Genomic DNA, 121896 nt, shown 5'->3' on the forward strand with positions numbered 1-121896 from the left:
TGTTCCTCTCAGTGTGATGGTTGTGTTGGTGGTGCAGTATGAGCTGACTGTAACAGACAGTATGGATTCTCCTTTAACCCACTGACCTGCATTGCAGAGGCGGTTTACGTGTTCTGTATGTTCAATGAGGAATTAAAGTCTTTAGCAATGCTGCCCTCTAGCGTTGACAGACAGTTACTTCATCCGGATATTATTTTAGAGTCAAATACAAAATGGCCCATTTCAGAATAATGTATATTATGTTATTGGATTATAATTATTGAAGCATTAATGTTAAATTTCAATGTTGCAGCATGTAAAGGTAGAGCTAATGTTAATTATCCTGCAGTGATCAGTCTGATCACCTGATCTGATCTTAACCTATAAAAATACATCATAATTTGTTTGCTGATTATATCTTAATACTATTCATCTGAATAAACTAAAAATAGGAAGTATAAATGGATTAAAGTATTTAACTCTAATATAATGTCTCATTTCTGGCCTGTGTGAAGGCAAAAGTTAGTCACGTTGAATTTGCCGTTTCATCGTTTGATAATAAAAGGTTTTAATGCTATCTCTAAATATACAATTCAAATACCAGTTTAACACGCACAATAGAGCTATTTACCCAACCACATTTATGTTAAATTCCCAGGTTAAACTTTACCTTTCATCCCTGGGGCCGATATAGGTCACTGTCAAGTTATCCAGAATAAATCATATGTATTCCGGTCATCATTTCGAAATAAGACTCGTATTGCATACATTGTCTTGCTATTGTTTGCAATTTTAGATTCACCTTGAAAGTTCATTCTTGACCCTGGGAATAGTAGTTTGACCAATAACTAAATACATAAATAGATAGATAGATATATGTTAGTTATTGGAATACAATGTACAATATTTACCACTGAAATTAGGAAAGGGTTAAAAAGTCAAGTAAGGTACAAGTACCCCCAATTTCTACTTAAGTACAGTACAAAGAGTAAATGTACTCAGTTATATTCCACCACAGGCAATAACTATAAAGCTGAAACTAATCTACAATGTTGCTATATGAAGCCCATTTAATGGTTTTATTTTGAAGGTAAATTTCCGGTTCTAGCCTCACGCTCACTAACCTGTGCTAGCTTAACTAGCTGGTATATGTATATATCCTCCAGCCGCTGCATGCTAGGAGGTGTCCGGTAGTGTTGGCGACAGCGTCGGTGTGACCGCAGCCGAACAATCGTTGACCGTCCTTCCTCCCTCCGCGGTGGAAACATGGCACTGAGCCGTCTGGAAAAGGCCCAGGTATGGCTCTTCAAAGCGGTCATGGGAGTCCTCTTTGTGCTGTTTCGGCTCTTCTCGCCCCGGAGATCTGTTATGTCCGGGAAGAAGCTCCCGCCCGTCCGCAACCCTCTGCTGCTCGTGTCAGCGACGCAGCTCGCCAAGAAGATCCGACGGAAAGAGGTGTGTACCCGGGGAAACCGAGTGAGGACTGCGGCTGGACAGACAAGCGTGTTTTAGTGGCTTCAGACCAACAAATAGTCACTTCTACTTAACTAATGTTGGTTAATGGTTGTTTAGACTCACAAAAGTTACATAAGCTGTTTGGCTTTAAATCTGGCTTTTCAGTGAAGTGTGAAGTCTTACATCCACGTAGCATGTTTCTCAATATCATCTCAATATCTGGTCCACTGTCTAATGAACTTTTCCCTGCAGTTTTATTTTATTTATTAAGTCTATAAACCTTTAGAAATAAGACAGTAACACCTGTGGAATAACAACACAGCACACACCCGGGCTTCTTATCAGTATACACAACATAAAGTGGACAGTAGAGAAGCAGCTGCTCTGCTATAGCCCTGCAGCCTTTTTGTGAGGCATGCGATCTTCATCTTATTGAGACAGGTTGGACTTTGTGCGGTTTTGACTGCATTATGTTGTAAAGAATCCACAGTATATTGGAGAGGGGGAGAAACACCATTAAACACTGCAAGTTCATAACCATAAGCTTCACAAGTCGTGTATTCATTGTAGGGCTATTGGCTTGCAGCATATTGTGCAAGTGTTGCTTTTATGTAGAGCTGAAACAACTGGTCGATTAATCAATTAGTGAACAATTTTGAAAAGAGATTATTAGTCAAGTTTCAGCTTGCGAAATGTGGATATCTTCAGGTTTTCTTTTACTGTTTCTTACATGTTATTATAAACAGATTGGTTAACAGGATAACTGAGAAAACAGCACATTCATCTATCATGAAAATAACTGCTGCTCTAAATAGTTGCTGCTCTACTTTATGTCCACGCCCACTGTTATGTTAGCAGTGGAACATAAAAAGTTAAAGGATATCAATACATTTACACATTTATGAAAGAATGCATTTTTTCTCCTCTCCCTCCATCTTTAGGACAAACCTGTTTAATATGTCACCTGGAGGAATGAAGTGTACTTTTTTTTCCCACTTCTGGCGGTTTTACTTTTTCTGTTGTGTGTAACTAGTCCTAACACTCATATTTATAGTCTAAATGTTGTGTTTCTGCAGGTGTCAAGTGTGGAGGTGGTGCAGGCTTACATTGACAGGATCCAGGAAGTCAACCCTCTTCTGAACGCTGTTGTAAAAGACCGGCAAGAAAGAATCATTCCTCCTTACCTGATACTTTTACTTTTGTCTTTTTATGTTCATGTTGAATCAATTAATCGTTTTACTCATATTTTAAAGCAAATATTTTCTGGCTCCGGCTTCTCAAATGTGAGGATTTGATGCATTTCTTTGTTGTACATGATAGCAAACCTAATGTTTTTGGGTTTCGGGCTGTTGGTCAAACAAAACAAGACATTTAAAGATGTTACATTGGGCTGTTGGAAATTATAATACGCATTTTTCACAATTTTCTGACATTTTATAGACAAAAAAATCGTTTTAACAAGAAAAGAATTGGCAGATTAATTTATAAAGAAAATAATCGTTAACTGCAGCCCTATTGTGCTCCCATGTCTTTTTATTAATAATTATTCCTCCTTGTGGGTGTTTGGAGCAAAGTTATTGTTTCTTTTAATGCTGTCATTTTCCTTTTTAACTTGTACAAAGTGTACTCGTATCAAAGATGACAGAAAAATGAAATTAATTATATAAAGAGTTATAACTGTCATGGCAACACTTGAATTCTGCCATATTTACATTTAAACAATTTGTCTCTCTCTCCGTCCAGGTTCGATGCTGCCCTCCAGGAGGCGGCCCAGGTCGACAAGCTGATTGAGGAGGAAACGGGAGGAGAGGAGGTGCTGGAGGACCGACTACCTTTACTGGGAGTCCCGCTCTCTGTCAAAGAGTGCTATGCCCTCCAGGGTAAATTCCAGACATCGAATATCCTGTCGGTCACTTGAAACCAGGCACTTTACTTTGACTACATACATCAAATAACCAGAATTTGAGTCAACATTTGATACTGGTAACAGATATCCACTCACCCATTCACAGTTTAGTGTAACTTTTTTCTGAATACATCATGTTGTGTGATGAAAACACACTCAAAAAAAAGCATTTCCAGCAAATAATGTTCTTGAAATTAGTCAGTGTTTTTGTTTGGGGTTTACTCCACGCTGCAGTTGAGCATCTGACACATTTGCGTCTTGCAGGCATGCCCTACACTGTAGGTTTGATGTCCAGGCGAGGAGTCACGGCCACCGTCGACGCTCCAGCGGTGGCCCTGTTGAAGAGAGCGGGGGCCATCCCGCTGGGCGTCACCAACACCAGTGAGATGTGTATGTGGTCCGAGTCCCACAACCACCTCCACGGCATCACCAACAACCCGTACGACCTGGAGAGGATACCAGGAGGAAGTTCAGGTCAGCAGCTCTCGGTTTAACCTCGAGTCGACCTCTCTTTCAGGCAGGGAGTCAGACGCTGTTGTTGACTTGAGGTTCAGAGCCAAGAAGCATTTATTGAGACCAGCTTATTGTTGGAGTCAGTCTCTTTGTCTCCTGGAATAGCCCCGATAATCATATTACACTGCAGACGCACAAACACAGAGGCTCTGGCCCTGGTCCCTGGAAGGGAAACTCTTAAAGGGGAAGGGGAGTACTACTACATATGTGGAAACAAGTTGTATAAAGTCTTTTGTGGCTCCAGAGAGAGCTGCACAAAGTTTGTTAAACTGCCTCAAATGATGTCACTTGAAGACTACAAGTTTGAAAATTAAAAAAAATCTGTTTGTGTGGAGTTAGAAAGAAGTGAGCTCACCAGACCTCTGCAGCCCGCTCCTCACCTCTGTTTGAGGCTAGCAGCTCGAGGCTACATTAGCAGCTACTAGCATGACACACCCAAATCTCCAACTGAAGGAAGAAGAATGAGTGCACAATAATTTAATTTAATTCATTATGTGCAAACATGGTTGAAGACTCTTGAGTTATAGATGGAACTTTGTGTTTCTCAATTGATCATACCTCAAAATATAGGCCTTGCCTTCTCATTACCTTACAGTACTTTTATTTGGCAAATGCTATTGTCCATAGGGATTTACTGTAAGTGCATTCAGACCCTAAAGAAACAAGAGCTCGGTGTATTTTGGAAGTATAAGTTCTCTGAGGTGATAAACAAAACATTAACTAAGACATAATATAAAGACTTGTTGTTGTCGAGGACTCCACTACTAAGAGCCATGATAAGAAAAGCTATATTATAGTATATAACATTATTTATTAGGTGTTCTGGAAAATTGAATATTGAATAATTGTTGCAGTTAATGTTAATGTTGTAGTAGTAGTGTAGTATTATTAAACAAGACTGTGGATAAAGCAGGACTGCCAGCTTATCTCTCCTCTCTCTCTCTGCTTACCTGCCGGCCTCAGGTGGGGAGGGCAGTATACTGGGAGGAGCAGGCGCAGTCATCGGCGTGGGCTCAGACATCGGCGGCAGCATCCGTATGCCCTGTTTCTTCAACGGTATATTCGGCCATAAAACCACCCCCGGTAAGAGAAACTACATGTTAAATATGTATTAATGCAGCCCGTCCTTATTCAGTGTGCTGCTGCAGTATCCGTTATATTAAATGACAATGTAAAAGGGGTCGCTGGTAGTGATGAACCCGAATTATCACTTGAATCTGCAGCCCTCATTCACAGAGCTTTTTTTTTTTAGTGAGTTTCAAGTCATTGTTTAGCTTGGTTCACTCTCATGGCATCTTTTTCAGCTGTTTTTAGTGAGAAAGCTCTAAAAACACACTGTTCACAATATGTTCAGCACCAAACAGCAGACAGACACAGTTAGCGACTAGCTGAGACCAGAAACAGAGCTAAAAGAGATTAAATATATCAGGTGGAAATCACTACAAATGAATGCTAATGTTTCTCCTTAAGTGCTGGATGTGTAAACAAGCCACTGTTTGCTAACAAGTTTACCACATCAACTTAAAAGGTGATAATATGTCAGTGTTCTTATTGTTTCTGCTGCCGGCAAGGGCCCACAAAAATGAGTTACTGTGATGTGTGTCTGCAGGTGTCGTGTCCTTTGAGAACCAGTACCCTCCTTGCTCCGGCAGACACGAGGAGTACATCAGCAATGGTCCCATGTGCCGCTACGCTGAGGACCTGCTGCCCATGCTCAGTATCATGGCAGGACCCAAAGCTCACATGTAAGAGCTGAATGAGTGTGTTTTTTCCAAAACCAGCTAACTTTATAAACATTCAGATACTTTCTAAGCGTTCTTTTTTCTTGGAGGTTTTCTTGCAGCGCTTGGTAAAAATCAAAACCAAACAATGGCCTTTGTCCGCTAATGTTTGTCTAATTTGCAGTATTTGCTTCCACATGTTTACACAGGTTGTCTTTAAACACGAAGGTTGACTTAAAGAAGCTGCGGTTCTTCACCATCCCTCACGATGGCGGCTCTACTGTGACGTACCCCGTCAGCAAAGAGCTCATGGAGATTCAGAGGAAGGTGCGTTGAATCCATTGGTCAAATCACTTCTGCAGAACCGGGCGTATCAGGAAGGTTAATTAAAATCCTCACGCGATGTTCTTCAGGTGGTGGAGCGTCTGGAGGCCGACCTCGGGGTGAAAGTCCAAGAAGCTCGTTTCCCAGAGCTCCGCTATGGCTTCCAGATCTGGGACACCTACATGGGCCTTCCTGACGAGAAGGGCAAGGTAGCTGACAACCTTGATCCAGAGCAGCGTGTCCCTGCCTGTCTGTGCAGGACAGTTATTGGACATGAAACAGGAAACAGTCGTGAATCTGTCTAATAAGACGTGAATGTGAAAGAAAGCAGGTTGAGTCTTAGTCACAGCGCCTATTGTAGTCTGCTGCCCAGAAACGGTTCACTAATCTGTTTAGCTTTAGCATACCACACACACACACACACACACACACACACAGTGCTATGGGGTTTGCAGGGTCCTTTGGTTAGTTGAATAAGTTATTATTACTGTCATGCCATTCATGGTTTCCTGGTATAAAATGTTACTGCAATGATAATGTAATGTAAATAATGTGTTGCTCTGCAGAACTTGTACTTTTGATTCTTCTAAGTACATTTTGTTATAATACTTTTACTAGGATAAGGAAAGGATTAAGTAGGATTTTGAATGAAGACTTTTGCTTGTCATAGAGTATTTTTACATTGTTGTGTTGGTACTTTTACTTCAGTAAACAATGTGAGTACTTCTTCCACCGCGGATTTAAACTAGACTGTAAAGCACCCAGACACTGTGTTCAGTAGCGAACCGCTTTCAAAGGTTATGAAAATTATAAAAACAAATCTATTGCCTGGATAAAAAGCTATATAACAGTTTCTAAAGTTTCAACTATGGCGCCACCCAGTGGTGATGTTTGTTAACATGTTGATGAAAAAACCTTCAGACTGATAAAGCAGCAGGTTTAAATTGATCATAATTCATCATGTTTTCATCAGGCCTCTCTGATGTTGGAAGTCATGTCTCATCTCGCCTCAAAAATACGCAAAGGTCCTTCAGCGGGAGCAAATCTTTTGACTCAAGTGGATTTTAAAAACTATTTCAGGCATCAAATGTTGCAAAAAAATCATGAAAAGCTTCTCTAATATTTTGTGTGCTGTGTACAGTGTGTATTATCTGAGCGCTACTATTTTGAGGTACTTTATGACATAAATAAATCACTTAGTGACTTGTTTTAAATGAAAACCTGGTGTTGAGGTAACACACTCACAGTAAAGGCACTAACACAGGTTAGTGTCACCACAAATATAATATACACACTCTTGTGTAATTTGTGATTGTTTAGAAATAAATAATAAATATAATTGTTTTCTTGCCTTAGCCTCCTCAGACATTTGCTGAGCTGATTGGGGAACCAGGACGACCCGTGTGGCCTCTGTGGGAGCTGCTGAAATGGATGGTGGGAAAATCCGAGCATACCATGGCTGCTATTGGTAAGAGGGAAAAATATTGATTATAATTTATTTTCATTTGTATGAAGCTATTAAGGTTTACTCTCTCATCATTATTTCAAGACTGTCTTCATTGCATTTTATTTCCTAATTGCCTTTTTCATTCCATTTGTAATATCACACGCCTCCTGCCTCTAACAAGCCCAACAACTGCTACCAAATGTAGCCAGTTAGCTCCTGTTAGCTAGAGCAACAACAACGCTAAGCAGTTCTGAATCAACCAACTAACTGTTTCTTTTAAATACTTGACATAATTTATTCATATAAATATCTATTTCATAACAATATTGTACACTTTGGGGGCTCCATACAATACTGCACAGTATCACAAACTACATAAAAACAGATACATTTATTATTTGGAGAAAAACAATTTGTTGTTTGTTGTAAAATAGGTATCATCTATGATATGTAAAATTAAAATAAAAGAAAATGAGTACATACTCATATTGGCAGTTATGACGTCTCCAGCATGAAATCAAACAACAACATATGCACAGTTACACAAAATAAACTTTGGTTATTAAATACATTTTGTGTAATTGTGGCTGCTTGAAGTCTTCCTGTGTTATTCTGGTCGACGGCGTCTTAAAGCTGCAGCTGTGAACAGTATGAGTGTGCGTGACGTGTTCAGGTCTGGCCCTGGTGGAGATGACCCAGGTGTCCAAACCCTCACCCTTCATCATCCATCAGAAGGAGAAGCTGCAGAAGGGAGTGGACGAGCTGCTGGGGACTGACGGTGTCTTTCTTTACCCCTCGCACACCAGAGTGGCTCCTAAACACCACCACCCGCTCTTCAGACCCCTTGACTTTGCCTACACAGGTCAGTCCTCCTCAACTGTCCACAGTTCTGTCTCTTTCTTCTTCTGTGAGAATGCGCCACTAAAATGATCAAACTTTATACGTAATATTTCCAGTTACAGGACATCTCCCAACCTCCAGTAAAGTTGTCAGAAGGTGCTCCAGTCTTATTTTTATTTCCACATATGAAACCGTGACGTCCATTCTTCTCTGCCTCCAGGTATAATCAACATCCTCGGGCTGCCGGTCACCCAGTGCCCTCTGGGTCTGGGTGAGGAAGGTCTGCCCCTGGGTCTGCAGGTCGTTGCTGGGAAGCTGCAGGACCGCCTGACCCTCGAGGTGGCTCTCTACTTGGAAAAGACGTTTGGAGGCTGGAGGGAACCCGGAGCCGACTAAAACCACACGCTAACAGCCATGAACCAAACCTCCGGACTGGATCTGGCTGGATGTGGATTGAAGATTGTGGTACTCTCTGTCTGCCTTGCTGCTTGCCGTAGTACACAAATACTAAGAGGTACAATCAGATCGTTGAATATTCAAGTGGAAGAGATTGATTTTTGCACTCAGTCGTTCCATTAAGTGCAAGTCATGATTTTATCATTTACCCTGTTCAAGGACTGTTGCGTCATGAGCACAAGCTTTAAAAACAGGTTGATTTTCATATTAATGGAAATGTCTTTTAATTGAACATTCACATTATCACGCAAAACAGGGCCTCTGAGCTGTTCATACTTATCTTTTATACAACTTAGACAATTACTTTTCCCTTGTTTTTACATGGGGCAGTAGTCCTACTGTTTTGTACTATTTTAACCCTCAGAAGGTAGAAGTACACAACAGGCTCAAGGTGTTCCTGTTGTTTTTACCAATTAGACTCCTGCTCATGTTCACATTTGGTGGAGCTAATCTGGACTTTGCTGGTGTTACCTTATTTCATATATATGAAAGATTCAAAAAGGTGTGATTTGACCTGCATGAACAGGTGTAGAGAGGTTAAATCGAGTGTGGTCAGGAGGACACGCTCACACATCCCAGAGGAAGTCCAGTCAGCCAGAATAATAAAACACCTGTACAGATGTGTGCTGTAAATGTGCTGGGTTTTTGATTCATTAGTAATGCTGACAAAACCTTCGTTGCGTGGTAATGTGAATGTTGCATAATGGCAGTTCATTGATTGTGGTGCCTGTTTTCTGCTGCAACGCATTTGTTTCAGTTAATTAAAAGAAAAAAAAGGTCTGAATCTTTTCTCTCATTTATAACTTCACTGCTTCTTATTACAATATGTTTTTGCAGTCACATGGTTGTTGTTGTTGTTGACATAGTGAAATAGTTTGACAGTTGGGAAATACGCTTATTCACTTCTCATGTCTGTACAATAAATATGAAGCTACAGCCAGAAGTGGACTAGCTTAGCTTAGCACAAAGAGGGGAAACAGGTAGCCTGGCTCTGAAATCCACCCAGCAACACCTTTTTAAAGCTCACTAATTAACATTATATCTCGTTTGTTTAATGTGTACCAAAACTGAAGCTGCAGAAATGCTTTGCTTCACGTTAATGCACAGGAATTTAAGAAATCTTCCCAAATACACTTGTCAGCATTGGATTATTTCACAGCAGAGTAAATGTATCGAGGGAAGGAAAAGGCACAACGGGAAACCATTGATAAACTCCCTCAACAAAAAAGAAAAGTGAATAAGAAAGATGAGAAACGCCCCCATGGAGTCTGTTGTCACTTTATTTTCTTCCCTTCTTTTGAAAAAGGATGAAAAATTATTAAACATCTACCAGAAGGCTCCAAACAGAACTTGACAGCATTGAAAAATATTCACCGCTCATTTCTTTTGGTCACCTCTGTGATGACTGTCATTATTCTCTCTTTTTGTTGTTGTTGTTGTTGTTGTCACAAATCATGATTCTGATCTGAAAGGTCGAAGAAAAGCTGCGAATGTCACATTCATACAGGAAAATACAGACAGCTCGTCTTGTCGTCTTTCTAGACTCGTGACATGCTTGTACCTCAGAGTACAAATGTTGAAAGGTGTCTGCCGTGAGAATAATTCTTCTGCTCAGACTCGTATAACGCTCTCACCCCTCCTGAACACAGCATCATTCAGGAATCGGAGGGGACTTAAAAACTGAAACAATAAAAAGGGTAAGGGAAACAAACGAAAAGTACAGAAATATTCTTCAAAGAGTCCTGCATTTTGGCGGTGCAGGAAAAGGGAGGACCTTTTCTCTCCTTGATGATCTCTCACCTGCCCAGTGCTTGATTTGGCCCAAATGTGTATGCAAATACTTGGATGTGTAAACATGTTTTTTTTTTTTTTTTTGAAGTGGATAAGAAATTTTGGGTGTGTGATTTTGAGCGAGCGAAGCGCCTCAGGAGGTGTTGGTGATGGGTTTGTATTTCTTGAGGCGGGTCCACTGTCCTGTGGAGTAGTTCATTTCGAAGACTGTGTCCACCAGCATGGTGGTGCTGCCGGTGCCGTCGGCTTTGGGCAGAACCTCTGTGTGTTCGCTCAGCTTGATCTGGATGATCTCCCCCTGCTCCGGGCACGGGTTCTCTGACAGACAGGAGCAAGTAGACTGGTTATTATTGGCCTATGTGTGTTTAGGAATCACCGACACAGACACTTCCTGTAATCATATGTGTAGTGCACTGTGTAGTGCATTTATGCCGAAAATTGAATACCAGGAATTTAGATGCCTGTATTTCTTGGAAATGTTGGCCAAAATATGGTTCTTTTCCAGGACAAATACCTGCAGGATCTCATGTTTTTAGTGTTCACTTACTGAAGAAATAAAAACTGAAGACACCTCCAAACACCATTAACGCTAGATAGATAAATCATGGGCTGAGTGTATCGTTACACCCCTGCTAGGGTCAGTTTAAACTCTCATGCTAACAAAAATGTGTTGCATGCTTCAGGATTTTGCTTGTTGTGCAGGAGTTATGGCTCATTTGTAAAAGTATATGGATCAAAACCGGTCTGTGAGGAAAATCACAGTCATCTTGACCAGATAATGATGTTAAATTTACACCAATTAGAAATGAGTGGTTGTTAATGAAAAATATACTACTCCTGTACCTCTGGATCCAGCCATGAAGCCCAGGATGAGGGCCTTCTCTGGTCTGGTGACCTTGTTGGCCGTCTTGAACATCTCCTGGGCAGCGTACATCTGGTCTCTCTGAGGAGCACAAACAGCATGCGGCAGAGAGACTTAGCTGGGAGACACTGAGAGCTTAAATACACAGATTCAATAACACTAATTCAATCAGTCTTGAGAGGAGTTTATATAATGTTTGTGTCCTTCAGCTACCCACGCTCTCCATCTCCACCTTACCGTGAGTGACAGATTCTTTTTGGGCTGGGGCTGTGGTGCCGTAGGGGTTGGTGTCGGGGTGGGGGTCTGAGGTGTGCTGGGAGGCTGGGTGGGGGTCTCTGGCTGGCTGGCAGTTGCGGCTGCTGGGGGCCCGTTGCTGGCGGGGGTGGAGACTGGCGTGCTGGGGGACGTGGGGGTTGCAGGATTCGCCGTGTTGCTCGCGTTGTACATAGGCGTCCTCTGTTTGTACTGGCCTGGTAAGGTGGCGGTGGCGCCAGCGCCAGCTGTTGCCGACTCCTCTGGTTGGCGAGCCGACTGCAGCGTGTCCCGCCCCGAACCACCAGCATTTGCTTTAAAGGAGGTAAGCGAAGAAAAGACATTGTGAGATTGACATGAGAATGTTTTCTTTGCCTCCTTGAACTAATAAGTGTATGAAAGCACTACATTGAGCCCTTTGTGCTAACAATACAATGCTGAGCGGTCTCGTCTAACCTGGCTGCGCCTCGGAGCTGGGAATGTAAGAGGAGGAGGGAACCATGCTGGGTGTGGCTGGTAGGTAGCTGGTTGAAGGCAGAGGATTCTCGTTCAATGCCCCCAGTTTCTGAAAAACAAGTCAAAACGCTATTAGTTATAATAGAGACAGAAAACAGGTGATATGAGACAAAACAGGAGAGGTCAGGAATGTTTGAGTGATGTGACCACAAGTACCTGTGCAGAGACAAGGCCGGCAGCGTAGTCGGGGGTGGTGTTTTCCACCACTGCTTCTTCTTTGGCTGCTTTCTCTCCTGCCTCCGTTTCTACAGCAGAAGAAAACATTAAGTCAGCATCAGTATAATCACACATTATTCTAACTGATGAGTTGATAGTATAGCTCTAAAACTGATGAAGGGCTGGAAATATAAGTACCCAAAGTCTTTCTTCTCCGCTTAGCTTCTCTTCCAGCGCCGACCATATCCAGCTCTGAAATATCCAACAGCTGAAAAAGAGTAAAAAGGCCAATTGTGAGAAAAATCTTAAGCCTCAAACACACAAATTAAACAACAAAAGGTAGCACTTTTGGAAATCCGACCTTACCTTGACCCCCCTCTCCTTACGCAGGGGTGTCCGTGCAGGGGCAATAGGTGTGCGGTTACTGGGAGGGCTGAACATACTGGGGGCAGTGGGGCTGCGGAACGGGGCCTTGGGAATCCCCTTGAGAGGAGCTGTGATGCAAATATTGATACATGTATCAGCAACAGTGACGGAAGACAGGATGAAAAGTTTGTCGGTCATAAAATGGAATAAGTGATAAAAATGTTTTGATGGCACTTGATGATGGCAACAAATGAGCACTGAAAGAGCAGGTGTCTTAAACTCACTAGTAGTGTCAATCTTTTTGACCAATCCTCTCCCTTTGGCATGAAAAGGCACTCCGGCTGTCTTTTTCAGCTGTTGGGCTGTCTCTGTGGCTAGAATAGAAAGGAAAGGAATATGCACAAGAATAAAAAAAATGAACAATTGCAAATACAAATACACATTTCTTCTCTCTTGTATACAATTGTAACTACTGTCTAACAAACACATGCAATAAAAGCACCAAAAGCAAGCCGCAGAAGATAAAATCCTCATTGCTACTTCAAAAATATTTGAAAGAAAAGAAAGGCAGTGTATATAAGTTCAAGTAACTTACATTTCTGTAGCAGCTCTGCTCTGAGGGTTGCACTCTTGGGCTTCCTCTTCAGCTGGAAATGTTTGACGGGGGGTGTGAGGGGTCCCACCAGAGTGGTTAGTGCACTCTTGTTCAGGTACTGGCACTCCAGAGGAAGCATGGCAGACGCCTCGCACTCGCCCACTGGGGAGGAGATTAATAATCAATCAAATTACTGCAGGACAAAAGAAACTACAGTAATTACATAGCAGAGGGTCTGCATATATATTTCAGCTGCACGTCTATAGCCTCACTTTTCTTAAACTTCTCAACTCAGCTTGAATTCCTGTTCACTGTAAGCTAAGCATGTTTCATATAATCATGTGATAACCACGGATAGTTATCAAAAAGGAAGGTCCCACACTCATCAGCCATGTTTGTCTACACCATTACGCCACTTTGGTGGTTAACCAACCATCATTTGGAGGTGTTTTACCAAAACAGTAGTGTAAATACTACTGTGTAAGTGCATTCATTACATGCAATTAGAACCATTGAAATATAAGCCCACCTGTTCCGCAAATTCCCTCTTTGCACAAAACTCCATAACTATATTCATTAGTACAATATTGAGTTGCTCCCACCATTAAAAAGTTTCATAAAACTGCAGGGAACAAGCTGACTGACATAATAAAAGTTCTTGTAGATTTCAATGACTACTTTTCCTAACACATTATGTGGATTTCAAAATGTATGTACGGGGCCAAATGCAATTAAGGAACAGTTCTAATTTGATCAATTTAATCATAATGTGTAGGCAATTCTGCTACAGATACATCTTATTCCTTTTCAGAGCAATACGTTGCGTAATAGGTCAGTAATACTGTGTCGTGTGTCATTTTATTTACATTTTTTGACCTATGAAGTCAATGTTCCAGTCAGTGAGGGTCACACATTTCCTACCTTTCTCCCTGAGTTCTCCAAGAATATCCTGCACGTTTGGATTCTGCTCCTCCAAGTCCAGATTGAGAGAGCCAGTCTCTGGGAAGGACTTGAGGATGTCTGCAACCATCAGCACCCAGGGCTCTGAATCCAGCGTAGCAAGCTGGATTATCTCAGACAGGGCCTCCTTCATCTGGCAGGAGAGGAAGGCGGCGTTAGTGAAACAAAAGATGAACGCCTTACGCTGCCCGAAAAGTTCATGACCACTTAATAACTTACTAGTATTTAACAAAATGATTATTTTATGTATACCGATTCATCTTTTAAATAAAAAATAAAAAAATTGATTGAACTGCAAAAACAATGACAAATGCTCATCAGAAACCCAGTTTTTAAGTTTGCTTATTGTGTCCGAAAATGAAAAAATGCATTTAATTAACAACATCAAATGTATTCATTTGATGTTGTTATTTTGAGAAAACAGCTAAAAGGCAGACATCTGGCAGCAATCAAATCATCTCACATCATTTGAGTGCAAGAGGCACAACTGGGATCTAAGGTTTAATAGTCGATCAAGAATGAATGATGATCAAGAAACGAATTAGCAGATTAATCAACAATGAAAATAATCGTTAGTTGCACGTTGGTAAAATCAACTCAACTATGACCAGCTACAACAAAGTAATCATCAGTAATAATGCAAAAAATGCAACACATGTTCTCATTCCCAACATTTCTTTACTGCTAGTACATGCAGTACTTCAATATAACATCTCAATACTTCCTCTACCACTAGTTAAAACTATACAATAGATTATATTTGGACGCAGATGTAGTTCTTTTGTCTGCGTTTATCAAACTGTCTGAATATGCAAGACACACTGATGACGGGCATCTAACGTTTTAGGGATCTTAACAAGTGACTGTCGGACTAGATGCTGGCACCGCCCTCCAGCTCAGTCAGTTAGCTCTGTTGTGCCCATCCCACCATAATGTCTGTGCGAGCACCGCTAGGCTAATGTTATCCGTTGTAGCTGGTGAACCACTGCTGAAAAACGCAATTATGTGTCAACGTCAAGTTAGTCGTGTAACTGCCTAATGTTAACGTAAATTCGTATGAATATTGTTCTCTAGAAACTGAGGTAAAACCGTCAGGATTAGTCGCAGGAAAAACATCAGTTTGATGTTACTTACGTTAGCCAACGATATTACCGTTACCAATAGTTAAAGATAGCTAGCTAACGCTTACTGAATAGGTTTAATGACATGGTTAGACGTTTCAGTGGTAGTGTAAAACACTCACAGGAACAGCAATGTTTTCTTTTGGAGCAACTAGCCGGAGACTGGCCTCCTGTCGTAGCTGTGTATTTAAGTTAATAGCTTACCTTACCTGCCAGGCTAATAGCTAGCTAGCGCACAGGAACCCACCTCGTCAACGGTCCGCCTGGGAAGATGCAGCATCCCGAGCAGGAGTTTAAGCTTCACTGGTGGCGATAAGCTGGAAAAGCACAGCCGTATGTTGTCAATTACTGACACGGTTAGGAGAGAAGCGATGCTCGGAGGCGTCCAGAGCTCGTCCGTAGATCCCAGTTTGTTGTGAAGCCACAGGCCGGTGTCGCTGTCCTTCATCGACGCCATCTTGGAAAAAGAAGTGTTTTGAGTTCGGGCATTTTAACGGGCTACCTAAGAAAACAGTCAGGACCCCGCCCACACCGGGGTGGGGGCCATTTATCAACATTGAACCATGAAAAATCTACAAAGAAAATATAGGTGTATTTCACCTTTAATAATATGGCTATAACTTTGTTTTGATTAGTTTTGTTTACCCACATGTTTTTATTAATAAAGTTAAAAGGATGTATTTCACCTCTCAAATGTAGCTGCATGGCTATAAATGATAGGAAGGTGCACATTATATAAATGTTGCTCACTTAATTCTTTTAAAATAAACCGAGTAACTTGTAATGTACAATATTGATTCCATATTTTTATTTGCACTGCAGTCTTACACTACTTGAACGGCACAGTACCAACTGGACCACAACTACCTTTTATTATATATTATGATAATCAAAGGTTTACTGCAGCAATACTGCAATGTAAAAACACTAAAAATACTCACTTTTACTGAAGTACAAGTGCAAATAGATAAGTAATACCAACAAAATGTAATAAAGTATCAAAAGTAAAGGCACTTATTATGTAGAATGGCCTGAGTGTTATTAAATATTATATAAAGGGATTATTATTACTTATGTATTAGCATGTAAGCAGCATTTTAATGTGGTAGCTGATCGTTGAACATTTTTACAACTTTATATACATTGGATACTTTAATCTACAACATATACATATTTTGATTTTATGTTTTGTATGGTAAATCTTAATCTGAAAAATTAACTAGTAAACAAAGCTGTAAAATATTTCCCTCTGAAATGGAGTGGTAGAAAATAGAAATACTCAAAACTGCACTTCATTAAATGTACTTATTTACTTTAATACACCTATGATCCATGTATGTAAAGTTGTATAGACATTTATAATATGTGTATTAATTGTACGCTTGTCAAGGCCTTTATTTTGAATGTTGTCACCGGAAGTCTTGATTCTGGTCCCTAAAGCAAATTTTATACGAGCCACACGCATGCGCACTCTCTTAATCTACATTAAACAATCCTAGGTGGCATTTTACGCTGATCTGGTGTTCTGCAAAATATCATCGACTGATTCACGGTAGGTTAACGTACAGCTTGTTAAATAAACAGTGGTTCCTCGCTGTAGACTGTATTTCTTAAATACAAACAAATATTCATCGATGAAAACTGGACTATTTTCTAAACAAAGCAAATCAGATTTTGTTCTTTCATTGACTGACGGCCGTGTAGGACATGTACCGATGTTGTATTTCCACACACTTGCACATTTTATTTCTAATTTCAAAGGTAACTGATCACATCATCACTATGGCATCCAGTGGATATCTGCAGGCAGCGGTGCTCCTTCTGGCGGTCCAGCTCCTCTGTCTCGGTGCAGCTGATGCGGATCAGGAGACCGGGACTGTCATCCCTGCCGAAAGTAGGTGGATTTAAATATGAGATTTGGATTTTTCTGCCTGTTCAGCGCAGGTTTTAAAATGTTTGTTAGGTGGATCTGCCTGACATTGATGTTTTATAGGTTAATGATGGCAGGTCCCCACAGAGGTTTCTTAGTGGGGTTTGTAGGTCATCCTAATTGGTGTCTACATCACAACATGAAAATGGGCCTGCTCTGCTGTTTTAAGACCCATTTTATCATCTATATTAAATTCAAACAATGTAGAGGTTTAAAGGCAAATACCTATGCCACCATTGCTGGTAATTGGAAATTTGACCCCTGGGATCTAGCCTTCTCTAAAGTTCACTATTGTCGAGATGGAAAAGCTTTTGAAATAACGTTTACACCAAAATGTAAAAGTAGACCTCCCCAGTGAAAATCTAATGAATAAAACCAACATAAATAGCTCCTTAAACACAACTATGTATGTTTAAAAAGAGAAATAACACAATCTTCCTCTTACAAATTAAATATTGAATTAAAAAGCACCCAAACACGTGCTTGTTTGATTCAATACACTCAGGGGTTTTGCTGCTCCAGCCCTTCTTGCTCTGGTATGACCACTAGCTTATGGTGGCTAATGTTAGCAAACCGTAGGTAAATATTGCTGTGTAACTAACTAGCAGGAGAATTACTTTATCTACTTGTGCCTCTGTTATACAACTCGTTTTAATAATTGCATTATCCTGTGAATTATTTCCTCTCATTTCCAGGTCGCCCATGTGTGGACTGTCATGCATTTGAGTTTATGCAGAGGGCACTGCAAGATCTAAAGAAGACCGCTTTCAACCTTGATGCCAGGGTGAGTGAAGTCCTAGAAAATAATGTCATCTCCTTGACAGAAGCAGAGGCCCTGTATTATTCATTTTTATGTTTTGATTTGAGAAATTCTTCATCTCCCATGCTATCGAAGTGTTAAATGCTCATGATTCACCAGTTGATGAGTCTTTCCTATAACAATTGTATGATGATGGTGACTTTGTCTTTTAACCATTGATTTTTGAGTTGGATGATGATATGAGGATATACAGCAGGTTTTATAATATGTTGTCATTTTATATACATTGTATTTTATGTGATCTTACATGGTAGGTTTCAGTATATGTTTGACTTATTTATATAATAAATATTTTTGTATTTTATGTTGTAAAATTTGTATGTACTTGTCAGTTTATTCAACAGGGACAATAGGGAGAGGCAATGCAATAGATGTAATGTCTATAAGGCGTCTAGCTCAAGCTAATTTCCTGCCCCGTCACTGTTTAGGTTTTTAAAAATTAAAGTTTAGAGGAAGAAAATACAGAGTGGCTACACTACATGTATTGGCCAGTTCGGGTTTCTATATTTATTTACATTTATATGATCTAGTGAATAATAAATTATGGTTAAATTGGTTATCATGCTGTACACAATAATGTTAGAGTACCAAGAAAAATGCTTCTTTATAATGTACAAACATAATAATCACTTGACCTGATATTTTTTGATAAATATTGTTATTATGTTATAAAAATGTTTGACAAAAAAATCTAAATACTATTTCCAATGCCAACAATGAACCTTTAAGCTCAATAAATAATGTTTTATTTCTATCTTTACTACATAGAGCATTGTCTTTTACGACTTTATCTTTGATTGATGATCAGTTCTAACATCTTTAGGAGAATTATCTTTAAATAAAAACAGCTATATTATTTAAAATGTAGCTTTTCAGCCCTGAGTAATGTCTGCTGACAGTAGAGCAGCTTGTCTGTTGCCTGAGAGGCAAAATCCGGGGGGAAAAAGGTCATAACAGTCCTGGTCTTTTAGCGAATGAAAATAAAGGACAGTGGAAGTCACACCCTTGAGTTGAGCTGATGTTTACATGCAGCGATACGTTGTTTTGTTTTGTCCGTTTCAGACAGAGACGCTGGTGCTGAGGGCAGAGAGGAGGGCTCTGTGTGACTGTATGCCCACCAACTCACTGCGCTGAACTCTGCACTCCACCACCACCACCACCACCACGAGTACACCTGAGGACACTTCCACCTGTCATCACACTGAAAACAACCCTGTTATAAAACCTCTACTCATGCACAGCGATTTTCATCTTAACTTATTTACACAATAGGCACTTTATTTTCTTTTTCTCTCTCATGTCACTGTTGAGTGAAGCTTTGATTTGAAATCATGCATCATAAGGCATGTTATTGTTTTGCCTTATTTGGGACGACTTTTATACCACGGTTGTTTTAGGTTGTGAAACACATGCCTGTGACATTGGTTTGATTGTTTTCATCGTCATAGGATTTGAGTCAGTTCTCATCTGTCTCCTATGAAGCATAAACTATTTTTTGTACTTTTTAGTATTTGACTGTATAATGTAGATACAGTAGAATGAATCGGTAAATTTACTTGTTGAATGTGTTGTATGAGATTAATGTTTACGACGATTATACACATCAAACTGTAGCATCACGTGGAGTTTATTTAACTGCTCAAACTATTTCGATAACAGTTTTAATTAGTTAATTAAATTACTTTTAGGAATCAGTAAACTTTCACTGATTTAAAATGAATTGATTTGCAGCCTGGCTTCATCTTCTTCTGCAAAAAAGGTTGGGTAACCTATTAAGAAAGTTATTTTTCTTTGAAATAACCATGACGATTTTTGTTGTAAAGAAATCCTCAGCAGAAAGTTTACCAAAACTTCAACAAACAATATTTTCAGATTATATTTAGGTGGGAAAAGCGTACTTGTTGGTCTTGATTTAGCACAGCACTGTAGCATGAATTTACAGCACTTTTTGTTAACCTACTGTTAATATAGATTGTTTGTATAAATTCTGTATATGTACACGGGTTTGTACACTTTGTCTTCTCTTGTCTGACAAAGGTGTATGTGAGGAACGATATAGTATCAAATGAACTGCAATATAGTCAGTGGAAAGGAGGTCGGATAGAGGAATGCTAGCTGCAGCCAGGGATACAGAGGTAGAAATAATAATTGTCTTATTGTTGCTTGTTCATGTACTTTGTTAACATTATGTCACAAGACTCCCCATTTATTGTCTAAATGTTGTACCTATCAATAAAAACAATTAATTATCTTTACTGCTTTTATTATTTCCTCTGGCTGGGACTTTTGTTATAGATCATCGGTGTGATCTGAAGAGAAAGAAGTGTGGGTTTGTGCTGGCTTTAATATAGACACATTCATTCACTCATTCATTTTTTTTACTGTGGTCTCTGCTCGGTCTCACAGCTCAGTTGTAGGTGTAGCACTGCGATGACTATGTGTAACAAATGTGTAAAAAGTATTTCCACTTCAACAACGGGCCTCTAGGGCTGCAACCAATGATCATTTTCATTACAGATTAATCTGCCTATTATTTTCTTGATTCATCCATTAATTGTTTGTTAGTTACAGTCCAAAACCTAAAAGATATTTAGTGTAATGTCAAAGAAGAACAAGATAATAAGCAAACATTCACATTTTCGCAACCATAACCACTGATTTTTTGCCATATGTGTCAAAAAATGTCTATGTGTCTATGTTTTTAAACCATATAAATTACATGTATGTTCACGTATATAAGCATTTTTGTGTTTCTCCATTGATCATAATTGAAAAACATTTTTTCCGTGTTGTGTTTCCTCCTTTAAGTCATTTTATATATTTTCTGGTTCCAAGTGTGAGGATTTGCTGCTTTTGCCTGTTTTATATCATTCTAAGTGGAAAATCTTTGAGTTTTGGATTGTCGGTCAGACAAAACAAAAGATGTCAGATGTCCTACTGAAGCTCTGGAAAATTGTGATGGGCATTTTTCACTCTTTCTTTGAGATTTTAGACAAAAATAATGAACGATAATGAAAATAACTGTTATTTGCAGCCCTATACAAAAACAGTAACATGTACATTTAGTTGATGTCGAGTGTTAGTCCTGGTAATTAAAACTCTTATGATCAATTTGGGAGTGATAGTGGTGGTGGTAACATTTGTATCATAGATTATGCTTTTACAATTAATCTAACACTGACTGTCTAAGAGCAACACCTTGAATCATAGCAGCTGGTCTGCAGAGGCTCAAACCTGTCAGAGCAATGTGTGTGTGTGTGTGTGTGTGTGTGTGTGTTACCAGTCGCAGAGGTGATACTGCTGTTTTAGCTGAGCTCATCCCCTCCCACACAGACACACCTCTTTATTTATTTACAACAGGGATTACAGCATGGAAAAAAAGAAAACCTGCAATACCTGTATCTACACCAGCAGGAGGAGCTCTAAGTAAAGGCAGGCCGCCAGCTGTGTCGCAGCAATGCAGCACTCTCTACTTCCCCCATGGCTGTAAATGCAGATGGGGTGAAATACTGTAAATAGAGACAAAAAAGAGGAAAATGAGGCGCACCGAAGTGCCTGCAGTGACCTGGCAGGAATCTCAGCCCTAAGCACCACCACGTACTGCCAGCACTATTGAGGCAAATCCCTTTATACTGCACCACACAAGCAACCTTATTACACAGGCTGCTCCAATTGTGTTGCTGAGGCAGCTTTAACCTAGCAGGCTTTTATTGGAAGAAGTGACTGAGAGGGTTGAGTGTGCAGGGACACCAAGTATACGCTGAATCACTCTGAAAAAATCCTTGTTGTCAAGCAGCCTCCACTTTCTTTCTCACTCCCGCTCCCACTCACTCACTCACTGGCTTGTTCTCTCTACAGAAGCCTTTCAACTTTTCTTTCATCTGCTCCTGGAAAAGCTGAGTGAATCTTTCCAGCTGGTTGAAATTCTCTGGCGGGGGCAAGCAAGCGAAATCCTCAATATTTTCCTCCCCTTTTATCCCCTCTATCTTTACTTGGGCATTGATTTGACCTTGCCACAAAAGTTCACCTCACCCAACCGTGGGACTTGTTTAGCATACCAGAAGGCAGCGCAACCAGGATGCATCTGAAGCTTGTAAATGTATAATTCAGCCATGTGCGCTGTACTTTATATGGAATTACTCAGTAGAAAGGCCAGAGGTCAGTTAAAGCACAAGACTGCATATAGATAATTGAGAGCTGTGGTTGTTCCCGATGAGCTCAAGTCCCACTTTATCGACGCCACTCGTCACGTCTCAAATGCATTAATTTGAATTAAATTTGATTTTAAACTGGTTATTATGAAAACCTATTGGATATATAAAAGTGAATATTGTCACAATAACCTTTTCATACAACTGTGAATATTAAGGTTGGTTGCCATTCATACTGCTACCACTTAGAGTGGCACAAGATAGATGTTTCAACCATTTTTCCATTACATTGAACAATTTTAACCTTTTATCCAATACTTTTAGCTCACTGTTTGAACTTTTTTTTAAAAAAGCGGATACTTCAGTCTGGAAATAAGTAGGGAACTCCTCCCTGTGTGCGATTTCAGAGCAGGGAACTATTCGCTTTCCCATCAGATTTTCAGCCATTCTTTAGAGTGAATACATGAATATGAACACATACAGACCAAACACACACAACCCCTTCATCACAAAACAATCAATGAGATGCTGAAAACATAGACCAGCAGCTGGTGTGAAATGAAACTGCGAAAAAAATAAAGCTGTTCACCAGCTGGTAACGCCTCTTCCTGATGAGGAATAAACAACAGAATTAACAACCGCAACAAAAACAAACCCCACATGATTCGGAGTCACCACTGGATAGATGATAAAATCAAAATCCCCTCAACCAACAAACACACTTTATTTATGTAATTTCATGCTATACATTACATCAACTGACACAAGACTAGGGTGATGACAGGTTTTCTCAGGTAAAATGTCAGGTGTTCACCTCAGCTGGCTTTGATCACACATTGAGAGTAGGCTAGTTAGCGTGGATAATGTATGACTATTTGTTTAACATCTCTGTATGTGTCACAATGAGATTTGCAGGTTAAGCATATGTTTATCGATAGCATAGTCAAAAACTTTTTTTTTTTAAACCGTTATTGGGACAGGTTTTTGCTGCACTTGGTTCAGAAGACCGTAATCAACTCCCTGCAACTGTTAATGTCATATCACTGGTTATACTAGTTTTAGAGTTAAAGGCACTTCTAAGCTGTGTGTCTGTAAAGACTCTTAATATGCTGAAGCTGAAGTTTATCATGCTTTTAAACTCACTGTGTGTAAAATGTAAAAGTAGTGCAAACTCTTTAAATGGTTACTCAGTGCATCTTGGCGTCTTTACAATGCAATCCATACTGGTGCTCTGGTTAGTGGGAGGCCACAGCAACAGCAGGAGGCTGGGGAATTTGCCAATGTTAGCAGGGCACCATGAATAAGTGATATGTATGATAATGCATTAATTATACATATGTATATTTTTGCTGGGCCACCATAAATTACTCATTTCATGACAATCTTGAAAAACGCCTGACCAACGCTGCAGAAAACTTGACCCACGAGAGAGAGAGATTGGAAAGTGTCAGAGGAAGAGTCATTTTGAAGAAGAAAAAAAAATCATGGTTTGAATTTCAAGCCAGCGGGCTACGAAGCACAATACAGTTGCCAAGGCAACTTGAGTCATTTTTTTCTCAGTTATCAATATTTCAACTCCCTTAATAAATGTAAATTAATTGAATGTAATATTTGTATAAAGTGACTTTATTCTATGTATAGCATTTCAAAATCAGGGTGAATCTATTTTCCAAGTCATTTTATTTAGATAGCCCCTGAAGACTTGGTTTCAAATTTAACATTTTTCTGTTATATATATATATTATAATATTTTAATAGTTTGGGGGAAAAAAACACCCTCAGTTATTATTTATTATTTATATTTAACAACGATAAACTCAGCTAATATACTTCATCGGGACTGTGTGGTTCTGATTATGATTCAAATGCTGCTAAATCCTAATTGGTGCAAAGAAGTGTGTGACATCACCTTTTTCCATCTGAGCCCCGCCCACTTCAACCCACCGATAAAAGCACAAACAAACACAGAAATCTCTCGTTAAAACAAACTGTTCTAACTTTGGCAGAAAACAGCGTGATCACAGAGGACAGTAAAAAGTTGTTTATGCAAATTATGAGTACATATTTTCAATTTCATTACTTTTTTAACTTAAATTATTTACTTATTCTAACAACCTCATAATCCATGAGTTTTGTCTACCGAACAGCTTCCATCACATCTGTTCTCTCAGCAGACACTCATCGAGGCATTTTCGTCCACTTTGGGTCTTGGTTTTAATCCAAAAGTCTAAAACTAAAACCTACATCCACATGAATCTCCAGTGAATCCAGTTAAACTAGTTTTTGGTTATATATCTCAGTTGACTCCGTTTGTTTGCTCTCTGTGTGGCTCAGGAGAAATTCATTTAAATGTCTTGAAAGAAAGACTGAAGAAATGACTCAAAAAATCCAGTATGTGCAGATTTAAGTGAGTATTAGGAACATAGTAACGTGATCGTCTTTATGGGAATGGAAACACAGACTAAAGGTGATTGCGTATTAACAAATTTCTTGAGTATATAACTTTAATATTACCAGACACCTTTCACAATACACTTTGGATTAATTTCAGAGAAAGACACAGATAATGCTACTTGGTACTTTGAAATACATATTTGGGGCACACACACAAAGAGCAACAAGCACAAAAAAAATGCTAATATTGAAACTGAGATAAACATTTTATTTTTTTATTCTTTTACTTGATCCCATTACTGTAAAACAATGCCTCAGCTGGTTTTAACACTGAAATGCTACTTATTGAATATAGTGTGGTGATCGTGATGATGATGATCGTGGTGCTGAAGATCAGGTGGAAGTTGGAGAGCTGCAGAGGAAGAGCAGATACAGAAATGAAACGTGAACATGAAAATATAGACTAATATATAGACTACAAAATATGGGGGTTTTCTTTCTGAGGATAGTGCGGCAAAAAAAGATAGTTTGACATGCTACTCACTCACTGATCTGTATATTATGTTCTCTCGAGGTTAAATGCTATCTTACATTATGGCAGGTCAGAGTGGGATGCTCACTCAGATGAAGTGGCTTTGGGTACTAATTCTGTCTTCATTAACTAATTAATTTGAGCAGATATTAACAGATGTTGCACAATGTATATGCATGTCCCAATACAAATACAAATTAATTAAATCATCTTTAGAGGACAAGATATACAGTGATCATAACCAATTGAGAATTGACTGATTACAGGTATTGACTGCAGTGACCAAACCTGACTACTTTTGATACTATAAACTACGTGCCCTTGGATATCATTCACTGAGTCACATTTACAATTTTTCTTTGTGTTGTTTGTGTGTCTCTATTTGCTCCTGTGGTACAAATAAATAGTTTACAATTGAAGGGGTGTAATTAACCATCACATACAGGTGCAAAGCTATTTAAAAAGCAGCATCAATGAAAAAAGTCATGCCTGAACATTGACTTCAAGCCACAAAAGGTATTAAAAAAAAAACATGCTTTGATGAAGTCAGATCTTCAAGCATCAAGCATTTCGACCTGATGAAGATCCGACTTTGATCCAAACGTCTTTTTGAATACATTTGTGGCTTGGAGTCAGTATGCAGGCATTACTTTTTTCCACAGATAAATGACTTGAAAAGTATGAGAAGAAGTTATGTATACTTGTGACATACAGGCGGGATGTAGCCAGGGATTCAGCCTTCTCAGCTTATTGAGAGTCACGCTGCATTTCATCTTCAAAACCGCCATTATCTAAAGCACCCATCTCGGCCTCTGCATCTTCGAAAGCATCCATCTCGGTCATCGCATCTTCGAAAGCATCCATCTCGGTCTCTGCATCTTCGAAAGCTCCCATCTCGGTCTCTGCATCTTCGAAAGCTCCCATCTCGGTCATCGCATCTTCGAAAGCTCCCATCTCGGTCATCGCATCTTCGAAAGCTCCCATCTCGGTCATTGCATCTTCGAAAGCGTCCATCATGAGGCCTTCATCTTCAGCTGGGTCCTCTTCAGCAGCATCCTGCTTTGGCTCTTCAGCTGCTGCAGCATCCTGCTTTGGCTCTTCAGCTGCTGCAGCATCCTGCTTTGGCTCTTCAGCTGCGGCAACATCCTGCTTTGGCTCTTCAGCTGCGGCAACATCCTGCTTTGGCTCTTCAGCTGCGGCAGCAACTGTGGGAGTTAGAAAGACATGTAATTACATTAATTCATTAATAAAGGAAAGGTACTCAAACTCAAAGAACTTGGCGAGTTTTGTAATTTTAAGTAAAAATTACATTATAACCTAACATGTACAAACAAATACCACATCACTGCAAATATGACAACCACATGCCAGATCATTTTATCATAGTTACCTTTGGCTTGTGCATCACTGTTTTGTAATGGTGCTGCATTGATCACAGCCACAAAAGCAAAGACCAGCAGCGCAATTTGGATCCTCATTTTCTGAAAGAAAACCATAAAACCTTACAAATATACTATCAAATGGTCTGTGAGTATTCAGTAACTAGTTCTGTTGGGTCTGTGTAAAGAATCAAATAAAGGTACGTACTCACCTTCAGTTTGGAGTAACTCTCAGGTGCAAAGGACCTCAACTCGAATCAGGAGTATTCTGACTTTCTGATCGATGCACTTCAAATATATGTACTTTTAAGCCAAGCATATTTGTTCAGTGTTTGTACTGTGACTACAGCACAAAGCTCATCCAATGAAAAGTTTCCACACGTTTTGTTAGTCTGCGACAAACAGTGCTCCAAGGCATAAGATGCAGTGCACGACCAATTACAGTGCAGAGACAGCAAAACGCTTGTATTTTATTTCATTTTTACTCACTAATGTCAAATACTGATCAGGTGTTCAATATGTTTGGAAGTCCCTCAGAATGTTTGCCTCAAATGGCATTTATTGTGCAGCCGTGGTTAAAAATATATAAAATATATTTCATTCATATTTACAAATTTCTCAGTCTTTTCAAGCTCTTACGAGGTACCCAAACCAAAGATTTCCATTCTGAGAGCAGATGGTCATCTGGATTAACACCAGACGCAAAGCGGACCATAACATCATTTTGGCGCCCATGTCAGTCAATCTAGCTCTGGTGAGACACCAGGAGAGAAAACACAAACACGACGATGGGATCGTTTCATTTCAAATATTGAATGATTTTTGGTTTACATGAGTGATTATGTAGATGAAACACCAGGTTATGTTGAAAGCAAGCATTTTTCAAGGAGTACATTCGAATTTAAGTATATTCCTCACCCTTGAAAAAATAAGCCTTTTCCAAACTTTGTACGAATCCTGAAGGAAGGAAGTGTCACAGGACAAAAGGTGAATGTATTCATGGAAAGTGTCCTGACTTTAAGACTTGAAAAACGTGTTTTTCAAATATTTGTTTTTCATTTTGGCTAACGCTCCGAGGCTGTTTACTGATGAACTGACGGGCTCAAATGATGATGTGGAAGCTGCAGAGGGCTCCTGGAATAATTACTTACTTTTTAACTGTCAAGCCAAAGTATGGTCTGGTTTTATTTCTCAAGCTAGACTGAATAATACACGCATACAATATGACATCAGTTTATTTGATGCATGTCAAGTATGAAGGCATACAGAATATGCTCTTCATGTTTTCCTATAATTTGTATATTTGGTCTCACACCTATATATATGGAAACTGATGGTCTGCCTTGTAAGCCTGTTTGGCCAGGTCATCTATTGATGCATTGATATATTTTAACTGATTACACTATGATATCCACTATAATAAATCTTAGGATTATAACAAAAAAATAATTTTGAGGGCACTCTACCAGATATGAGAAATGTGCAGATTCAGGTGCACTATAACAAAATGAGAATATATTAGTTATAATATCCTATGTTTTCAATCTACTTATTATATTTATGTGCACTTTTTTACAGTGTAGAATTACAGTGTACCAAGCAGGTTTTTATTCAACGCACCAGGGCAGACACAAAACATCTGATGCTGTTTCCAACAGAGAGTTCCTACTACTGCCTCTCTATATAAATTAACAAGACATTATCTTCTTTTTTTCAGGACATGCCGAGAGCTGAATTTTAACATTTCAACATTTAGATGACACCTTGTCAGCTGATGTTTGTTTTAGACTCCAGTACTGGATGAGATGTGAGCTGTTGTCTCCAGAATACACTTGGTTATGGACTAATGGGAAATTATGAAATACTTTGATGCTAAATGTAAAAGTAGCCCCCAATATCTAATTTTAAAAAGTGCAGAAGGTGAAGAAATTAAAGAAAAACCATTCAATCGACAGCTGATTTATATATCCCAGCTCCAGTCTCCCTCTGTCTTGATAGTTCACCAATGTTCCTCTGTTGTGGCAAAATCTCTGTCTAAAAGTAAAACTAACTTTTCAGATATTTGTTTTTCAACTGTCAGCTCTCTTCAGGCCCTGAGGGTCAGGCAAAAGTGTCTCCCAGAAAGCAGAAATAAATATTTATTCTTGAGGATATTCGGTCTGCGTTTGTATTGGGACTACAATGAGTCCCAAGGCGTGTTTGGTCACTTATAGACACACAAAAGCCTAAAGTATCTGACTATTGTTGCACATTTACTGTTTTATAGCAGTGGTTTTATAAGCTATGAAGATATTGTCACAGGAAATATTGTCAGTGACCAGAACATATTCAAATGAATCAATTGGCTCATCCATATACAATGAGTTACTAGTTTATTCCAGTAGGTGCAACCTTCAGGTCATTGTAAATGGTAAATGGTAAATGATCTCACTTATATAGCGTCTTTCAACCTTCAAGGTTCCCAAAGCGCTTTACAGCTAAGTCTCATTCACCCATTCACTCACACATTCACACACCGAGCTGCCATGCAAGGTGCTGGTCTCCATCGGGAGCAACTTAGGGTTCAGTGTCTTGCTCAAGGACACTTCGACATGACGGGGGCAGCCAGGGATCGAACCCCCAACCCGCTCTAACCAGCTTTACCTCCCGTGCGACAGTGCTAACCACTGCGCCACCATGCCGCCCTTGTGAACTGTTCTTGTTGGTGTTAATCTAACTCTAGAAAAACAGTGGCTTGAATTAATACTGAAAGGTGTTACTCATTTTTATACACATATTTTGGGGAGAAATGCCTCCATATTCATTATAACAAAGCTATTCTAAGCTTTAAGAATAAGATGTATAGGCCTGTTTATTGGTTTGCAGTGTAAATTGTGCAGGTGTACTTAATACACTAATAACTCTCTGTAGATAAAAAGTTTAGTTGTTGTTTACTTGTATTACTGTGCTCATCCATGAGTAAAACAACAACAGTCTTGCCACAACTGGCACAAGGGGTTAACTGTGTAATTGGTCTCTTTTAGTTTTTTGCTGACTAATACAGCCATAAGTGCTGGTACAGAAGTCATTATTACTTCTAAGGATACTTTTACTGCTACTTCTTTTAGTACATCTGTAACTGGTCGTACTATGTAAACGGCTGTGAACAGCAGTTCTGATTCTGACATCCAACTACCTACTGTATGTTACTGAGCTAGCTTCCTCTGTGTGAATCACTCTTATTTCTATTATTTCTATTTATCTACTGAGTCTTAAAGGCATTTTATCTCCTCAAATATCTTTATAGCATCTGTTGCTCCACTTTGGCTAAGCTCTTATTGGCTCAGTCACTCAAAAATCACTAACTTTAATGTTATAATATTAAAGGAAGTGCCAGATTGTCACTGTAATGGTGCCCGAAAGAGATATGGTGGAAGAATAAATGTCCAAATCAACTATTTGGCATTGTGTTAGTTCATGTTCCCTGTATTTGGCTCCATCTGGTTTTACTGGTTATGAAGAAGACTCTGTGTTAAAGCTCCTTTCCCAGCCCGAGGGTTAGAAACTTCACGTCCCTCAACAACAGGCCGTATTCATGAAACATCTTAAGGCAGACATCTTCCATAGCAATGAGGTTAAAGGGAGTTCTTCCCATTTCTTCCCATTACTCAGAGCTGCTCTCAGCTGCGTCATGAGCGAGTCTTAAGAGGAAATTATTAGCCAGGAACTACAGCGCCTATTGGGAGAATAACTAGAGCTAAGTTAAAACACCTTTCCCCAGTGTGGCTTTGTGCCTCTGACCTGTGACCACAAGAGGGAGACAGGCCTCTGGTAGTAAGTCAGGGCCCCCTCACACAAACCAACACACACACACAAACACACACACCCATCTTTTCTTTTTTCGCATCTGAAACTGAGCCAAAAAGCTGAGAAAGTCTGACATTAGCATCTAAATTTAAAGCTTAAAAAAATGTCTGAACAAACTACTTTGTCCTGCTTTAACTCACATATGGCAGAAGGGAGATAGCAGTACAAAATATTCATAGCTTATTGCTTTACTTTTAACCATTAACTTGTCTGTTTACAGTTTAGGAAGCGTCTTTAACTTGACTGAAAATGCACAATTGCACTATTCAATACTTTTTTTGTCTGGTCTCAACATGCCTGCACCCAGGGGCCCAGTGTTTCATACTCTGTCCGTGTGTGTTTCTGATCAATAATCATATCATAAAATCACCAGTTAGCATATCGAAATGAAATGGGTGTGTAAAAAAAAAAGACAAAACAGGGAACACCAACCTGCTGCACCCTGCACACTGTGGGAAACAAACTGCAGAGGAGCAGAGTTCTGCCAGGCTGCCCAGTTGCTGAAAAGAGTCAAGAGGTCACGGCAGGAGAGCCAGCAGTGGGTGGGTGGGGTTTCCTCAGCTGCAGGGAAACACAAAGGGTCAGAGGTCACATTCAAGATTATTAGAACAATATGTGGGGCTCTGTGTAGGGATTCTCAACAGGCAACCACACACTCAGTATTTGGGGGCATATTAGTTTGTAGTTTATTTATAACCACGCTTTGATCCAAAATGATGTAAAATATCTTGACAAATTGCAGATTCACAGCACATTTGCGCCTGGAGAGTACATGTAATGTTAGCTAGAGTGTCATGCTGTTTGAAGCATTCTAACTACACCACTGAACGTTCATTCCTACTCACTTGTGACAAAAACACAAACAGCCTGAGGTTTAAGTGTTCATCAGTCACATCATTTGAAACGTGACAAGCATTCAGCTTTGCTTGACCTCATTATGCTCCAAAACTCCAGTGTTGCTGCATATTTCATATATGTTATATTTTTGATGCATCACTGCGTCCCATTTTGTCCAGACGTTTCCTGTCTTGTGCGGAGGTTTTTCCATACCACCCAGTTATTCCAAAGGTGAGGATATTCTCGACCCCAGCATGATAAAACTGCATCATACTGTCCTGTTAAGGGAAACTTTTTGCAGCTGTCTTCAAAAAGTCTTTGCTGAGCTTTCGTCAGTACTGTTGTAGTGTTGACTCTTCAAAGAAGAGGAGATGGTTACGTCCAAGAATCTGTAGTTCCCCACCGACTAAAGGTAGATTGCCTTTACGGCTCTTACAGAAGTCCACCACTACTTCTTTTGTTTTGTAAACATTCAACTAAACTAACAAATTGTTGGCTACACAGCAGTCCACCAGGGATGAAACCTCATTTCTGTAAGCTGTTTCATTAGCAGCCACACAGAGCGAGAAACACCATGTCACAAATACCACCACCTTCACCACATGTAATGACTGCCAATAACTGCACACATGGAGCAGCGCCATCCAACTACTTTATCCTGACTTTTTTCTTTGCCATTCTTGTCATCTGCAAACCCCTTGTGACCGATCTATGGACCCCCTCAGACTTCCAAATGTAGTGTAAATAAGAGCAGTCTATATTCATATCCAAGCTGGAGGCAGTCTTCAATACCTTAGTGACTTACACCTTCTCCAGTCTGTCAAAATCACAGCACACTTCCAAAACTAACACCTGCCTACAGGTCTCAAAACACATCACAATTATTATTGCAGTTTGCTCATACAAGGCCCAACCAGGGACTGTTTTAGATTCTCACAGAAACAGCCAATCTCCACCATATTTTACTTTCCTTGAAATATTTTTGTTAAGTTAGGCTTTGTGAGTTTCTTTATTTTTGATGTGGAGAGGGCAATGGCAAAATAGAGAGGATAAAACTTACATTTAAGGATATCATAAATATGTATTTCATTAAACATTATTGATTGATTTTGGGGGTTGTCATATGTATAATTGTTTTTCCATCATTTGCTTCTTCGACCTCGAAAATTAGATGTCGTTTTTACAACTTTGCAGTTTGTGCGCTCATTTCATGGTTGCGATATTCCCGACAGCACTTGAAGGCAGCACTGCCAGGAGACACACTGCGCATGCTCAGAGCATCTTCCAACCGGTCGGCATGGTGAGAACCGCTGCAGAGCAGGTGCTGATGCGTAGCAAACCATCTCTCTACCGCATTTTTGTGGAGCAAATGTCCGGGCTGAGCAGAGCATGTGAGGACTTTTTGACTCTGCAGGTTATCAGTCTGCCCTCCTCCTCCTCTTCCTCTTCCTCCCCCGGCAGCTCTATGGTGGGAGGAGGGGGCGGGGGATACCTTAAGGAGGAGGGAGTGGGGGTGGATGCAGCCTTATCAATAGCAGGTTGCCTCTGATGATCCAGTTCAAACTAGTTCTGCTTTATATATGCGACTGTGGCTCTGCGAGGTTGCACACTTCCGCAAAGAGCTGCAGGCTTACAGCCAAAACACACATGTTCTCCGGGCTTCACTGGAAATATGAACTTAGTTTTGTTAATCACGGCAGTAAGCCAGTGATGCGCGATAATGGGGCTGTTTAGACTTTAATGTGGCCATGGACCCCTTTGTTTTCCAGCTGTATCCAACTGTACAACATCCTTATATGTATATGACCCTCTTTTTCTCATCTTTAACGGGTGGTGAAACTATTGTTTAACTTACTGTAAATATCAACTAAACTATCATTACCCAATCATCATCTTGAAGCTGTTAAAATAAAAGCACACGCAAATCATGGCAGCAACTTTATTCACCAAAGCTTGACTCTGTACGATAACAGTCACGGTTAATTATAGGGAGTGTCTGGGGACAACAAAGGGCCGAATCGAGCATCATCATTATCGCCGCCGTTGCCGCCACAGTCGTGCGTGATGCCGGTATTATCGGTGCAAGTCGCCGACAGATAGGCTAATGGGAGGTTTCAGATGCGCAGTAAGGCGAGATATAATCTCCATGTTAGGACTGATGTATGACAGGAGCAGGGTCACAAAGCGAAGGGAAGCCGCGGAGGAATCACTGCAGTGCAGCAGAGCTGTCAGTCAACAGGCAGAGGAGGCTGCACACAGCCCACTGTGAGCCACAGTGTGCAGCCAGACACAAGGGCGACTACCAGCTGGATTTAAGGCGTTACAGCATCTTTTAATGTCGATTCATATCAGGATATACGTCTATATGTCTTATATCAGGATCTTGTCCACCCCCTCATTGTCATAGTAGCCTGTTTATCTGCGCAACAACCGAGATGTCCACCGAATCAACTGCAATTTATTTATAAACCCGCATCATACATTATTATAAGCCCCAGTTTGTAATTATAAACAGCGTTAGAGCGTTTTCTAAGCTGCAGTCGCCCTGTTACTGGGATTTCCTCCTGTTTGACGCATCGCCCCCGCTTTACCTTGCGCTCTTTGTGCTGCGTATCGCATCCTTTATAGCCATAGTACCTCAACAAACCGGGGGATCCTCCTCATTTTAAAGACATAATGAAGAAAAACCTGTTCAGAAACAACCTCTCTACGCAATCTCACCATCACACCCCCTCCTCACGGGCCCACGTCCTCAAAACACACACACACACACACACACACACACACACACACACACACACACACACAAGCCTGATCAGATGCAGAGAGAGGGACCGTGTCTGTCTCTCCCTCCTCCCTCGTCCATCAGCATTTAACGGCACACCGCTTCCACCAATCTGTGCAGCGAGAGGACCACCCCAACCCCTGAACCTGAATCTACCCGCCCTACCCGTTTATAAATACTGCTTGAATCACACCGGCAAGTCTTGGTCGTCAGAAACGCTCAGGGTTGCAGCAGAACATCCCCCTTCGTCTTATCCCCCTCATCGTTTCTCTGTTTTTTAAGAAAATCTCACGCATCATCCATTTTCACTCTCATTCTTCCCCCCTTTTTCCGAACTGTAGTTGTTTTTTTGCGGCCAGTTGCATGCATTTTTCGTCTCCCAAAATGGTTTGCGAGACTAAAATTGTTGCGGACGAACACGATGCTATACCTGGGACCAAAAAAGAGTCGATCATGTGGAGCTCTCCTCCGTCCAGCGCGGCTCTGAACCCCGCCGAGGCCAAGGATGTGAGCAAAGATGCGGTTTTTATCCGCGAGTTCGAGCGCGGGGATCAAGAGGAGGTGCGGCGCATCTTTTACGAGGGTATTATGGAGAGGATACCCAACACGGCGTTTAGGGGGCTCAGGCAGCAGCCCAAGACTCAGTTTTTATACGCTCTTCTGACAGGTAAGTACCCTCATTACCTTGCATCATGTGTCCTATACATGCTTATTCTAATCCTGTAGAAACTTCCACGTAACCCCTAACATGAATGATGTATGTAGGAGTTATTTCTCATCACCTCGGCTGATGTCTCTGTTGCGCTTTCTTTTGATGTTTCCATCCTAATGTGATTTATTTGAGGAACTTGTTTTAAATCCCACACAAATCCAACGTCTCTCTGCACTATCCGGCCCTGTAGGCGATGTACAGTTAAGTTGAAATCTGTTGCAGCACCGCACTGTGCCAGCGCGGCTCTCTTTCCGCCGGCACACACCGGCATGTTGCTCATCATGCAACAAAAGGCATGGCCAGGCGCATGGTGCACGTGTATAACCGGCGGGCCTGCTGATGATGTGATGACATGCCGGTGCCGTGAATGAATGAGTGAATGAATTTGAGGATTGGCACACAGGGTGCGCGCACGTACCCAAAAAAAAGCACTCCCCCGCGCACCCCAACACACAATCCCCCGCGGCGCGCTCACGCACCGTGAGGGCGCTCCCCCCTCCGCCTCTGCACAGCAGCCAATGCGCCAATGTGCCGTTACGCACGTCAAGATCAAACAAGCTGTTACATACTCAAAATCTACAGTTCTGGCATGAAAAAGTAGCGTATTATGTCAATTTGGCGTTAATTAGACTCATGCAAGTCTCGAAACATGATAGTCCTGCCTGTAAAATCCAAACCAGTTCTGTTTCACTGCGGTCTGAATGTGTCTTAGTGACGCTGAAAGATACAGTTCTCTATAATAGAGTATCTAGTCCCTTCTACATGTCAGCGCTGATGTTTCACACCACGCTGCGGTGCAGTAGTGTAAATTAACTACTCGGTTATTGCATGCCACGCAACAACATGCTATGCAGCACCAGCCTGCTTGTTTGTGTTTCCCTGTGCGCCCCCCAGCGTCACATCCGACTAATTACTCCAATATGGATTGAGCTGGTTTGATGAATTCAATACTAACACGTACTCTCTTCTGAAAACCTGAAGTTTTACTCTGTCAAATGTTGTCTTATTGATGCTTACAAATGTCATATTGCCTCTTCTGTGTCTGTGTGGGGTCAAATTCTGCCAAAATCAAACATGTGATTCTCTTTTCTGACAGGTTTCGTTTATTTTTCTTCCATTTCTCCATAGTAATGTGCTTTTTCGTGACCAAATCCGTCACGCTGACCTGCTGTGCACCCCTCATTCTCATGGGTGCGCGCTACTACTACAGCAGGAAAGTTATCCACAGTTATCTGGACTGTGCTCTGCACACGGACATGGCTGACATAGAGGCTTATTACATGACACCCACAGGTAAGACAAGGGAGAAACGTCACTGTTCTCACTGTAGTGCGACTAATGAGATAAATACACATGGTCTGGTTTGTCAGTTGGCGATGCTCCATCACCAGTGTTGATTTTAAAAAGAAATCAAGAGGGATGATGATAAAGATTAGGCCTAAAAAAAACCTCTATGCGTACTTTAAAAAGTTAGGGCTTGTAACTTTGCTACAGGAGGAGGGATTAAAGACAAAAACCTTGAGATGAAATGACTTACACATCCTTGAAACTGTAAAACTGGCTGGGTCTAGAGAGTCTTCAGGCAATCCAGAGGCAACTAATCAAATATGCAGGTCGTCTCTGCTTTCCCTCTCCTCCACCCTTCTTTCCCACCCCTCCTCCCCTGTCTCTTTCTCCACTCCTTCCCCCACTTGCTTCCTCTCTGAGCTCCACTTGGTCACGGGCAGTGAGGAGGAGGTGGGGGTGAGGGGTGGGGTTGCATCATAGGGCTATTGATTGCACGGAGGAAACTGCTGATACACTTTCTGCAGTACACTCGGTGTCGGCAAGGCTCATTTCCTCCACTAAAGCTTCTAATTGGAAAAATCAATCCACCTCTAGTGTCATCTCAAACTATTCATTCTCTCCAGGAGTTGAGTTTTGGGCATCAGCGACGGCCGACCACAAACACACCGCACATTTTCGTACACCCCCTCTGCCCTGTAACTTCTTGGACACATTTATCCCCTGTTAACCCAAACCACGTGGCCAATATAAAAAGCAGGTGTTAGTTAAGCCAGTCAATTGCCCCCCATTGTCTCTTTCTCTCTGACATTGTGCCCTCTGGCCTGGTAATCCACTGCATACACAATTGCAATCTAGCATTCCCATTATTGCTGCAGGGCCGTGATGGTTTAGAGGGGGTCAGGCACCACTGCTCTTGGACAATGCTAATGATTATATCCATGCAAACTGAATGGGCCCAGGGGGGGACGAACACCTGGGCACCAACACGCAGTCCTGATGGAGAGGCACCTCTCACGTAACTGTCATTTGTTGTGTGTTGTTTTGTTTGAAGTGTGAACAGAGTGGCATGGCAGGTAGCACGTAGGAGTGTGTGATTATGTACAGAAGAGAGCTTGTGGAACTTAAAGGCCCTGAAAACATATTTTCTCCATCAGCTTCTTGTTACGAGCGATGAGGTCCAACACGATCAAACAGTTTTGGTTGTTTTACATGAGAGATTTCTGTGTTTGTTTGTCTCTGAGCTCTTCTCACTGGTTTTAAGTGGGCGGGGGGGTTCAGTTAAAAAAAAGTGCACCAATCAGAATTTAGCAATATTTGAATCACAATCTGATGAAAGTTGTGGGGTCGTTTGCTTATGTTCGAGTAAATTAAAACACTACAAATATTTAGTCGTGAATGTTTAATGTTATAGAGAAAAAGTTGAATTTGAAACCAAGCTTTCAGGGCCTGTAAGCCTTTATTATGTCAATGCCAGTAGGCGAACCAAGGCGTTTCCAAAATAAACCAGGAAATCCCTCTTTTTTATCCATCTTTTTAGCAAAAGAACAAGACTGTTTCAAAGAAAATGTGTAACAGTGACTGAGCGTGGGGATGAAAGTCTCATATTGTAGTTGCTAGAATCAGATATTAAGGGGGCGACCACAACCACCGACAACCACAACACAGTTATTCAAACTAGCTTCCATTACACCAAGAAGCTTCAGTTTTCACTGAATCCTCTAAACTGCACTGAAGCAGTATGTGCTAGATTGTGTTTGCTCGTGTGTCAACATCTCAGAACTCGTCCACAATAAACACTGCGTATGATAGGGACGGGAATATTTGTACAGCATGCGCCGTGACGCTTTCTTGTTGCATGTTTCCAGCAGCGTAGACTGTATATTTCATGAGTCTGACGTCATTGATAAAAGGAATTGACCATCTCGGAGGCATATGATTCCAATATATCAAACAATTTGGAACCGGTTCTCAACTGGAACCGTTTCTCGATTCTCATCCATCTGGAAGGCGAACTGTAGGAACACATGATTTGATGCTTCAAGTGAAACAAGTCAATTTCCAACTTGTTTCAGCATCAAATCATGTGTATGAAAACGTTTTTGCAAGGAGGCAACATAAGGACTGTGTGTGTGTGTGTGTGTGCGTGTGTGTGTGTGTGTGTGTGTGTGTGTGTGTGTGTGTGTGTGTGTGTGTGTGTGTGTTTGAGGGCATGAAATCTTGTGAGGTTTCATCTTTTGGAGCTTAAAACATAATTTTTAATCAGCGTTTAATAACTGAGATGTCTCGGTGCGTTGGATGATCAATGTTGTATTGCTGCAACCCAGCAATTAATCAACTTAAAGGAGAGACACGATTTTAAATACAGAGGAGGGGAGATCCAAAGACGGGGAGATAGAGGGGATATTTTTAGCATTCCCTCAGTCACCTATTATTTAAATTTCTTGACAATTAATCGAAATATGAATTGAATAAACTCTAATAAGCGGACACTGACCACAGACTGCTGTGTAATAGAGGAAGACTAAATGAGCCACATGTCCCTGCACACATGGAGCGACTACACCAATCAATACTCTTATCTCCTCTGTGTGTGTGTTGTGATCACTCACTCTGCTGCCACTTAAGGCCAGCTGTCACCTCTTTCATCTGCCACATAATAAAGTGTGTGTGTGTGTGTGTGTGTGTGTGTGTGTGTGTAGGCAGAGACGCTGGAAAGCAAATTGAAGGAACAGCAGTAGGAGTATAAATGTATATGGCTGTAAAAAAAAACTGATAAAACTTGTTTCCTTAACAAAAACATGCTGATAGAGTTTTATACACAAATTGATCCATATAGAATCTAATTTCCAAAGCTCAATTTGAAATGAAATAGAGTAATTTGAAGCTAAATGTGACTGAATGAAACCTGTAACCATTCAAAATCAATATTCTCAATCTGGTTGACTTTTAGAAAAGGATTACGGAGGGATTTGGCACAACTCATAATTTCTAAAAGTCCATCATCCAAACTCAACAGTTCAATAAGTTGCAATTAAAACACAACACCTGCTGGCACAAATCCCTTTGTTCACTCCGACTCCTCCTCATCTCTCTCTGTCCTTCCCTGGAAGTGATAAACCAATAATGAGTCAATCTGGCAATCAATGTCCACCAATGGCGTGTTAACAACTACAGTGCATTTGCTGTGAATGAAGACAAAAGTGTCCTTGGAGTTTTTTATCTGGAAGCCTTTATCCATGAGCAGCTGACTCTGATTCCTTTTACTACAATCATCTAATCTCTTTGTACGTCTGCAATTAGACATCTGAACAAACATTTATTAATCCATGTGGATGTGTTACCAGACAAGATAGATAAGACTCCAAACAAGAAAATGTGGTTTAATTATAATAAAACTATTGAGTCATACTGAAGCTATTTGGATGAAAACCAGTGAAAACAGTGTCATGATATTGTCATCTCTTTGGTGGCAAAACAATCATCTTGCCTGTATGAACATGCCAAACTCAACTCGACTTTTTGGAAAATGTAATCTTAAAATTGCGATTTTGTGTGCTATAATGAAGAAGATAGGGTAGATTAGCAAGGTAGACTTTTGGATGTCTTGAGCTACTAAACTAACATTATTCTTTTAGCCTTCCAGAGCTTTAGTAAAATATTTAAGTCTACCTCTAGTAACAACGCTTCCCAGGCAACAGCAGCAAACACCAGTTTTGTGAATGTGATCGCTTATGGCGCCTTTACCGTTGTGTTCATCTGCACAACATTTCTCCAGCGTTTCTCATTGTGTCACAGGCCTGGTTCATGTCAGCACTTATCTCGTCAGATAGTATTCACGCCGTTGTTCACTCCTCTCAAAGGAAATGAATGTCTGAGTTACCATAACTACCACACTCCATCACTAAATCCCATAGGGCCTAAAAAAAAAAAGAGGCAAAGATGCAAATGGCTTTTCTGAAAAGAGAAACCAACTGTAAATACAGAAAGAAGTTTAATACCTTACACTCTTTACTTGCTCAATCACTATAGGAAGCAGCTTAGTGCCTAAAAAGTGAATGTAATGTAGCTGAGCCAAATCCGCCCCGGCTGGAAGTGATACCCAGTAATACCGGCTGTTTAATGAGGTGTCATGACCACCGCAGAGCATAAATGCAGGAGACATTATAATACCTGCCGGTCAGTCTCATTGTAGGAAGCTCTATGTGTGTGTGTGTGTTGCTTATTTTAGCTCTGAACGACAGAGAGAGGGAGACAGACAGACAGACAGACGGAGAGGGAGAGAGAGAGAGAGAGAGAAAAGAGGGAAAATGTGTGAAGGGAGGGAAGGAGGTGAGTGCTCGATAGAAAATGGGGGCATGTGTGGGAGGGGTGTGCTCCTCAACTGTAAGATATATTTCGTGTGTGTGTGAGAAAGAGAGAAATAAACAGTTTGCTGCTCAGCACACAGACGAAAGGATCTTCTGGGTCTATTTGTGACTGCTGAGCAGATTAATAAGGCATCCTTCTTTCTATCTTTCCCTCTCCTATCCCTCCCTCCTGTTGCAGTCTGAGCACCAGCATTTTCTTTTTTCTCTCCCACCTGTACCGCTCCTCCTCCTCCTCTTCTTCCTCTCTATTTTTCATCAATGCTGAAGGTGCAGGGGAGGTGCTGCAGTGGCCAACTGGGTTATCCGTCATCCTGGCACAGAGGAAGTGATGTTTCCTCCCAGCCGAGGAAACGACCTTCAATCTCTTTCAAAAACTGAAAAAAAAGAAGAAAAAAAAAAGTTATTTACTATTCATCCGTTTATTTATCAGTGACAGCTGCTAATTACATTCACTTCAGCATAACTAGAAACTAGCTGCTGTCTTTGTATGTACAAAGGTTAAATGAACACAGATGTAGAGCAAAAAAAATTATTATTGTACACATTCACAAACAATAACATTCACAGACATCTAGAATGAAGTGCTGAAACAATAAGTCAATTACACTCAGAGAATAATTCATCAAATACTTTGATAATTGATTGTGTAATTAAAAAACAACTTTTATATCATTTTAAATTTAATCTCTTTGGGTTTTGGACTGTTGGTTGGACAAAGCAAGCAATTTGTAGACAATGTGATAAGGAATTGTTGGGAAAAAACATTTTGGTAAATATGATTATTCCTTTTCTAGCGGAGAGTTAGATGAGAAGGTTGATACCACTCTCATGTCTATATGACAAATATGAAAATACAGCCAGCAGCTTGTTAGCTTAGCTTAGCATAAAGACTGGAAACAGTGGGAAACAGCTAGCCTGGCTCTCTCTCACTCAAATGTCAGAATCAAATGTACTATTCCCGGATAGTAATATCCAATTACATTTTCAGCCTGTCACATTGTTAGCCATGTTGTCCTTCACATCACTGGCTGACTGTGCTGTTTCTCCAGCCTGCACATACCGAGAAACAGGAGAACACACCAGTCCATTACTTTAGCTGCATGCTGCAAGTACTCGTGAAGATGTGTATCGTTTGTTTCACATTCTGCTTAAATCAATAATGAACAAAGACACTCATAGGAAAGAGTAGATGACGTGTCATCAGCAGCTTCATTAATTGCAGCATTGTGCATTTTCTCACTATCTTGTCTCCCTGCTGACCAATCACAATGCTTGATGACTTATGTGCAGTTTGAGCCAAACCAGCTCGGGCTTGGTTTACACAGGAACAATATACAGAGGTCTAGATGTAATAGGTCAGAGTCACATTTTGCATGTTGGTGTGAAGCCCAGCCTGATGGCCTTTGACCCTGGGAATGAAAGGAGGGGGGAGAGGGGCTCAGGCTGTAGCAGCAGCAGCCATGTGAACAATGGCATGCACACAGTAAAGTGTAGCACGTGTAAAATATGAGCATGTACCTGCATGCTTGCATACAAACAAACAACATGCGTAGATGCGTTGATGGGCAGGAAGGCAGTAAAATCAGTAAAGGGCCAGATAATGAGCTCCTCTCAGCTAATGGAAATGTAACAGGAAAGGCTGTGTGAGTGTGTGAGTCTCTTTTGCATACTGGGTTTGGCTTAAAGGCTAAATTGATGTTAAAGGCTTCTTCTGCTGTAAATCCAGGCTTAAATATACATGACTTATTCATTTTCTGTAATTGCACTGTCATGTGTTTGTGTACACATCTGGAAGGTGTGTCCTGTGTCTGACGGTCACCTCCTCTCGCCCTCATTTGTCAGTGACGGAGGAAGAAAATGCTGATGTGTGGGTTATATGTGACAGGCTAATCCATACTCCCAGCATGCACTCTGACCTCTGAAGGAGGAGGGTGAGTCTGTGTGTGTGTGTGTGTGTGTGTGTATGGAAGGGCATGAGGAAGGGTGCATGAAATCCCTATCAGAAGCATTTTAAGCATTTCTTCTTAAAGAGAAAAGTCATACATTTATGTAAGAAGATAAAGCTAAAGCAGTCCAGAATCATCATCAAGGCTTTCCGGTTATGGATATATTATAAAATATGAAGTAATATTAAGTAATATAAAGTATGACAAAGTAAATGTAAAAAAACAACAAAAAAAAAAAAACTGCTTTTGGTGTGTCCATTGGTCCTATGTGATACATTTGATAGATTGTTAGGATAGAAGATGCTGCTTTAACATAGTCTGATATTGCACCACATGTATAAAAGGTGTCAGCAGCAGCAATGCCTACTCGCCATTTGACGCCGGGCAGAGTCAGATTAATCATGTGGTGATGCAACAGTTTCAACCTCCCCTGAAACATAAATCACTGGTGCTTAATGAACCCTGCAGCAATCACACACATGCTGCGGAGACATATAAAAATAACACATAAAAAAATTCACCCATTAATTATTAGAACACAAAGCAAATTGAAACAATACACAGAGAATAGAGTCAAGCCACTTATGAGCTTTCGTCAGGGCTTACACCCACAGATTGCTCAGGACAGCGTTCGGCTCACAGAGAAGTGAACTACAGCACAGTGAGGCGGCGTCTAGACTGAACGCTTATCAACTGAATTAGCCCTCTAGGTTTCATCTGAAGGAAAAGAGAATAATCTCATTAGACACCATAAAAAAACTGTTCCTGTGTCTGCAAGTCTTTGAGTGTGTGTGCGAGATTTTTCGTTTTTTACTCAGGGTTCATATCACAACATCAGCCAGTATTTAACACTCCCACACACATGCATAAGCATATTAATATCCCTGTAAAGTAGTTAAAGAAATTCGATTTGTTGCATTAAGAATACAGTTAAGATTTTTGCTTGTGTGAGAATCATTACAAATTATTTCCAGAGCTCTGAGCTCTTCCTCTCTTTCTTCATTTATTTCTTGTCTTGAGATCATCCGTTTTCTTCAGGTCCCCCTCCCCCTCTGTAATAATGGTAGATTTTCTGTCCTCCCTCCCCCCGCCGTGTTTGTATGCCCCAGTAGCAATAATGGATCCTTTCAGGCTCATCACTATTACTGTTAACACAGATGCCTCGGCTCGCTCCTCCTCCGCTCACTCAGAGAGGACAGATGAATGACTTCTTCATCGTCCCTCTTTCCTCTCTTTTTCTAACTCCTTTTTCTGAGTGAGTAAGCTCATTCATTCTACTTTCTGGCCTCAGTTACACACACTAAAACATGGGCACTGTATTAATACTGTATTAAGCTCTACTCCTTAGCAATGAGCTGCTGTACTGGACCAACAGAGGGTTCAGTGACTAAAAAACACAACAAGAAGAGGTTAAGGTCTTTTTGGGAAACAGAGTCTTATTCATCCCCTCTTTCCGATCAATCTTGTGGTGACATGCCGGACTAAGCAGCTTCTCCCTTATGGACTGTTATCTGTGGTATTTTGTTGGAAAGGAGGAAGGAGAATAGGAGGAGGAAATACAAAATAAGAGTAAAATTGGCTTGTTCCAACAGTTTCAACCATTCTCAACCTTCCACTTTTATCACACACGTGTGTTGATGGACACATGGCTGTTTTGAGGACTGAACTTGTGTCTTGTTCATTTCCTCTTTCCAATCAATTTTGTAGTGTCATGCAGGACTAAGCAGCTTTCCCCTCATGACTTATAATCTGCAGTAATTAGCAGGAAAGAGGGAAAGACATAAGAGTAGGAAGAAAGATACAAAGGAGAGAGATAGGCTTGATCCAGAGATATCAACAATCCCGAAACCTTAAAGTCCATTTACAGCTTGATAGAAAGATGGAGTTTTTTTTTATACAGATACATTTATCTCAATATTCTTTTTAATATTAAGCACTTGGCGATTCTATTTTCTCCAACAACAAACAGACACAATAATGTCTCCATCCATCGTTTATTCTTGTGATAACCTGCCAAACTGTCCACACACACACACACCAAATCTAGGACCTGCCTATCTAGAGAGGAAAAATCTAGTCTCGATCATCTCACTCTGTCTGTTTGACTCTCTCCAGTCTGTCTCATAGACAAAGTAATAATGCTAGAAAGCTAAAATTCACAACAATCATTTACTAAAGTTTACTAAAGCTATCCTATCTCCGGCACTGGGCTGTAAGGCATATTTAACAAAACTTTAACTAGCCATGCTAGCAGTTCTGCGACGCTCTACTTAAATACAGCGGTGCTTTGAGATAAATGCTAACATCAGCATGCTAACTTATTCACAGTGACAATGATAACATGCAGATCTTTAGCGGGTGTGATGTTTACCATATAAACAGCCCTTTGGAGCATAATGTTATGCCTCCTCCTCCTCTAACTTTCTATACTCTCCCTTTTGTTCTTTCCATTACCCTCAGTGTCTCTCTCTATCTTCCCATCTCCAGGAAGTGCAGTTCCCAGCAGAAATAATGATAGCTCACTAAATCCATGCAGTTTAAAAGTAGCAGTGTCAGATGCAGCAGATGTGAAGTTCTGTGAGCCGTGATGTCAGGAAGCTTAGAGGTCAATATACCCTGCTCAGCTTTCACAAGAAAAGCAGAGTCAGAGGGGGGAGGAGGGTCCATGGGAGATGTAATATTTCTGTGAGTTTTTTCCCCCCTTCAGGTTAGTTTATTGTCCCATGTGATCCAAGTGATGTTTGTGAGACACAGTGTTGAGTAATACACAGTCTGATAGGCAGAGAAGTGGTTGGTTTGCGTGCTTTCCTGTGCTGTCCTCATTCCTGGCACAGGCTCAGTTGAGACAGATGGTCAGGAGGGTTTTATGGAAGCGTATTCAACCCTCCTACGCCTCCAACAAACACACACACACGCACAAGTACAATAATACCGGCAGAGTGCCACAAGAGTTGACACTCCAGCGTTGACATCTGCCTTTAATGAAACATCATTCCATAGTATTAGTGAAGGACGCGAGACACTTAACTACTTACAACTTTGTTTAAGGGATTGTCTGTACGACTCAGATTTACAGTTATCCATCAAAGCTCCACATAATCAACTTCACACTTTGGCGGCCCCCAAATGGCAAAAAATGACTGTCTTTTTGTAAGGGTGACAGACATTTATTATCCTGAAATGTAAAGTCAGTAAACTGCACAGTCATCTGACCTACATTTCTTCTAAGACACAGTGAATCAGACAGCATTTCTGATCACTTCCTGTGTGCAAAGGTTTCCCGCCAGTGTCTCCATACCCAACACCAAAATTTGATTTAGGGTGAATCTACAAAGTCTTACGTGGAGTAAGAGGATGCTCTTATGTGTTGGTTTTAGTTATTCAGGATGTTCACTTCAAGGAACTATGAACCTTCCCGCATAATTCAAAATCCCAACTCCCTTAAGAGATTAGTGAAACACCCAGTGATGCCATACCCCTGTCTTGCTATCAGTGCAGGGAGTACTTGGGTTTTCCTGTTGCCGCTGCAACCTACATATGACAGTTGTTTGATTCAATAACAGAAGCCTCCAGATCAGCTTAACACAGGCCTGCAGGGGCATCAAATCCCTCCTAACACATGGGACCCCAGTAGAAGCATCATGTTAATGCCTGTTTGTGTGTGTGTTTTTGGAGTCATGTGTGTAAAAGTCAGAGATTCAGCAGAAATGACGGAGAGATGAGGTTACGTGTAAAAGCAAGGAAAGAGAGAGTTAAGTGCACATAGAGAGAATTAGGATTCATAGCCCATGGACGGACGGACACAGATTTTTACTGTCCGCAGGTCAGCCACTGCCAGTAACAGAACAGTCAGATTTACTTCATCTATAACAAACAGATGGCATTTTAGTACAAAACCATGTAACCACTGCCATAAATACTGCTGACATTGATGGAAAGGCTGTTTGAACACGGTTACGTAATAAAAAACAGGAGGTTGAGAAGGTCGTTTTCCTTGAAAGATTACCATCGGTAAAGGAAATTAAGCAAGGGCATGCACCTACGCGCTATGTTCGTTTTAAAAAACTGCCTGATTAAGATTCAAAGGGGAATGATTTCAAAAGAACCACGGTGACATAACATTATTTACTTGTGACATTTTTGTCTGCACTGTTATTCACACATTTAACACCCTGTGAATTAGAGATTCTTCTTTAAGTTGTTTTTTAGATGTGTTGGGCCAGGGTAACGTGGGGACTATGAACAACAGGGATTTCAAATGTGTTTACATTTTTCTCTGTAGGGAGCTATTTTCTAGCTCTGAAGATAAACATAAAAGAAATACAGACATTTCAACTAATGATGTGGTGACACAGCCGGCAACAGAGATTTCAAGTTAGAATACAAAATGTTCTGCTGCTCAGTTCACATTGTTTTGTTTCACAAACCTAAACTATTATCTCTGAAAATGCCATTCAAAGGTGAAAAGGAAAATAACTCACAAGCATAATCACTCCGTGTCAAAGTAAACAGCTTAGGAATTGCAGCACGAATATAAATCGATATTAAAACGGGTTGATATTCAAGCTCTTAGCGGTACTCTGGTGGAGGAGCATTGTCTGCTGACTTTTTTATCGGCATTGGTCTAACCTTGTTTGTCTGTCTGTATGTGTGTTAGTCTTTTTATCTGTCTCTCTGTCTGAGTCCCTACACAGTATGAGCTGCTGTAAAAAAAATTTTTTTCCTGCCTTTGTAATTTTAACATGACAAAATGGGGTTTGTACAAAATAAGGTTAAATTCCATGATCCTTTAAACTTGGAAAAAGACACATTTCTTTATCTAATCCCCAAAAACGTCTCTGTCCTGTGAGTTCAGTGTCTGCTGCACTACACTGTGAGCCCAAAGTGACTGCTCCGTCATGCCTGCGCTTTTAATCAGCAGCGTCTCACTGAGTGGCTAATGCCATTAAGCACCAGTCAGACACTGGTCTCTGCCCTCCTCATTCATCTACTGCATCCCGTCTTCTGTTCTCTCTCCCTTGTTGAGCATTTAAGCCATTACAACATGATGCAACATGCTGCTAATGGAAACAGGGACGCTAGTTTTGAGTTTCTGGTGCTCAACACTGTCCTTCAACTACTGTTGTCTTCCCAATTATTCCTTTCATCCATCCATCCAACTTATCAGTTTGTTTTTGAGGCTATTCGTGATGCATATTTTGTTAAAATAAGACATGTGTGATTTGTGTTCCATTAAGTCAGGGTATGAATTTCATTTGGAGTCAACATTTCGAACAGAGATTTGAAATATGGTCTAGAGCTTCACAGTATATTGAAGCAGCTGAGTCATAAAAAGTATTTTTCATTGATGTCAAAGACTACAATAGTGCAGTGATGAAACTACTAAACCACATGCTTAAAGGCTTTAGGCCATGTTCTTTATATTTAAGGAATAGTTTGACAGTTTGGGAAATATGTCTGTTAGCTTTCTTGCCAAGAGTTAGGGCTAGCTGTTTCCCCTTGTTTGCAGTCTTTATGCTAAGCTAAGCTAACTGGCTGCTGGCTCAAGCTTCATATTTACCCCACAGACATGAGAGTGGTATCAATCTTCTCATCTAACTCTGTGCAATTTTTCCCCTCATGTTTAATTATTCCATTAAGTGTTTATTTTTAACTACAGCCTTTGCAATAGTCTGCTCATACAAACCAACCTAATTTTACAAAACTTATTCTCTTGTTTCTGTCAGGCTCCTGTTTCTGGGTGGCAGTGCTCGACGGACGTGTGGTTGGGATTGTGGCGGCACAAGGCCGCGAGGATGACAACACGGTCGAGCTTCGGCGCATGTCGGTGGACTCCCGCTACCGTGGCAAAGGCATCGCAAAGGCACTGGGTCGTCGTGTTCTGGAGTTCGCCGTGCGCAACAACTACGCTGCTGTGGTCCTCGGCACGACGGCTGTCAAGTTGGCCGCCCACAAGCTGTACGAGTCGCTGGGCTTCCGCCGAACGGGCCAGAGCGAGGACTACAGGCTCCCCGGGATGAACCGCTCGCCGCTGGAGAGGCTCTTCTTCCAGATCCGCTACAGCCGCTACCGCCTGCAGCTCCGTGAGGAGTGAGAGGTGACAGGGAGAGAGAGATGGAGAGGGGGAGATGGAGAAAGAGAGGGACAGAGAGAGAGAGAGAGAGAGAGCAACGACCCTCCTTCACCTGACAGCCCCGACCGCATCCTCTCCTCTGACAGCTTTTATTTATTTTGTGTCATTAGCGATAACTCCGAGTACTACTTAACACTTCTACTATTTCATCTTTAAAGTCACTAACGTTTTCATTACTATTATGCTTTTGTTGCTGTTGTTTTTGTATTATACTTTTACATTTTAAAGAGTTTGTTTCTTTTCCTCTATTTTATTAAGCAATTTTTTGTACCTTTACCCCTCCCTTTCCATTGTGGGAGAAAAAAAATGGCTTTTATAGAAGACATCTAACTGGCACCCCAACTAGGCACCCTCCCCTGTCCCTTTGGTTTAAGATCATGTGACTCTGATCAATACACCCCTTCATTACTATTCCACAATGCCCTCTTTACCCCTCCTCCATTACCTCAAGCCTTCCCTTCCCTCCCACATTCTCCTAATTTCCCCACAGCAAAATTCAACAGACTGGTTTAGAAGCAGGAGAGTGCAATGAGACATTTGCACTCTGTTTCATTGGGGGTGGACAGAGCAATGGATGGGTTGGGAGGGGCAGATATAGCTTCCTCAAGAGCAAAACACACAAAAAAGTGGTGAGGGAGCTTGCGGTACACACTCTCTTTTACAAAAGCTCTGCAATGTTGCATTTTGTGTGTGCACTGTGGACAGAGCGTGGTCACGCACACACAAACCAAGTCATTTGGCTTTTAGCCAGTCTCTCAAGACACCATATTGAAGCACAGCGAGAGTGTGTTACTGACCCCCATAGTGAGAGAGAAGGATGACAGGATGGTTACCGGAATATGCACTGTGTATCCTGCGTCCTAGATGGATTTGAATCAACACAGTGCCTCTTCCTCACACACCCTCCTCTTCATTCTCCTCACTGATTATTTGATTGGATCTCTCCTTCCTTTCTATTGTTTTCTATATCTATCACCAGTTAACCTCTGCTTTCCTCACTGGAGCTGTGGAGAGGGTGTCTGATTGGTTGAGGCGACAGAAGGGCGGAAGTTTCTCGCTGCAGTGTCAAACTGACAGATCCCAACATACAATATAGCTGCATGTCAGAGCTTGTGTATGGATGTATGAGTGATTGTTCAGAGTGTGCGGCTGTGTGTGTGTGTGTGTGTGTGTGTGTGTGTGTGTGTGTTTGATGAGGCAATGGTCAGACATTAGACCACGCCTCAACAGTGTATGATGAACAATTAACCTATTTTTATTTTGCGTGAACAGACACACACCTTTCTTGCTATGAGTCAAGTATTATCTAACTAAACATTACTACTTTCTATGTGTACTTATTAATTGTTTACTGATTGAAGAAAGATAAATTCTAACATTTTGAATATGTTCAGTATTTGACTGATAATTAGTAATTTTATAACTTTAAACACATATTACCACATTGTAATATGCAAATTTTACCGTCAAAACCACGACAAATAGTAGCTGCAGTCTATTCCACATACTTAATCCAGGTTATTGGGGAACAACTTGGGTAAGACATGACTACTAGCAATACTTGCGAACCTACAGTACATATCTGAGCACAAATAGCAAATAATTATTTCAACCAATATATTGGCATTAGTATTCCCCCTCCCCCATGTATTTATATTGTGTATACAGTTGAAAACTCATGTAGCGAACAAAACGTCAAAGTTTCTCCCATAACACCTCTCTCCATCTCCATCCTTTGACCATACAACCAGCAGTAGATTCAGCCACCCACGACTGAGCCTAAGTTGTGTCATCGTACCATTTGTAAAAAGTAAAATATAAAGCAAAATACAACAAAAAAAATCACATAAGATGAAAAAAAAGAGAAAAAAAAATTGAATACAAATGTAATCGTCATAAAGTTAGCACTGACCCTCCTTGCCTTGCCACCCTTCCCCCCACCCAAACTCTCCCGACCTCCCCATTCATGAATCTGTCTGCAACCCTGGGCTAGACCCCACACCTTCCATTTGAACCCTGCACACCCTCCACTGACCTTTGACCTTCCCTGTCCCAGGCCACACCCATTTCCCGCCCATCTCTGCATGCGCCACAGAGCCTTGCTGCACTGCTTTTATTATTCCATTTGAAGCTTGTTGGACCAACCCTAGACCCCGCCCCTACTCTGATGTCATCTAGGCAGTGTGACTCCCCGGGAAAGGCTGGTGCCAGGTTGTAAGGGTGATATATGGTTGTATGAGTATCTGGTGTGATGCAGAAGACACAGAAAGTGAGAGAGAAAAATGTGTGTGTGTGTGTGTGTGTGTGTGTTCAGAGTTGGTGCAGATGTAGGATACACTCACCAACTGCAGCACTGCCTGGATGACATCGTGCCTGCCAGCCAACCAACTGTAGAATGCAAAAAGCAATGCAAGTGTGGCATGCCTCTGTACCCGGTGTGTGTACGGTGCCTGCCCTGGAAAAGTGAAAAAAAGTACTGATTTATATACGATATATATACAGTATAAATATATATATATATCTATATAAAGAAAATAAGCTTCTTTTTTAGATTAACTTATAAAAAGAAATGTGTGTTTCTTTGTTTGGAAAAAAAGAAAAAAGAAAAATTGTACCATTTGCATGAAATGTGTCTTTGAATGCAAATATAACTTTTAGGGGAGAAACTCCTAGCACATGGCATACAGTGGAACCATAGACTTGTCATTTTTTATACTGGTTTATTTAATTTTAAATTATCTTAATTCTCTGTTAGAAGACAAGGGTGCAAAATGTATACCAGCCACCAGCCAGTGCTCATAAATCTTTAGGAGGTAGCCAACCCTTGTTTAGAAGTTGTAACCCATTTTAAAAGCGTTGCTAAATTTGAAATTGGCTATAGATATTCAGATTTATCCGTCACTGGCTGGAGGACAAAAAAGTTAGTTTATTGTGGGAGTGAGGGCATATGACTGAAAGCATCATAGCTCTTCTTCTATTAAACCAGCTTGTGGTAAGGTTCCCAAACACTTTGCAGGACTACGATCATCAATGGGCATTCGCCGAATGATGCAAGAGAAAACATGTATTCCCATGCAGCACATAGTGCAAAACCTTTACGAGCACCAAGCTGAAGTATCTGTCATCCACCAAGTCCTTTGCCAAGTTGATCATATGCAGATAAAGTAAACACAGGCAGCAGGACAGTGTAATGGTCTACAGTGATGGTTAAATGTTTAGACTTTGCTCCAGGTGACACAGGTAATAGCTGTTTCCTGTCACACTGAACCTCCACCTATGTAAGCTAAATGCCTAAAAATATACAGTATGTACATGTTTCTTTTGCATCTAACTTACTTTACACAATATATATTTTTTTAATTAGGGATGTACATACATAACCCTCCCGCAATGGACAAAAGTTGACCGTAGCTACTTTAAGCCGTTGAGACGCATATGTATGTCAGGTCCCGTGAAACAAAAGCTTCTTCCCCTTCCCTCCCTTTGTTCAAGCCATGTGTTCAACCCACATCTGGAGGAGGCTTAGCTACTGACAAGTCTTTTAATTGGACCCAACCTAAGATTTCTCTATGAAAGTCTACAAAGTAAAAAGCAAGGCACAAATGCACTGAAAGCATCACACAGTATTGTTTTCCAAAAACGCACCAGATGTTTTCATCGGGCCAACATGTGGAGGATGCCTCACACCACTTTGATGCATCTGCTTTGAACTTGGTTGTTGCTGGAGAGTCAAAAGAGGACCAGACTGTATTTTGTGACGTTTCTAAAGCAACAGCTACCACTGACCTTCATACATTACTTACAAATTTGCTACTAAGCTAATGGTGACAGGATAGAGCAAAACTACACTGTGAACACTAAACTGATTTTCTCCAAATATAAGAATCAGACTACAAACCATTGTCTAAAGTAAATTGTGATATCACAGTTGTGAAATGTATGTGTCAGTGGTGCTGGGGCTTTAGATTTCCTCACAGAAACAGCAGAGACACATTTGGGGTGTCCAATAACTTATGTCAGTTATCGCTGCCAGTGTGTTTTGGTCCTCAGTGTTCGACTCAACCCATTCTTTATAAGACTTGGGTGAGGTCCGAAGGTTGAGAGTGAGAGGTGGGCTTTGTTAAGGTGGATTGTAAAATAAAATTGTGGTCTGTATCTTGTGGAAGAATGTGAAGTCTGTCAATTCTGAGCCATTTCTGCTGCTGCCAATCTCAGTTTCTGCCGGATGAAATTTAAAATACTCCTTCATGTATTTTAGGGTGAAATTATTACCCGTACTGGTACATATTCTGATCAAAAGTAATATCATTCAAAACGCCTTCGCCAAGGCCTTATGCACTGGAATCAAACACTGGAGTTGAAATATCTTGTGGACTGCATGGCTTAAGGTAGTTAAAGGGTGAGTTTGAATTGTAAAGATGAAGTGCACTGACTATAATGCATTTATTTCTAGTCTGAGCAATGTCTGTTTTCTACTCCATGTGAATGCTATGCCCTGTGAAGTCTCACCTCCCATTTAAAACTGGTAATGCATACTTAATGTTAGAATGTAGTAATTAAACTGTATGCAACTTCTACCAGAGTGTAAATTTAGTTACAAACCATTCCTCTGAAATGTTCTGCTGATGTACAATCCAACAACAATTTCACACTTTTTTTATTTGGTTTTCTGTGATTTGTTTGAGTGCGAGTGTGCTGTCCTATTGGTTTAGGTTTGAGAAGGTATGCTGCATAAAAGGCCTCTCCTGCTGGAGAAGGCTCTTTTAGTTTAGAGTGCTTTAGAACCCAAAAATGATCATCTGATGCTCTCTCTCTGATAGCAGACACAGAGGCCCAAGCTGAGGCTATCGAAGCCAAACCTTCAACTTCAGCAGTTTTTTAAATCCTAAAACATGGCCACATTAAGTGCTGGCTGTTAAAATAACCTAACGTTAAAAATATCCGTATTTGTCATGATCAATATTTCATTCAGTTTACTGGTAAAGGAGTACAGAATTCAAAACTGCACAAATGTATAGATCCTGTGGGTGTGTTGTGTTACTCTGATGGTGTGTGTCCATGCTCAGCAGACTTGGGGGCGAGCACTCACAGGCATGAATGTAAACTGCCAACATTTAAGGTCTTAGAAAGGTTTTTGTGTTTTAAATCTTTCCTGGTTGCTTTTTTACTTTATGAATGAGAAGAATGGTGGACGAAAGGGTGAAAAGCAGCTATTGGTTCTTTCATTAAGTGACTAAACCACTACATTAGATGTTAGACATGTTTGTGTGATTGTAAATAACCGTATCTCTACCTATTGTTAATGTATTATTTACTGCAACCTGTCATCTTTGCTGGTTTTAACCAATCCTGATGGAGTTCATTTTTTTGTCTCAGAAGATGGCTGTCGCCTGGAATGTTCCACCTAACGAGGAGGGCGAGGGGTGAGGGAGGAATGTGCCACATTGGCAGTTAAATGGGGGGGTGTGGTGGGGCGGCGGGAGGAGGTCTGCGGCAACAGAGCTCCACAGCATGGACTCCCTCTCTCTCTCTACCTCTGGTGAGGATTTTGCTCCACTGTGGCAAATACAGAAGGACTCACTTTGGACTGAGGCCACAGGTGCCAAGAACACATAAGCACTTGTAGCACAACTGTGTCTTGTTTTGCTATTACAGTACAGATAGTTTTGATTTTTTACATTTCCTATGAAGAATATGGATAAAGTTTCTCTTTCTCCTGTATGTATCATCAGCATATATACAAGACATGATACCATAATGTATAATTCGTACTACGACCCATGGCTATTTTTGGAGGTGAAAATTTGCCAAAGGTGACAGTAATTGCTGCATTTTTATTCCTTATGTGGCTATCTTTTGTTCAACACAATCCTGTACTTACTTGGTATTATTTGGCAAAAATCCTGCCCACGTGCCATCTAATCAAGCAATAAATACAAACAAACAGACAAAACCACAAAATAATGACATACTATCAACAATGATTTTATTAAATACATGAAATGCTGCATTGATGTTATATCCCTTATACTGTACCAATTAGTGGCAGTGATGCCATCACAGTTTGGCATCGCGACATTACCACTCATTATATTGAAGCCTGAAGGGGTGTTTGATTGTAAAATGTTTCTGTTTTTTGTATTTTTCTTTACAAAGAGGTGTCAAAGATGTGTTTTTTTAAACTCGAAGTTGAAGTACACAGGTGTACCTCTGCATATTTGTACAGATGTCAATAGGAAATGGGGGAAATGACGAGAGGGATGATGGATGCTGAACAATGAGTTCAAGCAGACAGGAAAAAGATGGCGTAGCCACACTCTGAAAGTGCAATCTGCTGTAAGTCTCTTAACTGAGCTTTTATCTTACCACAAAGACTTCCGGTTAACTTGTAACACTGTATGCACTGCAACTTCACTACCACCACCCTGTTAGTATGATTGAAGAGAATCAATTAAAAACATGCTGCAGCTGCCGGAATCGCAACTCTCAACCATGTTGACTTTCTTACAAGTGAGATTCAAAGTCTTTTTTTGAATCTTTAAGTCAGTAACTGTAAAGTTGTAAAGTATATTTAACTGTAAATAGCATCTGGGGGTCATTTTTACTCCTTTTGTAACAGAAACTGTGGATTTAAAATATATAAAAATATATTTTAAAGGGTATTTACAGCACTAATAAAGAGATTCTACAGTAGTGCAGGTGTCTTCATCTGTATTACCTCATGACAATCCCATACTGACTAATGGCTGCCACTTTCAGGGGCTACAGTGCACGCCATCTTAGCCTTGGTGTCTCTGTCCCACACTGATGGGTTCAGACACAGCCTTCCTTATCCTGCCTGTCTGCTTGAACTCTCAAGTTGTCAGAGAGAACCCAAAACACTGTAACAGCAGCAGCTCTGTTAGCTCATAGCACACACCAGGCATGGCCATGGATATCAGTGGCTCTGGGCTGAGCTATCTAGCTATAGCAAGCTGCTGCAATGCAAGGGGATCTCTCTGCCCTGGAGCCCTGTCATGGCTGTTTTCTGTTGCCAGGAAACCGACCCGCACAAAGCACAGCAGGGGACTGATTTGCAGCCACACTGTGGGGAGGCAGGCAGGTCAACCAGCCGGCCATGATAGAGGAATGGAAGGAGGGTATTGATGGATGAGATGGATGGACTTAGGGGGGAAGGGAGTTAAATTGTAACTGAGGGATCTTTGGAAACCAGGGGATGGGGGACCTGGAGGGGAAGGGGTAGTTTGGCTACAGTGAGGGATTTGAGAAAAGATGCCCTGAGGCATGTAAAGTAGAGCAGTGAGTAAATAGTGTCTGGGTTAGAGAGGTTAAAGTAAGACAAATAGAGGAAAAGCAGGGTGGAAATTATAGACAGGTATGGTGTGGGACAAGATTCTCATGTACAGTAATAAGGTCAAGCATGGTGTGGTGATTTAGCAGATTTAGTGATTCCCGGGGAGACAGTACTTAAGATGAAGAAGCATGTCAGAGAGAGACTGTAACATAGTGTAGACGCTGTTGGTACACCGGTCTGCCCGACCTCAGTGAGACTGCAGTGACATCCTGGTTTTAATTGGGGTCTATTAGCTTTCAGTTCCCTTTCTGCCATTCCTTTGGAAGACTGCTGTATTACCACACCAGGATTACTATTATTATTGTTGATTATTAACCCTTTCTTTTATACTGACAACAACTGGAACACTGTATAGATGTAAAGATGGCATTTCCTGCATTATGACGATGATTGAAACATGGATGTACATATATTGTATCAATTAAAAATGATGATGCATTAAGCTTTTATATGTCGCAACAGTAAACATATTTTTTTTCTTGCAGAGAGAGCAGAAAAGGGAAAGGTATACACATTGAGAATAATTTGAGATAAATATTAGATTTGAAGTGATATATATGTGTCAGCAATCACAGCCATGAGGATATGTGCCGCAGGGTCTACTTACACATCTCACGGTTGCCATGGCAGCTAGGGGAAGCTCATATTTGTTGCCCTTGACAACTGTCTTCAGAGGGACCCTCAGGCCTTGGCTCCTGCGAATGGCACAGGTCATTAAAGTGAAGGCATCACTCAGTCAAATGAACATAACCTCATTCACGTCTTTTTAATGTAGTGAAGTAGAAGATAACAGGCAGCCTGTAATAACTCTCTGCCAGATCATTTCACCTGTGGAATCAACAAAAATAAAAATGTCCCAACTGATGGTGGAGCAAAAGTACAGTGCAGTGCTAGTATTCTGTTGCATCCTGTATATAGACTTCAGCTAAACAGAACATAAACAAATGAATTTAAAAAGCACTTAAAAACAGCTTTATTAGTATTTATTTTACTTCCATACCTACTTTGAACACCCCTACTCCAAAAGTGCAGAGTGCCCGCTAGAATTTGCACATACCAGTCTCACGCTCCCCTCTCAAAGGGGGGAAGGCCATGCACCCTTAAACCACCGAACAATGAGAGAATAGAGGGGCAGATTTCCATAACACTGTCCATTGCCATGGCTCTGAACTTCTCATACTGACCTGGTAAGAAAAGCTTCTCTCACATCGGCACATGGGGCGCACATTCCTGTCAGTGGGTTCAATTGGCAAAGTGAAGGTCCGCTCCACTGAAAAAGAAAGGAAACTAGAGGAATGTAAATACATGACAAGGCAGAACTGTTGGCGGATCTGCTGGATGTCCCACATGCCACCTTTGTACCGACTTAAAAAGTGACAACTCCTATAATTAGCAGCCAACATCAGGTGACATTTCAAATAGGTAATCGGGGTTAGGCTCTGTTTAAAATGTCACAAGGCATTCTGTCTGGACCCATTTTGTAGGCTTAAAGGGTCTTAATTGGAGGACAGTATAAAAGGGGCAAAAAGAGTCTCGCTGTGGCTGCCAGAGACAAGGAAACTCGGTCAGTGTGCCTGGAAGCCTGTGACTGTGTGTGAGTGCATTCATGGTGGCTGCGTGGATAAAAAGAGTGTGTGTTTCTTAAGTGTGTGTATACTTGTGTACGAGCATTTGGGGAATGTGCGTGTGTGTGTGAGACAGAGGCATGAACAAGACAAAGGGGAGAGTGGGCTAGAGCCAAGTGAGCGGATAAAAGATGAGCTGTTGAGAGCGAGGCGCTGGCTGCACACGGCTGAGCAAAATTAGATCATCTGCTTTGAATCAGCTGAATGCAACCAACCAAAAAGGTGACATTTATTAAAGAAAGCATCCCTGAAGATATCATGGCTTCAAGGCACTAAAATAATATATCTGCTATATACAACTGACTTATTTTCAACTCTCCACTGCTCTTTTTCCCCTGTAACTTCTCTCTTAAATCAATCATTGACAATTAGGGTTGACATGAATATTGCCAGGGAACTATGACTTGAACTCATTTGTAACATTTTCAAGGTTATTATGCTTTTTCAGTTGTTCTTCACTTCTGTTAATAAGAGCATCAGCTGTAAAAATGCTCTAAAATGTAATGTGCAAATTAGCTTGAAGAATTAATTAAGGATTAGTGCCTGGTGTACAAAGAAAAACACATGCATGAGCAAATGAAAATGGGTGAGAAAGGTCATTGGGTTTATCAAGTGGGAACCTGTCACAGACATCTTTGAGCAGGCAGAATTAATGCAAGCTTTATTTAACACGAACAAAGCATAAAAACAATAAATACAAGGATGTTTTTTATAGAATATGGTACACCATATTTCAGGTATACAGTACCTCAACCGCTACATCTTTTTTTAAAAATCATTCTAACAACTAATTCTATGAACCAATAAATATCAAGCACTCTCACAGCTTCACCTTGGCAACAAGGCGGAGAAAACAGCGCTGGTCTGAACAAGAGAGTGTGAAAACTGAGGAGGAGACAAGGAATCTTTTTTTTGTAGGATGGAGAGAGAGAGAGAGAGAGAGAGAGAGAGAGAGAGAGAGAGAGAGAGAGAGAGACTGGCGCAATCCAGTCTGAGGCTCCTGCCGTTGCCCCCGGATACGGATGGAGTGAAAGCAAGAACTGGGAGCTGGAAGTAGCTGCAGCTGCCTGGTTTCCATAGCAATGTGGATGCAGGACGAGTGAAGGGAGAGGGACAGATAGACTGAGAGACTATATGAGAGGGAGAAATGGAACAAGAAACTCAGAGGAGGCAGAAAGATGAGAACACACCAAGAGGGAGTGAGCAGAGAAAAGTGCATTCAATACAGAGGCAGGGTGGTAGAAGTGGCAAAAGAAGCAGTGAAAGGGGGGAAGATAGAGAGAGCAAAAAGAAGGGAGGGAGGAGGAAGGACTCAAAGACAAGGAGAGGTTGATGTTGGAGGGATGTTAAGCTCAGACATGGATCCCCAAGACTTGCCACTGGAGACTGCCACCTTCAGGGGGACCTGGGAAACACGCACACACACATATAAGAAAAGGGAAAGGTGTCAGTGTGTCAGTATACATGCGTAGATGTCATTTACAGTGACCTACATTGATTTGCACTCACTTAACTGACAGGAGAGGAGCAACTAAACTGATGGGGATGTCAAATCACAAATGCTCTTGTTTTTGGAGGCACAATATTTTTGAAGCAAATTAAGCGAGATCTTAAAAAATTCTTCTACAAAATATTTTCCCTGTGGCTTGTTGTCTGTATAAGTATTTGTTTTATTGAAAAAGAAGTAAGAATGATTTTGGCTCTTTCCCCTCTGTGTGATACTGTGCGGTTGTTATTGTTATTTCCATAGCCTGGGTAAAACCATCTGAACATGACAAGTGACTGAATGATTTTAATTTCAGGTTCCATTACTCACCTTAAGATGGACTCCTAGGTGGTCTATGTGCTGAAGGGACTCCATGGTGCTCCTCACCAGAGCTGCACAGAAAGGTACAGACACACAGGTATTAGTGGTCACACCAGTGCGCATAGCAATCATTTTATGCAGCGCACTGAAGTGTTCCACCAAATTGCATTAAAGGGGAACTCCAACGATTTTACACATCAAAGTCAAGACCAATTGCATATGTGAATATGTACAAACACCTTTCGCGTCTTTCATACAAGTGTTAATATTTGATGATAACAGATATTGGAAGTAGTAAATTCACCTGCAAACTGTTCCACCTGGGAGTCCTCCACTTCGTACAGAAGCTCATCGTGGAGCTGTGCTATCAGCCTACAGAAACAAGCACATTCAGAAATACATAACACACCAACTACTGCTAGACTATTACAACTTCTACTAATAATGTAGAATTTGGCTGATCTTCATCAGCATACCACCATGAGGGCTTCAACTAAGTCCTCCCTGTACTTTGAATCCAACATACCGATCTAATTCTGGTATATTTTGGCTCTTGGCTTCAAGTGTGTTTACTCTAGCTGAATGTTTGGCGCGTAACAGCAGCAATTATTACAGAAAAGTCCTAAAATTTACAAATTTAGTTGGCTGGTAAAATAGTGAATATTGTTCATGTGTTTTGGCATGATAGACTCTCTTCATTAATATAACACTTGGCCGGGTTTTGGAGGACTACAGTGTGAAGAGCCAGTGTGTACATTGTCACAGCTGTATGAAAGAAGACAGTGAAGTATACAGTGTTAGGTAGGATGTGGGAGCAATGGCTCGTGATATGAGCCTCTTCAGTCAGTAGCGCCATGTTTACTGGTCATACCTGGCAGAGAGGGAGCTGGTGGAGGAGACCTGGTTGAAGATTCTGATCATGGCCATCTTACAGAGATCAGCAGCAGAACCTGTACACACACAAACAAAACCACACACATATCTGTTTGACCACAGATACAGACCAGCAAACAAGCTGAAACTATTACACATACCTGTCATCCTACCTTGGACCACAAAGTTGACAGCCTGCCTCTCAGCCTGCATGCGGATGCCCCAGTCGGGGGAGTTGATGTTAGGGAGGGTCCGTCGACGACCCATGATGGAGAGCACATAACCTAAACAAAAGCAAAAATACAAGATATTTAAAATGTAATCATTACTAGTCATTCTGAGCACAATCTATCTATCTACTTCAGTCAAGTTTGAGCAAATGAAGACAGAAGTTTGTCCTTGAAGGCTGGTCCTCTCACACGACCTTAATTAAGCTTAAATTAGTATTTATAACCATTCAATATAGCAGCTATGCTATTCCCTCAAGATTCACTGCAACCAGAAATCACCAGTGGTGAAGTTTACTCTGAAGTAGTGAGCATACTGTAAATGGAAATGGGATGGTATAATGTAGTTCTGCTTGCCAACAAATTTTCAATCAAGTTTTGGCCTCAAACTCAATGTATGGAAACAGTCTCACTCCTTTCAGTCAAGTGAGTCTTCCATAACTACAAGCTGAGCAGAACTAAAGCTACAGAGTGCGATTTGAAGAGAACAGTTTCATGAAAAGTCAGTTGTTGATACAGCATTATAGGTGATTATTGTAACAGCAGGTTTACAATGACACAAGCGTACACTCACTCAACACACAAACGCACGCACACAAACGCACGATTCACACACAATAGCAGAGAGAAACACACTCACATTCCCAGTACAGTCACACAAACACACACTGGAGGGCAACACAAGAATGTGCAGTGACGTGACACGCACATTATACACAAACACACACATTATCAAATGCAGGTATGCAACACACACACAAGCTCACACACACACTGGACCAGTACATTCCACCAGCTGGACAATGGAGAAGGCTTAACATCTAAATCCCTCTAGTATCCCTTACTATGAGGAAAGCCAACCAGGGCATGAAACCTGAATGACCCTCTTCCCAGAACACACACACACACACACACAAACATAAATGCATAGGAAATGAGTGCACAACACATACCAACAAACACAAAAACCTTCTACTCACTGTGAAATGACCCATGACACATGCGTGTGACCTTTTCGCCAGGAATGTGACCTTCGTTCTGGGGCCCAGTGACAGGCATGTGTGGTCTACTATGTGTCACACAAATGTTGTTTCCAGCTATGGACAGGTACAACCCTGAATCATACAGGAATGTGTGTTTCATACCCAATCGGCTAGTCAGTGACACAGTGCTATGAAGGCCAGTGCTTTTCAAGTTCAGGCTGTTTTCATGAGACAGTGTTGGTGAATTTGACGGGCAGCACCACAACTTTTGGTGGTATTGTATTGATGACATTATAATTAAAAAAGAAAAGAATGAGTCATTAAAAGCGCTGAAAACCTATTTTCTCCACCAGCTTTTTACTATGTGCGACGTGTTCATATATGATCACACAATTTTCTGCCAAAGTTAGCCGTGTATTTCCATGCACCAATCGGGATTTAGCATTATTTTAATCAAAATGTGATGAAGCCACACCTACACTGAACTGTTTTACTTTATTAACTTTGATTTGATTTAAGGCCTTTGAGTTTGGTCTGATGTAATGCATGACAGTAGAATATAAATTTGGTTATTTTCTATGCAGTTTTGCATACATTAGCCATATTGTAATATATATTAACATATTGTCTAACATAAAGTGCTCAGATGTAAGACTGGTAAGAAGGATTTAAAATCTTTAGTATATCTCACCACCCATTATGAAAAATCTGTAGTAATCACTGGCAAATAAAATCTCAAAATGTTGGTAAGTAACATCTTGGTGTGTATGTAGTGTTTGAATTATAGCTGTCCATATATCTGAGCATTGCTGCCATTTGTGCTGACATGTGCCATCATCCATGACGGAGCATAAGAGGCTGAAGCAACAGCTAAACTGCAAATCCCTTTTTTATTAATGGCAAGCCTTTGCCAGCTCCACTGTCTGCAAGAGTCTGCAGTTGAAATATCTGCAAGTGTCTGTGCATGAACCATCTGACAGTGCATCAGAGCCAGCATGTGTTTATATGTGAGTGTTAGCACAGCAGGGTGTTTACATATCTATACAGATCTGGGCTTCCATGTGTCTGCTGTGGTCTTCAAAAGATTTGGCCGGTTTTCATCAGTGATTCCCCCTGTTGTTTTTCAACTCATCTTTTCGTCTCAGGCAGTCTTTACAAGTGAACGTGCGGCATTCATCCCAAGAGCGTTAATGAAATGTGCATGATATGAAGAACAACAGGACAGGCTTACCCAGAGTGGTGGCTTTATCTCATTTCAAAATCAAAGGCCGCCAGAGTGTGGACTATTCAGAGAAGTGCCGCCATGGCAGCTATAGCTATTAAGTAATTTATTGTAGTTTGTATAAAAAAAACCCATCAAAATATTCCTGTTTTTGTCCCCTTCTTTCTTGGTTGTTACATTTCTGTACTTCTTCCTCCATTACATCAATAGCCTTTGTGTTGTGTTCTTCTCTCACTGCTATTACACTCACACAATGATATTGACCTCACCTTCACATTGCCCTTTCCAACAAATATGACAGTAGCTTGGCCTGCACTATTCACCTCATCTCTGCTCAGCCTGCCAGCATCCAGCAGTTCTGAACAAAATATCGCTGTATCAGATACCAATCAACTGTAAACTCAGTGCCGAGTGGACAAGGCGGCCAGGCACATATTAATCTCAGCTCTCTGAGTCACAGCAGTGCAGCTAAAACAGCCATTGAATCTAGTGTGATACTTTTCATCTCCTCGCAGCCAGAGGACAATTTTATCGATCAGCTAAATTTCTGCTGTGGAATGACGAGGCATAAGGGAAAGAGGTATGAAAACAGTGACGTAGATTGGATGAGGGAGAGTAAAAGGAAGGGAGAGACATAGACAGAAATATGGAAAGAAGGAGACAGAGAAAAAACAAAGAGACAGAGTGAGACAGACAGACTGAAGGACAGCAAGAAAAGAGAGTGTGGGACGAGCAGGGCAGATGAATCCCGGCACGGTCTCCGAAGGGAGGATCACCATGGTGATGAGCTGAATTGAAGCCGACTGTTTGGCGCAACATCACTCTGCCCCTGAGAACGAGGAGGCTTTCGCGGTGATCTGTGCGTCGCGTTTTGGAAGAATGAGTCCATTACGCCGCTTCGATTAGGAAGCTGACACCGGAGAGAGGGGAAGCGATGAGCCAGGAGGAGCGGGGAGTGTCACTGGTGATAGGTTGCCGTGGGTGACGGAGCACCTGTCTGTGCGTGACGACGGGTCAGTGTTTGTGATAAAGGTGTACGCCATCCTGCCTGCCCTGACCTAATTCTTGATGTTTACTACAAAATGAGGTTGCTTTTCAACACTTGTTATACAAGATGAAATGACTAAGGACCTAGTTTTCCGTGCAGAAACAGCCTGAGGGAGTAGCTAAAGTTGACACTGTGGCATTTGTTAGTACTGACATGGCTCTTTCTCTCAAATTTCTACTTATTTGAGAGGGGCGTAATTGGTTTATACTTAAGACTTTTATTAGGGAAGGAAAAGCAGATAACGCGCACATTAGATAAACGTATGATGGAATTAGATACCAAGCCAGAGACTGAGGTCTTAACCCCAACACAGGCCTCAGTGTTGAAGGTTGGAGGATCTGTTTAGGCACAGGCTGACCTCATCCCTCTGCCTATCGACACTGGGCTCATGTACTGTGTGCAATGAAGGTTAAAGTGCAGACTTTACACTATTTTGTGTGAGCATGTTTAAGTCTCAGGTGTGCTGTGTTGGCAGTTCAGTCCGAATATAAATAGAGTGTCCCGTCTGAAACATCAGCCCCTTCCCACCCCACCCCACCCCACATCCACCTCGTCCCCCTCAAGTATTGACCCACGGCAGTTCCTCTCATTCCTCTCTTCTCATTCCTGCCAATGCAAGCACATCTTCTTCTTCCTCAGCCAAACACACACACACAAATCCACAGAGAGCGTGGGTGTATGTGTGTACGCCAACAAAATTCAAGCTACTGTATGTCAACAGTACCCAGACATGCACACACACATTTTTGTTCTATTTGTGTGGACATTTTGCTGACTTCTCCTACTTCCTTAACATTAACCCCTAATTTCCCTGAGCTTTACTGTGTCTCTGACCCTAACCTCTAACCCTATAAATAAACATTTTTCTATTGAATTTTGGGAAACTTACACAGTATGTGACACATTTTCTCCAATATCTATCCCTTAAGGGGTATTAAGACTAAAGATAACCTTGAGGTAATGCTTCATAGTGGGGACACAATGAGACCTTGTTTGTGGCACTGCTGGATGGTCCTCTGGATGAAGGTCTGGACTTCTCTGTAGGTCCGGAGGAAGCTGTCCTGAAATCGGCTGGCCTGCTCAGCGCTCACCCCGAGGATCCCTGACAGACGCTCACGACCTGTAGGGAACAACATTTACTCATATTTATCTATACAAGCTTACATCAGGGAGAGACGTTACAAGGGAGACATTGATGCCATGCAGATATAACATCCTCATTGGTTTTTAGTACCTTCCACACACATTTAAGTGTTACTGGAGCTAGCTGAAAAGTTGACAATATCTGCAGTGGGCTCAAGGAATAGTTTGATATTTTGGCTGTACATTTATTGCTTTCTTGCTGAGAGTTAGACTCCAGCCATGAAATAGTCGAGAACATAACACCGCAATGTGTCTTTTTTTACACTTTTTGTGCGGATTAAACAAATGAGATATAACGTGTTAATTAGTGAGTTTTAGAGATGGTAGGCAGAGTGGCATCAATCTTCTCATCTAACTCTTGACAGGAAAGCGATCAACCATATCTCCAAAAATGTGATGATCTGCATTGTGAATGACCTAACTGCTTCAGACCATAAGCTGATAAATGAACACCCAGTGAGTTTTAATGGAGTGAAAACTGCCTTTATCATAACTGAGATGTGAGAGGCCAGGGGAAGAGACGAGGGTTGAAAGAGGGAGAGTGAACAGAGGGCAGACTGGACCAGAGGGTAAAAGAAATGAAGAGAAAAAAGTAGAGCCAAGTGAAGGGTGAAAGACAGAAGAGGACAAAATAAAAGGACAGTGGGCAAGGATCAGGGCAAGACTGCAAGGGGTGTGTATGTGTATGTATGTGTGTGCGTAAAGTGAAGATAAAGCCAAGAACAGAGGCTCAATGTGTGTATGCGCTTTCCCAGGAAGTATTAAAGGTGTACAGCCTGTAGCAGGAGACGAGGAGCGGGCTATAAGGTTAGGAAGAGATCGATAGAGGAGTGTAGAGGGTGAGCTAATGGGTGCCACAGTTACTGTGTGTGTTTGTGGTTTTGGGCTATGAGGGGTGTGTGTTGATGTGTGGTTGGTGATGAGTAATGTCATGCCAAACAGCCCGAGAGCTGGTAGGAGGGTTAGCAGAGGACAGTAGTCTGCTGCTGCAGAGATTAAAAATCACCACCAGCATACAACACAAACGCGCACAAAGACTTGTGTTCTTTAAAGAACTCCCTCCACTCTAAAATGTGCATATTGTTACTTCAGTTGGATGTTTGACCCTCACTGTGTAGAATGATGTATGTGCAGAGTTTCAAACTAGAAGGTTTTTACATTCATCTGCTGAAGTTTCATTGTGCTCATTTTGAATCTGAGTTCAAGACGTGCATGTACAAGCATGACTTGGTTTGGTCATCCTTAGAGTTGAACATGAAGACATTTGAATTAATTCGAGTTGGCATGTCTGTCTGTGTGGCGGGTGCACGGTCGCTGAAATATGTCATGACCAAAGCCCTTTCAGCAATGTGGCTGGTTATGTGTTTTTTGTGTGTGCTGAATTAGAAGCCATTGAGTTTGATATGCGCACACAAAAGTGAAGATGCTATGTTACTCTGGATGTGTACCATGTGAGTATGTTCCTGTGTGTATGAAGCGCCACATTCCTGCTGAATGAGGTCACTTCAGGGAGTGACCTTTAACCTTCGTTACTGACGCTCCTCCAAGCTTCTCTGTTCGTACCTCCGTCAATCTTTTTTGTCCTCTCAGTTAACCCTCTTTAATCTCTACTACTTCTACTACCCTCCTATTTAGTTCTGTCTTTATTGAGTCTTTTTTGAAAGGTCACTGAAGTCTGATGAAATTAATGGAGAACTTCAGTTCTCATCCTATTTTCTCACCGAACACTATACACCTCTGTCTCACCTCCTTCATCTTACTTTTTTCCCCTTCAACATCATCTCTTGGCCTTCTTATTTGTTGACCCATTTGTATACGTGTGTGTGTGTGTGTGTGTGTGTGTGTGTGTGCGTGCATGAGTCCATTGCGCTGCTCTGCCCCTCCCCCCTGGCCTGATTATTGTCTTTGCTGAGAAAGCTTCCTTTTAGTATTTGGTATCCATGGCAACGCATCCTTCCATGAAGAGCTGTCTGTTTATGATGATCAGGAGCTCTTTCCATACCCGCTCCTCTCTCTTCCCCTTTCCCCTACATTACTCTCTCCTCCTTCACCTCCCCCTTTCTTTTCCGCCTTTAGCCTACATTTTCTAAATCTCCTTTGCTATTCCCAGCATCTCACTCTGTCACACTCTTATACATCTCCATATTTTCTCTGCATTCTCAGCACTGACCTTTTTCTTTGTGAATTGTCCCTGCATGCATCCCATGCCCCCCTGCATGTCTCAAATGAATAGCATGTACACATTTGGCTACTACTGTTGAGCTTTATTGAGTTTCCCAGAACTAACTCATTCATCAGTATGTGCATGTGTGTGAGTGATTGTGTTTGTGTGCTTACGCTTGTTTTCTCCCGCTGAGAAATACAACAGAACACTCAACAATCATCGGCTTGAGAGCGGCAGATTTTGTTGACTTTTGCACTCTACACATACTCAATCCAAAGAGAAATATGGCCACTGGCCCAGTTCCCTTCATGCAGATTCTGATGAAAAACATGTGCTTTAGGGTCACGGCTGATTGGTTTATTAAATCAAACATGTTTTCTGGTTTTGTCGTGATGTTGTCTTCAGGGAGAACAGTAAATGTCCTGTCGATAATGTATCGTGTCTGGGTCACAGTAAGGGGAAAACACAATTCACAGGCGTAGGATGAGTGAATATATAGAAGCTCTCTCACTCCACTGACCTGCAAAGCCAAAAAAACCTTTGGAAGCAGTGTAACAGAGAAATATAACTTATCTTGGCTCCTACCGAAAGTTTATAAAGAAATTAACTGCATAATTATAGGCTGATATACAGGCCCAGTTTTTTGCTGCAAGGAAATCTAAACCACGGTCATGACTTTTGATATTTTTGCCCATTAAAATATAACTTTTAAGACCTTTTTAATACCACATAGAACGCAGTTTAATACCCTTTTCACAATCATACCGGTCAAAATATTAACGTATAATGGAAAACCAGTAGGGATGATATGGCCTAGAATTATTTATTATTACATCACATTTTTGTTAGTACTTCCCAGCAGTATATAACAACTCCTCATAATATTACTTGTTAAATGAATGCGACCTGGAACCAGATAAGCGGCATAAAATGGACAGATCGATTAACCAATTAAAAATGTATAATTCATTCAAGTTTTTTTCAGATTTTCCTCAAAAAATTCAAAAGATTTTTTAAAGGTTGCAGATCAGTTTAAACATGGGATTTATGTAACCATGCACCCAAAAGTTGTCGTCTTCCCTACTGCAAGAAGATGCTAATCATCCCAATGTATAGTGATAAATTTTATTAATTTATCAAATAAATTGAAGATAATGAGCCTTCCATGTACACCACAAGCCATGCAGACAGTTCTGTGTAATTAAGTATTTATGACTGATTGTGTTTTGGACGGGTGCCGTAGTCTGGTATAGTAGCTGTTTTGACAACAGGCTCCAAAGTTGTCAAAATTGTTATTACACTAGACAACAGGCTTTTGAAGATTAGGCATTTATCGTAAGTCAGTAGCTTGTCAGCCCAGTAGCTATTTCACACCAGACCGTAGCAGACGCTGATGTGGTGTATTGTTTGAGTGTATGGAAAAAAACTGTAACTCTACATAAGCATTTAAGTAGGCCACTGGCAATAAAACCTGATGAAGAGTGCAGCCTTCATCACACAGGTGAAAGCACAAATGCACATGTAAACATGCTCACGTTTTGTATGCAGGCAGATGTCCAAACACATGTCCACATCAGGTCCATATACACACGCTAAAAACACATAACTACACACATCAACACAAAATTGTTAGTCAACATTTTAAATTCACTGCCCTGAGCTGGCCCAGATATCTACCACATGTCCACTCGTGCACAGATATTTATTTAGTCTCCATGACACTGACTTGTATCACTCTGGTCGTGTGAGTGCATATGTGAGTATTTGGATGCACATCTGTGTGAACCATAAATGGGTCACAAGTGACACAGACAAGTCCCTTTATGGGCCACAAGGGTGTATTATGCATTCATCTTCCTCTCTCTATTTTTATCTTCTCATGCCCCCCCTCTCCTCTACCCCCATCCCTGTCCGGCCTGTGGAATCAAGAATGTGATCCACAACAAGAAAGAAACACAGCTATGTCCCAGTAGAAATCACTGGTCATTTTTGTGTAAAGATAACCTAAATCCTGCACAAAATAATCACATCATGGTGATACTGCAATCTCTTTCTTCCTCTGCCTCTCTTTTTATCTATGAATGATCTCCTCTGATAATAGATTTACCCCCTTCACACAATGAATCACTTGCAGGTCTGAATCAGTCGCCAAATGACACTTAGACCCATTAAACCAATTGTTTAACACAGGTCAATTGTCAAGTTGACTGGTGAACATCTGTATCTTAATTATCGCCAACAAGGTGTTTTTGTACTCACCTGCCCCGTACACAACTGAGTAGACAATGCGTTTGGCATGTTCCCGATCCTCAGAAGTCACCTCACCCTCACTCACCCCCTTCCTGGACACATTGAGAGAGACAGTATGTGATTCTATACTAAATGACCATACACCTACAGTGTCTTAATATTTTTAAAACAAAATGGTGCAGAGGTGAACCTTATATAAACCTTAAAATCAGACTCTAACCAAACTGAAGTCCTTGGTTGACAAAGTTTAAACATTTTCATACACTACAGTGCTGAATAATGACCCTTCGGCGACAATTACAGCGCAAAATAGAGATACAAAATCAAAAGCAAGTATGATGAGTTGTGTGCATGTGCAATAAAAGTCTTGTTTCGATGGTAATCCACTATGATTGTTGTCTGGTGGGACATAGAGAAATTAGAAGTACAAGACATAAAAAGACGAGGACAGCAGACAAATCACTTTAAGAACAAAAGAAAAATAAAGAGAGACAATGTGAGATATGGAGGTTAAAAGGACATGAAGTACAGAGAGACAGAGAGACTAAAGAAAAGAACATGGGGAGAGAGAAAGAGGCAGTGATGGACAGACAGAGACAGTTATGTAATGTGACTTGTAGACTGCAGTAGTACTGGGGATCAGACAGGGTGGGATGACATGTCTGCAGAGTGGCATTTCTGGAGGGGCTGACGAGGAGCTGCCACTGCTGATCACTGTTGAAAGAGTGCCCCCCCCCCAACACACACACCAGAAAAATTACAAATGTGTCTGGTGAGCTTCATGACGTCAGATGTCTTGAAGCCTGTAGCCTCAAGATATGGACTTAAATTTGAGGTAATTACACTTAAAATGCTGCTATACTACAAACACACACACACATTTCTCTGTTAAATGCTGGGTTAGGGTGACTGATGGATGTAACCTATAACCTCCAGCGGGTGACCCAAAGGTGAGCATTTCCCTCCACTGTGCATCGGGCTGAGGGAAATCCATACTGGATTTTCACTGCCCCCTGCTGGATAGGCATTAATCTACTGGAGACTCTGTGTCCGGCTGTTTTATTTCATCAGGTCTATCTGAAACAGAAACAAGCTTCTACATTTGTCTTAGGCTTCTAAAATTGACATGTTATTGTTACATGTTAGTGCTTGCCACTGACACCAGTTCACTACAAGTTCACCACAAGGACAAGAAAGCTAAAAATGTAGCTGGTTGTTCTCTGCAGCTTCAAAAGAAAGTTCCCTGCATTATAAAGAAAAATCTAACTATTATTCAAAGTAACAAAGAGTTCATTTTGTAATAGGCAGAAAGCTTCTGGCTACACAAGCCATGAATAAAAGCTACATTTTTTACCATCTGATCTACACGTTCAAACCATAGCAACTGACAGATCCATGGCTTTACTGGTGGGAGAGCAATGGAATATTTTAGGAAGAGGGGAAAAAAAGACATGTAAAAGAGTGATGGGGGAAATGGGATTAAGAAGGAAGAAACAATTGTCAAAGGAAGGACACAGAGGGCAAGAAAAAGAGTAAAATAACTTGAACAAAAAGGCCGAGGGAGAACTGCAAGGAAAGAAATAGAAGATTATAAAAGAGAGAGAAACAGAAGGTCCAAAAGACGAGAGTAAGGCGGAGTAATCCCAGCAGAGCTGCAGTGACACCAGTTAATTTGTTTAAAGGTGAAAGAGAGATAAGGAAAGAGACACAACGTAAAGCCTCAGTAGAGCTGTTAATATGGTCTGTGTGACCAGGTAATCTGTTTAACCGGCTGCCCTCTGCCACATACTTGACTGAGATGGATGACAGGAGTGAAGGTAGATCACAGGAACATGGACACACACACACACACACACAGCATCAGAAAGACAAGATAGACCTATGTGTAAACACCGACACACACTGGCAGCATGAGAAGGAGAAAAACACACACTCACAAAATACTTCAAAAGCGCGACAATGTAATCACCAGGGCGAACTGCCCAGGGGTGTCCTGCCCATGGAAAAGAAAGAGAGAATGAGGCAGTTGGCATGGTAGTCATGGCAACAAGGTTATTAGCGTTTGAAGTGAAGGAGCAGGGGGGAGGGAGAAAGAGAGACAAGGAGTGAGAGAGAGAGAGAGAGAGAGAGAGAGAGAGGAGAAACCCTGTGGAGCATCAACACTCACCTTGGCGAAGAGATCAGGGGAGAACTAGTGTGTGTGTGTGTGTGTGTGTGTGTGTGTGTGTGTGTGTGTGTGTGCGTGCGTGCGCGTGCGAGACGTACCACTGAGAGGCCAACATGCTGAAGACGTCCGCCTGCGGGTGGGTGAAAATGCGGAGCAGCTCAGGGTCAGAGGAGAGGTGAGCCAGCAGACGCAGCTCCACCTGGCAGAAGTCTGACACACACACACACACACACGCACACACACCTTCTTAATGACACATTACTCCAATTTATCATCAAGAGGCTTATTCGCATTCTTGCAGGGAAGATTGATACCACGCTTTGGAAAATATGCTAGAGCCAGCAGCCTGTTAGCTTAGCTTAGCACAAAGGAGGAAACAGGTAACCTGGCTCTGTCAAAGGTGACAAAATCTACCAACCAGCACCTGTCCAGGGAGTTACTGGGCCCAGGAAATAGTCCAAAACATAAGTCATGTAAAACCACAACATTTTACACTTTTGTTTTGTATTATATTTACCACACAGACAAGAGAGTGGTTTCAATCTTCTCATCTAACTGCAAGAAAGCAAATAAGCGTACTTCCTAAAAAGTCAAACTGTTTCTTTAAAATTATAATAAAAATGTTTGTAAGAATAGAGACAGTACAGTACAGTATAGGTAGTTGAGCAAGCTATAACTAATGATGCTTTGGATCAAGCAAATACATATGTAAAGTATATGTCACATATACAGAATATGTCTAAATGAAACTTTGAAGGAAGATTTAGGGTCCGAGAAGTTCAAAGAATACTGTATTGTACTCTTAAATACTCTACACTGTTAAAACACAAATGCTATAATTCTTCTAAGACATTTGGTGCATTGAAGGTGTTATTTGTGCTATTTGTGTTGCAACTACAATTTTGTTGCACTCACTGGTCCTCAACCTGCCATCTTAACTTCGTTTAGTGACGTCCAACATTTCCCAGGATAACTTTTAATAACCAACAGAGAGTGGGTGTGAAATACGCTAGCTGCATTCGGGCATACGTGAAAGTGAAAAGAGCAACAGCAAATAGCGACAGTAAGAGCAAAAGAGCAAGAGCCTCCAGTATAGAAAGAAAGGTCACCGTCTGTGCAGAAATTGGTGTCTCTGCCTCCTACATGTTTCTCCCTGTATTACTGTTTCTGCAGAATGATGAGTCTAGAAAGAAACAGTCCCTTTTTGTCACCGAAAAGCATGACGCTCGCTATTGATGTTTTTGATGGCTGAACAATTTTGTTCTATCAAACTCAATTGTACCTATGATGGATGGCAAACTTGACAATCTTTCCACAAAGACAGTCACATACAGCAGCTACTAATACAGACAATAAACACTTACATTTTTGTATACACATACTCAAAGCACTTCTCAGCTACATCATTCCTGTTGTAATAATTATAAACATCAGTATCAATTATCATGTCAGAGACATATGATAAATGTTGACAAGAATGGGATGGACGAAGAGACAACCCGAAAACATAATGCCTCCAGCCACGGCTATCGACGGCACAGAGGCATAAAAACATTATACACACACAAAGCAGTCAGATTTACTATGAAAGTATTAAGCTTTAATTATGTGACTTTCTGTCCACTGTAATTTGCATAAAGCAATGTCATAATCGTTGTAAGCCTTTTGGAAACACATGACTAAAGCGATTAAATCCAGGGTTGTGCATGTATGCAGGTGACCCTGTGTTTCTTCGACACGACAACATAGTGATACACGTTGCAATTACATTACTGCATCTTCTCCGCCTAATTCTCTATAATACGTCTTGCAACAGGATCTTGGATCTAATTTGCTACATCCGTCTCACAGTAAGCGAACGCTGCTATCACACAAATCCATGTAAAGCTGGGTTATTATGGAAAAGTCACGTTACCTGGAACCAGATAAATGTGGTTATTAAAGCTTGATGTGCCTATTCTCAGGGACCTGAGGATTGTGTGAATGTAAACATAGCACCTACTGGCTACGCCTCAAGGAACAGTTCACTAAAAGGTGACGAAAAGTTTTGTTCATTTAAAAAGGACCTTAAAGTCACCAAAATTATGAGGGCATATATTTTGATTTGGCAATATCTCCTGTCATTGGCTGTGTCACAGATTATGATTATGTTGCCATCATGTAAACACAAGCACATTATGTATTATGTGTATTCAAAGCTTTCATATCAAGTAAAAGAAATCGATTAATTCATCAAGTTTATTCATTTTGTCAAATATTTTCTCAGCCAAAGTGGATGCATCTTTTGTTAAAGAGGTCAATTTGGAGATAGGACAGAAATGGGTAATTGCTGCACAGACACAGTTTCAGGACTGTAAAGGTGCAGGACAGACACAAAAACACCTTGTCTAAAGAGGCTTTGGAGACCAAATTGACTTTGCCCTAGGCACTAACATACACAGAGAGACAACCAGAGGCAATAAATGAGACACACAGAAACACATCTTCATTAAAAAGTCAGACAGAAACTCTGTCTCATCTAACTACACACTATAATACACCTGTGTTTAAGGATGCACACAAACAGACAACTCAGTAAACAGAAATATGGACAGACACATATAGAGAGAAGACACACACCTCTGTGGCAGGTGACAATGTGTTAGGGCGACATGCCCTGTACTGACAGCTCTACGGCTCTCTTGTCAGCTTGGCAGATCTAAACTGAAACATCTCTCAAGACATAGTCATACACACACACACACACACACGTTCACACATTGAAACACCGACACACACTTATATCCACACCCACAAAGCAACTGCAGAACATTCCATTACTGCCATTTCACCCAGACACATCTCTTCCTCTGCTTGGCTGCTTCAAAATCAAATTAAAAGGGAAAAAACGACTCAAATGGAAGCAGGGGAATTTGAGAGATTTTCTGGATGAAGCAACCAGCTGTAATAGGTTTCTGCTAATGTGCGAAGAGAAAGAATGATGAAGGATGGGTGCATGGGATTGCAAGGGGGAAATATCATGCACTGGTGCATTAAAAATAGTTATTGTTACAGTTATAATAATTGAGATAAATCTGGCAATTTAGTTTGATACAGATTTCAGGTCATATCGTTCATCCCTACTGAAAAAGGGGAAGAAAATTCCTCGACAGTTCAGTTCACAATGCAGGTTAAAATGAACACCATTTACCGTTTAACGTAGGTCGGCCATAGATTGCAGAGGAATAGGATAAAAGGGACGGGGAATGGGAGAGAAACCCAGTGGGATGGATAAAGAAAAGACAGCAAGGTGGAGAGGTGAGCAATGGAGGAAAAGAGATGTCTGGTTTAGGTTGTGATGAGGTGAGGAAGGGACTTTCTAAAGATATCCTCCCATCAATGTTTTATGAGACAGATCACATTTCCTCCAAGCATGGCCGGCAGCCTCAGAAACATATTGCTGACCAGAGAGTGTTTTCCTTCATGCATATGTGTGCGACAGAAATAGAAAGGAAGAGAGGAACAATATTGGGGTCGATATAAAAAGACAATGTGTGTATGAGTAACAACATGAGACTACACATGTGAACGTGTGATCTTGAGTAAGTGTGTGTGTGTGTGTTCTCCAAGGCCCAAAACGCCACAATCAAGAATCCTTGTATTGATCCATACAGGAATAACTCTGACCTACAGTAAAACTGGATCAGTGCCATTTATGACCTTAAACTGAGAATATATAGATTTAGATGCTAGACCAGGTCTGATTAATCAGTATATTAACTTTTAATTAACTGAATCAATCATTATTGGTTTCCACTCACTTGTGATCTGAATTTGGTTTCTTAAACAGCTACTTTATCAGTTAAACATACAGTATACGGAACTGAAGCTAGTGCTAAAGCAATTTGATGATTGACAGAAAATTAATCAATGGCAATTTCAATGTAATATTGTAATTTGATTATCTGTAGCAGATCATTAAAACTTCATTAAAATAACAATAATATATATGTAATGAAAACACTCATTAGTTGGAGCCCTATTAAGGCACTAATGCACAGAAAGGGTTCAATCTGAAAGAACAGAAAATTACTTTTCTACTCCAAATGTCATGTTTTTTTCTAGACAGCATGAATATACAGAACAGGGTCATGTATTACTTGAGACTACAGATATTAAAAACTGAGGCGGTACTAGCTCCTGTAGTTCCTTGGATGACATACTAAGATATTGAGGGGACTAAGCCATGCCTCATACATTTTTAATGCCACCACCCACAGTACCCTGTGATGCTTTGCAGTACAGTATGGAGTATGAAGGTTATGGATAAAAGCGTTAGAGCTCAACTAAAACCTGCACATTGAGAATATGAACCATCCCGTGGGTTGTGGCGGATCTAGAGAGGCTTCCAGGAAGAATGAATCGACCAGCATACAGGCCGAGGCCATCTAGGGATATAGGATGGACTGGATTGTGAAAGTTAAAGTCTGCTCGGAGAAAAATAACAAATATTGATTATAGCTGCTTTAAGTAATATGTGGGAACAAAACAGTGAAAAAGTACCTTACTTACCTACTTTTTGATACTTGATTTTTCACGTTATATTAGTGTGATAACATACACCTGACCCTGACTGACAGTAGATGAAGTAAGTGGGCTTTTTATCATAACATACCCACACAAGTAATCCCACATGATCCAGTCTACAGTATTTTGTGCGGAGACCTTGTTCTGATGAAGATCAGCAGGCTGATACATGTTGCCGCATCATGACCTTTTAACCTTTTTCCAAAATTGGCTCATTCCTGCTGGTATAAAATAAACAACTAACTCTCCTGATTGTTGTCACGATAATGAAGCACATTATGCGGCTGCTGTTAACATTATGGGATACCTTCATCTTTTGTACAGTAGAAACATACATTATTTTGCTATTTTAATAACCACAACACCGACACAACATATGTTGCTCTTTACGAATGCTGCACACAACAATTCTATGTGTTTTCCTAAACGTATATTTTTCTATTATGGACTAGGGGTTGAAAAATCAACAAAATTGGAAGACGGAACTAAAACCAACAGGGTTGATGAGGGAATTAGGCCTGCCTTTGTTCTCATTTTGGCTAGCCTCTCTTTTTCCTCTCTCAGTTCCAGCCCCCACACACCAGCAGACATCTCCCAATAGAAAATAACTGAGTTGACAATTGCAAAAATAAACAAACACACACACATCAGACACACACACACAGCTTGCTTGAGGACAGGGAGGATGTTCAAAATGTATTATAAACAATAGTTTGCGTTATCTTTGGTAAAACAGACTCGATAGTGTTTTACTAAGCCATGATTTGGATTTGTCTGAGTGTGGGATCGATGAATAAACACAACACACACTCAAGACAAAATCTGCATCATACCCACGCACACACACACACACATACACATACACACACATAATGGTAACATTTGATACATAATACCTTTTGACGTGCCTCTCAGATGAACTTTTTCTAGGGACACTGGAAAGTGGTGGTAGTTGAAACACACATACAGCAGTTGTTCCAGTTTGGGAAGGACATCAGAGGACATAAAGGGGGTGACTGGGCGAGGGCTCCCTAGGAGGGGTTGTTTCCATGGCAACTTGGCCTGTGTGTGAGTGTGGGCATGTGCTGGCCTGCGTGTGGTTGTGAATCCCTGCCATGTTGTGTGTATATGTGGGATCCTAGCTCTTATCCTGCTGCTGTCCTCCTGCTAACCCTGGTTTATCTGTCTGGTTATGTAAGTGTGCGACACAGTGTCAGGGCCAGCAGACACCCGGCGATCCCCACAAAAGCTCTCCCAGGCTGACGGTGTTCCAGCTCTCTCCCCTCAGTCTGCACAGCATGGACCAGCACTTCACCCTGAAGTGACCTTATGATGCCAGCTGTGGTTGTGTCGGCGTAAGAGGGATTTTCAAATGAACGGTTACAAACTTGAAAAGACAGATCTATCCGAGGAAAAACATTTATGCTGATTTGAGACTGCACATGCAAGTACAAAACCACAATAGGACCCAAACTCGAGAAATCTCAGACTTGTTAAATTAATCTTGTGTCGGACTCACATATCCAATTTTCTGCTTTCAAAACAGATGCTCACACACTTTTTCCACAAGGCTGAACCATAAAAGCAGAACTGATGTTGCTGCTCCCATAGATTTAGTGGCTGGGTCAACAGCGAAAGCAATAACATGCCTGAGCAGCTAATTGCTGCTGAATCAAGAGTAAAATTAATTTGTATCAAAACATGTGCAGTGATTAAAGTCTATGAGCGGGACCATTACATGTTGTTTGCAAGGTTACTGCTAAAAACAAGTCAAACAATATTTGAAGAGATGCTCAGTAAAAATTCAAAACAGCTGATTGCCAAAACACACAACTTTCTCTAAAAGACAGATATGCAAAAATAAATCAAACATTTCCCAAAACAATCAAAAGATTTCTGCTGAGGGAAATACACAAACAATCTGAACCTCATCACGTTGTATTTGATGGGGTGACAGGAACAAAAAGCAGTGCTGTATGAAACACCCAAAACATTATAATTTGACATTATTATTGTCCTACCTGCAGAGAGAAAAGTCCATCCTTCCTGAGGAATGAACATTGCCCGAGGATGAACAGTTACCACCTCCTCCTCCTTTCCTGTGGGGACCAAACACAGACCCCTGAGGAACACCTCAGCAAATCATCCCTCACTGCAAAGTGCATTCTACTTTAACTCTTCTGGTAAAAGAAAATCAAAGCCAAATGCATGCATTTACCCAACTTGAATGAGTTTCATTGGACAAAAAGAATCAAATCCAAGAAAAACCCACATTTCAAGATGAAAACACGCTCTTTCAACATTTAACTATTACAATACCATGAATTATTTTATGGTAGAATGGCATTAATGGCATTTCCTTTTATCATTTAGTTTTTTGGTATATACTTCTATAATATATTCTTATCACGATTATGAAATGAAATTAAAGTGAACACAGTTTTAACAAATGTTAACCCTGTTATTCTCTTGGGCTAAAAGATAACTAAAGCAATCTGTGTGCCAAACCACACACACACACACACACACACACACACACACACACACTTAGCTTATCACAAATGCCTTTTGTAATTGTGTCGCGTTGTATCACTTCTCAATCCTGTTATTAGAAACGTTGGTTAGGGACCGCGCGAGAGATACATTTTAATTAAATTGAGCAGACCATAAATAAGCAGAGCATCTAATCAACTATGGATGTCTTTCACAACACATTTAAAAACAAATTTATTGACCAGACATACAGCATAAGAGTCATTTAGTTGTAATATCATGTGTGTGAATTTGTGTGCTTGAGACACACAAATAGACTCAGAGGAACACAGACAGTGAGCAGCTGGGAGCAATAAAGAGAGCTAACACTGACATCTGACTTAATGAGGAGTTAAGTTATGAAGCCGCAACACCCCATTTAGAGGCAAATCAGAATCCAATCAGAATCAGTCTATCACTGCACTCTCTGCTCTGAGGAGCTGGACTGAAGTGCTGACCATAGCGCTGGAGAAATGATAGGTAACCACCACAACAGCACATGCACAAACACATACATGCTGACACTGAAAATGTGGCCTCGTTCTCTCTCACACACACATACACTCACATACAAACTGGAGTACTGTAATCAGTTGCGATTAGGGCCTCACCTCAAGACACAAAGATAACTGATATGTGGATGACAGAATGAGAAGGAGGGATACTCATGGAGGGAAAGAAGGGATGATATGGATGGGACAGAGAGAGAGAGGAGGATTTGATGACAAGGAGCTTTGGGAATCAGAGGTGCTGATGCTAGTGCCTATGAATCTCTCAAACAGAGAAAGAGAGATAGAAACACTGAGAGAGCATGGGACAGAAATAGAGCTATAAAGCTGAGTGTGGCACCACTGGCTGTGACTGACAGCAGAGTCAATGCGGCCTGGCCATGCCAACAGATGGATAGACTTGTTTTGATGTTTTATTCATCTGCAAATGAAGTTTGAATTTTGTTTTAGTCGTGTGTTTGGGACACACTTGACAGCCAGCTGATCTGGTAACCCTGGAGCAGACATTATTAAACTGAAGACCTCCAGACAAGGGATGACCTCACAAAACCATGACCGAGCTCTCTTAATTAAGAAGCTGATCATTTGTCAAGTAGTGCCTATGCAATGACAGCCACAAACCCATAATATCATAGTTGGATGGACCAAGAGTTGTGTACAGATAAATGAAAATGTTCACTCCAGCGATCTATCTAGAAAAATAATTCTACTGAAAATAAACGTCTCTGCCAGGCAATTAATCCTCCTTCAACACAGCATGTAGGTGAAATAGGCAAAATGTAAATCAATATAAGCTCTAGGAAATAATGTCTTTTAGATGTGTTTTACACTTCTGCAATTTCAAATTTCATTTATATGAAATGTAGAGCAGTGCTGACACCTTGCTCAGATAGTGAGCTGTTCAGTCAGGCCCTATTTAAAAAGAAAACCAAGGCCATGTAATTTTAGTTTCTGTCATGAATTAAAATTTTGTTATAATCAAATTGCTGTGGAGCTCTTGAGCAACTGTCCCACAAAATGAAGAGTCAGGCTGTTTTCCCAAAGCGTTGGTGTGGCAGTTTTTATCAAATGATGACTGTGTGCAAGTAGGGCAAGATGAGGTAATTAAAACTTGTTCCAAACGAGAGGGGATGAAAAGAAGACGGGTGGTGAGAACAGAGAAGGAGTGATGGGAAAATAATCAAATCTAAGATTGCCAAGTTGATGCTTGTGTCCATATGGATAATGTTCTCCCCAGGCTGTCTCCGGGAAAACATTCTTCTCATCAAAGTTAACAGAGATGCTACATTGCAGGGGATTGATGGGTTTGGTACTTGATGTTGCATACATGATCAATTAAGCACAGCTGTTCATGTTTCAACCAGCTCTGTGACATAACTATATAAGGGTCTTTCTCACAATGAATCTTGGGATCTTTTTCAAACCGACAGAAGCGCATACCAGGGGAAGACAGAAACAACGTCTAGTTCTATTTTGAAGCACAATGTCTCACTTAATCTCTTTTAGTCCAGTTTTCAGTACCATCCTCACATCTGAAAGTGTTTAGGTGTCAAGGAAGTATTGGAAAAAACGAAAAATGTTTTCAATCTTGCACATTCATGTAGGGCTGAATAGGTAAAACGTAAAATATTATATGATGTCAATTAAAATTGATGTTATCACTATACGCGGCTTACTATGCAATTTTAGCTTTTATCATCCTAACATCAAACGGACGCAGCACAACAAACAAACTATACATCAGAAGCCACAGTACAGAGCAGACAAACACAAATATGGAGGAGATACTTATGACTCTTTTTACTGACCATCCCTTTGCTGCTGCAGACTTTTATCATCCATAAACCCTCTTTACAAGCTCCCTGCTCATCAGTTTTTGTACGTCCTGAGAGATCACCCACACACACACACACACACACACACACACACACACACACACACACACACACACACACACCTCGACATTTATCACTGTCTCATTCTCTAGCATGCATGGGAGGGTTGTTTCTCTCTGCGTGTGCGTGTTATTGAGTGTGTGCGTACCTTACCTGGGATGTACTGCTTCTTGGTGATTTGAAGTGGCTGTCTTGGCAGGGCCTGGAAGTTCTAGATCACGAGAACACACATTTTGTAAGCCAGCTGGAGTCAACTATTGCCCTGTACAGTGTGTAGTTATCAACAGTGTCCCATTAGCCTTTGTGTTGAAAATGGAAGGCCAAGCCCCTCTTCCATTTTTTCTAGAGCTGTGACTTTTCATTTTCACAAATTAGGTTACGTCCCGTTGGCTCAAACTTGATTTTGTGCTAAAGTGACAGCCCTACTTTTTCCATGACTATAATATACTAATTTTTAAAGTACTGTTTTAATCTTGTGACAATTGCTGCTGTGGTGACCCACTGCCCCTATGGAAATTGATAAAAGTTGCATATAGATCAAACTTTTAACTTATGGACCTCTGCAGCTAAGGTTTTCAATCAAATATTCATTGACTTTTTCATACTCTATCATGATATTCCCTATTAATTCAAGGCACTTCCATGACCTAAACCATATAATGCTGCCTGGTTGATGTTTCTTTTCCACTCAGACTTGCTTCTTGAGACAAACAACTGAAATAAATGTGAGTATTAAATGAGATGTAAAGGTTGGAACATTCCCAAAATAAATCACACAGTAAATTCGTCAAATTCCTGTCTGTTGTCCTTCTCTTCATTGCTGCAGAAATCCTGTGTAGCATTTATATGGCAATGGCGACTTTGTTTGGCTGAGATTAAGAAAAACAGAAAGCCGTCCTGAGACTCCAGCCAACACTACAGATCTTTCAAGTTTTCAGACACACATCTTAAAATAGGAACAGCCTGATGCTCACGGGGCTCCTGGCCCACCCTGCATCGACCCACAGAGTAATCTAAGACATTGCTGATATAGACACACACACACATACAAAACTACACGTATGCAGTTTTTTTCTGCCTGAAGGAGGAAAAACAGGAAGAGTGATAAGGCACACCAGCACACACACACACACACACACACACACACACACACACACACACACACAGACACAGTTTGAAGGAGGGAAGAAAAAAAAAAACAGGTTCAGACTCAGCAGTTCCATTTTAATCCCTGTTAATCCCACTGTATCCACCCTTTCAAACACACATGCACACTCAAACAACTCAAGGTGTGTGGTTATTATCAAGGACATGCAGGTCACATTAATCAGTGTGTACACAGAGACACACACAGATGCACGCACAATATTGATTAACATAGAGAGGGGGGCAGGCAAAGGAAAGGGCATAGAAACACACGCAAAAATATAACAGTGTTTCCTGTCATGGTCAGAATCTAAACATGCATGTAGTTGGTTTAACCCTACGATGGGTGTGCATGGTGGTGTGTGATCCAGAGAGAGAGAGAGAGAACAGCTCTCTGCTTTCACCACTCATTCATTATTCACTAGAGGGAGGGTGGGAGGGAGGATGAAAAGACAGGACTGCAGTGGCAGGGTGTGGACAGTGGAAAGAATACATCAGGGACCAGGCACCAATCACACACACAGGTTCAGTTGGTCCTACAATTAACATGGCATACGTGACCTTCAGTGTGTGTTCGGGGCAGAGTGAATGAAAAAAGGTACAAGTAATTACAAATGTACGTGTGTCTGCTGTGAGGATGTGTTGCCCTGTGATGTGAAAGGTGATTCAGTGTGTCGGATGTGAACGTAGTACGACTGCATAAATAACTACAAACACACACATCACATACAGGATACAGAGTACAGTGAATCACCTGACAAACTGTCAGCATACCGCATGATTTTTCCAAGGTACCCCTATCCTTCAGCTTATACACACATTCCTTGCAACAGCAATACCTCTGTGTATTACAGGAAAGACACAAAAAAGATAGACAGACTACTAGTTGTGTCACACTGATTACAATTCAGACCTCTTCTTCCAAATAATGATTTGTTGAGAGGACATATTAACACACAAAGCTTTATAAGGACCACAGATAACGGAAAACAAATTTAGGAGCCAACCGTCTAATTATTGTTAATAGCTTTAGTTGATTATTGTTATGCAAAATAGAGTGGTGCCCTGTGTTTTGATACACAATCGAAACCTCCAGATGCTTTTAAAGAGAAAGTCAGTTGTGAGCATGTGAAAGGAGAGAGAGAAGAAGGGAAAGAAGGAAGACACAAAGACAATCAAAGAGATGGAAAGGAAGGAAAAGGAGGGGGACACACAGATCAAGAGATAAAAGAGAGATAAAAGAGAAAAACAGATGAGCAGAAAGAGACTCAAATAATTAAAGAGCAGATGTAGACTATTGTACATGCGTCATTGCCGCTGGAGAGAGAGAGAGGATGAATGACAAATTGTAAAATATAAAATAGTCTGGGTCAGCTTGCTCTGCTCACTGCTGACTGTACAGTTTACACAGACACACACACAAATCTCCATGTACACACACACCAAGGCAGAGGATCAATGGCTGTCATTGTCAAATACATACAAACAGCATGAACATGGTTAATAATCAATAATGAACCAATTATCATTACACACACACACACACACACACTGCAATAACATAAGCATTTTTACACCTTCTGAATGTGCCAAAATAAATTGCGACCAGAAATTGAACTACAGACTGATGACATGTTGCTCAATAATAAGTTTATTGCCACAGCAGTTCCAGTGATGGCATCACCTACTGGATAAAAACATTTACTGCATCAACTCCTGCACTCCCATATTAGGAGCTGCATGTCAGATAAGACAAGTGAGTACAACACACATGTAGTGTATGTGTACAGTCCCTCACAGGAAGACACAGTATGTATATGCAGTACCAACACCTGCATACTGTCTAACACATACATACAACTTAAAAAGCGAAAAGAAAACAAACACACACACACACACACACACACACACACACACACACACACACACACACACACACCTGCACTGTGTGTGGTCCAAGTCATTATCACCCTTACTGTGTCATGAGGAATGGAGGTCAGTTCATTAGTGGACACTGTGTGAGTCAGAATGAGAGAAACTGGTAAGAGTCCAAACAAGTACACACACACACAGAAATGCACACATCCACATGCGCAAACACACACACTAATTTCCTTGTATTCTATTTATTCTGTCCTCTAAATGTCTAAAACTCAAACATAGAAGTACAGGAGCACAAACACTACAGGTACGCACAGGTTTCAAACACAGACAGCAAGCAAGCAGTCACACAGCGTGTATGGCATATTAAAATGCAGAGACACACACACACAAACAGATACACACAAGCACTGGCACAGGATGGGCTCCATTAAATGGTGGCTGACGTTGTTGTTCCTCCCCTAATCACATCAACGCGTGTGAATTATACAGAGCTGACACAAATACTTGTGTATTACCCCTCTGTTGCACATATGCAAAAACACACACAACATAAATATTCCTAGGCTGTCAGACACAAAACACACACACACACACTACTTGAAAATATGCTTCAGCCATTGACTGCCAAACACACCAACACACATGCTTGTGTTTTTCTCTCCTGGGCTCACTGACTCTGAATGGGCCACTTAATCATGCAGATGTGCTTGTTTTCCGTGTTGTCTTTCCGCTACAGAGGCCGTGAGCAGCATCGCTCCTTATTCTCCATAACAACCCGGTGTTTGTATTCTTTAATGCCCCCCTCATGTCCTAATATGGGCTCACAATGGCCTGATAATGTCCTGCAATTGGCTCCTGTTGGTCCTTCAGTGGGTTTGAACGGACCCCAGAAGAGCCTGATAATGACACTTGTTGCCAAAGCACCTGTTAGCCCGGCTGACCCAGGGATTCCTGTTTTTAGATAAGCATTGGTTGAAATATTCATAATGGCTTGGTTAGGGTTACTTCATTTGCAGGTAAGATGCAGATAACTAAGCAATCACTTAAAGTATTTATTGTGAAAGGGCAGGATTATGCCAGTGTGCTCAAATGAGTCATGATGAGTGGCTCCTGCTGGTCCAGCAGTGTTTAATTACTGTATATTCAATATGCATTTGCTAATAGATTTTGGCGTTGCTTGCAAATTCTGTTGATTTTATTCCCCTCCTTGGGAAAGTTTAAAAAAAAACAAAAAAACGAATGTGGTTGAGAAATCAAACACGCTTATGGATTCTGAACTGCCAGACCGCCTGTGTTGATGGACCAGAAAGTAAGTTCAAGAGGATTTTCAGATCGAGATCCATATTTTCACACCACAGTGAACATTTTAACACAATGCATCCAATTATTTGATCACTATGCTTCCTGTTGGATGTAATACCAGCTACCTAACAGCTCTCCACCTCTGTTTACCTTTTGGCAGCAGGGCGGCATACTGAATATTTAGACCATCATTCAAAAGGACAGATGTAGTTCAAGCCCTGTGTCGACAAACACCTACTCTGCTAATGAGCCTTTGAACAAGACACTAATGCTGTGTGAGCACTATGACATTCCTCTTGAAGGAGGATGAGTGGATTTTTTTCAAAAATAAAATATTACTTACATCATACAACAAAACTATTTCCAAACTATTTCCATGCAGCATCAGTATGTTGCCATTTCTTTACTGAGCTCAGATTGATTCCATCACCACACTGCACCTACTGAGCCCTCTTTCACTAGTAAAATTCAATTCAATAAATCCTTATTGTCCCTGGAAGGCAATTCTGGTGCAGCATGAACAAATAAACAACAACAACAAAAGAAAAAAACACTATCAATAATAAGTAACGAGAACCATTATGTACATACGGCAGCAACAAAGACACTACAGATAACAAATAATAGCAAACATCAAAATGCACTTAGATGTACCTAGAAGGTAGTCCCAGGTGCTGATTGTAATGAGCTGTTGCCTTAGTGTGGTAGGATGGCACCAGGAGCCAGGCCATGACTGAATAAAGGGTCTATATGTGCAGGTCTACTGTACAGAACACAGGTATGCATTGCTGGTATTGTCCTGACCTAGCATTAAAAGTCTGCATGCACTCTGAATGAATGGGAAGCCACACATACCTTTGTTTACTTATAATTATTTTTATTTCATTAACATCGGAGTAACCAATTCTATTTTCCATACTGCTACAATAGTGCATCTGGCACTAATTAAACACAGATTGTGAGTGCAAATTGATTGAAAGGCGCACTGTAAATTTGCCCTGTGCGCTCATGAACGTAAATCTGGCCCAGAGAGAGACAGAGCATGAGTGTCAGAGGAGCACTGCCTTGTTAAACAGATGGGGACGACTGAATCACTGTGCTGGTGTGGGTTAATTTAATCACACTGCACCAATTTAACGACTCATCACAGAACACATGCACACATAACCACACATGCATGTCTGTATGCACACACTGCCAAATTATCTCCATTCACACTGCAACCACAAACAAACACACCCGCAAAAATCCATCTGCTCAGCATGAAGAGAGAGAGAGATCGGCACATGGCTACAAAACCCACAGCCGGCCTATCCATTAGTTGGAGAAAGGTGACTGACTGGAGGGCACTAAGACCCAGGGCAAGCAGCTCTCTGCCATCAGTTGCTATCCCTCTGAACTCTAGGATTGCTCCTAGTAGCAGTGTTGAATAAAGCCAGTTTATCCAACAGTGGCCCTGGCTGATTGGTTGATTCACTAGGGCAGATAGGGAACGCTAGCAGCACTGTCCATTGCAATTTAATGTAGCCAGTATGCATCTGTGATTTTACCCAAATGTCAGCATCATTATAAACCCAAGTTACTGTCAAAATGTATTGGCACAGTATTCAAACTGAATGGAAAATAATATAAAATATGAATTACTTATGAGAAAGAAAAGAAACTTCAGTCCATGAGTGATTACATGCTGCTATGAAATAGTTTTCATGAATATTATATTCTTGCACTTAACCCTCAAAGTACATCTGTGCACTTAATTAAATACTTTTAACACTACAACCATTTTGGAGAGAGATTTTGGTAACCATAGCTTACTAGCTAAGTGGCTCACAAAGCTGCTGTACTAACTTGTTTTTACTGCTACTACTTTTTTTATCAGTGTTTTTTTTGTTAGCAAGACAAACACACTCACACATACACATATAAAGAGAGAGGGAGAACATCAGGAAGGAGGTCTCTGTGGTTCCAAGTTAGCAGGTGTAAAGCCTGCTTGGTATAGTTTGAAATACAAGTTTTCTTATCCCTTTCAATAACACAAATCTAAACTACTCTCTTTCTTTCTACTCTCCCCCGTTCTACTCTCACACGCCTGTAAATAAAACAAAAGTGTATGCAATTGTATATGCAAGTATGTGTGCCTGTGTGTATGCACCAGAGTGTATTCAACACTGCCAGCAAGTCAGCAGAGAACATGACACACACTTCAGTGAAGTGCTTAGATCAGCCTTGGGAGGACTTTCTGTGAGTGCAAAACATTTAACGACTAAATGCAGAGCAGTCTTAAACGAACATTAAACTGCTTGGCAGGCCCTACAGGAAACTCAGTTGGCAGTTTGGGAACAGACACAGCTGCACAATCATCAGACAAAACACACAACTTATCATCAATAATGCAATAAATCAGTGTTAGTGTATATATTGTCATCCTACACCTAATTGGAACATTTGTATCTGTCCAGATATGATTGTGACCTAGGCACTGAGTAAACCATAATAAGAGGGGTAAGTGTGCTCAATCTACAGGTAAAGTCCCTCAGATGAATTATAGAGATTTTGAGTCTTGCTGTGGAAGGAAATACACACATAAAAGACTGTAGTATGGAGACAAAAATATTAAGAAAAGTAATTTAGAGACTCACTGCATTATTTCTCACTCACTGCATTTCAGCCTTTGCGCCATTACAAACAACGGCTTGACATAAACCCAAAAATGACAGCAGAACAGCATGTCTGTTTTCTGTGTATTTACATGAGTGAGGGAGCTTGATGCACTTGTGGGTGGCATGAGTGCATAAATCTTTGAACACCATAAAGAACTCAGGCACAAGCTGAACAGTACAGAGGGAAAGACAGAGAGCAGATGATATAGGGTGGAGTACTGCATCAAGGACCCGATCTGAATGTCGTTTCAGCTCTTTGGTGTTACAAACAGTCAGGACGAAATCAAGAGGAAGTTCAATCTTACTTGTCCTCTTTGGTTTCACTGCTACACTATTAATGTCAGAGAATGTGGATGTGAGGGAAAGAAAAAAATAAGACATTACAGGATAAGTACACGAGGAGAAAGAAGAGATAGGTGGAGATTAAAATTGAGAAAGAGAAATGGCGATTTAAAAGCAACAGAGGAAAGAGGGAAAAATAGACTGAGGCCAAGAGAATGAGAATAAAAAGGAGAGGGAAAAAAACAGACCCAGAGATAAAAACATCGTCGATGGAGAAGGGGAAGCTGGGACTCGCAGACTGCACATATTTTTGCTCTCAGCAGATAAAAACAGATGAGGCAGAGCAGAAAAGCCCCACTTCCCTCTGCAGAGAGACTCACTTCTTGCAGGGCTTTAAACTCAGCACCAGTTTATGGCGGTCCTGCTTTAATTCATGCACCCCTTTGTTACTGCAGTCTGGCTTCACCTCAGTCCAACCCACAACAGATAAAAGCTAAACCCCTCTGCAACACTCCTCATTTGAATATGTGTGTGTATGTGTGTGTGCAGGCTGGTGAGTGGCAGAACACTCCCCCCCAACCCCAAACTATGAACTGCAGCTTTTTCCTTTCAAAGCAGTGGGATGTGACATGTTAGTGATCACTGAGTGAGTCAATTAACAACCGGCACATTATGATGAGAATAATTATGAGTGAACTTCATTTATATGCTAGAATAATAATAAGGAAAAAGACTAGAGGGAGTAAACTCTCCTCCCTCCTGGCTCTATAATGGTGAAATGATCATCTCATGCTGATCAATCAAGCAGCAAGTTTGTCTCCATGCTCTGTCGCAGACTAAACTGAACATTTTAAGAAATATTTCTGGCACATCTTCCTCTGTGGATCACTTTATTCATTATTTCTAGTTGAGGTAACTTTAATGTTATGCCTCTTAATCACCAAGACTTCCCATGACAAATAATTCTTAAAGTTATTACAAATCAAACAGTGAGAATGGAGCTGATATCAGCACATTTCCCTAATGGCAATTTTGTGCTATTTATCAGATGCACTGGAAACTAATTACAATTATAGCACAAAATATGCATCAAAGACCATACTGGCAAACACATACCAGTACAGCTACACACAAACAACCAGACACAAGCATCCACACACTTAATGGAATGCTCAACCAAATCCCAGAAGTGCGTTAGAGCAGAGTGAACAGAGCTGTGTTAAATCGCAGCTGCCCAACAGTCACATATATCATATAGTAGCAGAACGATCAATTCAATGTGTAGCTGACACTGGTCGCAAATCGCTAAGTGAGATTAGAAAAGCTCAATGTGTCCATGGTTATATATATATATATATATATATATATATATATATATATATATATATACACACACTGTATATGTGTGTGTGCGTGTGTGTCAGAGCAGTACAGAACCACTGGACCCTGACTGCTCGGTCATGTCAAAATGAGCTATCGACCGCCCCATACCGAAGCAGGGAGAGAGAGAGAAACTGAGAGAGAAGGTGATCAAGCTGACGAGTATAAAAGATACAAAGCATTTGTTTGTAGTGGTCTGTTTTTTGATATTCTTCAGCAAGTTGTGTCTGTGTTTCATAGACTACAGCGTGTGCCTACCAATATAGATACTGACAATACTGATAATATTGACACAAATGACTACAGTCAAAATATACAGGTATCATACAGATGAAAAACCCATTTTAGGTAAACCCATATCATAATACACTTCGGTTGAGAGTTACCCTCACAGAGTAACAGCCTTTAGATTATTTTTCAGTCATTATGAGCTTAATAAAATCTATGACCTCACAACGAACTATCCCTATGTTTTACTTTAGGGATGAAATTCAGCAGATTGATTTTACTCATACGAACACACGGGCACTTAGAAACACACCCGAAGTCTTATTATTCCAACAATGAAGTGGTTTTTAAATCTCTCTCTCTTTCTAACCCCAACCATTATCCTTACCAAAACCTACTTCTAAGCTTAACCTTCAAACAATCCTTTGAAGTAGTGAAGACTGGCCAAAATGTCCTCACAATGAAGAAATGTCCTGAAATTGGTCCTCACAAAGATGCAAGCCCACACACACATAAACACACACTCCTGCCCTCCTCCCTCTGGACATCCCGAAGAAACCCCAGCTTGTTGTTACATAACACTCCAAAATCTCATCATCTATATTTATAAGTGAGAACCTAGTATTATGTGTGCATGTGTGTGTGTTAGTGTGTTTTGTAATTACTATGCAGTCAGCATCATCAAAAGATCTCTTTGATAAGAGCGAAAGAAAATAAGACAGTAAGATAGACAGGTGGGCAAAGAAACAGGGATTATAAAGGAAGAAAGTGGTGAAACAAGAAGACAATGTTAACTTTGAGACTTTTTAAAGGTTATATAAAGGACCTGCTGTTTCATACAAGGTGCTGAAAACCCAGACGGCTCCGCCGGCACGTCTCCTTCTGTTGTGTTATAACCTTACACACCAACAGACAGAAGATATGTGTGTGTGGTAAAAGCACCAACCAAAATATTTTTGTGGCACCGATTGTGGAAAAATGTCAAATACTGACAGTTTGCACCAAACTGAAACTGAGTCTTATTTTACTTATGCATGTTTATTAGATGTTGCCAATAGTAAAATCACTTTTTGTTAGTGTTAAGACTTTAAACATTTGCAAAATGCATATGATTTACATCCAAGTGTCTTAGTGTGCATGAACAGAGATTAAAAGAACACCCCTCTCTGCAAATCAAAACAAATCTGAGTTGTGTCCTACATGCCATTAACCTGCCTAATTTAACCTTATACATACACTCAGGTCCTTCTGTTTCCATTATTGCAATTTTAATGAGGTTGTTTGAGTAAGCATGCATGGGTTCATAAGGCCTGCAGCAGAGCAAACAGCACCCACTTTCCACACAGGTTCAGCCAGCAGTTCAGCACCATGGATAGCTCCAGTAACTTAACACTGCAGCTCGAGCCCACAGCAGCCACGAAACTAGCCCAATAACTAGTTTCAAGATCAAAGAAATGAAGACAAAGAAATGAAGAAAGGTCATACTTACTGGGTGCTTGGCTGAGATTCTTCCTGTCACCACACTTGTCTGGTACCACGTAGAGGAAATGTAGTTCTGATGTGTTGATGAGAAAGGCAGAGATACAAAGAAAGTCAGATATGAATAAATCAGATACAGAAGGAAACTGACAAATCCAACATGTTAAGACATCATTTAGAAGCAGAAATGAACAATTTTGCCAACCCCAATGAAATGCTTTAGTCCCATAATATGCATGTTTCAATGAGTCAGCTATATGATCAGTAATGTTTCCATATAGCTGAGTCCTTTCCAATTCAGCTTGAAAACAACAGCTGCGATCCTCATTGCCACCATCACTCTGACTCTACTTTTGGACCGACAAGCATCAACAGTGCCATACGACAATTTGAACAAGCTGTTTGTAGACTGTTGTGCCAGTTGACATGGTGCAATACGCAGGATATGCAATAATATGCAACAGTTTCTTGAGTGGAGTTGAGTTGTAAGCATCCAATTATACTTTGATGGCTACAGAATCTGATGTGCTGTCTTATCAGTTTGTTGCATGTTGTTAGAAGTAGAGCTGGGAGATATGATAAATATTGTCATATTAGATGGTAGACCTTAAATATCTAATTGATGGAAATGAACAGTGTATGCATTTATCTGCTTGGCCATCATATTCACTTACTCATGCCCAAAATACCACCCCATGTTTGATATCTAGATTATGAGTGAAATAATTCATATTTGTTTTTGTCAACAGCACCCTCCTCTAGCTGGGATTGTTGCCGGCTCTGTCCAAAAGACCACCAAATGAATCACCACCATCAGAAGCCAAACAACTCTAGAGACAGCCAGACATACTCATTTGCAGAGTTGAGTAAGCACAGATTGACAAACACAAGCTGCTGCTACCATGCAGAGGCGAACCAAGTCCATGTGGAGGGGCAGTCAGACACAGAACTGCATCTTTTCTAAGCTAATTCAGTTCAGCAGTGGCAGTAAACAGGACCAAAAGCTTAAAGAGACAAGATGTTTTACTATTACATTACTACAGCAGAAGCATCCAGACCTGTGAGCGCTCTCTGCTGTAGGGGTAGTGCAATCACATCATTAGAGGTTGAGCCTGTGCTGATTAAGTATGAATAGCCTACAACATTACCCTCGTTTTCAATTGTAGTACTGAGCACAGCATTGGTGACATTCACACCAGCAGCACCTTTGAAGATGAAGAGGGTTTGTCTAGTAGCATACAAGCACTGTTCTGGTGCTCTAACGCAGAGCCAAACTGTGAGTAAAGAAAAACAATAGCTGTGGGATCTGTTTGAGTCATTCTACCCCGCAGCCTTCTCTCTACTCTTGGTTTCACTTTTTTGTTTAGCTGTTCAGGCCTCAAGGAGAAAAGTCTAGAAAAATCCATATCTCAGAGTGAGCAAAAAGGGGACTTACACACTTGTGGAAGATCCTGCTTGTGAGATATCCTTTTTGGTGAATGCGTGTACCGTGACTACGTTTACATTTGAGGTATTTCGTTGACAGTTTGATTTCTAACTGCCAGCTGCATCCTTACCTTGCTCATCATGCATGAGAGAATCCCATCAACAAATGTCGACTTGATCTTGTGAACCTGGGGGTTACAATGCAGACAGTTGTTACTGGAAAACAAAAGTTAATACTATGAGATGATCTACTGCTGCAAAAGGCAGAGCCAAGCATTGCCTATCTAACTCTAACCTTAACATTTGGTTGTGATGGCAAGAAACCCTTCTGCTTGAGACTTTTATAAGAAAAGCAAACCCTTTGCTAAACAATGTTTTTGACAATTATCGCACACAAACAAAAAGCAGCTGACAACATGACTGACCTGTCTGTACTCTAGAATGATCTTTGGCAAAGGGTGCAGGTCCTGGAGCTGCAACAACTGCAACAAAACAAGACAGAGAAGAGAAAGCATGAGAGCAAACTGTTTATTAAAGTACTCAATAGCAATTTTGAGCAAACATCTAACACAATTCTGTAAATGCATTTTCTGTTTGCAGGAAATCTGTTGTATTTTTTGTCCTTTTTCACTGTATGTCAAGTCTTGCTGCCCTTTTGTAATGTTCACTTTAAACTGCATCTGAAGAATAAGTTGGCAACATGCCCATCTACCTATTGATTGATGATGGGTGTGCATCTAGATTCATCTGCATCAACGTGTCAGTGCACATACTGAAACCTCAAATAAGATTGAGCTGGTTGCCTTAGATTAAAGGAGATCTGAGGATCAGATTGAGTCTGTCTGTGTGTGTGTGTGTGTGTGTGTGTGTGTGTGTGTGTGTGTGTGTGTGTGTGTCGTACTGCAGCTTCTGATGTTGACTGATGTTGTTTGTTGATGGTCTTGGGAAGTTTCTTGTTCTCGCAGCGCTCGTGGAGGCACAACTTCTCAAACAGAACCTTCAAACATTGTAAATCCACACACACACACACACACACACACACACACACACACACACACACACACACACACACACACACACACACACACACACACACACACAAACACAATATAGAAAGAGGGAAAGGTCATACATATTGTAAACAACATTTTACACATTTTCTGATCAGGAATATCAGAATATATATTAACATAACAACATTCAGAGTTTTTCACACTTTGTAATTCTTGGAGAGATAGATGGAACACACACAATTACAGGTGAAGGTACAGTACAAACAAATATACATAAGCAAAAGCATCCACACGCATGCATACAACACACAAATGTACACGTAAAGGTACACACAGATCGTAGTTGAGTGTTGCTGGTGACCAGGAATATTTGTCCAGCTGCTCGGTGGGCCTCCTGCTCCAGCTGCTTCATCTTAGTCTGCCAGAGAGAGAGAGAGAGTTGAAGCGAGAGAGAGAGAGAGAAACAGAGCAACAGGAAGAAAAGAGACAGGGAGAGAGAAGGGGGGAAAGAAAAGATCAAGGTAAGACTTTTCCCAGAGGTTTAAATTTCAGTTTGGAGCTGCTCCATGTGATCAGTTTTCAAGGGAGTTTGGTAACTTCCATGAAGAATTAAAGGATTATATGAAATGTGTGGCAAACAGTTGACTTTGCAGTAATTTGCAGCTATTTTGATTATTGATTAATAGTTTGAAGTTATTTTCCAAGCAAAGATGCCAAACATTCTCTTCTAAACAGCTCCTAAATTGTAAGGATTTGGCGTTTCTTCATCAACAATATAAACTTAATATATTTGGTGTTTTAGACTGTTTCCCGGACAAAATAAGTCATTTGAAGGTGTCAACTTGGGCTTTAGGAAAATAGTTATTTTGAAAAATTGAGATTTTTTCTGTATCGATCAATCAAGATAATGAGAGTAATTGTTATTTACAATTACATGAACCAAGGTTTGTTTTAGCCAATTTAATAGTACTTAATTGCTATTTAGAGTTCAGACAGTGAACATCCTTCAGCTACTAAACCAATGTGTTATTCAGAGCAGTTTAATACTAATTGCAGTATTAGCACTAACTGACCCGTAAATCTAAAAATTATTTGTTGTTATGCAACATTAGTAGCTGATTTCCTACAAGATTACCAAACTAATGCTCCTGGACCATAGCTGTCAACATTGTATTGCGCTGAGAATATAACACAGTCAGATTTGTTTGTGTGAGTATATACAAAAATAAAGATGAGTGATTGCCCTGTTTTCTACGTCTCAACTTTTTAAGTCATGTCAAAAGAATTCCATGATTTACTTTCATGCCAGGTTGTATTTGTCAGGAGTAAGGTACATTTAATTCCCTTACAATATTTCATATCTTTGTCAAGACTTAGCCAGATTAGCCAGTCAATAAATAATATAGCTAATTAAAATGTTGGGAGACAGTAGTAATTGGATACCTCATTTCTGTAGCCTAGTGACTGTTAGCTTGCCAAAAACTTCAAGATAAGTTAATTATCAAACACATTTTCCAGACCTGGGTATGGACTCTGCAGTAAAGAGGGGAGGTTATTTGAGGAGAGAACTGTGAATATGTATAAGATAGAACTTGCCTCATTTCTCCTTCCTTTAAATGGCCAAAGGCAAAGCACTCTGTTAATCTGTCTAACGCACACATCGGTCACACAGTAAGCGCATTAGGATCACACACAGACAAACTAACGATAAACAGCAATAGCTAAAAACACAAACAAATTATGAAAAAGCCAAATCCATATGTATATACAACAACAACATACAGATACATTCAACTACAGAAACACACACACACTTTCTCGCACACATTTTAAGTCTTTAACACACAGAGAGTCAGACGGGGTTTAATGACTGCTGTGATAATCCGGTCAAGTACAGAATGAACTTTGCTTCTTGGGATGGTCGACACAGGCAGCATGATGAGTTCAGCGAGAGAGGGGAAGTGAAGGGACACAAAATGATAGAGGGTGGGCCGGGGAAAGAGAAAGTATGATCAAAAGAAAGGGGGAGAGAGTGAAAAGAAAGGCTATAGTGGAGGATACAAAGGAAAGACAGAAGGGAATAAAGAGGCACTTGGGAAGGAAAAAGGAGAAGGAAGCAAGGAAATTAAAAGAGACTGATAGATGAGAGTGAAAGGTAGAGGCACTTGACAAAAACATATGAGGATGAAAGAGGATGGCCAAGAGGCTCAGAAAGACAGAAATAAAGATGAAAGGTAAAGGGAGTGGGGGGGGCAGACAGTTAAAAGAATTCCTGTTCATACAATATTGAGCCTAAACATGAACACTTTTTATGACTGGGGTGACACCCAGCATCAGCAGCTCATTACAAGTCTGACTGAAGTAGAAAACACTTCTTTAACAATTTGACAGGCGAAGAAGAGAACGAGGGAGGAATTGAAAAACAAAAGGGAGGGGAGAGAGCGAGGTAGGGTGAATTAATAAGAAAACAGAAGAAAGCAACAGAAAGAGGGAAATAGCGACAGATTGAGGAATGTGGGAGTGACAAGGGAAATGTGAGAATTAATGGGTTCAAAATAAGTTGAAATGTGATGCAAATATGTCAGTGGGTAAATGGGAAAAGGATGGAATAGGTGAGGGCTGGGCAGCAGCAGGGAACGCTGTGGCTGGACCTTGATAGAAAATGGCATCTGAAACAAACAGACATCAGTCAGAGGAGTGAGACTGAAGGAGAGGAGGGTGGAGAGAGAAGAGTCAGATGTAAAGAGAAAGAGAAAGAAAATAGGAAAAAGTGGAGGACATGTACCAAAATTCCAAAATATGTACTTTTCTCTCTCGCTCTTAGCCCAGAGCAAGCTCCAGACTGCCTCATCAATATTGGATGCTAGCCCCTTAGTACTGTGTTTGACACACAAACACACACAGACACACAGTGTGTATGGCAGGAATCTAATAGTGTAGGGAAATATTTTGGATTAATCATTGCATTGCATTAAAATGTGGACATTTCAGTTTGATCCTGACGTGTTTACAGAAGGATGTCTGTCTAATCTGAAGAGTGACGTCTGAGAAACACAGACAGAATGTTTGTCCTACTGAATTTTAATAATGCTGGCTGAAAAGACGAAAGAGACAGGCAGGAGGGATCCTCTGTTTAGTGTTCAGACAGGTGAACTTGACAGCCCAGATGAAAAGAAATCCAACACGACAGAGTGGAGGGACATGCGCGATTGCACTCACAGGCACATATTACAAAAACACAAGCACACACACATACCTCTGCAGCAGTCTGCAAAAACTTCAGTGCCTCAGTATGTGTGTGTGTTGGCAGAGGCACACAGTGATGCTCCCTTCCTGCAGCACAGCCTCTTGAAGGAAAAAGACAGACTCTCCATCCTATTTATAGTAACACGGCAAGATACGAAAAGGCTCTCTCCACAACAACACCCCTGCTGGCGCCTGCAAGAGTTGTAAGTGGGTTCAAGAGTGTGTGTTGTTGTGCGTCTCTAAGACTGGTGCTAAACTGATTAGGGACATGTGTGTATTCCTCAACATACATGTGTCCGTTTGTCTTTGTGTGTCTACGAACACTCTCAAGAGTAGTCTCCAGGATTGGTTTTTATCTGCATGTAAACAGGACAGGTCCCCGGAGGATGTCCACCCACCACCCCACTAATCCTACCCAGAAGAATAAAAAGACACATTTTATTTTTCTTTCCTTCTCAGGCTCTTGAGGGTTTTTCTCTCTCTTCTGTCTCTCATATCCTCCCACTGTTTTGCTCCCATTTGTATTAATACAGCAGCTGTCTACTGCACTGTGGTTTCGGCAGCCACTAGAAAATGCAATCAGCTAAGAGTGATGCAGTACAAATCTGAGCTGACCCTGAACATCATACCTGCACACAGGCCAGCCAAAAGTAAGTTTCAAAGGAAGCGTTTCCATTAAGTTTGTTTGAAATAAACACGTGGAAGCTGTTACATTTGACTCCAACACATTTTCCCCTTCAAAATAAGCATGTATGGAAAAGCAAGTAACTAAAATGGAAAGAAATAACTAAATGTATGGAAAGACTTAGACTGGTACCTTTTTTAAAAACCTTACTATGTGCTTTCTTGTAGAAAATTGTCTCAAGATCAGTTCATGCACATTTTAATAAAGTCTGTGTGCTTTAAAAAGAAATATACATAGAATACTGTGTGAATACTAGCTAAAGCACTGACCTACTTTTATATAAAAATCTGTATCACCATAAACATGAATTGGAATAACTAAGTTATGAGTTATAAGTGTGCCATGTGCTGTTACCGTATTTCATACAAAGCAGTGAAATGGAGGTAAATTAAATGACTAGCCTGTCTATATTTAAACACACTGAGCAGAGTTTATATTGTGGATATTGTTCCTGTTCCATTGTTGTGTTCTGCTGGGAAATTAACATTAGCCATGAGGCAAATGTTGATAACTCCTGGCAGTGAGAGATTAAGTTTGCTTACTCCGCCAGCACCCATGTGAACAACTTGTCTTTTAGTCACTGTTTTTAGTAAATGTTCTGCTCTATTTATTAATAATAATAATAATAATAACACTGATAGGAAAACTTTAAAATACACTAGTCATAACATTCAGTGTACAATGTTCTGCCTTACCCCCAGCAGGTCTGACGTTCTCTTAAGAGCTTCTTTGTCCACATGGATGCGATGGCTCTCCATGGCTGAAACAACACAACTATTTACTGATTCATTACAAATGTGTTACAATTTGCACTTTATTGTTATTCTGGGACATTTCTTCATGAAACATGCACTGCATCAGGGTGAAAAAACCCTAAAAAAAGGTTTGTAGAATTTTATGTGTGTGGTCCTCACCTGCCAGAACAGAGATCATGTTCAGCTCCATATCTGAGTACAGCTCCCACAGCCCCTGTCTCTATACACACAAATAGTCAGGCAATGTGTTGTGTCTCTATACTGTATGTACAAGTATGTGTGTATGTGTATCAACTAACCTGCAGTTTAGAGCGTAGCTCCATGTTAAGCCAGTGGAGCGAATAGAGACCTGAGATGACCTGAGAAACCTGAGAGAGTGAGACAAATAGAGAAAAAGAGAGTTGTAGGGGAGAAAAATACTCAGCTTGCTTTCTGGAAGATGTTGTGGATTTACTTCCTTGTGTTCAGGGAAAAATAGGGGCAATAGTTACAAATGGGGAATGGATGCTTACATGGAGTATGAACTTTCTAAGAGGTCTCTCGGTCCTATAAAGGACAGATTTCTGAATGTAAATTCCAGCCACTGCCTATTTACTATGATAGTTAGGTGAAGTATTGACTTGTTAAAGTGTCCCTCAACCAAATGACCTGGGCTCAGACCACTGTGCCCTAGCGTCCATTGTGCTGTCCTTCAAGATAATGAAACCCTACCAGCTCCAATGATTTGTTCTGTCGGTGACCCTGACAAACTGGGAATGTTCCTACTTGGATCCAGAAATTCACATTTTAACTAACCTTCTTGGTACCCAGGGCAGGTGTTACATGGGGTATTTTGCAGTGTTTATAGAGAAGGTCCTGGTAGCAAGAGGAAGGATTTGCAGGATCCAGTAGCCACCCTGACACCTGTGGATCCTGGATATGACAGCCTGCCACTGGAGGGAGAAGACAACTTTATGATATTGAGCAGTATTCAACATGCTGTACTGTATGCTGATGATACTGACAACAAAACGTTGGAGATTACAGCACATCTTGTCATTACTGAAATCCATTGTAATAATTCAAGCTGCCTACAGCTACTGTTGTTTGTGAAGGCTGCAACTACAAATGTTCCTCTGTATTGTGTTGTAGTTTCACACAAATTGTTTGTTCCTTGGATGTCTTGGCTGATTTTGTTGATCACACTCAATGGAATAAAGAAATAATGAGAGGAAACTACAAACTTTCAAACAGCCACCTTTCAATGGTTGTGTTTCTACATGTGTATGTGCGTTTATGTATGTGTGCTCTGCCTTGTTTCCAGCTGAGGTCTCGTCTGTAAAACTGCAGAGCTGTGCGAAGCAAATCCTTGGCTTTATAGCACACCACTAGTTGAGCTCTTGATAGCACCTGTAGCAGCATATCTCTATGGAACACAGACACACACATCTAAGTACATAAGCCTTTTTTTGATGGATACAAAAGCACAAACGGACATACTATAAACTCACACTTCAGATTCACACTCACTATCATATTCACTCTCACATCTCTCATACAAACACATACACTTGCACACACAGACCTAGAAAAGAGCTCCTGGCTCTGGTGTGTGTGTTGCTGGGCCCATGCAGGTGTGTGCTCTAGTTTTAAGTAGACCAGACTGTCGTTTGGCCCGAGCGAGTCCTCTGGTGCGCTGCAGTCGAGATTGTTCTTCATCAAAACGAGGAGGCCACACACTGGTGGAGTGAGCTTCTGTATCAAGGATCAGAGTTAATGAAGCAGTAAGCCACGAGAGTAAACGGTTTACACTAATCTTATAACAACTGGGACAGATGCTGAGCAAAAGGCAAAGATTCTTTCTTCCTTTAGAGATGCAAAGGGTAACTGAAACGATTATTTTTTCCACCGTTTTTTCATCTTATTTCAAGAGTGTGAAAGCTGCTCACTTGTTCTGGGTCTAACTGAGTTGTTCCATCTCGGTACAACAAGGTTAGCACCAGCACCTTGGCCTTCCCAGCTTTCTCAAGCATTTGCATCTTCTCGTCTGGGCTCAGCTTCCCAGAATCCTTTACTCTGGGGTCAGATGTCAAGGTTGCAGACAGACAGCAAGCTTTGGATTGGTTCCGGGGCTCTTCACCATTAGCCCCTTCATGAGATATCTTTAGCCCATTTGTTCCCTGGTCAGGTCCACATGTGGCCCGCTTGTGCTTGAGTGGTTTGCAGGTCAAGGTCACAGAAGAGGAGGTCTGTTTGGAAGGAGGGGTTGCAGCTAGGAGTTCAAGGATAGAGGTTTTGGGCCTGGCTCTCTTCAGCTCGTTTACTCCTCCTTCCCCTGCCTTTTCTTGTGAGGAATGAGGTGGCTCCCATTTTGGAGGATGCCTGGTTAGATAGATTTTAGGAGGGGGGTCAGCGTTTTGGTGCTGAAGTACTTCATGCTTCCTCTTTACGGGGAAGGAGGGGATCAGGGGAGGATGATGTGCGTGAGTTTGGGAAGTAGGTAGGTTGCTGTTTTCCATCTTTTTTCTTGCTTTTTTGGCAGTTGAGGCCAAGTCCTGTACTGAGGAGGAGTTTTGTCCAGCCAGTAAAACACTTGAGCTGCTCCCTCTGATGCTTCCATCAGCAGTCTAAGCAACAGAAAAGGTGAACAGTGTGCAGTCAGACATGGACAAAGGAAACAGAGAGAACAGAAGAGGTGGGAATAGATTTAGAAGGAGTCATTCTGCTATATCAGAAGGTACATGAAAACAGACTCTCTCTGTCTGTGATAGTTTTGTTGCATAGAAAATTGATTCATAACAGCAAATCAGTTTAGAAAAGTCATCAGAATTAAGTAAAATTTTCTAGTTGCACATAATTAGCTTTAACACAGAGAAGAATGCATGTCTTATTTAATTACTCTCATTCATGCTCTGCATCTAGTTGGATTATACAACATTTTTGAAAGAGACAATGAAAGCTGAGAAAGTAAACAGGCGAGCAGGTGGATGAGCAAAAAAAAGAGCAAAGAGGGAAGCCAAACAAGCAGGAAAAAGAAAAAAGGAGGATGTGAAGAGAGGACTGTGGCACACATTCAGCCCTCAGCGCTGTGTCCCAGACAAAAACATAGACACTGTCTGTCTGACAGCCTGCCTGAAGTAGTGTCATTCACAATTACTTATTCATTTTCCATGAAGAAAAATATAAAACAGCTAATTTTGGCAGGATGACCATAAATATTTGACACTATCCAATTAGAATTTAAAGGGTTTAATTAACTAATCTGACAGATTACGTGAGTAGAACATATAATATATATATGATCCGTGCTGTAACACATATGTCCCACAGTGAGTATGGCACTGTATGTTAAGCCCTGTGAGAGGTGCAAGTGATAGAGGTCAAAATAGATAATAAATATGGCTTAACTTGATAGAAAAGCATGTAATTACCAAAATGTAAAATGCAAGGTTGTCACCCAACAAAAACGTTATGGTCCCATAGAAGCCAGTGGAGAAGTGGGAGGATGAGAAAAAGGGTGTGGAAGTAAAAAAGGTGAGAAACAAGATGGACAGAAATTTGAGTCCCATCTCCCAAAGGTACACCCTCACCTCCCTGTAACCTTTCAAGCATCTTAAAAACATCTCCATTATTCATACCCGTAACTCCCATCTCTGTTTATGCAAAAGCGTATGCACTTGTGTTCTTTGAAATCTGGGGTATGAAGAGGTATGAAGTTGGGTGTTCTGAGGATTTTCAGACCATGTGTGGGTTTGTGTATGCACACAATTCTGCATGGTTGTCAGCAGAGGGCTCGGTACGTAGGAATTCCTGTGATTCAGCTCCCTGAGGAGAGTCTTCCTCATTTCCCTGTAAACACAACCCGTTTTCCTGCTGACAAAGTCATGAACCCCCCCAGGGAGCTGTGCTACAGGATATAGATAGGCAGGCCGTGGCCCGTAGCCCAGTACTGGGTGCAGGAGAGTGTAAGAGAATGAATGAGGGGAGAGAGAAAGTGGACGGTTGTGTTTGCTGCTGATTGTAGCAATACAGTCTTGCACCACACCATCCTTCCATCTCTCCACCTCCCTTCCTCCCTTTATAGTTCTTTCTCCTTGCTGATCTCTCCCTTTCTGCAATATATGTATCGTGGACTACTTTGTCAGGAGTTTTTTGCTTTACGACTCATTGGGGAGCTATCATTTGTCAGCGTGCTGCAATACTACCGACGGCACCCCGTTTCACACAAGCCAGATTGATTTCTATGTGCATCGGGGAAATAGAAGCCTAATCCTTTTGAAAGCAGCTATTCAAATTTCAGAAATTCTTGGTGTGTTGCTGCTGTACACACTGTTGCCTTTGCCTACGGGGATTACGGAGGTAGAGTGGGAGACAGAAAATAACAGGGAAAATTAAAGACACATCAGTATTTCCGTATAAAAACACAAGCAAACTAATCTCAGCAAGTGAGACACATTTTCCCCAATTAAAGTGTCTATGTGAAGTAGACTTAACAAGATATTTGCCTCATGTCCTCCTCCCATCTTGCTGACTTTAAATCCTGTATCAAAAAAGGCATAAAGGTTCTAAAATAGTATTAAAATATATCTGAGGCAATCAACCTTGCTTTATGTAAGTATAGCTGTCATAATAATATATAATATATATATATATACATAATATATATGTATATATAATAATTGTTCCATAGACACTCACTTGTACGTTGTCATAGTACTGGTGGTTCCCATGGAGACAGGGAGCTCTGAACCCTGACATTTTTGCCCTGCACTCCTGGTACAATGTTGGCGTGGAACAACTTTCTCTACCTGTGTCCTCTAGAATGAAGGAGGTAAGAGCATTTCTATCAGATCATCACTTTTCAGAGACTCCTCAATCAATGAACCCACGCTGTTATGTAAGTAAGCATGTATGGGTGCTTACGCAGTGTGTACGTGTGTGACACGAAAAGGTCGGCCAACGTTAGAAAGCTTGGCTAAGATCAAACTGACATTTTGTTACAACACAACTTGCAACTTGTTTGCGTGTGTGCTGTTGAGTGTGTGTTTGTAGATGTGTTTGCGCATTGTCAGCATTGTCTCAGCAGCTGAGACTCAAGCTCCCTTCCTGCGGCTGTAATGTGAGCAGGCACACAACATCCCTCATCAGTGCTGAGTTGCCTCAGCACTGCTCTGTCATCGCCGCCACTCCGATAAAAGAAAGATGGCAGAAAGCCACCGGCAAGAGTTTGACACAGCTTGAAAAGCTTTAGCACCCCCTAGTACTGTTTTTCCAAGAATAAATTAATTATACTTATGTCTTGGGAATAACAAGAGCGCTTGTTCAAGCACTAGATAGTCTATAGACTATAGATAGTCTTAAATTTCAATGTATCGCTTCCTGTGAGAGTTGTACACACTTGACTTTTAAGTGTAGCTTTATAGACTTTTATGTTGTGGTAGTGCACTTTCTGCTTCCATATTCAGAATCTGAAACTCCACAGACTCCTCCTCATTAATGTAATACAGCAACAGTACTTTGCTGGAAGAGCATTTTAGCAATTATTTGAGTCTCTCTCCCCTTTAAATAGGTAGCATTAATATTGTTTAGCAAGAATTGTTTAAAAAGATCCAATGGCTTAGTGAATTCTTAGTGTGGTTAGCTGAAGCACATACATAGCAAAGTGCTCTAGCACTCTCTAGTGGTAAATGCTGTAAACTGCATATTTGTTGACAGTTCAATCACAGCAGGGTGAGACTGAATCAACATAAAATGTGCATAGTGTGTAGAGACCACAGGTCCATCATGCACTTACCTGTAGGTGTACTCTCATCCTCACTGTCCACAGGTGGCCTCACTGACTCAGCTTTGTCTGTCACCCTCCCTCCTGGCTCAGTGTCTCTTCCAGGTAACTCACTGACTTCTCTATAATCTGTCTCACACTGTCTCTCTCTTACATCATAATAATGGTGCTGTTCGATCTCCATCTTATTTTCAGTGCTTGTATCATTGCCTGCCTTTGTCCTGATCTCTCTTTCTTCTTCCAACCTGACCTCCATCACATCGATTCTTTCCTCTGTGCTTCCCTCCAGGTTATCAGCAGGGCCGTCACCCAGGACTAATTTGGTCTCACACTGCACCAGTGGTCTTTCTGTGTGGTGCTTCTCTCCAGTTTCAGTCCCAGCCTGACCCATGTCCTGAGGGTTTTCAGCTTGGCAGAGGCTCACCTTCTGGTCTTCCCTTTCTGAAGATATTGAGATCTGATTTGGACTGCCAGTATGACATCCCACTGATATCTGTTTATTCTCAATACCAGGTGAATGTTCAACTTCTTTCTCCCGAGGCTTTTCTCCTCCAGTATCACAGTAAAACATTTTGTCCATACTAGATAACAAGTTCAAATTCCTCTCTAAACTAGTGTTCTTATTGGTTCCCAAGAGCCGAATTCCTCCAGTTTCATTGGTTGGTGCTTTCTCATGTAACAGGGTTGCATCCCTATGTCCTCTCTCTTTCCACATACCTCCATGTCCTGTACCTGCCTCAGTCATATTTTCTGAATTCACTATCAGCTCCAGTTTTTCCACAGCAACTAGATTTCTCATTGGCTTGGGTGAATGTGCACCACAGTCTGTTTCCTGTCTTGTTACACATCCACTGGGAAGGAGATGTATCCTTCTAGTTTTGATTGTTTCAGACTGTGGTTGCTCATATGGTATGCCTCCATCTTGTCCTCCACTAGTGGTCTCTTCAGTGGGGTTGGATAGAGGTAGCTTCCACTTTGCTTGACTGTCTGAAGCTACGCTGTCTTCTAGTTCATTTCTGGGGATTTTCCAGCTCTCTGTAACTATCTTTTCTTTCTGTGCAGCTGATGGGTTGTTATCTGTCTCTTCACTTATTTCAACACAGAATGAAACTGGATGACAAGCCAAAGAAGCCTCCTCTCTATGGGTATTAGGGTGTACCATTGTGGGTAACAATACCTCATCAGGACCCTCGTCTTCTGGAGAAACAGTGAGGATGAAAGACGGCCTGATTTCTTCAGTGGAGCTATAAGAGTGAAAAGACAGAGTATGCTAAATTTATAACACATGCTTTTCACTCAGAAAACCGGCAACAGAAGTTCATCAAAACATGCTAAACTTTAGACTGCTTTCCTTTGTGTTAACCAAAGTTAAAGGGAAAATGTCAAAGCAACAATGCTCTCTTCACCCTTGAACATTTTTGAATACATGAATACTCTCAAATGTGTTACATGCATACATACATTAACACATTTAACTATGATAACAACCATAAAATACTATCCCCATTCCCCTTGCTACTTACTTTATCCACGGAGTAGCTTGATGTTCACAAATACTCTCGGGTATTTGGAGGGACAGGGTGTATCTGTCTCTATGGGAGAAAGATGCTGCTGTCTCAGAAACCTCATGCTGAGTGACTGACTGAGCCTGGCTAGTCTGGTAAGCAGGGGGTACGGAGTACTTTCTGTGGGAATAAATCTGTGAGCACTGATAATAGGCTTCCCAGCAGGAGGTGGAACAGGAGGAGGCCTGGGATGACAGGGAGCAGTCTGGTGTCTGCGAGGACTGATAGTAGGCTGAGGTCTGAGAGCTCTGCCACTGGTTGGAGAGGTCATGGTAGGAAGGGGAAAAGGAGGACACCTGGGGCCTGGACCAGGGTCTGAACCATAACATTGGCATTAAGGATTAGAATATTAATATTATTATTATTATATTATTATTATTGCATGAGTACATAAAATCACACCTCAGTTATAAACATTGACTGCTACAGTCCTACCCACACAATTGCATCAATTACATTACACTATGGCTCAAATACTATTATTCTAATGTGCTGTATCAAACTGCTGGCAATTACTGTGTTATTGTGTAAGCCAAGAAGCTTCTACACCAATCTGCTCAAGTAAATAACATCATTCTGACTGCAGCAGAAATAAGATATTAATTAAATGAATACTCTAACTAAAGTGCATGTTTTCATATCTGTGCGTATCCTCTACTGAATCTGGCTTACCGGTCTGTGTCTCTGTCTCTGCTCTCCTCCTGACTCATGCTCCGGCTGCTCTGAGCCAAAGGCTCCCTCTGGCTGCCATAATACCTCTCCACTGCTACACACACAACAAAGGGAAAAACCATAAACTCTCTGGGAACTCATAAAATAAAGATATAAGTATTAAATAAGTCAAGTGGCAAATGTTCTAAGGATTTGAAGCTGTGGGCTTGATAATTAAAGCAAATGCGGGTTCTGTCAATCATTATGATTTGAGTAGACATGTTCCATCACAGGATTTTGTTGACTTACTGAACACTTCCTTCATCACAAATGTTAATTAGCTACAATACTGTTTTCTACTGGTATCAACAATGCCAATCAAATAAATGATTAATTACAAAAGGGTCTGATGACAGTGAATTGCAGGGAAAGAGACACAAGTAATGACACAAATAACACTCTGATGCTTTGATACAGCCTGTTCAGCAGATTAGAATCAGAAATGTTAAGAAAATTACAAGAAACACATTCCCCTGTGGCTTCACATGAAGTCCCTGTTTTTTTCATCATAATAATATATTGCAACACGGTTAAGAAAGATTTTCTATGCTTCTGCCCTGACTGACTTTGTCTGTGATTGTAGGAGTAGTTGTTGCGTCTGGCTGCATGTAGACTGTTGGCCCGCAGAACAGCCAGGATCTTCTGGGCCGCTTGGGACAGAGGTCCTGAGTACAACCTGCTGCTAGACTGCTCCATCTCCTCCCTGACAGAGTGCCTGCTACTCTTTCTCTCTATCTGAGGATCTGTGACTCTTCAACTCTTAATGGCCTAAACAGGACAAAGGGGAGTTAGTTCAGTTTCACACAGACCTGGTTTACATTGGAATTCCCAAAACACATTCAATAATGTGCAAAAAAAAGTATGCTGCTAACCCTCCAGAAATAGACTTCAACAATCTTCAATCACCTCCACAAAGATAACATATTACTTTATTAATCAGATGACTTAAGACAAAAAAAATGACATTTTAGAACATCATAAGACAGAACAAGACATTCAATTCAAAAACTATTTTCTGATTAGTTTATGTAAAAATTGTTTGAAATAAACACACTCAAATGAATCCCAATCATCATATAAGCAGCACTGCTCTCATACAACCAAACTTTTTCCCAAGTTGAGTGTTGTCCCAAAGGTGAGTCATGAAGACTCAAGGGATTGATTGCTGTCTCCTGCACAAACCAAGTGAAGGTCCAGACTTTGAGTAGGATTACACTTGCTTTCAGTGGAGGAGGTTTACTAAGCAAACCCTGCTCTGGCACAGAGTGTACTTTTTAGATCTCCTTATTGGAAGTCCACTCCCTTTGCACATACACCGCACGTTGAGGTTGAGCTGGCTATAAGAGCTCCTCCTTCATTACGGCAGGTTTTACTGCTGCCCTTTCTTCGCAGCCATTTTGCCCTCCAGATCTTCCACTACTTTCTGCAGTAGCCGAGGATCCAAGTGGAAGAAGATGTATAATTCCCTCTCCCGCCTGAGGAGGGCATTGCGCTCCAGCTGAGAACGCTTGGCTTTAACCTCTCCCATGATTTCTTGCATTACATGCTGCAAACTCTGCAGCTGAGAGTCTGCTTCCACCAGCTTTGCTGTCAGCTCCTGTAGAGACAAATGATAAGGGATTAGAAATTACAGTTGAATAGTTGACAACTGACATTAAAACCAGGGCTGCAACTGAAAAATATATTCATTATTGATTAATTTGACAATCATTTTCTTGATTAGCCTATAAAATATGAAAAGAAAGAAAAAATTGCAGACAGGGTTAGCAGACAAAAACACACAACACTGTTCTTGATACTAAAGCTTATGTCATGCAGCAAAGCAGTTCCTCCAGAAAGCCATTTACCATGCAGTGCTTTTATACCCAACATGTGTCTTTTTAATTAAGTGCTTGACATTGTGATAGATGTGAAAATGTGCAAAAGACATATTATGCCACCAGCTTCCCTCACCAATACTGACGAGTAATTTAAAAATCAACTGACTCACATAAAGGATTGCTGAAATGCACTCGGTATGGTTGACCAAGATGACTGTGCATTGAACAAAAGGAAACAAACCCACCTGTGCATTGGGGCAGAGCAGCTCCTGGTCAGTGATGGCCGTTGGACGTACCTGCGGCCCTAAGACCAGCTGCTGGAACTCTGTGTACATTGCCCGGTGGAGCACCTCACGGTCACCGTATAGACGAGCAGCTGTGTAGTACTGCTCACGGCCAGCGCCAGCTAGAGCATCTTGAGTCATTTGGAGGTTGCCTGCGAGTTCACGCGCAGCCTGGTCCAATGCTTCATATGTCCGAAAAGGCTCCGATCGACCATGGTCTGAATTATGGTCAAGGATCTGGAGCAGTCTGAGGAAAGAGTTGCATATGAGAACAAATTAATTACACTCGAAAGTGAGACGGCATGCATTTAAAGAGGGACAAAGAGTGTCATGGGCATAAAGCAGCCTACATAGCAGTATTGCAGAGGAGGTGAGTGAATAATCCTGCATACATGAGAATTTGATAAAGTACACTGGTATAAAAAAGGTTTGGAATTTGTGACATACATGCTTCTAAAATGCTGACATTAAGGAAAAATGATTTATCATCATTTTAGCAAAAGCTCTAAACAGTTTCAGCTCTAAAACAGGTCTGAAGGTTTTTAACCTGCTGAAGGCTGCATCCTTGCAGCTGATGATAGGATTGGCCCTGGGGTTGATAGCCAGGTCGGGGTGTGCCAGGGACTCGATTCTGAGGGTTGCCGCTTCACCTTCCTTTACCAGTCTGCTGTTTACTTCTCCCAGCTGCTTAAAACATGTCCTCCACCTCCTCAACTCCATCTCCTGAGCCAGGTGCACCAGGTCAAAGGACGCCTTCTGGCGTAGTAGGTAGTCTCGTACCTGGGAGGAAAGATTTACATTTCATTTTCCGTTGGCTAATTCTTACTTCCACATTGTCTTGCAATGGCAGGTAGGTGGTGGTTCCATTTCTTCAGCATGATTCTGACTGTACATATGGCTAATGATCAACACAGAGATCTAAACCATAACTTTTATCAGTGATCTATTTAGTAAGGTCACTCATAAACAAAAAAGGTCTAACAAGCTGATCTGTCTACAAAAGACATGTTCTTACAGAAAAATGGGTGATATCACCAACTAACCTGATCCTGTCTGGAGGTGTAATAGTCCTGTCTGGCCAGTTGCAGAGCCAGGTCTCCCCTCACTACTGGCACATTAAGCAGCCTGGCTGACTCCCTAAGGGCAGCAGGTACTGGTCCATGGAGCAGAGCCTCCAGCTCAGCCTCCACCGCCTGAAGCTCCTTCCTTGACACAACCTCACGGACATGCAGTGAGGAGGAGGTGGAAATGCTCTGGTAGAGTGACAAGATAGATATGAAGGAGAGCTTGAGGAAGCCAGGACAGTAGTAACTGAAGACACTATGAGAATGTTTATACTGTTTGCAAGAGACAAAAAATACACCATTTATGTCTGCTTTACCTTGGTATGGGAGGACTTCTCAGAGAGCCAATCCAATCCAGCCATGACACTCTTCTCCTCTGCCATGGCCTGCATCAGTTGGTGTTGAGTCACAATATGAGACCACTGAAGTCTGGCCATCTCTGTCCTCCTGCGCTCCACCACCTGCTCCTCCCTCTCTCTCCCCTCATGCTCATTCTCTTCCTCCTCTCTATCTTCACAAGAACTGAGGTCAAGGACGTGAAAGCGCTCAGAGAATGACGTCTGAACAATGTCAGAGATGCCCTGGAAGAAATGCTTCTGAGTGAAGGCAGTTAGTGTTTTAGTGTTGAGCTCCTCTTGATGCAGGTAGGGATCCAGGGGCAGCTGAGAGAGGACAGTGGGGCTTTTGGAGATAGAAGGGTTTGATGGAGCTACAGGTTCTCCTTTTCCTTTTTGCTTGACTTCAGACTGAACAGGTAGATATGAAGCAAGTTTGCTCACCTCTTCTGTTAGGTTTTGTAATAGAGCATTGGTGTCAGCATTCTGAGCTCCAATGGAAGCACTGGTCTCCTTTAGCTTACACGCAGCGCTTTCCAGCTCTGCAGTAAGTCGTAGGTCAACATCGGCACGGGAGGTGGCAACAACCTGCAACCTGTTATAGCGACGTTGCTTCAGCTCTTTCTCTTTCCGCAGTGCCTGGAGCTCTGCCTCCAAGTCCTCTATGGCCACACCCCCCTCTGCTGCAAACACGGAGGATGAAGATGAGGAAGAGGGCCCTAGGATGTTTGCACTGCTCCCATCTGAAGGTCCAATGGTTTTTAGGACCTCACTCAAGGCTGCTTCATCCAAAAATGGCTTGCCGGATTTCCGTAGCTCCTGAAAAGCCTGCGCCTCCTCCGTGGTGAGAACATTTCCCCGGTTGAGGGTCCGGCAGACAAAGCGCAAGAAGTGAAGGTTCTCCGGGGCACAGTCGAACAGCCAGTCGAACTCAGACGCCTTCAGTGATGATGCACCAGGATAACCTAGACGGCCCAGGGCCTCCACAAACTGGCCACCGTCTAACATGGTGGTTCAGCACTCTGTGCCCCCCTTGTTATTGTGCTACTCAGTCACACAGCAACACAATGTGGATTATGGAGGATTAGGTGAAAACCAATACAAAGAGAGTGAGAGTATATATAGCAAAACATATTCATGATCTTTTAAGACTAGGGATGTCCCAAGATGATTTGCATGATTTGGATCAGGGATAATTCAGCCATTCAAAAACCTTATCAGCTACATAAAGCCTGATCTACAGCTGCTCTTTATTAGTTTGTTTTAGTTAATCCAGCTGTTACAAACACCCTATTGCACTCTATTAAAACTCTGGAACCACTTCCTAACACGCAACATTGTGAGACAGTGAACCACAAAGCAAACAGTAGTAGGCAGTAATATTAAGTAAGTAACTACATTCTCTTAAAGTTAACAATAATAGCTAACAGTTATGATGGATAAACAGGGCGAGGTTGAATACTGGGCTTCCATGGGAATGCTTTCCCAAATTTTGGTACATTTCACTGAGTATTCTGTATCAAAACTGTTCATTTTAATCAGCATGGATAAGTTAAGTTTATAACACCCGTCGCGGCCAAAATTGACTTTTATCAAACGTGATGTTACCATTACGTTATTCACATGTAACATTACAGCAACATTAGCTACAGACGCATATCATAAGCTAGCTAACTAGTTACGCTGCAGTAAAAAACGTCTCTACATTTCTAACAACAGTAAACAGGTGTCAGTGTTTTCGCGGATATATTAATTATAACTGCGATGTACTAAGGTTGAAAAGGGACTAATATTAGCTTCTGTCATCTGGTGAGGTATCGTAACGCTGTCCTCTCTTGTATTTAGCATGCAAGCAGATCCGTAAATTAGAGTTACGGTACGCTAGCCAATGAATAGCTACAAAGTATAGCTAGCCTACTAACTACCAAGGCTCATGTCAGTTGTGTCAAAAGCAATGTGTTTCGTGTGTAATTGTAATTACAAAAGTCTAATTTGTAAACAAGCTGTCACTCCACTACTTACAATTATATTCAGGAACTCCGTTGTTGTTGTTAGCATCCCGTCCTAGCTAGCAAAGTTATCTGCCCGCGCCAAAACATCCAAACTGACCGCACGTCCGCACGCACGGACAACGTGACGTTCTCCGTCATACGTTGGAGGCTGCGTTAAACTTCCAACCAATCAGATTTTACGCTTGACGGTTGACTCCCGCCTCCTCTCCTCCCACGCTTTCAGCAAACCACCGCTGCCTGCTTCTGTCCTCAGTGAGTTCACCACCACACTGCCATTTCTTTGTGGAGAACGACAAACGGTAAGTCACATGAATGAAGCTTACAGGGCTGTATGTAATATAACATACCCAAACGAACTAGATTACCAACTGTTTTAGGAGAGGGGACATCAGTAAACATAAGGCAGACTGGCATTCCACAGCAAGGGAGTTCACTTCTCATTTATGAGCTTGTAGTTTTATACTGTTGGCTTTTTCGAACCAATAACTAGTGTTATCTTACTGGTGGTGATATTCATATCATCTTATACTGCCCATGTACTCACTACAGTATTAAGTATCATGGCATTGTTTTGCAGAGAGGAAATATACCAAGCAAATGTGTGAAAATTATTGGATTTGCTTCTTCCTGTTCTTTATATGTGTGTATGTGCTGGCATGTTTGTGTAAGGTGAATAAATTCCTTTTTAATTACTGTTTTGCATTGCAGGTTTTTACAGTTAACACTACACATGTAGTTATTATAACTTCTGAGCACACAGCCAGGATACTGCCATCTGAGGAGATCCATTTAAGACTTAACAATATAATGTAACTGCTTTAATAAGAAGAAATAAGATTTCTTTTAGCTTGACCCACAGTATCTCCACAAGTTAAATTGTCTTTCTTAATTTTCCCTTTTTCTCACGATTCTAGTATGCTTGTATTTTGTACAGCACGGGGTATGAAATTGCTTTCAGTTTAATATCAAACAACTGCTCTATCTCTCACAGCTGCCCAAAACAAATAATCATGGTCCAAGCTAAGACGTGGATCCTGACCAAGCACTTTGACGGCTTCCCAAAGGACAGCAACTTTGAGCTCAAGGTGGAGGAGCTCCCTGAGCCCAAAGATGGGGGTAAGATGAGTTTTGTCTCTTTATTCTCTTTACTTAGGCTTGAAGAGGAGTGCACACTATTTGTCTTCATTTTGTTCCAAACATTAAACACCAAGCTCTTTAAATTAGTCATTATTTACTTGACCTGAAGAGGGAAACCTCTGTTGTTTAAGTGTACACTTAAACATTGATGTCTCTTTTTGTTTCAGAGGTGCTTTTGGAAGCAGTGTTTCTCAGTGTCGACCCATACATGAGGTGGGTGAATCTGAAAAACATTCTGTATTATTATTGTATAAATCATTCATTAATCCCAAAAATGCATATAAAATATAACATAATGCACTTTTCGCCTTGCCAGGCCGTTCAGTAGGGTTCGCATGAAAGAAGGCGATGTGATGATTGGAACTCAAGTGGCCAAGTAAGGAACACAAACACTTACTCTCTCTCACACACAGGAATGTCTTTCATCTGTCGTGATGTATCGTGCATGCCCGATTTTTACTGAAACAGAACCCATCCTGCACCTGCTATTAATTACCGTAGCCTTTGATTCACAGTGACTGAAAAGCAAAAAACGGACGATTGAAATGTTCTTGGCTGAGTGTTCAGACGCTCAATCTGTTTCAGTGGGAACATTCTTTGTTGGTAAACATGCAGAATAAATTACTTGGTGACCAAACTTTCCAAAGAACCTCAAAATAAACCCATATGTTATGTATTTTATTTACTTTGTTGTGAAACAAAGTGCATACAACTCATCTGCCACATGTTTTCACATCACACAGTTGTCTAGGATACCACAACACACTTAAATACATAAACTTAAGAGTTCTAATTTTTGAGGTTTTGTGTGTTCTCAGTTGATTCTTGTGTTTTGTGTGTATGCCATCCATATGGCTTTAGCCAGCAGCAGTAGCAAACTCTAGCGGGAACAGGTGCGACACACTTGATTGACAGATTACTTTCTTCTTCTGTTTTGTGTTATAGAGTGATCCAAAGTAACAACCCAGCATTTCCCGTGGGAAGCCATGTTGTGGGTCGTTGTGGCTGGAGAACCCACACAGTCTGTGGTGGGACAGACCTCACTCCCATCATGCCTGACTGGCCGCAAGACGTCTCGTTATCCCTGGCTCTTGGTGCCATCGGCATGCCGGGGTAAGACAGATGTTAGGTTGCCTGTGTGGGTAGAAACTCAATGCAGAGGAGTTATATCTGCCAGAAGTTTAAAAAATAAAAATAAGAATAAAAATACAATTAATTTTCTCATAGATATTTTACTGTGACTTGTTTGATGGACATGAAGCTGTCTGAGCTGAATCCTCAGGATAAAACAAATGCACAAAAAAAGTCTGGTTCACTAAGTAAAAGACGCAAAACAAAGCTGCTTTTAAGAGATACAGGAAGTCAGCAATAAGTGTAAATAGGACTATGCTTGGGCTACTCCCATGTGTGAACTATTGTTCAGAAAGAGAATACCTAACCTTCCCTAAGTAAATGTTAGATAAGACTGCTAATCTGGAGAAAGTATTTTCATTTCCCTGCTTATGTTTAAGGCCGGTAAAAGGGAGAGAGTTGTTTCTCAGTTTAGCAGTCTTTCTTTGAGAAAATAAACAGGTAAGGCTCCAGATGTTTTGTCCTGCTGGTGAGTTGAAGTCACCTCATAAGCACTGATAACCTTGGCATGGAAGCAATTACAAAGAGTTTACATTACGAGGATCAAAGAGGCTCCTCTGTGGAGCTGGAGGGGAAAACATATCCTCCTACTTTTCAGGTTTTGATAGTTGGTCATTTTACTCTTTCTTGTCTTCTCCAGGCTGACGGCTTTGTACGGGATAGAAGAAGTCTTGGGACTCCAGAAGGGTGAGACCTTGCTGGTGAATGCTGCAGCGGGGGCAGTTGGCTCTGTGGTGGGCCAGATTGCCAAGATGAAGGGCTGTAAGGTGGTGGGTTCAGCCGGGTCTGATGCCAAAGTGGCTTTCCTCAAAGAATTAGGCTTTGATGAGGCTTTCAACTACAAGACTGTTGGTTCCCTGGAGGAGGCACTGAAGAAGGCTTCTCCAGAGGGATATGACTGCTTCTTTGAAAACGTAAGCAATAGTGGTGTGCAAGCCTGTAAAGTGACCTTGAGCACTTGCTATTTATGCTCTCTTTCTATATTTTTGGCTTAGCTCTTCTCTTTCATGGTTATTGCGTTCATTACTGCTGTTTCGCAAATGAGGGTAATTAAGCTTCCCAGCTTACAGTGTGGGCTAAATGTTTAAAGCTTCATTATTGCTTTTTTTCCGGACTCTTCTTTTAATTTAGGTGGGAGGCCCTTCTTCAAGTGTTGCCTTGCAGCAGATGAAGAACTTTGGAAGAATAGCCGTGTGTGGAGCTATTTCCACGTACAATGACACCACGCCCCAAACAGGTGTGTACTTCTCTACTTTCATTTTCTAGATCAATAGATTAACTTGATACCTGTTTGTGAAAAAATAGTGCAATGCAGTTAAAACAGTGTGTGTAAACAGGATTACAACTTCACGTTCGGATGATTTCATGTCTTTTTCACTAGAGGGCGACATTGCATTACTGAAATGCCAGAGGAGATGCATAAACAGACCTCTTGACAAAATTTGTTTCCTTGGACTACCAATGAAAGTTGCTTTTTTTCTTTCTTCTCCAACCATCTCTCTCTGTCTTAGGCCCGTATCCCCAGCTGACCATGATCTTCAAGCAGCTTAAGATGGAGGGTTTCATGCAGAGCAGGTGGGAGCACAAGCACCCTGCGTCCCTCAAGAGACTGATGGGATGGTTGAAAGAGGTTAGTGACTGGAAACAAATTATAATGATGCTGGATCTAATTCAGATTATTTGTGTGTGTGTGTGTGCTTCAGTGTAATGTTTGTGATTTATTTAATTATGCTGCATCCGCAGGCCAAACTGCAGTGTCGGGAGCACATCACAAAAGGCTTTGAAAACATGCCAGCTGCTTTTATGGGGATACTGCAAGGAGAAAACATCGGCAAGGCTATCGTCGCAGTCTGATGTGGAACGCAGGATCAATAGAGAAGAATCAGTATTATTAATCACTGACACATTATTATAGAATTCATATATGAAGGACTGAGCAATAACACCAGCTATTTTCATATGATGTCATGAACATGATGTCCATGTAGCTCATTAGAGTGTCTTTGTAAACTCAATGACAACACAAGGCGACCACACTCACTCATTCCATTCATGGAGTGAAAAAATTTGATTCTTAGGTTTTAGCTTTAGTTCAGGATTCATTGTTAGAGAGTTAAATCTAAAACCATTGATTCTTTAAAATTCAGATGGTTTTATGAAACTGGATCATTCTGCTTGGTTTGATAGATTTTCTTTGTTGAGGCACATTTATAGAATAAAGACAAAATAAAAGAAATGGACATTTCACTTTGAAAATCAGGAGACACAAATCTGAACATGTCTTCCTCATATGCAGCTACATGTTGGTAACATTGTCAAGACTGTCTGCTGTGCCAGCGAGTACACGGGTGAGCTGTGTAGATCTGCTGCTGACACATTCATACATAATTCAGTATAACGTAATCAACTATGTGCTTTGTATTTAGTGAGAGCTTTTGTATAGGTAATAAAAAGTTTGGGCTTTTTGAACATTTTCTTTTGACATATATCTCACTTATATATATCTCACACTTCATATGTCAGGCTGTGCGTATCTATACAGTATAAATATGGTATTCATTTATGCATGTCCTATATTTAAGGCCTGAGAACAGGAAACAACATATTGAAGATGTGTGCTCCTTTCAATCCCATAACGAGTGGAGTCTAGACAATAGAGCAGGCACTTCCTGCTGCCAAGTGCAGCTTTTTGTTTGATCTGGAAATAGACTATAATTTTAGACACTAATTTGAATTTCATAAGGTTGTGGTGGTGAACGCCCCAGCTCCATGGTTACATTGGAGGCTGTTAGTCCAGTAGAGTAGCACAAAGTTTCCCACGTTGTAGAGGTGTGGAGTGTGCATAGAGTTAACATGGAGTGAGTGAATAAAAATGTTGATTTTTTTTTTTTATCTAAAAGTAGTGAAAGATTGGGTTCAGTTTTTATATTGAGTGGGTGTAAAGACAACAATCTGCAAGAGACAGCTTGTTGGAAATGATCAAAAACATTTGTTGCACAAGAAATGTATACTTTAAGGAAATATTGTAATACTACTGCAGACGACCTAAATGTGAAGGTTTAAAGGCTACAAAAACAATCTAGGGTGATGACATAATGACGGCAAGTCACGTACACGACGTTGCGTAAGTGTATTACTACACTGCGATTGAGGTGCGCTGACTCAGTCGTTTACGGTAAACCAAGAATTTGTCAAGTCATTGTGACTTGAATTAGTTTAAACTCTTATACAATAACAAATTACCATACAAGATAATGTATTTTGGTAAGTAAAACACCAACAATCAATTATCGCCCGTATGGTTAGTGCATATATTTTGAATAAGGTCAGATTTGTCTCGACTGTTCAGTCAAACGGAAGACAAAATGTTACATTACAAAGGTGGAAGAGGCGGAATAAAGTGAATATTCCCGGATCATCTTGTTTAGTTTCCGGATAAAAGCATGGCAACACCCAACAGCGTCAAACACTATGGTGTACAGAAATGGGAATGGGGGAAATATGACGTCACTGATAACCTTCAAAACAAACGTATTCATCAGAGAAAGCTTTGCAGAGCATCATACAGAATCAAAACGAGCAATATATTAATTGTGAAATGCGTACGGAATGACAATGTAGTTAAAGCACGTTGCACGTGCACAGCACACATCCATCGCTTTAACGCTGTATACATTACCATTGTTTTCAGTAATTCGCTTAGCAATGACACACTTTTATTTTGTAAAGCACTGTAAAGTACACTGATTTCCGCTGTGGTTGAGTTGCTTGATGCAACCGCAATAATAGCGCAGCGTATCCTCTGAAAAACGAGCATTCTCAAAGTTAGCCGCTCGTTAATCGTCAAAGGCGCGATCACTCAACAGTTATCATGGTTCGCGAAGTGGAAAGTTTGGTAAGCTGTATCTTGTTTGTGTTTTGTGTTGTTTCCGTAGCGGTTATCGTTGTTAGAAGCCGCCTTTGTTAAACATTAGGTTAGTTGATGTTTTATGTTAATAACGTTCGATGATGTGGGGCTTCCACCGGCCGGACTGCCGCGCGCCCGTTTCCCCCTCTCGTGACTCATTGTGAATCAGGTTTATTTTCCAGGATTTAGCCTGTTTGGTTGACGGACACGAGCCTTAAGTTAGTAGTGGAAATAAAAAATAACATAATGTCCAGAGTAAAGCTATATGTTCCGATGTCGCTTAATGGTCAGTGAATTGGTGATTTAGCATGAATAACGTTGGGTTGATAATGTCAGCCGTCACCGTGTGTGTGTGTGTGTGTGTGTGTGTGTGGCTGCGGGCTTTTGCCATCTTGTAGACGACACTGAAGTTAGTTTCCGATTGCACAGTTAAGTGGAAGAATTTAAGGGAAACTGAACTTGCAGTGCTGAGCGACCGATCGCTCCTCAGAGAGACTAAAGATTATTTAAAACAAAGTTTCAGATTTGTGAAACTGTGAAAACGTAAAAAAAAAAAAAGGGGGGGGGGGGAGATCTCACTTTTCCTTTAATCGCTGAACCGCAAGCCACAAATCGGAAGCTAACTTCAGCTTCGTTCAGGACTGTACTTATACTTAACGACACTGCATAATGTCGACGTGACGTTAGTTTTAAATGAGGCCGTATTGACGGCTAATAATCGCTAATAGGTACAGATACTAAAATGATTGGTGTTAGCAGCTGTAAGGACTTATGTAGCTAACGTAACGTAACGCTACTGCAGGTTGGATAGCAGGCCATACTTGTCCACTGTCAGTGTTTCAGGACGGTAATGTAATTTCCTGTTGCGGAGCACGTTTAACACACATTTTACTGATTTAGCCCGACTGATAAGCTATAAAACCCGTTGAGCAACACGTCCATTTACGTAGTTTGCAACCATTATAAAAAATAAACCCCCAAATGTTACTTAATTATGTAGTTTAACACAGGTGTAGTAATAATGATAATTGGTATTGAACGTAGTCGTTGACATTTGGCTCTGATATTATAGTTAATTGTGATTTGTGAGGTATTTTATTAGGGGAAGAGTCATTTAGTTTAATATCCTCTTATTTTGGCATCTGTCCTGGTCACACTCTGGACCTGCATTGACTTTGAGTGTAACTGACTTCTAGCTGTAAGGAGTGTTTAGCAGCTTCTCAAGTGATTATTTTATATCCCAAAGTCACAAAAAGAGCTGTAAGGGGACTCTCTATAAAAGAAACCTCTGAGAGACCCCTGGAAGAAGGAGGGGATCCCTCTTCCAGGAGACACAGCAGTGCTATAGGTGTCATAAATGCAGAGTAAACTAAAGAAGCAGTGTTTGAAGTATAATGTGGAAAAATAAAATGATGTACAATTTTGAATTCAATAAATGAGCTGCCTTTGTTTGAAGCCTGTGTGTGATGTGGTCTGGTTGTACTATAAGTTCAGAAAACGGCATTTCTGTCTGTTACACGGCACTGAAAGTGAAAGCTTTCAGGTATAATGAAGGAAATGTTTAAACTACATCACTGACCAAATAAATAACTGCAGATGATGATCACGAGACAAACGGCCGGCAATAAGTAAAACAAATTGCATATCAGAACAGCGTTGCTTTCCAAATGTAAGTGAGTTCAGGTTAGTTAATCACCATCGCAAGAAGTTACAGACATTAACGGTTTTTATTTTCTGTAGGCGGAATTCAAGGCCATCCTGAAGGAAGCTGGAGACAAGCTGGTGGTGGTGGACTTCACAGCCACGTGGTGTGGCCCCTGTAAACAGATTGGCCCAGTATTTGAAGTAAGTGGATGGTTTTGGCCCTCAAGTCTCAACCACAGCTGGATGATGTTTGTGAGATTATGTTCATGAGGTCTGTAGATTCTTCTTCTCACAATCGTATGGCAGCGGACGTTATGTACACTCTGTCATTCATATCTGAATGCTCACTGATCGACTCTCTTGCAGAAAGAGTCGTTAGAACCTGAGAACGCGAACGTGATTTTCCTGAAAGTGGACGTGGATGAGGCTGAGGTAAGCGTGCCATTTCTGTTTTTATTTCAGTTATTGTTTTTTTTAAGTCTGACAGACCAGCAGGTTTACTACAGCTGCTGCTAGCACAGACACCTCCAACACATAGCGTTCTTCTTCTCCTCCATATAGCCGTGTGTTAACCACATATTTGAGCATTAGAAGTCAAAAGACTGACATGCACATCACTTCTACAGCTAACAGCTGATCATTTGTGGGAATTGTAAAGGAAACTCTGGTGTTTCATGTGAGAGAAGGATGAAAGTAATTGTCCTTTTTCTGGTGTTGTTGGGGGTCATGTCAATAATACTCGAAGCAATGTGGATTATTCATGAAATCCATTTCACCAGGCCACGTGGAACCACAGCTGGCTCATGTGACCAAAGTTTTTCTGTCTCAGTGCTACAACACAGCAATGTTAAAGGGAGAGGCTCAGGTGTCCTGTTCATCCAACAACTCACAATAGTTTCCTGTTTATCGTCTTGTATCTGGATGCCTGAAACAAGTCCGTCACGTGCATGTAAAAGCTGCCAAAGCCTGTATAAGTTACTCTACTGCTTGCTTGAGGGGAGGGGAGGCCCTGTACTCGCAACACAACACAGTTTTGTTGACCTTCCAGTTCATGTTGGATGCTTCACACATGTATTGGACTGTTTGACTCATGCATGTTCACTTGAATGGTCCTCAGTAAAGGGCATAGAAGTGTTGTTGACTTGGTCCATCCATCTTACTGTTTCCCTTTTGCTCTTTTCAGGATGTGAGTTCAGAGTGCAAAATTTCTTGCATGCCCACATTCCATTTTTACAAGAATGGAGCGAAGGTAAGTGTTGCATGAAAATTAATAAACATTGACATATTATTACCACATATTATTATTATTTTTTTTAAGTTGTAAGGTGTTAGCAAACAGAAGCTCATTTACACATCCAGCAGATACGGAGCAACATTCATTTGAGTCGTGTTGGCCACCTGATGAATCCCTGAAAGAAATATCTGGCTCTTAAGCTGCTAAATGCTCCACTTTGTTCACAGGCTAATCTCAAAATGTGTCTAGACCATTTACAACAAATATGCCCATTTAAGCAAGTTTAGTGAATCTATCACTAGTATGAGGTTTAGGATAGGAGATGGAGAATGCTCTTGCATGAGGCCCAGTGTGGATGAGGGTGGAGTTTGTGGGCTATAAAACCAAAACAATGATCTAAAAGAGAAAAAAAAATAATAATTTTAATAGGCACCATAGATCTGACAGGAACTGTTGATTTGATCCATAGTAAATGCAAAAATATTGTATCATTGTGTGATTTTTATTTTCTGTAATTTAAAGTTGTTTTCTTTTTTTAATCCTCTTGTCTTTCAGGTGGATGAGTTCTCTGGTGCTAACAAAGCTACACTGCTGGAAAAACTGGCAACTTGGAGAACATAAAAACCACAGTAGCCACTGTTACCCTCTGTACATACCAAAGAAATCCCAGTTCCCATTTTATGTCCAATAACCATCAGGTCTTGTATTCCACCCATCATGTACTGGTTACATCCTGTAGTCCTGTCAGCTCAGTGTCTGTATCAACTGTCTCAACAACTGGATGAAATTTGATTAAAACCTGATGACCACTTTTAATTCTTTTTTTCTTTTTTTTTTTGTAAATGACAAATTGGCTGTCTTAACTCCTGAACTTTCTTTATGTTCAACCAGGTGGATTTAATAAATGAAGATGAGTTACACAAACTTTGTACTCTTCTAATTCACATTTGAACGCATCTCATGACTTCTCCATTTGATCACCAGTAACAGTGTCAGCATGTACTGTAGAGCTTCATTACACATAATCATCATATTTTTTTATTACACTAACTGAACTGTATG

At 41.0% G+C, this 121896-nt stretch overlaps 9 protein-coding genes across 10 annotated transcripts; 5 read left to right on the forward strand and 4 right to left on the reverse strand.

The window, feature by feature from the left end:
- The first annotated feature begins 1189 nt into the window (after positions 1-1189).
- On the forward strand, positions 1190-9412 carry LOC139305769 (fatty-acid amide hydrolase 2-A-like). The gene is made up of 11 exons (XM_070929720.1): positions 1190-1434; positions 2511-2593; positions 3178-3314; positions 3605-3814; positions 4817-4936; positions 5463-5598; positions 5784-5901; positions 5988-6107; positions 7255-7366; positions 8019-8207; positions 8406-9412. The coding sequence occupies exons 1-11, from the start codon at positions 1246-1248 to the stop codon at positions 8579-8581; spliced, it is 1590 nt and encodes a 529-aa protein (XP_070785821.1). The 5' UTR covers positions 1190-1245; the 3' UTR covers positions 8582-9412.
- A 491-nt stretch (positions 9413-9903) lies between these two features.
- Positions 9904-15717, reverse strand: nelfa (negative elongation factor complex member A). The gene is made up of 11 exons (XM_070929836.1): positions 15508-15717; positions 14101-14272; positions 13180-13341; positions 12869-12958; positions 12585-12712; positions 12417-12486; positions 12219-12307; positions 12003-12111; positions 11532-11860; positions 11276-11375; positions 9904-10750 (listed from the first exon to the last, which is right to left on the reverse strand). The coding sequence occupies exons 1-11, from the start codon at positions 15715-15717 to the stop codon at positions 10566-10568; spliced, it is 1644 nt and encodes a 547-aa protein (XP_070785937.1). The 3' UTR covers positions 9904-10565.
- Positions 15718-17039: 1322 nt separating this feature from the next.
- Positions 17040-19579, forward strand: nicol1 (NELL2 interacting cell ontogeny regulator 1). The gene is made up of 3 exons (XM_070930130.1): positions 17040-17154; positions 17886-17974; positions 19073-19579. Exons 1-3 carry the CDS (start codon positions 17043-17045, stop codon positions 19142-19144), a joined length of 273 nt encoding a protein of 90 aa, XP_070786231.1. The 5' UTR covers positions 17040-17042; the 3' UTR covers positions 19145-19579.
- A 5223-nt stretch (positions 19580-24802) lies between these two features.
- LOC139306148 (cytochrome c1-like) lies at positions 24803-26735 on the reverse strand. 2 transcript variants are annotated; one of them, XM_070930106.1, is made up of 4 exons: positions 26679-26735; positions 26478-26568; positions 25800-26292; positions 24803-24967 (listed from the first exon to the last, which is right to left on the reverse strand). In XM_070930106.1, the coding sequence occupies exons 2-3, from the start codon at positions 26563-26565 to the stop codon at positions 25835-25837; spliced, it is 546 nt and encodes a 181-aa protein (XP_070786207.1). In that variant the 5' UTR covers positions 26566-26568; positions 26679-26735; the 3' UTR covers positions 24803-24967; positions 25800-25834. The 2 variants fall into 2 exon arrangements, with proteins under 2 accessions (XP_070786207.1, XP_070786208.1); XM_070930107.1 differs by having other exon boundaries at positions 26675-26694.
- Positions 26736-34297: 7562 nt separating this feature from the next.
- Positions 34298-48340, forward strand: nat8l (N-acetyltransferase 8-like). The gene is made up of 3 exons (XM_070930146.1): positions 34298-34601; positions 35775-35939; positions 47973-48340. The coding sequence occupies exons 1-3, from the start codon at positions 34298-34300 to the stop codon at positions 48338-48340; spliced, it is 837 nt and encodes a 278-aa protein (XP_070786247.1).
- Positions 48341-58670: 10330 nt separating this feature from the next.
- poln (polymerase (DNA directed) nu) lies at positions 58671-106962 on the reverse strand. The gene is made up of 28 exons (XM_070930209.1): positions 106833-106962; positions 106228-106321; positions 105634-105870; positions 105179-105234; positions 104003-104431; positions 102907-103025; positions 100158-100457; positions 99794-99963; positions 99522-99634; positions 99052-99161; positions 98529-98648; positions 98389-98449; positions 98170-98234; positions 93878-93961; positions 93432-93527; positions 92956-93012; positions 92662-92718; positions 91116-91181; positions 80898-80955; positions 77830-77907; positions 71341-71452; positions 69085-69167; positions 64507-64638; positions 60212-60322; positions 60037-60115; positions 59470-59537; positions 59175-59236; positions 58671-58763 (listed from the first exon to the last, which is right to left on the reverse strand). Exons 1-28 carry the CDS (start codon positions 106960-106962, stop codon positions 58671-58673), a joined length of 3240 nt encoding a protein of 1079 aa, XP_070786310.1.
- A 265-nt stretch (positions 106963-107227) lies between these two features.
- haus3 (HAUS augmin-like complex, subunit 3) lies at positions 107228-111834 on the reverse strand. The gene is made up of 6 exons (XM_070930210.1): positions 111792-111834; positions 109752-110813; positions 109414-109623; positions 108918-109150; positions 108383-108617; positions 107228-107863 (listed from the first exon to the last, which is right to left on the reverse strand). The coding sequence occupies exons 2-6, from the start codon at positions 110775-110777 to the stop codon at positions 107636-107638; spliced, it is 1932 nt and encodes a 643-aa protein (XP_070786311.1). The 5' UTR covers positions 110778-110813; positions 111792-111834; the 3' UTR covers positions 107228-107635.
- A 227-nt stretch (positions 111835-112061) lies between these two features.
- On the forward strand, positions 112062-116504 carry LOC139305909 (prostaglandin reductase 1-like). Its single transcript, XM_070929857.1, has 9 exons — positions 112062-112080; positions 112773-112897; positions 113086-113131; positions 113235-113294; positions 113864-114031; positions 114690-114963; positions 115181-115286; positions 115561-115679; positions 115793-116504. The coding sequence occupies exons 2-9, from the start codon at positions 112792-112794 to the stop codon at positions 115901-115903; spliced, it is 990 nt and encodes a 329-aa protein (XP_070785958.1). The 5' UTR covers positions 112062-112080; positions 112773-112791; the 3' UTR covers positions 115904-116504.
- Positions 116505-117798: 1294 nt separating this feature from the next.
- Positions 117799-121650, forward strand: LOC139305939 (thioredoxin-like). The gene is made up of 5 exons (XM_070929889.1): positions 117799-117944; positions 119697-119801; positions 119967-120032; positions 120784-120849; positions 121390-121650. Exons 1-5 carry the CDS (start codon positions 117921-117923, stop codon positions 121453-121455), a joined length of 327 nt encoding a protein of 108 aa, XP_070785990.1. The 5' UTR covers positions 117799-117920; the 3' UTR covers positions 121456-121650.
- Positions 121651-121896: the final 246 nt, after the last annotated feature.

Source organism: Enoplosus armatus, chromosome 23 (assembly GCF_043641665.1).
Source record: "Enoplosus armatus isolate fEnoArm2 chromosome 23, fEnoArm2.hap1, whole genome shotgun sequence".
NCBI lineage: Eukaryota > Metazoa > Chordata > Actinopteri > Centrarchiformes > Enoplosidae > Enoplosus > Enoplosus armatus.

Excerpts from the sequence above, each read along its gene's own strand:
- LOC139305769 (XM_070929720.1), top strand. The coding sequence starts at position 1,246 with ATGGCACTGAGCCGTCTGGAAAAGGCCCAGGTATGGCTCTTCAAAGCG. Across the intron at positions 2,594-3,177 it reads AACGCTGTTGTAAAAGACCG|GTTCGATGCTGCCCTCCAGG; the intron begins GCAAGAAAGAAT and ends CTCTCCGTCCAG. Across the intron at positions 6,108-7,254 it reads TTCCTGACGAGAAGGGCAAG|CCTCCTCAGACATTTGCTGA; the intron begins GTAGCTGACAAC and ends TTCTTGCCTTAG.
- nicol1 (XM_070930130.1), top strand. The coding sequence starts at position 17,043 with ATGGCATCCAGTGGATATCTGCAGGCAGCGGTGCTCCTTCTGGCGGTC. Across the intron at positions 17,155-17,885 it reads GACTGTCATCCCTGCCGAAA|GTCGCCCATGTGTGGACTGT; the intron begins GTAGGTGGATTT and ends TCTCATTTCCAG. Across the intron at positions 17,975-19,072 it reads CTTTCAACCTTGATGCCAGG|ACAGAGACGCTGGTGCTGAG; the intron begins GTGAGTGAAGTC and ends TGTCCGTTTCAG.
- nelfa (XM_070929836.1), bottom strand. The coding sequence starts at position 15,717 with ATGGCGTCGATGAAGGACAGCGACACCGGCCTGTGGCTTCACAACAAA. Across the intron at positions 14,273-15,507 it reads CCAGGCGGACCGTTGACGAG|ATGAAGGAGGCCCTGTCTGA; the intron begins GTGGGTTCCTGT and ends CTCTCCTGCCAG. Across the intron at positions 10,751-11,275 it reads CTTCATGGCTGGATCCAGAG|AGAACCCGTGCCCGGAGCAG; the intron begins GTACAGGAGTAG and ends CCTGTCTGTCAG.
- haus3 (XM_070930210.1), bottom strand. The coding sequence starts at position 110,777 with ATGTTAGACGGTGGCCAGTTTGTGGAGGCCCTGGGCCGTCTAGGTTAT. Across the intron at positions 109,624-109,751 it reads AGAAGTCCTCCCATACCAAG|AGCATTTCCACCTCCTCCTC; the intron begins GTAAAGCAGACA and ends TCACTCTACCAG. Across the intron at positions 108,618-108,917 it reads AAGGATGCAGCCTTCAGCAG|ACTGCTCCAGATCCTTGACC; the intron begins GTTAAAAACCTT and ends CTCTTTCCTCAG.
- nat8l (XM_070930146.1), top strand. The coding sequence starts at position 34,298 with ATGCATTTTTCGTCTCCCAAAATGGTTTGCGAGACTAAAATTGTTGCG. Across the intron at positions 34,602-35,774 it reads TTTATACGCTCTTCTGACAG|TAATGTGCTTTTTCGTGACC; the intron begins GTAAGTACCCTC and ends ATTTCTCCATAG. Across the intron at positions 35,940-47,972 it reads TTATTACATGACACCCACAG|GCTCCTGTTTCTGGGTGGCA; the intron begins GTAAGACAAGGG and ends TGTTTCTGTCAG.
- LOC139306148 (XM_070930106.1), bottom strand. The coding sequence starts at position 26,565 with ATGAGGATCCAAATTGCGCTGCTGGTCTTTGCTTTTGTGGCTGTGATC. Across the intron at positions 26,293-26,477 it reads CAGTGATGCACAAGCCAAAG|TTGCTGCCGCAGCTGAAGAG; the intron begins GTAACTATGATA and ends TAACTCCCACAG.
- LOC139305909 (XM_070929857.1), top strand. The coding sequence starts at position 112,792 with ATGGTCCAAGCTAAGACGTGGATCCTGACCAAGCACTTTGACGGCTTC. Across the intron at positions 114,964-115,180 it reads ATGACTGCTTCTTTGAAAAC|GTGGGAGGCCCTTCTTCAAG; the intron begins GTAAGCAATAGT and ends CTTTTAATTTAG. Across the intron at positions 115,680-115,792 it reads TGATGGGATGGTTGAAAGAG|GCCAAACTGCAGTGTCGGGA; the intron begins GTTAGTGACTGG and ends CTGCATCCGCAG.
- LOC139305939 (XM_070929889.1), top strand. The coding sequence starts at position 117,921 with ATGGTTCGCGAAGTGGAAAGTTTG. Across the intron at positions 120,033-120,783 it reads TGGACGTGGATGAGGCTGAG|GATGTGAGTTCAGAGTGCAA; the intron begins GTAAGCGTGCCA and ends TGCTCTTTTCAG. Across the intron at positions 120,850-121,389 it reads TTTACAAGAATGGAGCGAAG|GTGGATGAGTTCTCTGGTGC; the intron begins GTAAGTGTTGCA and ends CTTGTCTTTCAG.
- poln (XM_070930209.1), bottom strand. The coding sequence starts at position 106,962 with ATGGAGCAGTCTAGCAGCAGGTTGTACTCAGGACCTCTGTCCCAAGCG. Across the intron at positions 64,639-69,084 it reads CTCAGTTGTGTACGGGGCAG|GTCGTGAGCGTCTGTCAGGG; the intron begins GTGAGTACAAAA and ends TGTTCCCTACAG. Across the intron at positions 58,764-59,174 it reads ACCTAGGAGTCCATCTTAAG|GTCCCCCTGAAGGTGGCAGT; the intron begins GTGAGTAATGGA and ends CGTGTTTCCCAG.